General features: G+C 43.6%; 4 protein-coding genes across 8 annotated transcripts in view; 3 read left to right on the plus strand and 1 right to left on the minus strand.

Moving 5' to 3' along the window:
• Positions 1-25,601, plus strand: part of PITPNA (phosphatidylinositol transfer protein alpha) — a 25,686-nt gene extending 85 nt beyond the window's left edge. The window contains exons 1-12 of the mRNA XM_042830077.1: positions 1-15; positions 5,224-5,254; positions 11,238-11,383; positions 11,943-12,034; positions 15,891-15,898; positions 16,825-16,899; positions 17,234-17,317; positions 18,697-18,774; positions 19,744-19,854; positions 21,294-21,416; positions 22,127-22,196; positions 22,827-25,601. The exon at positions 1-15 is cut by the window's left edge and continues 85 nt beyond it. Of these exons, the coding sequence (XP_042686011.1) occupies positions 1-15; positions 5,224-5,254; positions 11,238-11,383; positions 11,943-12,034; positions 15,891-15,898; positions 16,825-16,899; positions 17,234-17,317; positions 18,697-18,774; positions 19,744-19,854; positions 21,294-21,416; positions 22,127-22,174 (811 nt within the window). The 3' untranslated portion in view covers positions 22,175-22,196; positions 22,827-25,601. The remainder of the gene's footprint in view (positions 16-5,223; positions 5,255-11,237; positions 11,384-11,942; positions 12,035-15,890; positions 15,899-16,824; positions 16,900-17,233; positions 17,318-18,696; positions 18,775-19,743; positions 19,855-21,293; positions 21,417-22,126; positions 22,197-22,826) is intronic.
• Positions 25,602-25,815: 214 nt separating this feature from the next.
• INPP5K (inositol polyphosphate-5-phosphatase K) lies at positions 25,816-42,438 on the plus strand. 2 transcript variants are annotated; one of them, XM_042830234.1, is made up of 13 exons: positions 25,816-25,960; positions 28,459-28,566; positions 28,762-28,870; positions 31,937-32,053; positions 32,318-32,490; positions 33,326-33,437; positions 33,958-34,067; positions 34,653-34,679; positions 36,303-36,495; positions 36,726-36,863; positions 37,375-37,458; positions 38,671-38,775; positions 39,791-42,438. In XM_042830234.1, exons 1-13 carry the CDS (start codon positions 25,908-25,910, stop codon positions 39,887-39,889), a joined length of 1,428 nt encoding a protein of 475 aa, XP_042686168.1. In that variant the 5' UTR covers positions 25,816-25,907; the 3' UTR covers positions 39,890-42,438. The 2 variants fall into 2 exon arrangements, with proteins under 2 accessions (XP_042686168.1, XP_042686169.1); XM_042830235.1 differs by lacking the exon at positions 34,653-34,679 and having other exon boundaries at positions 25,817-25,960.
• Positions 42,439-45,733: 3,295 nt separating this feature from the next.
• MYO1C (myosin IC) lies at positions 45,734-99,390 on the plus strand. Of its 3 annotated transcripts, none has more exons than XM_042830118.1 (32): positions 45,734-45,850; positions 78,908-79,063; positions 80,134-80,249; positions 83,481-83,679; positions 84,516-84,596; positions 85,334-85,513; positions 85,712-85,810; positions 86,048-86,161; positions 86,474-86,545; positions 86,715-86,834; positions 87,058-87,140; positions 87,809-87,914; positions 88,289-88,369; positions 88,745-88,836; positions 89,385-89,479; positions 89,703-89,749; positions 90,002-90,082; positions 90,258-90,363; positions 90,829-90,946; positions 91,170-91,283; positions 91,467-91,543; positions 91,643-91,711; positions 92,148-92,232; positions 92,549-92,708; positions 93,164-93,247; positions 94,218-94,311; positions 94,409-94,464; positions 94,833-94,968; positions 95,879-95,949; positions 96,351-96,448; positions 96,670-96,769; positions 97,769-99,390. In XM_042830118.1, exons 1-32 carry the CDS (start codon positions 45,776-45,778, stop codon positions 97,793-97,795), a joined length of 3,192 nt encoding a protein of 1,063 aa, XP_042686052.1. In that variant the 5' UTR covers positions 45,734-45,775; the 3' UTR covers positions 97,796-99,390. The 3 variants fall into 3 exon arrangements, with proteins under 3 accessions (XP_042686052.1, XP_042686054.1, XP_042686053.1); XM_042830120.1 differs by lacking the exon at positions 45,734-45,850 and adding an exon at positions 47,384-47,430; XM_042830119.1 differs by lacking the exon at positions 45,734-45,850 and adding an exon at positions 70,555-70,717.
• Positions 99,391-100,277: 887 nt separating this feature from the next.
• YWHAE (tyrosine 3-monooxygenase/tryptophan 5-monooxygenase activation protein epsilon) lies at positions 100,278-119,553 on the minus strand. Of its 2 annotated transcripts, none has more exons than XM_042830121.1 (6): positions 119,368-119,553; positions 110,459-110,658; positions 105,923-106,029; positions 105,042-105,248; positions 104,186-104,322; positions 100,278-100,859 (listed from the first exon to the last, which is right to left on the minus strand). In XM_042830121.1, exons 1-6 carry the CDS (start codon positions 119,429-119,431, stop codon positions 100,807-100,809), a joined length of 768 nt encoding a protein of 255 aa, XP_042686055.1. In that variant the 5' UTR covers positions 119,432-119,553; the 3' UTR covers positions 100,278-100,806. The 2 variants fall into 2 exon arrangements, with proteins under 2 accessions (XP_042686055.1, XP_042686056.1); XM_042830122.1 differs by lacking the exon at positions 119,368-119,553 and adding an exon at positions 116,104-116,217.
• Positions 119,554-121,896: the final 2,343 nt, after the last annotated feature.

Consider the following 121,896-nt stretch of genomic DNA (forward strand, 5'->3'; position numbering starts at 1 on the left):
GCTCATCAAGGAATAGTGAGTGTTGCGGGCGGCTCTTTTCCCCCGACTCTTTCTCTTTTCGCCCCCTCGCTTGTCCTCCCCTCACCCGCCCCCCCCCTTCCCCCGGGCCCGGCGCTGTGAGGAGGTGCGGGGGCGGCCCGGCCCCGCACTGCGGGTTGAGGTGTGGGTGGGGGGGGCGCCGTGTGAGGAGGGGGGAGCTGTGTGAGGGCCGCGGCGCCGCCGGGGGTGGCGGGAATGGAGGAAAGGAGGAATGAAGGAATGAAGGTCACGGCGGGCTGAGGGGTGCCCTCAGCTCGGGTGTCGCTGCGGCTTTGCCTTGAGGGGTGCGGTGACCCACTCCCCCTCCCGGGAGCACAACCGGCGGTGCGGGTGTCCCCGCGGCCTTTGGAGCCGTCTGTCACCGCTGGCTACAGCGTTTCGATGGGATGCTGCGATTCCTCTCCCCCCTTCCCCCCTCCCCGTTGTTTTTTATCCCATTCCTCTCCTTTAGCAGCTAGCTGGCAACTCCAGCTGAGACAACTCCAGCTGAGACCCAGCGTCTCATCGGGATATTTGGTGTGCAGCCCTCACCTTGCTGTTCCCCAAGGCTGCTGCAGTTTTCTGCCTGGCGGTGGAAAAAGGAGAGGTAGAAGACAGCTTGGTGGATCCCTCCCAGCGGTGTGTGGCAATTAGTCACACTGCTGCTTCCAAAGTCTTTTGTTCAGTGCCTTTATGCATGCCGACACGGTGCGCTCCTTTGGACCGACGCACTTTGGCTGGCTGTCTGCAGGCTGTGCCTGCTGCTGCACATCTTCCATCCCTCCCCCCCACAGAATCACAGAATGGCCAGGGTTGGAAGTGAACTCAAGGATCATGAATCTCCAACCCCCCCTGCCACAGGCAGGGCCACCAACCTCCACATTTAATACCAGACCGGGCTGCCCAGGGCCCCATCCAATCTGGCCTTGAACAATTCCGGGGACGGTTCATGCACAGCCTCTCTGGGCAGCTGTTCCAGCACCTCACCACTCTCTCTCTAAAGAACTTCCCCCTGACATCCAACCTAAATCTTTCCTTCCTCAGCTTAAAACCATTTCCCCTTGTCCTGCACTTATCTACCCTTCCCCCTCCACCCTTTTCCTTATGGAAGGTAGCTGTGACCCTAATGATAAAATGTGCTTTCAGTCCTCTTAGACATATTTACCTAGGCGATGGTGCCTTCCTTAGAGCAGCTTTGCCAGATCGTGGACCTGGTCTGGATCTAAATGTTGGAACTCTATTGAACGTTGTACTGATCCTTATAGTTGTCTTAAAGCTTGACTAACTTTTTTCTTTTTTCTTTTTTTTTTTTGCTAATGTTTAAACCCTTGCTATTTTTATCCAACAATGAGGGTGTAGAATTCAAGGACTGGTCTGTGTAACACTGAGGCAGTGTTACCTTCTGTAGTGCAAGCAGACAGAAGCACAGCTGAGCACTCAGTTTCAGATGCTTGAGAAGTAATATCTTTAACATCCTTTTTGCGAATGTTTTCCTATAAATTTAGTTGGTAAAGGCACTTCGCCTTTAAGAGTACCTGTCTGGTTTATTTCTGTTCAAGTCCATATATCTGTTTTCATGCTTCTGCTTAGAGTTTCAATTTCTTGTCCTGTACTGCGGTAAAGCTCACTTGCCAGTGAGCTGTGCTGCCTTCAGGGCATCTGGTAAAGATGGAACATATGTACTTAAAATGTTCAGACTTCTGAGTGTATGAGAAGTTAAATTTGGTGAGGATGACTTCCAAAAGTCATTTTACTTGGAATTATCATTTACACCACCAGATCAAAATACCTGCTGGTCTTTTATTCTGCTTCTTCCAGAGATCAAGCGTGGAGAGTAAACATTATGACTGAAGGTTAAAAGACAGGAATTACTAAATGTGTTCATTCTTACAGGCTTCCATTTCTTTTTTTTTTCTTTTTTTCTTTTTCAGTAGGGTCACCAAATCTTCTGAGCTGTATTGTCCTCTTCTTTTTCTCCCTTCCGTTCTTTGTGTCTCTAAGATGTACATGGCTCTAAGGACACTCAAGGTTGAACTGTGCTTAACCATACGTGCATGTATTCCTCACTGTTTGGGATGCCCAACTAGCTCCAACAGTTCTCTGTTCTGAGTTGTCACTGTTGGTGCTGGTATTTGTTAGTTTTCCTTGACGTTGCATGTAAAAAGTTGCCCATTTTGCATGCTGTCAGAGGTGGCTTTAGACTGTTATGTTCTGGGTGAGAGTTGCTCAAGACATATGGAAACTATTGTGTTGGCATGACCTGGATACTGAAAGCCATTCCCTATTGCTGGTACATACAGGTACCTCACGGCCTACCCAGCATAAGTCATAAAAATAAAAGTGAGCTGCAGCTGTGTGTCACCCGAGCCGATGGTTCCTCCAACTCTGTGACCCGTCCCTACTGAATCAAAAGGGTGTTACTGTGCGTTCCGGAGGTATTTGAGGAGACACTGTGGATGCAGAACAGTATGATAAAAAGCAGTGTCACATCTTTTATTGTCAGTCTGCATCATCCGTCTTTTCTGTGCAGCTTCTTTTACTGATGGTTGTGCAGTGGTAGCTCTGAAGTTTTCATTTGATGCCCTAATAGTCTTTTGGGCTTATCTTTTGTTCATACCTAGCCGTGTTCCAGATAAGCTTTATGGTTGTTTGTCTGCTTGCTTGCAAGGTTCATAAATGATGGCTGAGGTCCTGCCTGCTTGCATGCTCTCTCTGTTTGGATTTAAACTGCATCAAAGACCTTGAGGAGAATCTGAGCGTGGAGACTTGCTTCCCTTTCCTGCGAAGTGACGATAACAACACTGACCTTCTCTGCAGCAGAACTTCCCTTTGCTGTCAGTCGAGGCATATTTTAATTTAGGAGGCATGTTCAGTGTTCTTCATTTTCCTGCCCTTGGTGTGGCAGGCAACCGCGCCGTAATCATTTCTCATCATTTGATCCATCTCTGCCCCAAACTTAGGATTCTTTGTTCCTCCTGCTGCTCCTGGGAGGCTCTTTCTCTGGATCCTATGGAGTAGTTCTTCCTCCTCCTCCTTTATCACTTGATGACCTATAAATGTTGGTCATCCCTTGCATTCTTTGTTTGCTAGGCAAAACAAACTGCAAACGATTTAACTTCTTCGTGTTTCTGTTTCTCCATTGGTGAACATCAAACTGTAAGATAATATTCAGATCTGGTGCTTTTTGATTTCTTACGTAAAATTTCATTAGCTTACATCAATCTTTTTATGCCAGATCTTCAAAAGGCATTATTTGAAATCCATTCCAACATCACTTTTCCTTCCTCACTCCTTGCTTTTTCACCTTTGCTTATCCTATCCTTCCTCTTTCAATCCTCCAATTAACCAGTGCCACGTTTGGTGGCACATTCTACCTGTGGCAAGCCATTTTCCCATTTTAAACTTCTCCCCTATGTCAGGAACGTCGTACTGAATTGGACCAAAGGTCCTGTACCATCTTGCCTCCTAGCTGATATTTTTAGGAGACAACATATAAATACTGAGAGGAGCAATCATTCTTCAGTGGCACATGAACTTCCATGAACTGTTCAAATCCCGTTTTACAATTGCTTACACTTCTTGCGTTTGGCAGGGAATCGTATAGCTTAATATGCATGATATAACAAAGCACACTTGATTGGTTTAAAATCTGTTACCTAATGATTTTTGTTCTGACCTGCGTTCCTGCTGTAAGACGCAATCATTCCTTCCCCATTTTTTCCAGCACCATTCGTGGCTCTGTAACACAACCTTATCTTAACCCTCTGGCTGTCCTTTCTCCTAAGATGAAGGACCTCATACAACTGCTCTGTTGTCACACAGAAGCTTTTTCCCATCTCACATAATCTTTTTTTGTCCCCCTTCACTTGTTCTGTACCTTCTTTGAGGTGAGGTGAGCAGGACTGTATGCAGGATTCTGGTGCTGATGCATGAGAGATTACAGTGGCATAACTGTCATTTATCTTTGTGTACGTAGCGTGCTTCAGTTTCTGATGTTTCATCTATTTTTTGAGCACTACTGAACTGATAGTTTCAGATGCTTTCCCATAGCAGCACCAAGATAAATGTTGGTGATGGCTTATTTGGGGCTTGTTACCCCATGTGTTGGGGAAAATGAATGCCTGTAATGCATTATTCAGCTTCTGTTGATGCTGAACTTCATCTGCAATTCTCAGTAGCTCTTCCTACAGTAGTGCGCAGCCAGCGTAAAGAGTTGCTGTCATAAGAAATCTTATGACAAAATCTCTAAACTTTTACCCCTCTTTCAGTTTCTTTTGTGGTATCTTGCTGCTAACATTCCTTTAGTCTAGGAGAAATGTTCAATTTTCACCAGTCGTGCTTAAAAAAATAAAACGGTTATAATGGACTTTTATTCTAATCCCAATATATCCTAATACATCCTAATTCAGAAGGAAATGAGATTTCTTCTACCCGTGGTAACTGTGTCTATTTCATATCTGAGCCTTGTTCTGGTTCCCTGTTTCACCATCATCCTTACTGAAAGCAGAAGTTGAACTCAAATCTGATTTCAGAGGAAAAATAAGAACTCTTTAGAAAAATGCCTTGAAGTTCATGCATCTGTCAGCTTTGAGTTTGGATTTATTCTTGTATTTTCAAGAAATCACAGTGGTCTACAGAGCAAAACCAGCCAGAACCCAGTCAGTTGATTCAGAGAGGCGTTCAGGAAACCGCAGTGACTCACATGTAGAAGTGGCGGCGCCTTCCTTTGCGGTCAGCTCTGAGAAAGCCTCCCAGTACTTCTCTGTGTGGTGTTCCTTCCTATGGCACAGGACATATAAACAAATCCTCCACGACTTGTAACTAAGACAAATCTGTACAAAACTCTTGAAGCACTTAGCAGTGCTCTTCAGCAACTTGAAGGGAATTAAGACGTGACTACTGAAAGGATGTCATGAGAAGGAGCGTGCAACTGTTTTGATTGTGCGTGGACTTGCAGGGTGGTAGAATATTATTACTAGCTGTAGCATAGGATTGCAGTTATGCCAAATCATGTCAGTGATTTTCTCTGAGGTTGTTACATAAACAGTCTTGAAAGTAGGGGTTATGTGCTAGGGGTGCTGGTGCTAGGTGGACACTGGGGTTATGTGGGGAGATGAGAGCTGTGTGGTTGTTGCTGTGAGAAATGTGCCCTCTAAATGTTGTGGCTGTATTTGTTAACTTTCTTGTTTCTGTGCTCTCTTTCAGCCGTGTTATCCTGCCTGTGTCTGTGGAGGAGGTGAGTCCTTTTCTTGTTGCTTCCTTTCTCTAGGGCTGTAAATAAACTTGTGATCAAAGCAGTTTGCACAAAAGCTGGAAAATGCACGAAACAGATACACCAACTTCAGGACTTCTGTATGATTTTAACTCACTGTGTTTCGATCAAATAATTTCATTTCTTAAGACTGAGGTATGAAGTACCTCCAGATATGATGATAAATCTCAACTTGTCAGACTGTTCTGAAGTGGTTTCCTTTTAATTGATGCAATTGTTCTTTTTCTTTAACATGAAGAGAAAGCTTTAATACAAATTTAAATTACACTTTGGTCTGTGTTTTCCTAGAACTCTCTTGTTGCTCTTTGTGAATTGAAATCAATTCTTCTGTTCTGTGAGGGTGGTATAGCAAAAGAAAGATCGTATCTCTATGTCATAGCACTTTTAAAAACTCTTCTCTAGATCTTGCAGAAAGAAAGCTTTCTTGTTCTTTATGTAAAGTTCTAATTGAAAGGAGAAATGTCATTTATAATGCAGGCAGTGATTTTGATTGCCAAGCTAGCCAAGGAATAGCTGTGCAGAATCTGTAGCTGATTCTCTGCTCTTTTCTCTGGGAGTTGCAGCTTCCCTTTCCTCTTCTGTGTTGAACACTGCTCTTGCAGGATATCTGTCTGTAGAAAGGTTGTTGTTGTTTTGTTTTTTGCAAGTTCTGATGAAGGCCTTGCTCTAACTGTTAGGAGGAGCTGCAGTAACAGGACTCTTGTTTGTCTTTTCCCTGGATATGGTACAGAAGTGGTAAGCTGGATCATGGCAGCTCTGTTTTAAGCATACTCATTTGTCAGTTCCGTACTGTTTTGACAGAGCACACTTCAGATCTTGGTGCAGTTTCAGCAACCGTGAGACTGCTTGGTAAAAAGGAAACATCTAAGCTGAGTTTCATATTCCTGTGGCTCAGGAAGGCATCTCATGCTGATGGCAATCTAGGCCTGTCACCAAAATGATTTTAGGTCTGCATATTATCTTGATGCAGGACTGGGACATACTAAATTTCTGTCTGTTGTGTACTCCATACCTATAGCTTATATGTTTTCTGCATGGTTCTGTTTCAAACAATTCTAACAGAAGCTTTACTGAAGTATTAGGTATGTATATTTAGATCTTCTGCTGTGTCTGAATGCTGCTTGTGTGAGGAAGTCCTTGCCAAAAGATGGGCTAACACAAACATCAGCAGGTAAACAAGGAATGCAAACTTGCAAGAGGCAGAGGAAGCGTTTAAGAAAGCTGTGTCTAAATGGTGAGGTACTGCAGAGCTCGATAAATGGAAGTCCTTAGCAGGAGCTCTGCCTCAGTGATATGCCTCTAGGTATCAAGCTGTGCAATGAGCAAGTTATGGCATCAGTATACAGATTGTTTCTTTGAGGGGGTTAGATTGGATGGAACCCAGCACAGGATCTTTCTGAGTTCTCTGATACTGGGATTAAACTTCATCCAGTTAAAGCGAGTCCCTCGCTGTGCTCTTTTCCCTCCCTTGCTGGCTGTTCAGTGCCAGGCGTGTTTTCAGCCTTGTCTTCAGGCTGCTTCTGTGGAAACTGGGTTTACAGGCTGTATGTAACTGCGTTGCTCTCTTGCAGCCTCCTTCTCAGAGGATGCTCTGAGGTCATTCCTCTCCTCTGGATCCAAGGAGTTCCAGAGAGTTGAGCATGGTGAAAAGTCTGTAAAATGCAGTGCATATACTGTTAGAAGAGAAGAAATGAGAATTCTGGAGGGAACACCTCAGTATGGTGGGATGAGGACAGTCCACCAATTTACTAAATGCTGTTTTTCCCCAAGCTCATATATTGTTACTGTGTTCCCTTTCCAAGATCTGGTGGCTCTCATATGATCTGTAGGCTAGGTTTCAGGAAGCAGTTCCCTAAGCAGAAAGTTCTTACATTCACTAAGCTTTGCACATGCACTTGCATCATATGGTAGTTTTGAAGTTTAAATGCTTAAGAAGGTTTATTTCCATATTAACTGAAGGAATGACTACTGCTTTGGGTCTGTGTATCTTCATCCTCCTTCCTGTGCAGAGAGATGCTGATACATCTGTGCATCACTTGGTCACTACTCTGTTGTCTGTACTACAAAACACATGTTCCAACTTGATTGCTTTCAAGAATTTCCTTGCTTGCAGAACTCTGAGCAGGGCTCTGGAGACTTGCCGTGGCTCTTTGCTGTGCAGCTCCTCATGGAGCATTTCTGTCTCTAGGAGATGTAATAGAAGGAATTTTTACTTGAGGGACTGAGAAGTTCACTCCTTCAGCATGCAAAGTATGGTGCTCATACATAATGTAGAGGATGAGAACAGTTGTGTCTTTAAGGCATTGTAATAGGGCTGAGGCAGTCTTCTGTGTTGTTCCATAATATGCCAGGGATTTTCTGTTCAGTCCTTTCACCCCTAACAAATGGAGCTTAACTGATAGTAAGGAATTCAAGACAAAAACAGTGATCAGAAAGGTAGTGGAGAGGTGTTAATAGATTTAGAGTTCAGTGGAAAATAGCTAGCTGTGCAACTGCTACGATGGGGAATAAAACAGTGCAAGAGAGTCCCTGGTGATGACTAAAACTTGAAGGCTGGGTGTAGGAGTTAGACCATAGCAAACTGTCTTGCTAGGAAACTCTGCCAAAATTTGGTCCTGCATAAGTGCAGGCTGCAAGCTGCTCTCCTGTGTTATTTCAGACATTCTTGTACTACGAGGAACAAAAAAAGTTATATATCTTGTTGTATCTTAGGTCTTTACCTATACTCTTCTTTTCTCTGACCAGCATTGTGTTGCACAGTGCTGACTTTGAGAGCAAGATCTTGAGCTGCTGTGTGGGTGGCTCACCAGCTGCCACTTGGAAATGCTGGTATGGATTAGAGCTGTGTGTACACATTCTGTGCTGCCTCTCTGTTCCTCTCACGTGGGAAAGAGCTTGCCAAACACAAAAGACTCTTATTTATTAATTGTTTTCAAAGCTGCTTTCAGGAAAATAACTGTTCTTGAAGATGGCTACGTTGAGATCAAGCCTTCTGAATGAAATCTGGTGTGAAGAAGATATGCTGTCTGCTCTATAAGAGGTGTTGTGACACACGTTGAGGGAGGTGACTTCCTGCAGGAGAGATGTTTCAGGGCTGAAAGGATACGTCTGTCTGATGCTCCCTTCTTCATGGAGCCAGAATCCATTTTTCTGTTAATTTTCACAAGCAGATGTTCATTGGGACAGTTTTATCTGGGCCTTTTCCTCTTCTATCAATGCGATTAAAGGATCAGAAATAACAGTGAAGATTAAATGTTGAAGACGCCCAACCGAAGGGCTTATCCTCTTAGAGCCTGAACTTTGACCCAGGTATTTAAGAGGGAGAAGGAATGAATGAGAAACTGTTACTAAGAGGAATTAGTTTGTGCCTCAGGAGACCTGTCCTGAGACTTGCTGCAAAGCAGTCTGCCCCTCTAGTGCTGTAGTTGCCAAACTCATGTTCTCCTCTCCATGAGTGTACGTGTGGCTTTTACCCTACTAAGTCAGCTTACTTCTGAGATTTCACAACTCTCATGTTTTGCTCTTCTGGAGGAAGGTGGATGTTCTGTTCTCTGTGGGTCATCTGCAGGGAGTCATCAGTGTAGTGCATGAAATGTCAGAAGGCAGAGAGTTACACTGCAATCCAAAATCCAGACTGAAACCCAATCTGCTGGTGTCAGTGCAAGAACCACCCAGCCAAGTGAGGGGTGCTTGCACAGCTTGGCCTGCTCCTTCTGGAGAGATGCCGCTGTAGCTCTGAGCTAGGAGGAGGTGCTCTGTAGATTGCTTTTCCTATAGACTGCTTTTGTTGGATGAATGCTTTTTCCTTTTTTTCTTTCTCTTGATAGGCTGACTACCTGTTAAATTTCCTATCATGCTTCTGTGGTGAGTCTGAGTCTGCATAGAGCCCTTGTTTAAGTCCCTCTGATGTGATTTTTGCTCTGCTCCACATTAGCTGAGGCCAGGATATCTAACGTACCTTTGGCATATCTCTACTCTCCCAACATGAGTAAGCACTGTCTTGGAAATACAGCCTTTGTTAGCACTAGTTGGTACAAAAGCTGCAGAACTTGGCTTCTGTTTTTATTTGAGGTGCTCTGACAATGAAACGTAGCCACTGGAGGTGTCTTCCTTCTTCCTGAAGGTGTGTCAGCCTAGGGATGCATTTCTGGGTTGTCAGCTCTGAGTAGTACTCCACTTTTCCAGCTTGAGTTCCCTTGTGTAGTGTTAAGTGCCATTCCTGATCCTTTGTGCACAGCCTTGTTGTAGGGAGATGGGAGAAGGCCTAGGCAGCATTCCACTGCTTTGTGGTAAAGTTTTCAGACCATTTTTTTCTTTTTGTCCCTGCACTTCTGATGTCTGTCTCTGTGGTTTACCCTTTCACACAGCCTCCCTGTGCTGCCGTTGGCAACACTTGGTTTGATCGCTTTTGCGTTCTGAAAACTGCTTTTGTTTCAAGCACTTCCCTTTGACCTTTTGTTTTAACTTCATTCTCAGGCCTTGTCTGCTCACCTGACTTTTCTTCAAAAAGCTCTGCATGAATTTTCTTCTTTTCAGCACATTTTTTTGGGCTCCGCATCCTCTTTAGCTAGAGGCAAGAGCATATTGGTCTTCACGTCTTCTGCGGACGGGAGAATGTTCTCTCTTCTACACGTTCTTGATTTTCTTCTGCTCTTCCCTCTGAAACATGTGGATGCTTCTTCTGAAAGAGATTGTACAGCAGGAAGTAGTGTGAGTGATTTCTGAGAATTAATACAGCCAAAAGGGTGTCTGTAAGTGACTAAAAAATGATCTGAAAGGTAAGAATTTTACTGTGTGTTGAAATGGTGTTCTTTCCCTGTTAGTGGCTTAATGCTCCTGACTAATGGGAAGTGTGACATAGAAGGGAAACCAAACCAAACCCCCACGCTAAACAAAATTAGTAGGAAAAATAGGAGGGGTACAGTGAGAGCAGGGGTCACGTGGGTCACTACTTGATTCAGTTATTTCATTAAATGAAGTTTTCAGAATGAGTTTGCTAATTGATTTCTAATGGATTTGGATCAACACAACTGAGAGGAAAAAAGATGCATTATTATGGAAGCCCTGACAAAACTGAGTTTGAACTAGACTCAAAGAGAAACAGATATTCAGTGAAGACAAATGACCCGATGTGATTGGGGTCAATTTTGACAAGAGAGCTCTGAGTATATTAGTACATCATGAGGGCTAAGAAGAGTAATTTCACCATATTCAGCCTTAAAAAGTAGTAGCACGTTACTGGAAACCTTTCTGGTGCAGAGCACCTCTTGATTTCTTGCTGCTAACTTAGTTGTTCTGAATTGCACTTGCAGGATCCTCATCTTTAGCTCTTCTGGGCTCTGAAACTTTGCACATCTAACATTTGTATCTTAGAGGACATAAAGTAGATCCTACAAGATGCCTTTTGTGTCTTCTGTCTTCAGTTCTTTCCTACCTTCCCTCCTACACTCCATTTTGTGGGGAAAAAAAAAAAAGAAAAAAAAAAAAAGAAAAAAAATAAAAGGAATTCTTTGGGATAAATTAATGTGTTTATTAGTTTAGGACTGTTAGTGTATTATTCTCTTTTTGACTTGACTTGAACAATTGGGACACCTGTGTGCCAAAGCGTGAAGAAGAAAAATAAATGATACCTCCTCCATTTTCTTTCAGTGTTGTCCTGATGCTCCTTTCATCCATGTTACATTTTCCTAAATTTGTGTTGGTTCTGAGCTTGAGATTTAAGGGTTAAAGGTAGCTCTCTTATCTGCAGTGCTTTTCTCCTTACTACCACTCAGGTTTTTTATATCAACATGAAATGAAGTGAGATGCTTATGTGGACACACAGCTGGATGTCCTTTTCCCTGCCTTCTCCCAAGAAAATAAGTTAATCCGTGACTTCTTCTAGTAAGATTATTATAACTTCTGCTGTATTGTAGCCACCACAATAACGTGTCTTTAACTTCTTTAGTATCAAGTGGGACAGCTGTATTCTGTGGCAGAAGCCAGTAAAAATGAAACTGGTGGAGGTGAAGGAGTAGAGGTCCTGGTGAATGAACCCTACGAGAGAGATGGAGAGCGTGGGCAGTACACACACAAGATTTACCACTTACAGAGGTATGTGAAGCATTCCCAGAGGCAAGCAGGATTAAAAGGCAAAAGCAAGAGGAGGAAGATGGGATGGGATTGCAGCAACTGTATAAACTATAGATTTTATAAGGGCTGAAGGGCATGGAAGTAAAGCATAACAACAGCTGGCACACAGTACAGCTGGAAGAGAGCATTGCTGGAACACCCACCTGCTGCTGTAGGCAGTTGTGGCTGTTGTTCCCAAGAAAATCTGTCTGTTTTTTAAAGCAAATGGAATTCTGGTACCCAGTATTTTGATGCCAATTTAACAAAAGATCAAATGCCTCCTAGATATCAACCTGTGTTCAGCCTATATATTTTCTTTTTTGTTTCTTTATTATGTAAATAGGGTTTAAATTAACCTCGCCATCAGTCTCTGGAAATCCCAGCACTGGGGCTGAGGAGAACCCCACCAGTTCTAGCAGTGTGTGAGTCTCTAGGATCTGTATTTCTGGTGATGTTATGCACATCTTGCAGTGTCTGGGCCACAACTCTTGCTGCATGCAGTTCTCATCAAAGCTTTCCTTCCTGTTTCCAAATTTTGCAGCAAAGTGCCAACATTTGTGAGAATGCTGGCCCCTGAAGGAGCTCTGAATATACATGAAAAAGCTTGGAATGCCTATCCCTACTGCAGAACTGGTGAGTGTGTGGGGAAGGGCTGTGGATTACTGGCTTTTGGGTCTTTTTCTGGTTGCTTGGTTTTAGGTGGGTAGGAAGGAAGAGGGAAGGAGGCAGTCAGTAGGGGAAAGTGTGTCAGATTTTAGATTTCTATATTTTACATCCCTTCTGTGGTCAGGAAAAGCAAAATACAGGGCTGCAGAGTTGAAAGAAAGCTCCATGTCTGCTGTGCTGCTGCTGGATGACTGTGTATACATTCCAGTACTGGAAAAGAGCAGACCAAGAAAGGGGTGTTATTCCTACCAAAGAAACAACTGTGCTACACTACTGAAATGGGTGTGTGAGGAGCTCTTCTGTACTCAGACACAGCGTAGCCTGGTGGAAAATAAATGGAGAGGAAAAAAAAGAGGCGAGGGTGAAACAGGGAAGCATTTTGTCTTTTCAGTGCAGTTTGGTGTCACCTTGTTGATATTCTCTTAACTGTGGGATCTAAGATTAGTGAAGGATGAACAGATAATGCTACAGTTGTTTAAGGGTGGGACCTTGACACTTATCCAAAGATCATCCAGCAAGTGTACATTGTAACTCTGGGTTGAGGCTCCTGGGGCTGTGCAAAGTGCTGGGATGTTTTATTTACTCACTGAAGTTGTCAGCTGCAATCTTTGACCACTGATGTTTTTCAGGCTGTTGCTGCTGTGGGACTTGCAACTTTAACTTTGTCTCCAAACTTAGGATTGTATCTTTGAAGGATGCATTTCTGCTATTTGGCAGAGATGCGATTGCAATGGGAACTGTAAACTTAAAAATTCCAGCTGTTCTTGAAACTCGGGATAGAAACATACATTCTTTTTCAGCAACTTACTTAAAAGAATTTGAAATGAACTGTTTTAAAAGAGAGAAAAAGCTTTGTGGGGGGGGAAGGTTAGTATTACTTCAGTGCAGGAATTTACCTACAGCAGCGGTAGTGGAATGAATGTTTCAAATCAAGTTCAGTTACTGCCATCAACTGCAGAATGAGGTTTTAACGTGTCTCCTTGTTCATTATGCTGAAGCACATTTATTTGCAACCCAGCTTTCTCACTTTTATGGGGTTTCCTTTCTGCATATTACTTAAATTAGCTAGTAGGTCCCTACTTTATTTCCAAGCCAGCTACATTGAACTGCTTTAAACTTAAACAATTCTTTCAAATTCTTTAAACCATAAAAGTAGATAAGTTGACCTCAATAGACTTTTTGTTAGATGTAATAGCTATCTATACTCCCCTCCTCCTTTTCTTCTCCACCTGTTTCTGATACAAAGGTGTGGAGTTATCATGTGTTCTTACTCCTAGCTGCTTCTCCTGCAATTCCACACTGCTAAAATTCCACGTAAGTGGAAGAAATGCGATACCAAAGTCACATTCAAGACTTCCTATCAGTCAACAGGATTTTAGGTTTTGGTATGCTAGAAATAACAGTGTAACAAGTGAATAAATAAATAAGAAAACCTTAACTGTAATAAACACCCATAACTGTAATAAGCACCCATAACTGTAATAAACACCCATACAATATGAAATAGAAAGCGTATTGATGTGAGGGTTGGAGCAGAAGGCAGTTTTTTATGCGGAGGCTGAAAAATCTGTTTAGAGTATTTGCCAGCATGACATGAATCAAGAAAAGCTCAGAAATACTGCAGAAACCTTCACTTGCTAGCACTGGGCAGGAGGAAGAAACCATCGTGTGTGGTGTGGGCTGCCTTCAGCACTGTCATTGTACAGCCAGGTATTTGTGCTGTAGGCCAGTGGTGATGGCCTCTGAATCTTTGTGCACACAAAGCGCTGTGCTGGCTTCCAGCAACTAGTGTGGCTTTCAGTCCTCTCAGTGGAATTTGAAGCTTAAGAGCCAGGGCTGCATGAAGAGCTAAACCTGGTTTGACAGTGTAGGACTCAGTGGTACTTGTGCACGTGTCCTCCTGCACCAAGGTAATATCAGTGTGCTGTGCTCTGCTGGCTTGCGCACGAGCCATTGCATGCAGCCCTTTAAGTTTGAATAAAACAGCACTTTTTATTAACAGTGCATCACAGTGTTATTTTTTAGTCAAGTTGGTCATCCCTACATTTTGTGCTATATCCTCAGAAAAGCTGTTACTACTTTAATATACATATTATGTAATGTTATATATATATAAAATATAATGTCAAAGAAGGGCTGCAGATTGAGGAAACCGAAACACCTCTGTTGTGACTTTCTGCAGTTCTCCATGCTGTTTGCACTGTAGTGAGCTGTTTTCAAGTGCTCTGAATGGAGGCCTTGCTTTGGTCCTTTGAGCAAATGTAACATGAGATTTTGCTGTATACATTTACTAAGTAAAAATGAAGTGAGGAATGCCCGATAGTTATAACTGTGGGCTGCTGCCAAGGAGAATAGAGTTGTTTGGGGTTCTTTCCTGCAGTCTGACTTAGATACTGGTGTCATTTGAATAATACCTAATAAATAATTAATTATCACAAATATAAATAATAAATAATTTAAATAATACCTTAAATAAAAGCAATTTCTAAATTGCTTTTAGAAAAGCAATTTCTTGTGTTCCACTCTTTTGGGTGTCAGCATGAGTTTTCTATGGTCAAATGTCAAGAAACCCAACAGATACAAGTGAAGCTGGGATGTGTAGGCACTGTTGCTGTGACACCTCAGGCTCTAATTCGTAGCAATTCGAGCATCTAAGTTCTAATGGCTGTTTCTGAAGAGGTTCATTTGTTCACCATACAAATGAAAAATCTTCCCTGTAGAAGAGAAATTAGGAAGGCAAACAAATCTGTTCTGAAGCAGCTGCTAATTATGTTGTATAGCTGTGGAAGAGCAGGTTGTCATGGGAAGGTGGGAAGGCTCTGGCTTATTTTTGCTGGTTTATTCAGTGTTTCATGTGGACTAGCAGGAGAGAGTGAAGTGTTCTTTAAGATGAAATTCAGCCATTTAAAAGTTAGCCCCAGCTCTGCTTGCTTATCCTCTCTCACCACCCCAACACATCAACCCAATTAATCAGCCTTCTGTAAAAAAACAAAACAAAAAACAGCTTTGAAGGCCTGAGGTTTTAAAGCAGCCCAAGGCCCCAGCACAGGCAATGAGGAGAGTTGGATGTGTGCGATAGGTGATAAGATACTGTCTGCAGTATGTCAGGTTGGAAAGCCATGAATTCAAACAATGTATTTGCAACAAAATTACTCCTTAGTGAAGTCTTCATGTCAAACTTCAGAACAAACCACCAAAGTTCAGCGCCAGCTTCAAACGTTCTTAGAGTTGAGTTGTTAACGTACTCTGGTGGCTCAGGTAGGACAGGTGCTGACTGTCACAGGATCTTTAATTGCTATTCTGTGTTGAATAATTGAGCCTTACTATCCAGGGAGCTCAGTTACCACCAGCAGTAGAGATGCAGAGGGTCTGGTTACTGCATGCAGGAGTGATGAGGTCTGCACTGGCCTGAAATCCAGCGTGTGTTCGCTTCAGAACTGCAAGAGCTTTCTTATCTGCAAGCTGAGAAAGGATTGGTAAAATGCCGTCAGCTGAACAAACTTATTCCATCTTCTCATCCAGCTGGCTGTACTCCAGAGAGCAGAAGTGGCAGTACATAATTAATTGCTGCTCCTCTGGGTGTCTCCAAGTCTGAGAATTTCCAGAGGAGAAGGGGGTGAAGTTTACTATTTTGTTTATTTATTTATTTGTACTTCTAGGGTTGTTTTTTCACTTCCATAGTGTCTGCTGCTTAAGCTGAAGATGGGAAGCTGAAGTGTCCCTGTTTTGCTGATAGTGGGAGGAGGGTGTTGGTTGTTGCATGGTGTTTTTTTCACTAAAGTACTGTATCTCTTTCTTTTCATGTGTTGATTTCTTGGACCAGTTATTACAGTAAGTATTGTTTTTACTGATGATCTGTGGAAGCATGCGTAGTAGCATCTGAAATGAAGCATTCTGGGTAGAAGAAGCTCTTTAGCTTGAGCTAAAGGCATTTTAGCTTTTGTTATACAATCATGTAGGTTAGACCCTCCCTTCTCAACTGTGGCACATCCACAAATTCTTTGTAACAGTGGACAGAGATCCTTCTTTACTGCGACGAATCTTAACTTTACACATGGGAACTTAGCATTGCCCAAATGAACTGTTTAAAAAAGAAGAGCTAGCTCGTGCCATTATGTCCAAGTAATCTGTCTTCTGAATTTGATATTTCCTTTTTAAGTGCTGAGTGTTTCAGAGGCTTCTTTTTATTTCTATCCCTTGAGGGAGGATAGGGTTACTTTTGGAAGTCCTGTTCTGCTCACAGCAATAATGAGAAATGGAAAGTGTTTTTGCTTACTAGGGAAAACTGTGCTTCTTGTCCCTTCCTTTCACGGAGTGAAAAGCTCTCAACATATCAGTTTAATACTGAAGAATTGCATCCAAATATATACTCAATGCTAGAGCAGTACTGCATTTGAAAAGGCAGTTTCTGCCTGGTTCATGGTACCCCTTCTAAATTGTATTTAGAGTAGTAGAAATTCCCCTTTCAATAAAAGCTTTTAACAAATAGGGGGAAAACTCAAAATATTTCACTTAAACGATGGAAGTTCAGCTTTTTTTTTTGGTTGAACAACTTGAGGTTTATTTAATTTTATGTTATTTGTTGATCAAACAACTTTTCTAAAAACAAGATGCGTTTACAGCTAAAACCTGATGTTCCCTATGTCAAAATCCAGTCAAGTTTTAACATGTTGAGTTGACTTTCCTGCTGCTTACGTAGCTAATAAGAAGACCAGTTATATATGCAAAGATGATAAGAAGCTTTCTTTTGATGACAGAATGAATATATGAAGGATGACTTCCTGATCAAAATCGAAACCTGGCATAAATCAGATCTTGGAACGCAAGAAAATGTAAGTACTGGTGTCACGTCTTTTATTCATGTCTAATATCACAGTGCTGCTTTCCTTGGTAGGTTAGAGGCTTGCTGCATGGAACTATTAGCAGTGCTCCTGGGTTGGAAGTGCATGTAGCACTAGCAAAGCAGAGACTCCTGCTTATATGCTAAGTTGTCCCCAGACCCTTGTTCTGTGTGAACACCTTTGCTTGCTTACAAGATACTGAACGTTCACTGTGTGTACATGAAGGAGGAGCAGTCCATGTCTGCCTCTCCATATGGTTTTTATTGCCTCAGAATGGGAATGTTGTCACTGAATCAATGACATCACCCTCGTGCTTTTGCTGTAGGTTCATACACTGGAGCCAGATGTATGGAAGAATGTAGAAGCTATTTACATAGATATTGCTGATCGATCTCAAGTACTTCCCAAGGTATGGTAGGTGGGTAAGAGCTCCCTGGTGTGGGAGGCCTTGTGCTAAAAGAGGGATAATGTATGAACTGTGTTCCTGGGGGTGGTTGCAGGTTACAGAACAAATAAGGATAAAAGAAAGAGGAAGGCATTCCTTAAGCATGTTAAAGCAATCTAGAAGAGGAGTTGTTTTGAAAGCATTGTCCAGATTGTCTGTAAAATCTGTTGCTTGGCCTTGTAGTACATGTAACAGTGTATTATGTGTAGCTTTACAGCGCTGCAGCTGATTGCAGTGCTGAACAAGAAAAAACAGCACTGCCTTTTCTATGCAGCATCTTGTTTAAACCATCTCCTTTTTGAAACTGACCTATGGCTTCACACTGGTGTCTTGAAATTATATAGCTAATTCTTCATTCAAAGAATCACTATGGATACTATAATAAGCTAAGGGATGTTTCTGTATTCTACTGGAGGAAAACAGTCAAAAAAAAAACCAAACAACAACCATGTGTAAAGATGGAATGCTATTTGAGGTTTTCCTAATTAGTATTTCTGAATACAGTTCAAATGTGGCTAATTCACCTGCTCACAAAGTTGCCTCTGGGTGTTAAAGCAAATCCAGTATTTTTAGTTTTTCTTTCCAGTAGAAATGAATTGGTAGCACACAAGTAGCATCTGATTTCCAGTAGGTTAGGCTGTTATTAAGGTATATCTGCAAATACCAACTACTCTGAATTTAGTGCTGTGAGAGCAAATGAGTTTACATGAAGCTGAAGACTCTTGTAGAAGATGCTACTGGTTTGTCACTTCTCGCACTGAACAGATGAGGCTGTGAGTTTGTTTTCATTTCAGTTGAAATGGAGGTAGGAATCGGATAAATACCTCAGCCTTCATCCACTGTGGATGAAGGGAATGCTGCAAAACATTTGCTCAGCAATAGAAGGTGTAACTAATGCCCCTTCTTTTTGGTAGTGGTTGTGACATTAACTGTGCTTGTTACCTAGTGTGCAACACAGAGTCGTCAAACTCGTGGCGCTGTGAAAAATACTAGATACCACAGCTCTGGAGTGCATAGCTATATCTTGCAGCAGTTGTATTTAGCTTCCAAAGAAAAGCAATTACAGGAAACCTGTCCTGTGAGCTTGCTTATCTTCTGCTGGTGTTACTACGAAGGACGTCTTACAAAGGTCATTTTGGTTCAGTACCACTTCTTCACATACATCTAGGGCACTGCACAAAGGGAAGTGTTTTCTTGAAGAGTACCTGACCTGATGTTAAAGTCTGAAAACAGAAGCTTTTGAGAAAGCAGCTAGAAGTTAATCTTTGCCCATCTGAAAAATCCCACATCCTGTGGGACTGTGAGCAGGGTGATTTGTTTTATCTTGTGTGTCTGTCCAATAGGATTACAAGGCAGAGGAAGATCCAGCAAAATTTAAATCTGTCAAGACTGGACGTGGACCTCTGGGTCCCAACTGGAAGGTATGTTGTGCATGACTTCAGGAACCACAGCAGTTTGCTTGTACCTGTACTGGGGTTTAGGGCCACAGATATGTTTGTAGTGTGTTTGATTTCACTTGCACAGAGTGAAATGCTGACCTCAGCTGATAACCTGTTCTGAAGTTAAAGGAAATGGAAAAGTTTGGTACAAATAGAATAAATTCTAAGAAATTGCCAGAGCTGTCTGTTCTTCAGCACAAGAGTTCAGCCAGGAGAATTCAAGGATGAAGAAGCTGAGTTACAAGCAGCAATGTTCAACCTTTCTCTTCAATTCCTATAATCTGGAAACTCTATTTGGGCAAATATGGCACCAGTATTTAAAAGGGACTTTAGATGGAATCTGCGGAGCTGCAGGTGTGCAAGCCTAATCTCTAGTAATCTAGTAATCTAATCTCTAGTATGCATGCAGAACAGAAGTTGGGATTGATATGATCTGCTTGGGAAGAATGTATATAGCTTCTGTAACAGAAAGTAGGAAAGTCTGCCTTACCAACCTTGTGGAGTTGTTTTTTTTTATGTTTAAGGCTTCATGATTTTGTGGACAACCCAGCTGATGCAATCTGCACAGGTTCCCAAAAAGTTTTAGATAGGGACTTTGTCAGAAGACTTTTAAGGAAATGAAGTAGCCACATCATAATGGTGAAGATTTGTAGGTCACAAATTTAATAGAGAAAAAAAATAGTGGACAAAGGAGAGGAAGTAATGGTGTCTGTTCAAAATGGAGGGAAGAGAGGTAGAGGTACCTATAGAGGTAATAGGGTTTATTTTCATTGTGCTCCTGGGTACGCTGCCAAAAGGATGAGCAAAGATGTGACAAAACTCTTTGTGAGAAGACAGTCAAGGTGTAGGGCTGCAAGATGATCGTGAGGAATTGTAGGTTATGTCTGAAGGAGCTGCTTTCCTGGAAACATTTGACCTGAGTCCTGAATAACTGTCTTTGTATCTTTGCAGAAAGAGCTGGGGAAGCAGACAGACTGTCCATACATGTGTGCTTACAAATTGGTAACAGTCAAGTTCAAGTGGTGGGGTCTACAAAATAAGATTGAGAACTTTATTCAGAAGGTAAGTGAGCTTTGTGCTGAAGGGAGATGTGGAAATTAGGTGTTACATCTCCCATCTGCTTTAGCATCTCAGGTTGCTCTAATAGTGCAGTCTACCAGGAGATACTAGCTTGAAACCTGCATTCACCTCAGCGATACAGTCAAGGCTTTGCTTGATATGCTGCAATCAGTTGGATTAAATTTGTAGCTAATCTTCAGGTAAGGTTAGTTGATAATTATCTGAATTGTTCATTGAACTGTTTTGCTCACGGGCGAGACTTTGTTGTGAAATGGTTACAGCTTCGGTTATCTGACCTTAATCAGCTGAGGTTTTTTCTGGCAGGTTATAGAGCTCTCAACATCTTTTTCCGTTACCATTCTGCTGCTTGAAGAATCTGTATTTAAAAAATAAGCAGATGGTTGGAAGTTTCATTAACTTAAAATATGAATAATTAGTATCCTGAAAAGAGCTTTTTGTGTAGAAGAGTTCATAAGCCATGAACTGCAGCTGGAGTTCTAGACCTTGGAATTGGAGGGTGTGGTTATCCATGCTCATTAAATGCCTGTGACTTCAGATCCGAGCGACTCCGTGGTAATTAATGTGGATAAACTACAGTACGGCTTCTGCAAAGGCAGGACTCCATGCTCACTAAAGGGGAATGATCACACTGCTGCAGGATTTCAAGTATCAGTGACAAAAGCCCTGAACAAAGCGTTCTTCAATCCATTACGAAGTAGTCGAGTTGGTTTTGATCAGTTTATCAAATGTGAAACCACAATTGGTAAAGCTGAAGTGTCCTTCCCTAATGAGAGCTTTCCAGGAGCCATTATATGCCCTTGTCTAGCAGTGGTCCTGCCTAACATCTCCTGTAAAATGCCAGTCAATTGCTCCTAACTTGGAGCAGCTTGTACACATCAGTTACTTCTGCTGAAAGTGTTTCAGCTGTGGAAAACATTATTGTTTAGGAGGATCTGGGGGGGGGGGTCACTGCAAAACAGAAAAGCAAGGTAGGTGCATGCCTACTCTTTGTACTTGCTAACCTCTAGTTTTTAGCAAGTCAAGAATTACTTTTATTCTGTTTCCCTTTTTTATGCTCCTTCAGGCCAACTATCTTGTTATGAGTAAGCCAAGCCTAGAGTGCTTTATTCAGTCAAAACAATGCCATCAAATCAAAGGAAGCTAGTAAAGCGTTCACTGATTTTTTCAAGGCACTGTGTAGGCTGCTGCCTAGGCTTGAAAAAAAAAGTGCATTTCTATGAGGAATTCAAGGCTCTAAATATTCTGTTTAAAACGAATAAAACTGAGCTAGCACCAGTCTCCAGTTTTGGTGGCTATGTAGAAAGGTAGGTTAGGGAGCTGGTTCTTCAGTGAATGCATCTCTGAAAGTTGAGATCTGGGTAGATCCACGTTAATTGCCCTATGGATAAGTTTGCTTTGTTTCATTCCTCCTCCTCTTGCAGCAAGAAAAGCGTCTCTTCACAAACTTCCATCGGCAGCTCTTTTGCTGGCTTGATAAGTGGGTTGATCTGACTATGGAGGACATCCGTAGGATGGAGGACGAGACCAAGAGACAGCTGGATGAGGTCAGTGGAAAAGCAGGGCACGTGTGGGTTGTGTGAGGAACTGTTTCTATCCAGTATGGAGGAAAGACTGCGGCATTGTCATGGCACAGTGCGTATTGTCCTCCTGTTATTTAGGTCATGCTTCTTGTGGTTTGAATAATTGGCTATGACTCAGTTGTGCTGGCATCTCCTTCAAATCATTAGGGACTTCTCAGCTTGTTAAGCCAATAAACACAGTGACCCACAGGTAATGAGGGTATGAGTGTCAATGATTTATTTATCACGTTAATACTTTCTTTTAGCGCTTGCTTAAATCTGAGCAGACATGTTTGTCCTGGTTTCCAAAAAGAAGTTCACTAAAAGCATTTTTAGCTCTAAGTATTCTAAGCAGGTAGTGGGGTGTAGCACTGGTTCCTTACTATGAGAAACACAAATTTGATTTTAATGAGTCCGTTGGCCCCATGATTTGTGTCCCGTACTGCCCCATTGCCTTCCTTCACACACCACAGGGTAATTTCACATTCATTCTTCCCTTTAGATGGTGGTTCCAGATCCTAGCAGACCTGCAACTTAAATTGTTCCTGGATGTGCATAATCACAAAAACTGTTGTGTGATGTTGTGATATTAATAGTCTTATGTAAAGTAGGGACACTAAACCTTTTCAACACCAATAAATTTAGAGATCGCATCATGTGAGATTGAATACTTGAATATTTTTTTCCTCTTTCAGATGAGAGAAAAAGATCCAGTGAAAGGAATGACAGCTGCAGATGACTAACGTGACTTCTTCCTTGTGCACTGTAGGTATCAAGAGAGTTTGACAAAACTCTTGTTTTCTTTCAGAATTATTCTGAAGGAACGTTCTAAAGAAGTATTTGGGTGAAAAGTGTAAGAAAAATGTTCTGGAACATTCTGTAAATTCTACTGATGTACTTATTTCAGTAATACACGTGTTTCTATGACTTGAAGCAGAAGTTGTGCCTGCAAATACTTGGAATGCACTTAGGAACTGCAAATCCCTTGTAATTGCATTTAGAATGGATGTGTGTGGCATTGCATCTTAATGATGTTTAGGAATGGACCAAGGCTTAGAGCAACCACTTGCACATAGCAGGGAAAGAAGAAGCAATGATGGCTTAAATTTTTTTTTACTGGTTTTTCATATATTTCATTATGAGTATGCTAACCTGGGAGAGACAAGGCTGTTATACTGGAGAGCATACCTGAATTTGTATTTGCTGGCCAAATCACTAGTCAGTGTTGTAAGCATTGTGCTGGGTTATAACTCATAAGCAGTGCCTTACTATCTAGGGCACAGAGCTGGTGACAGTGTCTCACATTTGCTTTCTGAAGGTTCAGTCTCCCTCTACATGTGGAAAACCAGGCTTCCAAAGTAGCTCTAAAATGTTTTCCTGTTCTCTTTACTTCAGTTTGCAAGACAGTCATCAGGAAGGCCTGGGGAATCCACACTCTTTGGCTGACGGACCATCTCTGGATCAAGCCTTTCTATATCCAATCGGCAGGCGATTTTAAATCTCCCATAGCTAATTCTAGATGCCCTTTAATATTGTGAGCAAATAGACCGTCTGGTACCAAGCACTCCAATGTTAGCACGTATGTGAAGGAGGCAGCTCCTTGGAGACGTGTGACTTAGAGATCACTGTATTTACGACTCCTCCCTCCTTTTTTTCATTGTGTTCAGACCAATTTCCACGTGGCCCTGTTTGATTTCCAAGTGACATTTTTAGCTAAAATAGTCTTGTGATGTGGTGACTTAGATTTTTTTTTTTTTTTTTTTTTTTTTTTTTTTTCTTTTTCCAGTTATTATTTTTTCCAACTGGGATAAACTGCCACCTTTGTTCTGCCCAGCCCTTCACCATTCTTTGAATGTCTGTTCGGAGAGGGAAACTGTCAGCATTTTAGAGTGCAAAACTATTCCATAAAATGATAGACTCTAACCCTTGCTCCCAGGGTAGCAAATTTAACGGCATGTGATCTGAATACATAATCAGGAGTAGCCAGATATAGTTCTTGGTCTGCGATGAATATATCATGACATGTGGCTTCTGCACGGCATTACTTTGTTCTGTCTTAGCACACAAGAATTCAAGACTGATTAGAAACCTGTGCTCAGCATCTCCATGCTAGGGCCTTCAGCAGGTGACTGTTGAACTTCAGTGTAGTGGTACGTGGTCTCTCTGGCCCTGTAGCTACGTTGTCCTTCAGCTTGTGCGTCAGTCTTACGGAATAATTACAAGTTGCCTGACATGTGTTGCAACTTCCTGGTTTGTTCTTTACTCAAGACTTCTTGTAACTGAAAAAACTTTAATTATTTTGACTAATAATAGTGCGATTCTCCCTGGACAAATTGAAATGTAGCAAAAAGCTGATGTGCAAGAGAAGTTGCGGTATCTGAATGCGTTCAGGTGCCTGGGTCAGTGGTTCTGCTCAGCAATAATACTCTTCCCATTGCAAGACAGATTAAAACATCTCCCTTCATGCTGTAGAAAAGCAACTTAGGAGAGACCTGCAGTTGTTTTCCAAGTTATCTGTCAGTTGTTCTAAACTGCAAAGGATACTGCTAACTCATGTGAAGAGCTCTGGGTGTTCAGTGAACTCAAATACTTACTGTAACTAACTGTATGTTGATATCAGCTTTAGACAATCAAATAAGCAGAACAGAATCAAAGAAATGCTGCTTTGTTAAATACGTATGAGAGAACATGAATTTCCTTGCTTATGTGTAAGGCCCAATATTTGGTTTTATTTATTCCCAAGAGTAGCTTTATCTTCCACTTCTGTACTTGGCAGCACTGACAGGGAATACAGAATGCCAAACAGACACAGGTGTACTGCCTCTCTTGAGAAGACTGTTTGGCACTCTGCAGTACATCCAGCTCCTTCAGCCCTTCATGTCCCTGCAAGCAGGAGCTCCTGCAATAACCCAGGGCTGTGCTGAGCAGGGATGTGCCAGGATCTGGCCTGGTTTTGGTGCGAGGTAAGATGGTGCACGCTCTGGAGGGAGAGAATGGCTTCTGGTTTCTGGGGAGGGGGCAGTTTATCCCTTTATTTTTAGTTTGTTATTTTGCCTTACTCATGTCTAAGTGCAATAAGCTCTGAATTGTACCAGTAACTCTGGCAGGCTCTTCTCAGTGACCTCACATGGCTTTGCGGGGTGGGGAGGGGTGAGGGATTTTATCAATGTCACCAGGCAGAACTAAAATTTATTGTAAAATAGATGAAGATACTGAATTTTAATCTGTAAGGCTATTTGGGACCAGGATGTTTCATGACATCTCCTGTCGCTGTTCCAGAATTATTCCAGGACTGTAGGCCCCGCTTTAAAGTTTCTTCAGCTTAAAGTATTTTTAACTGAGAATTTCTGCACTGACTTTGTTGATGTTTGTCGCTTACATGCTGAGGGATTCTTGCACTTGCGGACAACCTGAGAATACACAGCACGCTTGTTCTTTAAATTTGTGTTACCCAAGAGGCTTTCCATCTGATGCCACTAATCGCCGTGGAAGCAGATTGTAACATTCCACCCTGCAATCCTTTTTTGATCCTCTGATTTTATCGTAAGAGCTTTTACACAAAGCTTTCCTGATTAGTGGCAAAACTGGGAAAAAATGCAGAAACTCCAACCTGCCTCTTCCTGTCACACTCCTCCTCTTTTGCTTTTTTTCCTTCCAATTTAATCCCAAGCGCAAGCATCCCTCAGCCTGAGGACGGACAAACCCTGCAAGGACCTTCCACTCTCAATGCTTGGATCCCACGGGCGAGCAGAGCGAAGGTGCCGCGGCACCGTGGTTGCTGCATCTGTGATGGATTTTGGACGGCCCCCCTAACCCGCCGTGCCCCCGAGGTGTTTCACTGGGCTGCTGCTCTGCTTTGGGGCCGTGGTTGTGCTGTGCCCCGATCCCTGCTGCGTGGGGTCGGGCTGGGGCAGGAACCTCGCTGCAGCCTGGGTCTGGTTGGTGCGCCAGCGGTGCCCGTCGCCCCCCACGCTGCACCCCTCTGGGTTCGTCTCCCCTGGGCCTCCCCCCGATCGGTTCATTGTGCTCTTTCCTTTGGCAACACACACTCCGTAGAAATGGGTTAGATGATCTCGTTGTTTCTTTCAATGTGAGTTTGTGCCTTTTTTGTCTCCTAATCTTCCAATACAGGCATATTGGAAACGAAATCTAATAAAAATACTAGACAGAGCTTTCCACCTCCGCACTCTTTCTTTTGGGGGCTGGCGGGCGGCTGTAGCGCTTACCCTCGTTGCAAAGCGTCCGCAAAGCGCCGTCAACGCGGCGGCGGTCCTCCCAGCCGCGTGGGGGCGCTCCCGCAAGCCGTGGCGCTGTCCCGGCCCCGCCCTTCCCCGTCACGCGGGCCAATAGGAGCCCAGAGGAGCGCTGAGGCAGCGGGGCGGCGGCTGAGGCCCCGCGCTGGGCCGGGGGAGGCCGGCAGCTTCCCAGTGCCCCTCGGAGTGCTTCCAGACCGGATCCCTGGCGGCGGCGACGGGCATGGAATCTGTGCAGCATTCTTCGACGCAGCGAGACGCTGTGAGAGAACTGAGGTGAGCGCTTTGGGTGGTGGGGAGGGGCGAGTATCCGAGTGCGGCTTTTCGGGAGAAAAGTAGTTAAGTCTTTACTTAATTACCTCAGAATTAGCGAATCGTGCTTCTTAACGGAGAGTTACAGGGCTTGGCGGGGGTATGCGGTCACATGAAATACAGCAGAAAAGCTGATTTGAAAAGGTTGGGAATGGAGAGGGCGGGGGGGGGGGTTGGGGGGTGGGGCGCGGTGAGCAGTGGGGGTCCGGGGCGGGAAGGCGGGAAAGCGGCGTGTGAGGGGCGCGGGGCTCGGCGCTGTGAGGACAGGGCGTGAGGAGAGCTCTGCCTTTCACTGCGTCTTGTTGGTGACTTGTGGCTAAAGAGAGCTTCTGCTGAAAGGGTATTTGAGTGGCTACCCGTGAGAGGAAAAATATTTCTAAAAACGGGGGAAAGAAACAACCCCGCAACCGTTTACTTGGAGGTGTTAAGACTCTCCCTAGCATAGCGTTTAGGCTAAAGAAAGCTGTGCTGTTGGATCGTTGCAGGAGTTGGGGACGATGCGTGCTGCCTTGGCTCCTTGCTCGTGCTCCAACAGCTCACGGGGCTTTGAGTGCTGCCTTCCCTGTGGGAAGGTCCGTGTGTGCTGTGTATGTGCTCACACAGCAGATACAGCCCTGGGGATGCTCACGGTTAATTGCCTCGCAGAGGTGCATGCAATCCTAACCGTACGTTTTTCCTGCGTGTGTAGTCCTGATCTACAACGAAAGTGAGTTTTCATATAAGGACGTACTTGAAACTTTTGCTATAGTCTTTCTCGTGTTCTTTAGTGGTTTCAAGCTCAAGGAGGGAATGTTTAGATTGGATGTCAGGGGAAGTTCTTCACAGAGAGAGAGTGGTGAGGTGCTGGAACAGAAGCCCAGAGAGGCTGTGGATGCCCCATCCCTGGAGGTGTTCAAGGCCAGATTGGATGGAGTCTTAGGCAGCCTCCACTGGTACCAGGTCTGGAGGATGGTGGCCCTGTGTGTGGCAGGGGGTTGGAACTTGATGATCCTTGGAGTCCCTTCCAACTGAAACCATTCTATGGTTCTGTGATTCTTATTCCTAGTGTGGATACTGGACGTTTTGAATTGAATTTCCACCTATAATGACTGGTGGCTGAAGCGTTAATTCAGCTTTGTTTCCTCAGATAATTATCTGAAGAAATTAATTGACAGAGTTCCCCAGAGGTACATCTCTTTGACAGCAGGATGAGGTCTGCAGCATTACTGACCTTTTTTTTTTTTTTTCCATGAGGAATTTGTTCTAGAATAGCTTTTGGCTGACTGCAGCATATAAAGAGAAACTGTTGTGGAGAGGAACTGTGGCTCATTGGCTCAGTGAGGGACGCGAGGTCTCTTCCACATATGCTGTGTGTCACCTCGAGTGGGAAGTCGAGCGGGACATAAAAATACTGCTCTAATAAGGGGTGTCATTTTGGGATTCATTATTTAACCTTCTAGCTGTGTTTGTAGGGTCCTTTAAGGCAGATGGTAAACGTCTTAGTGTGTGTGTATATATATATATATATATATGTATATATTTTTTTAAGGTTCATTTGTAGTGAAACTGATGGTAAAGTGAATTCCTTTTTAAAAGCTCTGATAATAAAAATTACCATCTTACTGAAAACAGAACCAGAATACGTGTGTTTTGGTGGTAGTTGAGAGGAGCAGCAAGTTTGCTTTTGGTTGGAAGTGTGTGCTTGATACTTGGAAGCTGGAGATTATGTTTGTACTAACCTGCTGGTGAAGGCACGTGATTGATTCAGAGCAACAATAAGTTCTTTTAAATCTTGAGCTTATAGAATTAACCACATTAAATCTACTAGGGGGAAACAATTCGGTGTGTGAGGTAGGATGTGGCTGCAGCTTTTGTAACAAGCCTTTGATTGTGGTGATAGTGCGACAGTGCCACATCTGCATTTCTCCTCCTGCACGAGAAGAATGCAGAATTTCACATGAGCGAAAGCTTGATCTGAAAGACCCTTAGCCTTCTGCCTCCTTTACAGCGAGGATCTGAATGGGCTGGAGCTTCAGAGCTTAATTACTTTCTCTTGAGCAAATGGCATCCTTTGGTAGCGAAGATGCATTTCAGGACTCAGCAGCCCTTTCCCTGCATGATTTAGAAAGCCTGCACCCCTTCCGCAGCCGTTCCGCGAGTGTCAGCAGCGCAGGGTCCAGCGGCCGCCTGCAGCTGCGGCAGCGTGTGGCCCAGCTGATGGCTTGTGTAGAGGACATCAGCTCCGATGACGAGGTGCACGAAGAAGTGTCTCGCACTCTAGATGAAGCTTTCCTTATCTGGGGGAAAAAAATGAAGGACAAGTGGCGAGAATTCAGGTTACGTTCCCTCCAGTTGGTTGTCTTGGCGTTTTTCAGCTTTGTGTCGGTTTGAATGCTGGTTAATAAATACAGTTCTCTATCAGTAGAAATTCTGTTTGCATTTCAGTTTTAGCACTGGTTTTCTGTGATGTTGTTTGTTTGTAGACTACATTTAGTGACCTGGAATGTGGGCACAGCTTCTCCACCTCCTGATGTCAGCAGTTTACTTCAGCTCGATTCCCTGAGCCCAGCTATGGATATGTATGTTATAGGGTAAGTAAATGTTAAAGTAATGTTAACTTACGTTGTGAGTTTACTGCAAAATTGACTTTCTGCAGTAGAGTCACTGACTTAGAAGAGAGATGCTTTGTTGGCACCAAGAGCATGTTCATTTTGATGTGTGTGTTAGCCAGAATTCAGCATGTTGTAAAGAAGTCAGTGCAGAAAAAGTAATCTTGATGTATTCAGCTTACAGGAAGTGAACTCGAAAATCACAAATTTTCTGTCTGACTTGGCATTTGATGATCCGTGGAGCATTTTCTTCATGTCTGTGCTGTCTCCACTGGGATATATCAAGGTAATTCTTTATGTCTCTTAACTGTTGCAGCAGTGAAAGAAAATGTTTTCCCTGGTTTCATTTACTCTATTTTTTTCCCCCTCAAATTCATTCTTATCCATAAAAGATAAGTTGATGGTGTCTTTTGCAGGTATCAGTCATATCTGTAGGTGAATGTTGGAAATGTTTCTCTGACAGACTCTCATGTTTTTCTGGTTTATTGATAAAGGCATTTAAAAAAGGTCTCTATTAGTAATAATCATGTCTCTAATTTTAGCAGCGAAAATTGGGCTTAGTTCTTCATTTCTCATTTGGAACAGTTGGGCAGCTTTGATGCTTTTGCAGGTCAGCTGTTCGAATACACTGGCAATGTCCAGTTTAATTGCTGTCGAAGCATGTGATGAGTAGAAAAACATCATAATCAGGGGGCTGGAGCAGCTCCCCTATGAGGACAGGCTGAGGGAGTTGGGCTTGTTCAGCCTGGAGAAGAGAAGGCTGCGGGGTGACCTCATTGCAGCCTATCAATACCTGAAGGGAACCTACAGCCAGGAGGGGAGTAAACTCTTCAAAAGGGCTGACAACAGCAGGACTAGGGGAAATGGATCCAAGTTGAGGGAGGGAAGATTGAGGTTGGATGTTAGGGGGAAGTTCTATACAATGAGAGTGGTTAGGCCCTGGAACGGGCTGCCCAGGGAGGTTGTGGATGCCCCGTCCTTGGATGTGTTTAAGGCCAGGTTGGACGGGGTCCTGGGCAACCTGATCTGAATGTGTGTGTTTGGTGGCCCTGCTAGGCAGGGGGGTTGGAACTACATGATCCTTGAGGTCCCTTCCAACCCGGGTGATTCTGTGATTCTGTGATAATATGTTCTCAAGGGGCAGAGAAGTGAAGATTGCTTACAATCACATGAATTGTAAGCATACAATCAACAGCATTTTTCTTGTGGCCACAACATCTCTCTCTCTCTTATTTGTAGTATTTTTGTTGATCTGTGCAATACTGGGGAAGTGTGTTGTGATGCTTCTGATGTATTCTGCTTAATACCTGCTTTCACTATAAGTATCCCAAGCAGTGGCAGTGATTTTCATTAAGATTGGTAAGGTTTCTTCTTTTTCTTTTTTCCCCCAACTTCTTTGCAGGTGAGAATTGATTGCAAATAAGTAGAAACAGGATTTTAACAAGAATATAGATTATTCTGAAGGCTTTACTTCAACTGATGATATCATGTGGTAGTTTAAATAGCAAGATTTTGTGATAGAACATGGGGCATAAGATCAGCTAAAATGCTGGTGTTTGAGCTATGTGAACAGTAAGTGTAGGAGGATATCCTGAATATCTCTAATAAATAGAGATCAAAACCCTTTGAATGGTTTACTGGTTTTCTAAATCAAGCATTATTTTAGAGTGATTTTGCTGAGATTATTATATTATCTGCACGCTAATCAGACTCAGTAGTTACTCAAATCTTTTAACTCTAATTAAACAAAACAAAGGACCCATTGGGAATTAGAAAAAGAAAAGAAAGCACAGTTCATTGCAGCATAAGTCACTGCTGATAACCTTTCAGAAGCTGGCTGCAGGCTGACGTTCAGGCCCTGTGTACAGTTGAATAGAATTCCCAGTGGCATGCGTGGTTGGTTTTGAATTTTAATTTGTGAATGCAGCACTCTGGACACACTAATGCTGCCACCTAATGGCTTTCAGCAGGACAGGATTAGCCCTAATAATGAGGTGAGCTAGGTCATGGACATGGCTCCCGTGTTACTGGCAGGCCAGTTGGAAACCAAACAGGGGGGTAGGAGAGCTTATGCAGGACTCATCTGGAAGTGGGCTGATTTAGAGGGGGGTGGTTACCTGTTCTGTGATGGTCTGTTGGTCCTGAGGAGTGTTTGGGGACAAATATAGCAAAGAAACACTGAGCTTTGGAAAACAGATGGAGCTGAGCTTGTGGACAAGACCTCTCCTTGAAAGGGGCTGAAAGATTTTGTGTCTCATGCATGTAATTATGTAAAGGCAAAGAGTGCTTATACCTTATGTCTGATATTTCTGCTACCTAGTAACTGTGATTCATCATTTCAGTATTTATGGTTAGTATTTCATTGGGTTCAAGGACAATGCAAATGGTAGCATGTGTTCAGAAGTCATTGAGCAGCATAGATGAGGAGGCACAGAATGAAGGGACTCTGTAGTAAATTTTAGATCCAGTTGGTGCACTTCTCCTGAAGTTCTGTCGTTGGTCTTAAGATCAGTTTGTAGGTAATGTAGTCTTTCCCTAAGTTCAGCCAATACAAAATTGAAGTGCAATTAATAAATTTCAGTGCCTTTTAGTTTCAATTGTATGGTTATCATTAAAGCAAATACTTAAACGGAGTTCTGTGTCTCCTGCCAGGAATATCATACAGCTCAAGTTTATAAATTTTTAATGGTCAGCTCCATTTGACTGCCTTCACCAAAAAAAACCCACAAAGCAAGCAAACAAAAAAGGCAACCATACCTCTAGTTTAAAGCTGAAATAACAGCTGCTAGTTGAGCATCTTTGCTTTGGAAGTGTTCAGTGAATTCTTTTCTTCAGGCCATTGCATGCAAGATTTAACACTCTGTACACTCAGAGTTTTTGTGGATGCCTAGAAGTTACTGCTGTGCCTTCTGGGTATTTCAATGGCATTTAACAACTTTCTTCTCCTGGAGGACTTGCAGGTGTGCACTGTTAAGATCACGGGTGAAAAGAGAAGGATTTGTTTGTGTTAATGAACGGGATGAGTAAAGAGGGAGAGAGGAGGTGGTGGGGCAGTCTTTAGAAATGTATGGGCAAATAGTGGTTGGAGTTCAACTTCAAATTTGCTGTATAACACACTAAGGCTAAGTGAGAGATTGATCAGAAGTTGTTTATGACAGTCTACCATAAGAATGTGTGCTTCACAGCAGTGAAATGCATCTCCCTGTACAGCATCACAGTGCCATGGCCAGGCTTGGTGCGAGGGCCGCACGACTTCTGCTCTGGTGTGCTTTGCCTAACAGCTCTAGGAAGTACATCCAAAGAGTTTCAAACACCTCTGGGAAATGAAATGACCATTTTGTATCTTCCACAGCTCTCCTCCGTCCGCATGCAGGGATTGCTGCTGCTGGTCTTTGTGAAGCATGCCCATCTTCCTTTCGTACGGGACGTTCACACCCACTACACGCGCACGGGCCTGTATGGATACTGGGTAAAGAAATACTCACTGTTTAATTTCACTGATTCCTTATGGTGCTTCGTACCTCTGAATGGCTTGGCGGTTCGAAGCTGGTGTTCAGCACAGACCATAATATTTCGCCAGTTTATTACTGACACACAACAACTTATGCAGAAAGAAATTGTATTCATTTAAATCGAAATAGCGGGATTTGAGATTTTACACGTGGAGTTAACAGTTGTGTTTGCAGGTGCTGACTGTAGATTTGGACAGCGTTGTTGATCTTCTGTGTTCCAGGGGAACAAAGGAGGAGTCACCATCCGGATGTCCCTCTATGGACGTACAGTTTGTTTCATAAACTGCCATCTGCCAGCACACATGGAGAACACAGAGCAGCGGCTGGATGACTTTGAAAAGATTCTGGAAATGCAGTTTGAAGAAGAGAATATTCCAAGTACATTGGATCACGAGTGAGTCGCTCTGACAGTATTCTGTCTGTGTTGTATTCATCTCTTAAAAGTGCCTTTGTAGGTTTAGCAATTTAATTATTAATGAGTTCACTAAAATCAGGTAAACATGCATGAAACAGGAGTTTAAAAATCATTAGTTCTCCTCTCCCAGTATGTTCTGCTTCATTCTCTTGATGGTGCCTGTGGGCAGGTTTCATAACACCTCGTTTCATCGTGTAAGAAAGTACAAATGTTAAATTGCAGTTTTGTTTCTGTGACATCGAATGTGGAATCCCAGCCCCTGGGTGAAACAATAGCAGTGGGGATTTCCTAAGAGGTCTTTGTTTATTTGAATTGACACCTTTCCTGTTGTCTGAAGCTTTGCTCTTGGTACGCTGCAGTGCTACATAGTAACTGCTTTCCTTCCTAATAGCTACAGAACACCTGCTTTGTACCCCTGCTTTCCCAAGGTGCTCCAGATTAACGTTGCCAAGCAGTAAACAGGTCACGAATTTTGTTACTTATTTTACTTACTGTGAAAATTGAATTCTAAATCTGTTTCTAATAGATACGTAAGTCATTAGGGTGCTTGGGATAAGGTAATACGTGGGCAGTATTGAGCAAGCAGCAGGAATGCAAAGAGCTTAATTGGCTGTTCCAGTTCCTTTGAATTTCTTGTTTAGCAGGCTGTACCTCTGGAAGCTTATCTATAACTTAATGTTTGTGTTTGTGCTGTTCAGGTTAAGTAATCTTAAGTGATTAGAGCACCTAATTAGCATTATGGTTTATGTCCTATTGAATTCTTCCCTTAGTTAATGAATTCCTACAGACCTGCTGTGGTTGTTTGCTTGTTTAGTGTTCTCTTCTGGTTTGGAGATCTCAACTTCCGAATAGCAGATTATGGCATTCATTTTGTGCGAGAATCGATAAACAGCAAGCGATACAATCTGCTGTGGGAGAAGGACCAGGTATGCTCCTTAATTGCTGTGTTCTTATTACTGTGGTTAAATGGATACAAATGCAATGCAGTCATTAACGTTAGCTCTCGAGTTTCTAATTTCTATTCAAAAAGACAAATTCTGAGTAGTCCTGAAGTGGAACAGCTGAACCACCGGTTCATTCTCAGTTGTAAGCCTCAATTAACTGCAAACTTTTTATGCTTCTAATTTCCTACTCCTAATTTCCTGTTTGGCTGAGGTTTTTTCCTTATCTTCACAGCCTGTAAATTGTTCTTCACATTAATTTCTCCTTTCTTCTGCTCCCAAGAGTTATCTTTAAAAGACTCTTATTCTGGAATGAATTAGAAACTTTTAAACAGATCGTGTCAAGACTTCTGGCAGTAACAAATGGACGCTTCTGAATTTACTTTTCCAAGTGTGATGTACTGACTGAGATGTTCAGTTCTTGGAAAATGCTTTCTCAGGACCTTTTCAAATAACCTTTTGGGCTCTGATTTTTAACCATAACTTTAAAATTTTATTTCTGCAGTTAAATATGGCAAAAAAGAAGGAAGCATTTCTTCAGGAATTCATAGAGGGTCCTCTGCAGTTTAAACCCACCTACAAGTTTGACCTTCATTCGGATGTGTACGATACAAGGTAAAGCACACAAAGATGTGTTCAGGCATGGAGTATTAGAATGAATAAAGAGCTTTGGTCACAACAACCATGCTAAGCAAGCCTGAATTTCCGGAGTTTGCTGATTATGTGAAGCTATGAGCTTCTGTTCTGTTTGGCTCAACATGTGGGCAAATGTGAAATGTTTCTGAAGAAGCCTAAATCTGCTGATCACATAAGGGAAGCAGGAGTGAATCCTTTTCAGAAAGACTAGATGAACAGGGCAAACTGCTACTCGGTTATGCAGTTTTTGTTTTCTTGAGTGTTAAAAGCACCCTTAGGTTATTAAAAAAAAAAAAAAAAAAAAAAAAGAAAAGCAAAAGGGGAAGAATAATAATCTGCAGGTTTTTTTTTCCTTCCCTGCTTAAGCATTTCACTCATTACTGCTGGCATTTGAAAATTAGTGTAAATGTGTCTTTACAAATAATTTTAAGGTGTGAAATGGATTATTTTAAGTTTCCATAGTACTAATATTTGTTGTGAGATATTAGTCTCGTGTTTCAACAGAAGGATAAGTTCCTGTCCAAACAGAGATTTTCTTGTACTGACGTATTTCTTTATTTCCAGAGAGCAGAAGTCCCTGTTTTGGTTTAAGTAAGAAGATAACCTTCTGGATTTCATAGATTTGTAAATATTTCAGAATCAAAACAACGCTCCTTCTGAGCTTTTGATTTGATTTTTATGAAATATTTGAAAATCAGATGACAGCTGATTTTCTGCAGGGATTTTCTGAGCCTGTCTGAAAGCCGTAGTGTTGTCTGCTCTGCTGCTGCCTGTAACCTTGGGAATTCACTCATTTGGACCCAAAGACATTTTGTGAAGAGATATAATGGAACCAGAAATAAATTCAGACAACAAAAAACACTCATAGAAATCCAAACCTGGAAATTCTAAGAGTGATTCACAGCCAGATCCCTGTGTTAGTTTATTTGAGGAAGAAGAAGAATGCTTATGCGTGCTGTGTGAGAGCTGGTCACTTGTCTCTTTTCAGCATCACTGAGAAATGTGCTCTATATGAAGCACACGATATTTTGTTATCTTCCATACTTTCTCAGTGTGGATGTTGAGTTTTTCTTTCCCTCCTAAAGTGCCATTTTTCTCTAACACAGTGTGTGTGTTAACTTGAGCTGTTCTTCTGGTATTTTCTTGCACAGCAGAGCAGACAAATGGCATCTCATAAAGATTTCTGTCGGTTTATTGAATTACTGACATGACTGGGTACAGCCCCTCACTTATTTAAGATCTTACCACCTTTTTAAAGGTGAATTTGACTTCTTATATGAGAAAGGCTTTAAAAATAAAAAAGTGTGTTGAATATTGAACCAGATGTTATTTTCACGTTATGATGATTCTGATATTTGAAGATATTAAACTGACAGTTGTCCTTACACATCCTGCTCATTAACTCTTACAATTCAATCCAGCCCATTCTAATTCCTCTTCCATAGGGTATGATCTTTTCTCCATTTCAATTTGAAGTGATACATCCATACAGAGAGGTGCTGTTAAGGCTTCCACTACAGAGAGAACCACGAAAGGCTCATGTCTTCTGTTGTTATTGATATGGTATAAAAGGAAACTCTGAATTATGATTGCAGTTTGATGTATATTGCAGTTACAGACACAGTTTTATTAGTTATGGGATCTTTCCAGCTTCTTGTAATGGGACAGCAGTAGCTTGGAGATCTGAAATACTGTCTGGTACAGGTGTACCATACTACAGTCACATATGATTAATGTCAGGTACCTAAAACTTGTCCAGTTCTAGTTTTCAGTTGTTCTCAACAATTCTGAATAATTTCAAATATAGTTCAGACCCTACATCTTTAAAGTTGTGTCCTTTTCTTCAGAATGGCTGCATAGCTGAACCTTATGGCAGTCATTGTATCATCTCAGTGTTCTTGCATGTTCTCAGGGAGTCTCTTAGGAGAAAGTATCATTTCCCATATGAAGCTGACTAACCCGTTGGAATGCACTTCTCCCCTTCATTTTACTCCTCTCGTAATCCTGTGAACCTTATCTCCTGTACGTGGAGTTGCATTCAAATTAAAGAATTGTTAGTTGTAAAGCATGTTGAACAGAGCTGTAAAATGAAGCCTGGACATGATTGCCTCCTTATATTAATACTCATCTGACAGCCTTTCCAGCTATGAGTAGATTTAGCTTTTGGCAGCTGCTTTTTCTTCTCATTTCACTTTTGTACTCTCATTTCTGCAGTGAGAAGAAAAGAAAGCCAGCGTGGACTGATAGAATTCTTTGGAGAGTGAAAAGTCTCTGCCAGCGTGCGTTGAAAGAAGATGATTTCTCTGAAGAAGAGCAGACCATTTCTGTTACATTGAATAACTATATCAGTCACATGAGCTATGGCATCAGCGATCACAAACCTGTTACAGGAACTTTTGGGCTGGAGGTGCTGTCTCTTTTGTTTGTTTTTTAAAGTTTAAATCTTACCTACAAAAGCTGTTTTCCTACACTTTGCAAGGCCTAGTCTCTGCAATTAAAGTGAAGGCAGCAAATTGCTATCAGGCTATTCCTGTTCAGTTAAGAGTATCACAGCAAATGTTACAGAGAATAACTTGAATGGAATGACTGAAAGGCAGACAGGACTTGGCTGACTGTAAATTTGGTTTTCTTGTCTAGTTGAAGCCTCTTCTATCAGATCCTTTGGTCACACTGAGTCCTGAGGGTGAGTGGAGTGCAGAACACGATGTTCTCATCAGCTATTCTGCAGTGCCTGGATTCCCAAGCAGTGCTTGGGACTGGATTGGACTCTTCAAGGTAATGTTACAGCAGCGTGACCCTCTAATGAAGATGGTGAATATGGAGGAAGAAGTTGATAATCTTTTGGCACAGGACACTGTGGAAAACTCTCAAAATAATAGTCATGTGTCCTTAATTGCTGATAGCTCTGTAAGCGAGCGTTTGGTTGCCTATCCAGATGAATGTGGACTTTTTCCCACTCTTTCAATTATCTACTAAGATAATGTGGGTTTTGATTAAGTAATGGTTGACAAAAACTGTAAGGAAGAATTGCTCTCTCCTGGTGCCTGAAGTTTAAAAGATTTCTACAGGAGAGAAGGAAGTGTCAGTGAAAGTGTGAGAACAGACAGTCCACATCTTTTCATAAACTAAAGACCTCTGCATACCCCAGAAATGTTTTGGTCTTAAAAGCAAAGTGTTCTAACTGCTCCAGTGAAGCAATAGATCTGTATCTTGCATCTTGGAGTTTCCCATGCAGTCTGTTTTGTGACTCCTTCAGAGGGCTGATGGTTTGTGTCTTCCTTCACAGGTGACTTTCAGGCATGCGAATGACTACGTTACTTATGCTTGGGTAGAAGATGATGAAATTTCTTCTAACGAAGACAGTAAACAAGTAATTACATCTCTTTCTAATGCAGTTCCTTTCAGAGGAGTGTTCAAGGCTCTTTTTGTTCCATATCCCCTTCATCAGCATTTTCTTCTCTTCCTTTCCAGTCAAACATACGAAGTTACTGTTTAAAATACCTCTTATTTCTTTGTAATAGTTAGGTAGTCCAGCATCTGTTCTCAGATCTGCTCTTAGTGTTTACAGTAACTGATGAAAATAATTATCTGCGGTAGCTTTTAATTATATTGCATCCTACTGTCATGCCATATTTTGATCTATTTCTCCCACTGAAACAAGTAACTGACCTTTTTTTCATGTGATTTTTCAAAGCTTCTTAAAGGTCTTAAATACTTACCATGTGATATTTTTTATTACCATGTTAAGTACCTAATTCAGCGGACACAAGTAGTTGCAGGTATCTAACAGAGCTACAGATCAGTGTCTCTTAGACTTCTCTTCATTTTGGCTTCTGAGTGCTTTGGCCCCTGTTAAGAACTTCTGTCTGTTATGTAGCTTTCTAGTTACGATTCCATTAAGTGATTTAAAAAGTGAGTAGTAAACAAGCACCCAAATGTATCTGGAGTACAAATGACCTGTTTCCACTGGTACTTTTCCACATAAACAGGAATTTAACTTTTGAGGCACAGTCAGCCTCCAATAACGGAAAGCAGTTATTTCTCACCAGAGGTTGCATAAGTTAACAATCAAGTTTTGAATAAGAACCCAAATTGAATTTGTATTTGAATCAGTGTTCTGACTCTCAAAATTTCTCTCATCTTGCTTTCACATTACTGAGCTTATAAATCTGAGCACTGTAAATGTTATGTTAGCAGAACACCGTGGGCTGCAGTTCAGGAACCACAAGTCTTTAGGGAACTACGAGCTGAGATGGTGCATTGCTCTTGTTCATGTAACCCTCATTGCCACAGGGAGGCAGGTCACCTCCTTCAGTGCTGCTTATATGGCTTTGCCCCTTCTCTTACAACAACTCTTGCCTTTCTCCTTTCTTGCAGAGCCAAGGCAGCTTGCTAACATGGTGAAGGATATTCCCTTCCTTTCAAATGGTTTCAGAGTTATTTGTCCTTTTTAGCTTATGTTTAAAAATTTGCTTATCAACACTAAAATTTTACTGTGTCCTGAAAAGCAGAGACTGCTTTTTTGAAAGTTGCTTTCTCTGTGGCAATTTCACGTTGCCTCTATTCTTATTCTTGTTGACAGGTTTACATGAGTGCTGCAGAAATACCTGATGTGGGAGGAGAATTTTTGCTTTGTTATTACAGCAATAATTTGCAGTCGATAGTTGGTATCAGCCAGCCTTTTCAGGTAATATATTGGGAAGCTTTGATTAACTGTGATTGGAATTCTTATTTCTTTTGCTTTCTGTACATCTGGACATAGATGTGTACAGCTGCTTAACATAGAGGAATGGCAGCAGCAGTAATTGCAAAAAGCTATAATGGAAATGTAATAAGACAGCTTTCTCAGCTTTCAGTTTTTGGAACTTGAGGCTCTGTCAGTTAAATGTAAAGATGAGAGCTCATCTCAGTGCTGCCGAGTTTCTGACAGACCACAAGTGAACTCCTTGTGCTGCTTTCTGTGGCAGACTTGTACAGATGTGCTTCCTGTGCCACTTAAAGCTGGGGAGGGCAGGACAGTTGGAAGTCAGGTTATTTATTAAACAGGACTTGTTTTATTTTTGAAAGGATGATTTGACCTTAATAGAATAAATGAAGTGGTCAATCATTGTTTCTTCTAAGCGAGCCAAAATTTTGCTTCTACTCTTTGCCAAAATTGTTTTGTGTGTGCACAATTTCCCATGCTGCTGGGGCTGTGCTGATGTGTCATACGATGGTTGAAATGGAAGTTGTGCATTGTTGCTGGATGAAGCAGATTGAGAAGGCTGTGACACTGTGCCCCAAAGGGATATACTAATGAAAGCTGCTGGGCTGGCTGGTAAATCTCAGGGTTGCTGTTCATGTTTTATTCTATATACTGGTAAAAAACTTTAGAGAGTCTGGTGTTTCAGCGTCTCTGAGCTGAAGAACTGCTGCAGACTATAGCATGGTTGTGGACATACGTGGACCATATTAGAAGCACACCATATTAGAAACTAAATCATTTAGGTTGCCTTTCCTTTTTCGTGATTCTTAATGTTTTTATATCTTAAATGAGTTTCTTCACTACCTTTTTTTAAGTTTTGTAATTTCTGCCTACGTGCATCACTTCTGGTTATCTTAGTTTCTAGCAGGTATGTAGGATGTGTTATGTGATAACATATTGATGTTCAGAAACACTGTGTTGTTCTGTGCTCTTGTTCTAACTGTTGTTTTTCTTCTAGATTCAGCCAAACAGAACATTAATAGGAAAGGATCCAGCCCAGGAAGAGAATGCTTGGATGCAAAAACCTGACAATCTAGAACCTCACAATGAGTTCTGAAGTCAGAAGGGACATTTAATAGTCCTGATTCAGGAGTCAGATGATTCTTAATGTCTTAATGATTATAAGCTTTTACTCTTAGAAGATGGAGTAATACAGTGCAAGTGAGACAGGTAGGGCTGTTTGGAAACTGAATAAGCTCATAGAAGAAAATTAATTGTGGATGCAGATATTTTTACTGTTACAGTGAAAGTAACTCTTGCAGTGAATAGGAATTGTACAAATAGCACCCAGTGAATGCTGTGTGATTTGAGATGTTTTTAATCCAATGCTTATCCTAAGCAGGCTGCATTCTGTTATAAGTTTTTAGGCCTATTTTTATTTTTGTAGAGGATATTTTATTTACAATATAATATATTCCCTAAGCTATAACTGCTTAATCACTGATTTCCAATTTTTAAGTTGAAAATGAAGTTATTTAAAAGTTATTTATTAGATATGGCTAGCTAGTTTATTTTAAATTTTTATTTGACTTTTAAATGTAAACTAATTACCTTTTGGGAAACACGTGGTAACAAGTCATGCAACTCAATATTTGGAGGATGTACGTTTTCCTTCTGTAGCAGATCCCTCTTCTTTATACCTTATTGATACCTTATCAATTTGATTTTTCCAGCTTGAGACCAATTTATCAAAACACACCTTTTGTGTGGGTTTGTGAGGGGGCAGTTCTTCTTTTACAAAATAATTCAACAATTTGCCTGTTCCTTTCCTCCCTCTGATTTAAGAAGGTCATGTAGAAGAACTTTTATAGTTGTCCCTGCCTCAGGGTTAGCAGGTTCCCAAAATTTCCGAAAGAAATTGCTTCAGTTGAGAAATGCTGTAGCAAAGGTGAGCAGATCACAGTTTGTGAAGCATTTGTTGGCAGAGCTGCTGAACATCACACTACCCTGACTCTTCTCTGCTGTCACAGTTAGAAAGCTGAAGTCGTATTTTGGTTCTGCCCTGCTAATACTGTGACACACTGCTGCTGCAACACTGCAGGGCTTACACAAAAGGCAAATTTCAGTGGAGTGAATTCTTCCTTATGGCATAATCTGTGCTGACAAAAAATTGTTAAACTCCAAATGGTAGCAGTCAGGCTGCAAAATTGGTTTTCTTATTGGTGCTTAGACGTGAATGTATCCTGTGCACTTAAGGGTGGAAACAGAATGAAAAAGACCGAGTGCTGTTAAGAACCTGAAAAGCAGTTTGTGTTTGTTGATGAGGAAATAGGGATCTTGGGGAAGGATAGAAGGCACACCAACATTCCTCAGAATCTCAGAGCACTTGTTAGTCTCACATTTTCTTGGTATGCAGCTTTCAGCTGCTGTGCATGGTAAGTACAGGTAGCTGCTAATCACTGTCTTGTTGGTTATGGGTGGAAAAGGAAATTCAGTTCAAATGGAACAGTGAAGCAAAGGATGCTGGTGTGTTTTGTGGAGTACTGCTTCAGAACTGAATGGATTCTATTTTATGCTCTTTCTTAAAAAGTCTTAGCTCTTTTTGTTAGGATTCTTTTTGAGAGAGAAAATGAATACCTTGATGTGAAAATGCTTTTGCAATTGCTTCTGTTATTCACTGTCTGAAATCTGCTGTCCCAGAGTCTGTGTGCTTTGGGAGCTGGAAGATGAGTAAACAAGTGAGATTGCTGTAGTTTGGGGATTAAGAGCACCTAGCCTCTGTAAATTTTAGTTGCACCTCTGTGTAATGCTTGGTATTGGGAACTATTTCCAGTTGTAATGAGCAGGGCAGGTTCAGAAGATACAGTGTTGATTGCATGGATTAAAACTGCCTTGAGGTTTACAGTTTGTACATTCCTGTTACACTTTGGAACAATGTTAGAAACCGTTTTCACGTTTGTAGCAGATCTAAAAGAATTTGTTTTGCACTAAATTCTGCAAATCCGTGACTTTTCATGGCAATTACAGCATCAGACAAATCCCTGCTGAAGTGCAATTGATGCAGGTTTGGGTTGATACTCTGCTTCTGATTTTTTTGCTTGCGTAACCATAATACTGAGATCTATGCAAGGAGAACCCCGTGGAGAGCTCAAAGAGCTGTGATCTTTGAATTCCAGACCACAGCTGGTGATTTATTGCGGACTAAGATCCACTTTCTTCTAATCAGGGTGCATCTGCCATTCACGAGCAGCGCGGAGGCGGAGCCGTGCAGCCGCTTTACACGGGCGAGAAACTCAAGCTCCTTAATGTTGTATGAGAGCTGGTAACTCTCAGTCACTGGAGAGAGAAGCTGCATTTTGTAAACTAATCCTTTGCACCACAGGACTTGACTGAAAATGCCCTCAGCTGCTGTGATTGAATCTTCTTGTGTGTCGTAGGATGCTGCACAGAGCGCTCACTTCTTTCTTAAGTGTTGTGCACACTTACTGCTGTTACCTATGGTAGCTTTTCTGATTATTCCATGACCTGTAATGATGCAATTTCTAGCAAAATTTACCTTTTTTTTTAAAAGCACCTTTGATTGGATGTTATGACCACTGGAAATGTTTTTATACTCGTGTTTTCTTTTCATGTACGACTAAAATAAATCCTGGCAGTGAAATGTTCTACGCGGCCTCAATTAATTTGAGAACAAGGTCATTGGTTTGGGTGGGGAGAATGAATTCTATGCGTGGTGGTCTTTCTCCAAGATATTTTGGTGATGTTTAATGTTCGTGCACAGTAGTACTTCAGTAATACATCCTGTAGGGCTTTGGACTGAAAAAGGCCAAAGACAAATACTGTCGTTGTTTGTGTGAGTGCAACTCGTGATTATAGCTATGGATTTATGCTTGCACATACAGATACTGGAAACAGTTTTGGTCTTCTAATGGGAGGCAGCGAAATATGGAGTTGTTGAAAGCAAGCTGCATGTTTGTTTCCACAGTTTCTCTTAGTGTATGGTCTCATGGAAGAGGCCAGTGGGGAGGAGTGGAATGAAAGATAGTTGAGAATGGCACAGTGAAAGACAGAAATTAAAGTGCGGTTTTGCTGGGGAGGAACAAAGAAAAGAAGGAATTGATTACAGTTGCTTCTCATGAAGCATTCTTAGATCTATTACAGCTCACTGCTTTGTTCCCTGAGGTTTTGATTGCTGAGGTTTTGATATTTTCCTTGTAAAAACTCTCAAACCACTTCAATTGCTGTTTTAACTCTTAGGAATGGATCCTTCTAAATTGACTTATTCACAGGTTGTGTAATTTCAGACTTTAGTCTCTGTAAGAGGTCTGGTATATTATTCTTCATATTTCAACATCGGTGTTTTTAACGTAAAATTACTATCAAATAATTTCCATCCAAGGATAACATTTCATAGCTCCTTGCTGGGAGAATTTATTTGAATTAAAATAGGAAATATGTCTAATGGGGGGATGTTGCTCAGTATAGCCTTATTTCACTTCAGTCTGTGATTTGTAGCTCCCCTCAGGATACGCAGTGTATCACTGCACACAGATAGTAGAACAGCTCAGGGTAAACAGGAAATATTTCGAAGATGTCTTGCGTGTTTGTTAGACCCTAAAAATACCCTTTGATAAAGACTATTGTTTCTCCTACCACGACTTCCTTCTCTGCTCTCGGACGCTGAGTGACACTGGGATGAACTTGTCTTAATGTACTGTGGTTGAAAGGCCAGCTGAACAAAGCTCAGATTCGACTTTCCTTGAGAGAGGAAATGATACCCTGCATTTCTAACGAGTATTTCCAGTGGGTTTTTTTTTTCTGTCCTCAGCTGGAGGGATCTGCTATTGGAAAGTGACTGAAGTTCTTTGGTAACAACATGATATTGAGACCATCGAAACTTGCTGGTTCCTGTCAAAGCAGGAGCACCAATGTTACTGAACTTTGTAACTCCTACATTAAGCTGATAATATCCGTGTTTCCTTATGCCTCTTTTTTTCTTCTTACTTATTTTGAAAGAGAATGGGTAAAAGGATTTTATATGAAGGTGGAAATGGTTGAGGCCAATTTTCTATTTGTACAGCTTTCTTTCATCTTATTCTTTCGCTCTTTTCTTCAGTGGCAAACTCAAACATTAGAGAGTTGTGTGTCATACAGCATGCAGAGTAAGCTATTCCTTGTGTGGCTGGTTTATTTAACCGAGGCAGTGACACTCAGCACCTAATTAATCTGTACCACATACATTGTGCTTAGTTACTCTGGAAACTGAGCTTTCAGGGGAACTATTCAGAGTTTGTTCAGTAATTTCAAGTTAAGAAAGACAACCTATGAGTGCACACCTCCCACCTTTCCTATTATAATGGAACTGTCTTCTTCCTCTCACAAGGTCACTGCAATTAAAAAAATGAGAACATCTCAGACGTGCAACGTAGAAAGTAGTGAGAGAACCCGTGTGGGAGCATTTGGAACACAGGTTGGAAGAATCGCTGGAGGAAAACAGTGAAGAGAGAGGAAGTATGAGATCTTGGAACACAAATTGGTGAGAGGAAATAAGGGGTGCAGGGACAGTTCAGAAAACAAGAACTTGCATCACGAAAACAAAAATATAGTAAATATTTTAGCATGTTAACCATAAATTGATCAAAACTGAAAGTTATCAGTTACAGACATTAAGCACGGTTTTCAAGTGCAGCTCTTGGCCTTGGCAGAAACCACTCTCTGCTCTTCTTTTCCCTTTTCTATGTATTTTTTCAGTCCCTTTCTGCTTCGTCTGCCCCTTTTTAGATCTTGTTCTCCCTTGTAGCCAACTCCTAGGTGTTTTTTGTTTGGTTTTATACAGAATTCTGGCATCTGTGTCTCAAATCATTCCAGTTAAATAACCTTCATGTCCTAGACCATTAATCTTTGTAATGTCCCCGTGCATGAAGGGTAGATAAGACAGACAAGGTATTGCTCCATGTTTCTGAGGCTGGACCAGTTTTGTTTGGGGAAGTATCAGAGATGCTTGCTTTCTTTTTTAATGTGATAAAATCACATTTTCAGTGAAACATTTTATTGGAAAGTAAGTGGTCCAGGAAATGATTTTCGGACTGGGCCAATCTTCTATATAACAGCAAAGGCCAGTGGAAGAACAATTCCAGATCTGAAAGACAGAACAGTGACAGGCCATTTCTTTTCAGTAAGTTCTTTGTTGTGTCTGTTCTTGAAGCAGCATCCTCTGGAATTCATCTGGAGAGTTGGAAAGTCAAGTTTGGCTCTCCAGAAAAGATAGAAGGAATTGTCCTGTAATAGCAAGACTGGAAATACCTGAGTTCAAACCGATGCTTTATTCTCTGTTGTCACTGTCAGGCTTTCTGCATCTGGGAGGAGATTGTGGGTGCATACGTCTAGATGCTACATTAATGAATGATACAGCTGTAGTAAAGAGCTGTAATTGTACTTAAAATAGTATTTACCAGCTTATTTTTGTCAAATTTGCTGTGGGATTTTTTCTTTAGTACCATGCAAGCTGGTTTCCTTTGTCCTGCTTACTGACTTGAGGATTCAGTTAATAATGATTTCATTCCAGAGTAATTTGAAGAACTTCCTGTAGTTACCATGGGAGCCATCAGTATTTTCTATCTACTAGAAACCAAACATTGTAGAGCTGAAGATGAAGACTCTTTTCTCTGTAAGATTTCTTGGTTCATTTATAAAGTTTACCATATTATTGTTTCATGCTAATGCCTATGAAATGGCATCCGCAGCAGCTTGGCTTCTCAAAGTCACTGGGACAGAACTGGAACATCAGCAAAGTTTAGAGCAATAAACACGAGCATAAATTTATGTTTCTTGGAACTGTCTCCACACATTGTAACTAGTGGAAACAAGTCTTGAACTTAATTGTTTCAGCTCACACCTACACATAGTATAAATACAGAGGTTCATCTCTTCCTCACAAAACAGGGCTCGGAAGCAAAGACTGCAGCTAGTTGAGGTTTTCTTCTTACTAACTTACCTTGGAAAGATGGAACTGCAGATTGAATGTATTCCTACAGGAGAAATCATCCGCGTGGTTAATCGCAACGGAGAACGCAAGACTGTAAGCCTGCTTTTTTATTCTCTGCTCTTCTCTTGCATGGTTAGCTGTGTGCTGAGCAATTTAGTAAGGCTGTCCTGAATTGAGAAATAATACTGGGGAAAGTATTTTTCACAAGTGTTAGTGTTCTTTAGCATTGGCTATCCATGCTGCTGGATTCCAGTTAAATGCAAGGCGGCATCTGGTTGTCAGAGTTTCATTTTCTGCACTCAGAAAGACAATTACTGATCGTGGTTAATAATGTCACTTATTATGCTTTCTTTGAGGTGAATAAGCAATCATTTATACTTAAATGCAACTGCATTTGTATCTCTTTGTCATGGGTACTTATAAAGTGCTTAATATGACTTCAGTTCTGGTAGCAGATTGCTCAGAGCAGAGCCAGCACGTACTGAAGTTCACATCTGTGCATACTGCTCCTGTTTCCGAGCATTGTCTTTCTAGCAAGTAATCTGAAACTCGATCTGAAAATTAGCTAAGACATTTACTGTGCAGATTACACAATTGTTAGGTAGTCATCTCACTCCAGAAAAACCTGAGAGCTCTGCCTTGTTGCAGGATGAGATGGCAGCAATTCTGCTGTTCTTTGGCTTCCAGTAAATGGTCCCGGAATGGCACTCACTGACATGCAGTGATGGTAGAGGACACTGGCTGGACTGACTTGTCATTCCCAGAGGGAGCTGTTTCTTTAAACCTCACTGAATAACAAGCACCAGAATCCTGGGGGAGACATCATAGAGAGAAAAGCTATTAGTTCAGCTTTCTAGAAAGCCTTCAATACTCATTAACAGTCCATAAAACTGTAATTTGCTACTTTGAGAATGGCGCTCAGTGTTTAAATACTGTTGGTGCTGCAGAGCAAAGTGGCTTCCGATGTACTGTGCTTTAGTACAAAGGGAAGCTTGTAGCTGGAGATGCTTTGAGCCGTTGCAGAATGGGACGTGCAGAGCTCTGGCGTTTGAGCTCAGGGTGCTTTGCCCTGTTAGGAAATACTGTGGATCCTGAGTACAGACCCTCCAAAAGGTAACGTGCCTGGGAGATGCACCGAGCTGCTCCTCGTCCAACCGAGCTGCCAGAGGGTCCTGCCTTCGCTCCAGAGCTGAGCTCGCCCTTTGGCCTCGTCGCAAAAGTGGTCTCTTGGTGCTTCCCCAGGCAGCCAGCGGTGAGGAGGGGACGGAACGATTAGCATCGGCGTCCGAGATTTGTATCTGCCGTGCGTCTGGATGAGACAGGTGCTCCCGTCGTTTTAAGAGACGGGAACGCGAGTCGATGCAGCAGCAAAGCTTAGCGGGGGGATGCCGTCGTCCCAAACGACGTCAGCGGCAGGAGCCGCTCCCGCCTCGGGCGGAGCCGCCGCGCCCGCGGGTCGGAGGAGGGCGGAGGTGTGGGGAGGGCCGCGGCTGACGGCAGGTGAGGGCGGGGGCAGGGCCGCAGCCACCCCGCCCGGCCCGCACTCCGCATGCCCGGCGCTCGGACATGCTCACTAGCGGCGCGGCGCGGGCTCCCGGGGGCAGTCGGTGCAGAAGCGCTGGCGGAGCCGCCGCAGGGCCCCGAGCGGAGCGGGCGGGGGGCGCGGAGAGCAGGTGAGCGCGGCGGGGGAGGGAGGGGCGGACGGCGGTGGCGGGGCCGGAGCCGGAGCTGAGGGACGAGGACCGGGGACCGCCGCCGCCGCCCCATGCCGGGCTCGGCCACATGGCCGCGGGAGCGCGGCGCTGCCTGCCGCCTGCGGGACGTGCGGGGGGGGGCCGGGGCGGCGGCGGTTCCGTCCTTCCCCCCGAACTCAGCGGCGTTCCCAGAAACTCATAACCTTTCCACGGTAGAAACAAACGATCCTTTCAGGGCAGCGGGCATCCTGGCGGCTGCGTGGCGCGTCTCCGGCAACCCGGAGCAACCCCCGCCCTCCCCTTCCGTAACGTTACTAAACGCGCCCCGGCGACGCTTGTCTGACTCCGTCCCGAAGCGGCGAGCCGCCCGCCGGGCTGCGGGGCCGCATGGAGCGGGCAGCCGGAACCGGGGGGTGCGGCCGTGTCACCGACAGCTGTCGCCGAGGTCCCGCCTCGTTCTAATCAGTGAGTTTTTGTCCGTAGCAAACTTATTTTCCGCGTTCTTGCGCTGTTGTGCGCTCGTTGGTGGTACGGTCCGCTGCGGATAGCGCTTGTGTTCGTGCAGGAATAATTCTTCCTTGTTTGCCAGAGGCGGTACAGGTGCCTAAAAGCACTTCCTTCTTGAAGCTCGGTATTTTTAGTTGTCTTTTATAGTTGGAGATGTTCTTAAGGACCAGAATTTCTCCAGTTTGCACTGCGTGTCTGTGATCCCCCTCAAACTGAAGGGTCCCCATCTGTTGTGTTACTTCGTGCCGTTTTCCCCCTTTTTTAATACACCTGGGTTTAATTGCAGCGAGAGATGGTGGGAACAGTTAGGGAAGGATTTGGACTCTTTGCTGAATTGATTTCTTATTCTGGTAATTTGAATTTTCCAAGTAACTCCATTTGATCTGCATTCTCACGTTTTGGGGGGGATTGTAGAAAGAAAAATGGCTCTGAGATACAAGACTTGATAAGATGAGAAGGAGCGGCCTCGTGTTGTGCCAGGGAAGATTCAGGTTGTGTATTAGGAAAAGCTTCTCCAAAAGAGCAGTGCTGCAGTGGCACAGCTGCCTGGGGAGGTGGGGGAGTCCGTATTGCTGGAGGTGTTCCAGAGCTGTGGAGATGTGCAGCGTGGTCACTAAGGGACGTGGTCAGCATTGGTGGTCAGTGGAAAGTTGGACTCGATGATCTTAGAAGCCTTTTCCAATCTGAACGATTCTGTGACAGAGACCATTCTGGTAATTATCCCTTCTTTGCTGCTGGAGGTGGAAGGCTTCTCCAGAACTTCTCGCAGATGACAGCTGCTTCATTCTAGCAAGTGACAAGTGAGAAAAATTTGCTTGGTTGGTGGGACAAACCCTGCCATGAAACAGAACCACATCTTAGAGCAAGCTGCAATAAAGGCGTTTTACTTTCATCTCATTTTGGAGCAATAGACAATTACCAGCTGTCAGCACTTTTTAAAGCTCTTTTAGAAACTGCCTAGGGCTTAGAGAACTGATGAGTTCTTAATTTTTACAATAGGCCCTGGGATGGCAACCGTTGTCACGACGCTTAGGGACGGATGTTCAGTTTTGACAGTGGATCCCATCTTTTAGGGAGGGCCTGTGTGAGTGTAAGTCTTGTCTTCTGTTCTGCCTGACAATGGCCAATGGAGTGCAAGGCTACATTCATGCTACCCTGATTTATCCTAGGATAAAGGACAGATCTTTCCTCAAAAAACAAACCAATAAAACCAAACACTATAACTGAGTCATAATGTACCAAGGGAGTGTGAGATCCCTTGTGACTCAGGAGTCGGTGTGCAGTTTCTATTCTTTGTTGACTTTGCACAACTGACAGTGGAGAAATTTATGTGGCTGAAGATTTCTATGATGTATCTTCAGATTTTACAGTGTGCTTAAGAGCGATGAGGTGAGTTCTGACCAGATCATTCAACTCACATAGAAGACTTTCTTAATGTTTGATCGAAGCCTACTGGAGGAAGGATGGTAAAAAGAAGTAGGGGCCAAGAAAGTTTAAAAACAGATCAAATATAGTGAGTTTTCTTTTTTTTTTTCCCCTAAAAAGAAAGAGCTAAAACTCCCTGGAGACCTTCATGTAAAGGTTAAATAGTCTTTTTCTAGCAGTAGGCAGGCATTAGGAGCTGTTGATTGTTTGCAGTGTCACTTTGCTTATGGGATGCAACCTTACTGTGGTGCAAACAGGGTGCTTTTTAGGAACTGTACAAATTCCTCTTCCACTGTTTAAAAAAAAAGGCAAAAGAAAAAAAAACAGCCTGCATCAAATGGATGAGAAATTATCTGCAGCAGCTGGCCATGGCCACAAAGCAATGCATAAAGCATCACTTTCCTGTGTTTTGCAGCCATGTGCTCTCAGCTGATGCTTTTGAACAATTCCAGCATGCAAAGGGTTGAGGGTCAGCAGGCTTAGAATGCTTGCTCTGCCTCACAGTTTGAAGGAGTGATGAGTGTGTGCTGCTCACTGGGTGCTTTCAGATGCCTGATGTCTTCTGTAGAATGAGTTTGTACCTGGAAAAAAAAATAGCGTGGTGTTGGTGCTGCAGAGAAGGAGATGAAGAAGAGCTAAAAGTACAGCACATCTCCCTGAGGTTGGTGTGTCCTGCTCCCCCTGTAAGTGACGCAGCTGAAACTGAGCCACTTCTCCTTTCCTACAGGCTGAACAGCCATATATAGATACATAAATATAAACGTGTAAGTGTATGTTGTTAAAATACTGCTGTGGGAAGAACCGCTGTGGAGGAGTTTCCTGGCTGAGCACATTGTGTGAGCACGTGGACGTGGTGACGCAGGAAGAAGTGGCTGGGACTGGGGGAGGCAGTGGTGCTTTGTGCTGGCACCCAGTGACTGCAGTCGTAGCATGGATTTGTCTTCTGTCAGGGGTTCTGCTGTGTTTGACTCTCATCCCATTATAAGCAACTCATGAGTGATGTGCTTGGTTTTGACTAGGATTGCTATCCCTGACTTTGATTAGGAACCACATATCTAACCTTCTATCGTTATTTCTAGTGGATGAGGCTTGCTTGGGTTGCCTTTCTGTGAGATTAAACACAGATACTTTCTCTGCCTGAGGGAGCCACATCTACTGTTCCTCTAGATTGTATGTTCTCTCTGGGAAATATCATATGTATTTTGTGCCCTTTGCATTCTTCATGCTTTGTTGATGCATTGGTGAGGTAGGTGGGCAGTTCTTCCCAGAAAGCATTAACAAAGCTGTAAGGAGCAGTAACTCCATGTGAAATATCTGAATGAAGTTTCAGATAGAGTGGACAAATCTTAAGTAATTTGTTGCAACTGAGCCCTGTTCTGTTGGGGTGCATAGTGGAGAGGAAAGCTGAAAGGATCCTTTAAAGCCTGCCCCTGCCTTGATTAAATACGCAATGCAGCAAGGAGCAGCAGGGCCAGTACCTTTTCTGTTTGATCTTCCATATAGTCTGTCTTATTTTAAATTCCTGTACAAGACAACAAAGGTTAGTATTTAGAATTGATGTGTTCATGCATGCATGCATGGATAGCTTTCCCTGGCAGCTTAAGGTAAGAGCTTGGTCACACCAACGAGCTGCTCCTCACTGTGACATTGCAGCCCTTTAACTGGCACGCTGACCTTGGGTCAGGTCAGACACCACCCTTCCTGTAATTGAGTACATGGACATAGATTTTTAGCATTTGGCAATGCCTTTGGGTGCTCTGCTGCTTGCCTTCTAGGCAATAAGGACACAATGCTGTGAGATGTTACAGCCTTCCGTCACTGCAAAGTTTTGTTACTGAATATGCAGGGTAATTGTTGGTGCCAAAAATAGAAAAGGATATTATGTCAGAGTGTGTTCTGACTTTTGCCAGGTACTGGGTCATCTTTGAATGACAAAAGAAAAACAGACATCCCCGATGCTTAATTCCTGCCACTCCAAACACGCTTTTCTCCATAAAGGAGCTTTCTAAAATCGCTGTTATGCAGGAAGATGTACGCAGACAAAACAGGTACAGTGACACTCAGCCTGCTGTCTGGATGCAGGATGAATTCTGCCCTTGCTTTAAGGGCTGTACCTTTACATTCTGATGTCACTGACTTATTTGAGACACTTTTCTGGTAACAGTTTACCGTGGATGTTTGACTCTTTCCTTGTAGCTTTCTGGTGTCTGACCAGAGATTTCACCTCTACAAAAGGTAACATAGGAATGTGTGGCCCCGGCCGTTGGGAGATGTTAAGACTTTGAGGGAAACCTTTGTGTCTTAGAGTCTAGGATTGCATTTCATTAGCTAGAGTGATCTGTGGTGCCTCGTGCCAGCTGACAATCATCAGATGTATTGGCCATTTTACTAATGAAGCAGAGGATTATTGAAGGAGCTATAATTCAACTGGAGACCTGTATTTGTCAGAGGGCTGAGGTGAGCTCACAACTGCATGCTTTTCTTCAGTGCCACATGCTCAGTATTTTATAGTCTTCTGCTTTCGTTTCGCCTGTACCTGGTCTGGGTGGGATATTCCTGTCCAACAAAGCATCACCTTTAGCCACAATGAAGAACTGAGAACAGAAAAGAGTAAATTCAGCTCTCACTGTGGTTATTGTTCGTGGCTGAAGTGTTGGGATAAGTCCATTTCCAGTTGTGTAATAAGGAGATAGTGATCTGTTTAGCTTTTTAGAAAATTAAATTCCACTGAAACAGTACAACTGGAAGCACAGAAGTAGGAGGAAAACAATTTTCCATTCTGAAATACGTCTTTGTATAATGCTGTGAGTTGAGTTGTTTTAAACTTGCTAACAGTAACTAATAACTTTTACATTATACAGTCCACACTGAGTCATTGTTTACTCACGGAACTGACTTTCAGCAGACAGACTTGCTTGCTAGCTTTAATAACTGAAATATGCAGTTCCACACGTTGCAGGGCAGCACACTATAATCAACATTTTTTAAAAACACAAACGTACGTATTTGCAGCACTGAGGTGTTGTGTTATAAGCAGTATTTCTGCAGTTCAGATTTTTGTCTGCAGCAAAGGCTCATGTATCCAATGGTGCAGCTCTAAGAAGAGAGAAAACTATTACACAGAAGTATTGTCATTTTATTATTGAACCTTGCAAAGTAGAGACCAGAAAGCCTTGTTCTCTGTCCACGTCTCATTGCTTTAAATAACAGGTTGTTCTCCACTCCTAGGCTTTTGGAGGCTGTTCAGAATTGCTCCTTCTGCATCCTGGGAGGGAAAGCCACACCTTTGTACCAGGAGTCCAGGAATTCTTTCTGACAGAATTGGAATGTAGTTAACAAAACAGATGGTTGGCATTTTTCTGCCTTAATTTAAGCAAGTGATGAATTTCAGTTGCGAATCATTCCCTTGCCTTTTTATGGCTGCTTACCTGCTATTTTCTGTTAGCACATCTATTTTCTCACAGATTTTACAGGTAGCTTTCTTACACTCCATTACATCTATTAATATTGAAATAACTGGGATTTGTTTACCTGGTTGTTTTTCAGTGCACTGAACCAGCAGTGCCTGGTGTGTGCAAGGCAGTAAACAGAGTTTGTCCACTGCTGTGTTCACGTGGGAATGAAGTGGGGGCAGCTCAGTGTGCCTGACTTGTGCTTGAAGGGACAGAGTGGGGAGAGTGTTCAGATGTTGCAACGCTGATGGATAACAGCTATGAGCAGCAGCTTTTGGAGTCATTAGCAAAACCAGAACGTATCTGTTTGTTTAAACAAGTCTGGTGGTGGTTTGCATCACCTCTGCACCTTACAAAAGCATCACTCTGATTTTATGTCGGAATTTCTCATTTTGCTTTTGTTCCCCCAGTATCACAATTAACTGCACAGTGCTATAGCGATAGTCCTGGCAGAATTCGGATTTACTGTCAAAGTTAGAATGTTTCCTTGGGCAAAAACTCGTGTTTTTGTGACTGTAGGATGTCAGGATGGCAGCAAGCACGTTTCTGATCAACTAGAGTATGTCTGCACGTACCCAGGAGGCAGTGCTCACTGCAGAGGGATCTTACATATATGTAAGCTTTGGAAGATTTGAATATTTTCTGCTGGTTGAAGCCTGCAATGTAGATCAGACCAATCTTACTCTGTTCTCCTGTCTGTCTTCTGAAGACATTCCCCACAGACTATTCAGTTTAGCTGAAGAAGATTAGTGCTCAGCTTTATGGAATAACCTAATGACAGATGCATGTGTTCCAGCTGTCTTGTTAGTACAGATAGTGCTTTGCTGCAGCACTTAGAATTTTTGTTTCTAGTAGGAAGTATTTCTTTGAATCATTTGCAATCTTAGTCATTACTGGAGTACAGCAGCTCTATCTGTTGGCTAGATGTTGGCTGTATTAAAGTATTATCCTTTAAGATCACCAAGAAGATGACTCCTCAATTTACAGAAGAAACAATGCTCTCAAGACTGCTTATGAAGAGAGTGGAGAAAGCTAGGAGTAATTTGGAATAATAGAAAGGTGATTTATGCACTTTTATGAGCTATTTCTAAAACAGGTGTGTTTGTCCTTAGAACATTTGAGAAAAACATGTGACTACATGATAATGCAGACACACTACGTTTTCTTTTTGCATGACAGCATTGAATGCATGGGTTGATAGCTGTAGGCCATTTATATACTTTGGTTAAAGCTTTCAGACATTGTTTGTCTCGAGTATAAACTAATCTGATTTGAGATAATTCTGTCCTGGTACAAGGAAGTACAAAGAGGAAAAAAATCTGAGATGAGTTGCTGTTCCCAGATGATGCTGTAGATGGTGACCACTATGAAACCTTTCTTGACAGAGCCAGAGCAAAGAGAGAGGTGCTGAGAGCCTGCAGGCAGGGAGTGTTGGGAGCAAGGGCTTCTGTGCTGCCCTGGCAGGTTGGTGATGGGGGCACCACGTGAAGAGGAAATGTTGCAAGAGAGGCAAAGCTCTGTATGTGGAAAAGAAAAACCAACAAAAAACGCTTAGAGAGAGGGAGGCAGTGCTTGATCTCTTTAAACTGAAACCTGATCAGCTGCCAAGTGTCTGTTCCTGCTCTGATGTTTCAGTGTCTGTGCAGGGACATAAGGGAGCTCCCTCCATCTTAAGCCTTGAGTCTATTTACCTGGCAACTGCTATTACCCAAGCCACTTTCTTTAGCTCAGCTTCCACTAAAAGGAAAATTCCTCATAGTAGCTCAGTGTAGGATGAGAATGTGAACTATGCCCAGGCTGAAGTCCATAGGACTCAGAAGCTGCACTCATGTAACTGTTTACTTTTTTCTAGAAGCTTCAGTTAAATTGTTTGTCATAGAATGCATTTTTGCCTGAAATACTGATTGTTTGCTATCAGAAATAAGTAGCTTCTGTAAGAGGGTCACGTTGCCACCTGTGTGGAAATGGGGAATGGAGGAAGATCAGTGTTGCTGTGGGTTGAATGCAGTGTCTGAAAAGAAGTCTTGGAACACTGCAAAAACAGGGCATTACTTTCAGAAGAAAAGTTTTGTGAAAAATCTTGCTTTTAATTTTGGGTAGTTGGGGAAGGAAAATTACGGTCTAATGGTCTAAAAGCAACTGTCAGCCTGGAACCTGGCCTTCAGTTTTGGACAGTGAATTTCTCTGATTCACCTCTAGCACTGCTGAACTCTTGGAAGTGCTCTTTAGGCTGTGCTTTCACTGACCCCAAACCAAATGATCTTAATTGCAAACCACTTATCTAAGCTGATGATTACACAACACAGATGTGACACTGAGCTTGCAGGAGTAAAAATTCAGTCAGTGTTTAGTGTGGGCTGATTGTCATTTGCAGTTTGATAGAGAATAGGAAGGTTCACTTGAGTCAGTAATGGCATTGATGGGGGTGTGAAGTGACCATCATCCCTCCCTTTTCAAGCACCTGCCAGAGAGCTTCATTGCTCCTGTTGAACAGCAGACCCACTTACTAGCAAGGCCTATTTCTGCTGGCAAATCTGGTGTGGCAAACATACTCACGTGTGTCAGGTTAGGTAATTTATGGTGTTGACTTCCTGATCATGGAACACTACAGCTGTCAGCCTTGTAGCCTCTCATGGGCTTGTGATGGTAATATGTGCATCACTTTGTAAGGTTTCAGACTTTAGGAGGCATGTACATATAGGGAACTAAGCAAGCATCCAAGGAGTCTTAGAGCTTCATCCACTTCACTTTCAGTGCAATGCCCTTTCTTTCCTTGTGTGTCAGGAGGATGTGTTCCTCTAGTATCTAAGGTAAGCTTGTATAAGCTCACATGAAGCTTTAATTAAACTGGTTTTGCCTGTAGTTCTGTACTCCCTGCCTTGACTTTAGTGAAACAAAGTTTGGAGAACAGCAGACATTTGAGTTCCCTGAACTCTCACTACAGAGCGGAACAGATGTCGGTCCCAGCACAGAGGCCTGAACAAACACTGCTTGGGGCAGCAGATGGGCTGCAGCAAAGCAATGTTGGCTGTGTATGTCAGCTCCCAGCAGCAACGTGGGACTGTGCTGTGGTACCTCAGAGGGTGCTTTTCGTGTACAATGAGTGCTTGTTGTATCCCTGTGGCTTGTTCAGCCATTCTCGTTTTACAGCACTGGTTTTGTATCCCTAAAGTCAGTGGTAGTGAGGAAAAGTCTGAATTTACTAGAAGCTTCTGCAGTCATATTCAGAAGCTTGTGTGGATTGATTGGCACTAAGACCTTCCATTTGTGAATATGGGGCTAGCTGTGTAGAACATAAATGGTAATTAGCTGTCTTTTAAACACTGGATTTATTAAGATTTACATGTAGAATGCACCATCTCTACTCCCATGTCCTGGGGATTCCCAAGCTATGAAACTTATTATAGCTCCTAAGTGGTACAGCAACCATCTGCCCAGGGAGTGCCCATCAACATGGGATCAGGTCAGGAAGAGAGGCATGCTGATAAGTCCTGGAGCAGGCTGCCAAGGTAATAGCACTGAGACACTGAGCCAAGAGAAGCTGGTGTCTGTTCTGCCCCTTGCCAGAGCACTGCATGCGCTGGCTGAGGTTCAGAGTGGGGGTCTGGCTGGGTGCTGGTATCAGATGTGTTTTGCCTTCTCTGGAGACAGAACGTCTTTGCTGCTTCTCAGAGCAGGGCAGTTTGTGGGGTCTTCGTGTGCAGGGACGTCCCCCTATTCAGCTGGGAATGTGGGGACACCCGCTTTTGCATTCCTCTGCAACAGGTCTAAATGTCCAGAAGTCATCTGGGCTCTGTTGGGACGCTTTGGCGAGGTAAACGTGGGATAGTAGCACAAGGTTACCCTGTTGTGCTATCTGAGGTGACGTTGTAATCAATGCAGGCAGAGAAGGGCACAGGAGAAGGAATGCATTTTGCTGCCAAAACCTTTCGTGCAAGAGGTTGGATCTGGACGTGTGCCCTTCCTGAGAGTACGTGCAGGTTCCTGAAATTTGTAGCTGCTGTTGCTGTCACCACCAGTAGTGGCACTCAAATAAATAAAATTTGGGAATGCCATCCCACGATAGAAACTTCAAGAGGCTATTTCTAGATGGAATTGAAGCTCCATGTGACTCAGTGGACTGGAGCCTTATTGTGAGAGTAGAAGTGGTTTTAAATGGAATTCTTTATATAGTATTGTTGCTAACGCATTAGTGGGCAGTTGGATTAAACTATTTTGGAACTGTATTCCTTTTTGATACTATACTAGCACTCTTGTTAAAGATGTTTCAAAACAAGCTGAAATGGCTTGGCAACTGCTGGTTGTGAGGCCATACTCCTTAGATGCTTCATTGTTTGTTTGTTTGTTTGTTTTCTTTATTTGTTTTTCTTCCAGAAGAGAGAGATTTTTGGCAAAAGGAAGTTAAAGATACAACTTTAAAATATGTGTATTAAATACAAAAGTTATTACCCAGCAAACAAGCAGAGGCAGTAGCGAGTTAGCACTTGGATCAGTGAATTTTGGTATAGTGGAGTTCAGCTTCACAGGAAAAGAGAGTACCTGCATGTGATTCCTCCTGAGACCCATCAGCTGTTCCGGTAATTCTCCAGAATGTGGAATTTGTAAAACGACCAGGCAAGTGTGTGCTGCCTATCACAGATACCAGGAATCCCAAGAACGTGCAGGATTTTCTCTCAAATTCCAGTTGCGTGTGCTTCCCTTTCCAGTTCCTTCTCTAGGGGCAGTGGGAGCAGGAAAAGAGGTCAGTCTTGAAATGCCAAGTCAAAGAGGAGGAATTTGTGACTGTGGAGCAGATAACGCCCATTGCTCGCTGTGCTTTGCCACTCCTCCACCCCCCCACACCACTGTGGAAAGTATGATTAAAGTCAGCCCCTCCGCCCTGACTGTCTGAACCATACATACATGCACAAATGCCAGATTCTCTTCATTCCAGGCTGCTGACTTCAAGAAGGACTTGCTCTGACATGCTGGAAATGAGGACTGGCAGCTTTGTCTGCAACTCAAAGGCTTTATCTCTCTTAGACACTCTTCCTAACGTTTCCCACAAATACTGTTCTGCTGGTAGGATCTGTCGTATACACAGGATGCCATCAGGTACTTAGGAATAAAGTCCTACATTGTGTAACTCTCATTAGAACAGGCAAAGAAAACTGAACAGAGCAATTGGCATCGGGCCGTAGGAGAGCTTGCTCTCCCTGTGCTTCAGCCTCATTAGCTGGGGAGCGGTAGGCAGAGTCAGCTCAGCTTTTTGATTCTCTGTCCACCTACCATAAGGTGCTGTTCTTTCCTCCACAAAACTTAAACAGACCTGCCTTTGTCTCTCTCTTTTAATATTTCCATCAACAGATCATATTCAGCTTCCATAGCGTAGCCCTGTGGTCTCTATAACCTGAGCTCCCACCTGGGTGTCCTTTCGCTTCTTCCCCATTTCATGTGGGCAGCACAGGCTTTGACTTCTAGGATCATCTTCCTCCATCAGCAACTTGTCTGTTCGTTCTTGCCTTCTAGCATTATTGCTTCACTGATGCTTCTGCTCAGCGAAGGATGCCAGCTGTGTCCACCTGTCAGGCTTTTTTTGCATGCACTTTTAAGCTGTCTTCTGCTGCACATGCAGGGCTGTTTTTTGCTTAGAATATTTATGTTCCCTGACCTGTCTCAATCAGTTGATAAACTTGGACTTCAGTAAATGCTTTCCTGGAGTGACACTGGTTTGAGATATGTTGTCATGGTTCTAGACAGGCTCTTTACCACTAAATACAAGAAGGCCCAGCTCTTCTTCAGATGATATTTTGGTTTCAAAATGAGCATTAGAGTAAGTATATTTTCACATGTATATAACATTAACACACAAAACTGAGATGGCTTTAGTCTTGATGCTGTAAAATGTGCACCCCGTGATAAAAATGTCTTAAATCAAATTGGAGTAGCTATGGTGGTTGTGATATGATTTCCGCTAGAAGGGGATCCCTGGTGCCATCATTGTGTTCTTTCAGAAGCATCTTGCCAGTGTTATTTTAGGTTGTGGAGGGTGTGTACACACATATGTCCTTCCTATGGTATTTAGAAAATATACCAGTATCAAATGTCTGCCTAGTACTTCACACACTGCATGTTTTGCTGCTGGTAGACAAAACTTGTGCCTGATTCTTGAAGGAGAGATGCTTTGTGCAGGGGCTGTAGCCTTGACTTTTGGCCATATAACTAAGTGCATTGAGCAGAAAAGGGATTTTTCCAGTTCCAAATCCTCCCTCTGACCATGGGACTTCACTTTCTGGACATTGTATGAAAAAGACTGGAGGAACAAACTCTTATTTTCTCCTTATCTGGCTCAATACTTGCAGAGAGCTCAGAAACAAAGACATAAGAGAATTAGAGTAAGTGCCATAATGAGGATTTCAAATGAGAAGCTGGCATGAAGAAGCACCTGCAGCATTTAACTGCTGTGTTTTATTCATCCTGAAGCAAGTGTAATTTAAAGGGACGCCTCTATAATTGATGAAGTATCTCTTTACTGTTTGTTTAATTACCAGTTTCAATGTCTAGAAAGCAGCGGATCAATAATTTACAGTGATGAACTTCCCTGTGTCCCTCCAGTTCAGTCACAAAACCAATAGCTCCGGAAACAAACACTGTTAAAGTTTTGATGCTTTTCTTTCTCTGTAGTTGATTTGAAAGAGCTTAACCCCTTTTTTTTTCCTATCACAGGCATATTCCAGTACTACTGAAGCTGATGGCAGAGCTCCCACCGACAGCAGGGAAGCAGGGCTAATCTAGGGCATGCCATGAGCACTGTATCAGCTCTCATCTTTTTTCAGTCTCCTTTCATTACTGTAGAATGGCTAAGCCTGGGCTCGTGCTGTTGCTCCAATAGCTGATGATGCTGCTCACCATCTGAGAGCTGCTAAAATGCAGAATTTAGATGAAGGAGCTGAAGCTGCTTGCCTGAATTGTGATGGTTTTCCTGCATTATATGCTCTGCTCTGTAACATGTATTGATTTTCTGTAGTAGATACCTTTTTTTTGTTTTTTGAGACTCTCAGACCATCCTTTCAGAGCTCAGAATCCTCATGACTCTGAATTTCTCGCTTTCTGCAGGGGAACCTCAGTAATCTATGCCTGCAGAATCAGAGGAACAAAATTGTTCTCTTCCCATTGGTATAAGATATCTGGTGGTTCCTATCAGTGTCTTGGCTGCCACGACCAGTGGAGTTTAATCACGAGTAGCAGAACAGAAGGTAACCAATTCTGTGAGATATCCAAACCTGTGCACTTCTAGCATGATGCAGTCTCACATCTACACACTGGTGGCCTCAAGGTAGAGGGATAACTTCACTTTTCTGCCTTCTTTAAGGATGTTGTCATTATCTCCATAGGCACAACTCTCTTCTTGCTTCTGATTCTTAGGGTGCTGATCCTCACCTTCTGACGGAGAGCAGAATGCTGTGGGGCGGTTTATATTGTTATAATGTCACATCTGTCACACTCAGCAGTTTATACCCATGTAACAGGAGCTGTGGAAATTCCCTCACGATCTCTCGTTTGAGTTGAAGGTCACAGCCTGAGTGTTTTCTTTGGTATGGTAGCTGTAAAGAGTAGAGAGCCCTGCCTGTTTTGTGTGTGTCAGCAGGGTTTCTGCTGTTTTTCAGCCACCGAATGTATGACTATAGGTAAATCAGAAAGAAAGAAGAGGGGAATGAATGTTTCCATTCACTGTATAGGCCTGTGTTTATCCAGATGTGGAACACGCATTCCCGAGGACCACAAAGGAACAGGCCCCCAGTTAGTCTTTGTATATTTTGTCTTTGGTTTTGATTAAATCTGTGTTGTTGATCAGGCAGAAAATCTCAAAAATGCTCTGAGCAGAATAGCGTGGCCTTCCTGAGTGGGCAGAGTTAAAACTGTGTCATACAGAGGGGATGTTCCTCATACTTCCCTGTACTTACTAAGCTGCACGCCAATGGTTCTTTTTCACCGTGGCTATTCTGAAAGTCTTGTCTCATCAGAGCTTTGACTCAGTAAGAGTGTACATTTTTAAAATGTGGGAAAACAATATTGTGGATCATTTGAGGAATACAAGCCAGTGTGGGATGCCCTTCTGAAATGATGTCTGTGTTTTTCAGGCATCCTGGTGTATCTTTGCCAAGAGGACTGTAACTCATGATTTGCTGATTACTGTTAACTGGAATAGATCTAGTTTAGAATCAAAGTGTGTACAGTCCATAAAAACCTGAAAGGCTTTAGTGGAAACGCCGTGGTCCTGTCAGCCTGCTCAGAAGATTACTTCAGACAATACCCTTCATCTGGTGGCTTTTACTCTCCTTTTCAGAAGCAGCAGAAGAGACAGGGTAAAGGGAAGCAGCTCAGACATAAGCCAGCTGTGAGCCCACGTGCTCCTGTTGGCTGCCAGGCCTCAAACCTGACACGTTGCCAGATAGCCAGTTTGCACTGTGTGTCTACTTTTCTTTCTGCTTTTGGAAACTGCTTAGGCCGCTTCTTTTAGGATAAACTAGAATCTCTACAAATCAATGGATGTGTTCCTGTTTTGGGTTTGTTAGCTGGTTTTATTCCAGACTTTTGAAGATTCTTTCCTTGAGTTTATCGTAGGGGCCTTTTGCTATCAAAGCAAATGCAAAATGCTTTTGGTTCCCTTGCACAGGAGGGTGTAAAGGAAGCTCTGTGCCATATGTGTTCCTAACAGTTTATTGGACCTTAAACTTTTCACTGTCCCAAAATAACTGCCAACGAAGTCAGTTTGGGACAGAGGGGAAAAAAAGAAAAAGTGGTGGAAGTACAAATTGTGCCTGTAAACTTGAGGCTTAAAAATCATCAAATGAAAGACTAGTCCAGTTGTTCAAATGTCTAAAGCATTGAATGTGTCCTTTTTCTGTGCTCATGGAACTTGGCTCCACTTGGTAGTTCGTAGTTTGCTTACAGGATTGCTATAGAGTCCCACCCAGAAGGAAAATAAGAACGTTGCTATGCTGTCTCTCCCAGGTGTCACTTGAACGTGGTGTCAGAACCAAGTGTCACAATACTTGCAAATTGGTATGTTGTGATTTTATTTCCCTCAGGGGAGCTGTAGACATTACATGACACGAACCTTTGATACTGCTGTACCAATATAAAGTGTTTACCTCGCCACTTCCCTTAACTTGATAACTTGAAGTACAAATTAGACTGACATAAATCTTAACATTGCTGTAAACTTCCTATATTGCACTTAGCAGGAGTGGGGAGTAGGATTAGCTGTTGAGACCTTCTTCATCTGCAAGCTATTTTATAAAAACAAACCATTTCAGGAAGTATATTCCATATGTTATCCCCTCTCCCATGCTTTTTGTAAAGTTTCAGCCTTTGAGCCTTTGTTTTTGTGACATTAGGAGCTTGAATTTATCTAATATAAGCTGGTTATCACTTGCATTCCAGTCTCCATATGGCAGAATCGTTTTGACACCTGACTAGGAACTCAACATTAGCTTTATTCAGACTTTACCAGAAAGAAAAGCTTCATGTCAACTAAAAGAAGTGGTTTCTTTTGGCTGTTTTGGAGGGAGGTGTTTCCTTCTTAAACCATTTTTCATAGCATCAGGTGGTCTGGTTTTGGGTGTGGTTTGTTTTGATGCAAAACTGCGTTGATTAAAACTGTCAATTAAAAAAGAAGATTGAGTACAGGACAGCTGAGTTGTTTCCTATAGAGCAGCTTGAAATAACAGGTCTGCTATTTGGTATTTCTCTAAATCAATACATGTTGGCACTCTGAAGAATAACATCATTCTTTAGATTTCAGAAAACAGGATAGCTTAAACTTACAGTTTTGGTGTCAGCATTTTTAAACAGGCAATCCTGTATTTGGAGAAGAACTTTACAAGTATTGGTGCCAAGTTCCCCTGTGAGGCAGGGGCTGTTGATCTCCACGTCGGAGTCCTGGTTTCGTACCTGTGCTCCTTCTAACTTCAAATACAAAATATCTCACTTATCCTGAAACAGACTTTATGAAACTGAACAAACAATTTACTGACTTTATCTTGCAACTTAGTACCAAAAACAAGGAGAGAAGACAGCAGTGTTAGGGTCAGCCTTAATGTTGAGATTTGTACAGACGTAGATGCGTCCTGTCATGCATGCAAGAACGTGAAGTACTTAATTGGACAAAAAAACAGAGGTCAACTTTAACATCTTCAGCAACTAAGATGTCCTTAAGTGTAAGTCAAATATGAAATGGCATCTTGGGACAGCACTGCTATATGCCCTGGAAAGCTTAGCACACCCTTGAGTGCATGCTCTTTTCTGGACTGGTGATGCAGGAACAAGGACAGGTTATGGGCAGCTCATGAAGAACGTAGCTGAGACCTGGTTATGCTGGAGCAATCCTCTGGAACAGCAAAGGGAACAGTAAATCTCGGCTCCTTCTCAACAGGGCTGTGAAGCTTCTGTTGCTGTGATGAAGAACAGGGCTCCTGCTGTCCAAATTTTCTCTCTTGGTGTCTCAGCAAGGAGTTCTCCATAAGGATAGCCTGCCCTTCTTATTTTAAGTCTCTCAGCTGCGCTTTGCTGATTTGACATCAGGTTCTCCTATAAGTTGTGTAATTCTGCAGGGTCTGTATTTGTAGACAGGAGAGAGGTAGGCAGGAGGTAGCAGGTCCACAGCCACAGGATTCTTTCTACGTTTTGTCACAAACATCTATTGCATTCAGACAAGAAGTCTAAGTGATGAACCTGCCTAGGAACTTACATTGTATTCATTTCCATGAACAGCTATGGGACTGTCAGACTGTTTGCTAAGCTTCTCTGCACTGGGAGCTGAGAAATTCTGCCTTTACCTGAGGACGGAGGAGATGGAGAGATACCACTCACTGCAGAGCACAGGGAAGCATTCCTGTTATGTCACTTCAGCCAACATTTGGCTAACGCTTTGTTGTAGGAACTCCCTTTCATTGGTATAGAAAGAAAGAAAATCTGTTTTTCAGCTGGATTTGCACGTTTGGCACCTGTTCAAGTGACAGTAAGAAGTGTGCATTGGGGCTGCAATTAAAGCTCTAGGCAGCAGGGAGTCTGCCAGTTTTGCTGAGACGTACGTGGCTTGTTGTAGTAGGTACAACTGCTTGCTGCTGGAACTGTTTTCTGCAAGATGTTATTGCATACAGTTATATAGGAATGTTTTGAAAATTAAATTACATGGCTCCTTCTACAGGTGCCCAACTTCCTTACAGTTTAAAATAAAATAAGAGCTGTCCCATTCACAAAATGAAGCAGCAAATTGTTGTGCTCCATGGGTTCAGGAGTGCTGTCATCTTCTCTTCTGCATTACTGCTGGCACATCATGTGTTAGGACAGGCTGTGTCTTTTTCTGCTCTTCGTGTATCATTGATGTGCTCAGCCCTGCTTTGCAGGTGCTGTAGGTCTCTTCTGTCCATCCTTTTGCTTCCAGGAAGAAAAAGAGCTAGCAGCAGCAGTTTATGCATTTTGTTTTCTTTTTCAGGCTATGGGAGAGGCCCCTTTCTGCTCAGGAGAGAAGTGTCACAGGTTAAATATTGTCCATCTCCTTGGCAAGCAACCTGAGGTTACTGCACACTGCTGGTGTGAGAAGAGCCCTGCTCTGCCCATTGTGTCCCTCCTCAGTGTGCTCGTATGTTCTTCTTTTCCAGACTGAAAGCAGTTTAGTGCTGATCTGGCCTTATATAGTAATTTCCTATTATTAGAAACATTTCCTTGGGACCTTGTTCAGGGAGTAGCAGAGGGAAATCCTGTTTCCTTCATCTAACATGCAGGCAAAGCACCGCTGTTCACTCTTTCCTTATCTAGTGTCAGTAGAACAAGCAGCTTTTATTATAACATGCTTTTCAGTTCGAATCCCTTTCTAACACTAAGCCTCTTTCCAGAAATGCAGAAAAAGAAATGTTGAAGGAATAGGAACTGTCAGTCACCAATGTGAGCTGTAGAACTTTGCCTGCAGCCTGTAAGTTTTGCTTGCTCTTTCTCAGCTGCGTTTCTGTCTCTCAGAATGAGTCTTCCTGACACTTTGGAAAATTGTTTTGTTTTTCCATGCTGACTTATGTGGAAAAATAGTAGGATAGGATGCTTCACCTGGGTCTGCCAGGGTGTAGAACCTTTCTACCTGTAGAAAGCTAATGGCTGTGGTTCAAGAGAGGAACAATTTTATATTAAAGAGGGAGATGTTTTTGTTTTGTGCGCAACGTGAATAGATTTTTAAAGGAGAGATTGGTTACTGAAGCACAGGGATATTCAAAGGCTTTGAACGCTTAATTTTTCCTATGAAAACATTTTTTCCCCTTAAAAGGAAGATGTAGGTCCTGCCACTGGGAGTGACTGTTTAGAAAGTCAGTTGAGAGGAATGCACATCAGCTGAACTGAGTCAGGCTGTTTGCATTAGCAGCCCTGTCAGAATGGCTCTTCTTGTTCTTGCCACGGGCTCTGCAGGGGAGCTGCTTAAAATGATCGTATCAAAGTGAGGGCAAAGCAATCAAACTGCATTAGCTGTTGTTTTTAAACTCTTTGCCGTTGAAGTTAGCACAACAATTACTGCTGGATTCAGGGTGGGTAGGCTGTGTTTGTAAAGGCAGTGGAAGAGACCAGTGCCCTGCGATTGTGTAAAGCAACCAGCAGAGCCACACGCAGGGCAGTGTGCAAGTGGGACTAAGTGAGAGTGGCCACATGCATGAGACAACTGGCATCATGGTAAGGGCGTCTGGTATTTATAAAGCAGGGCTTTGTTCTGATGGTGGCTGTCAAAGCCAGTCATCCATTTCTGTTTCTTTGGTTCAGCAGAGAGCAACAACAAGGAGAAATGATCTTCATTTGTTACATTAACCCAGTTTCTGTTTTCGCTCACGTCGTAGAGCCAGGATTATTGTGTGTGTGCAGGAGCCATAACTAAATGTGAGGGCTGTGTAGGTGCTTTTAAGCTGCTGTTTTTCAAGCACATCTGTCGTCAGACTTGTCAAAGTAGTGAGCAGCACTTACAGAGAAAGCACAGGAGTCCAAGGAGACAATCTTCACTTTCTGTGTCGTTCCAGCTTTTGGTATTATTCTTGTTTATTTGTGAAAGACTGAGCTTGGGAAGAAGAGGAGTTTAGTGTTCTCACTGTTGAAGCTTCCTTGGAACAAACAAAACCAGTATTGACAGTTTTAGGCATTACAAAGCATACATTAGAATCCAAAATAATAATTTAAATATTCTTTGTCGTTTGGGTTTTGAACCCTTTTGGCCACACCTATCATACTTTTAAGCTTTTGTCTGTTACTGTGCTAACACATTCACACAGAATCCGAGGACTCGGAGAAGGTGATGTCATGAAGTTCTCAATAAGGTGAAGGAATTCTGCAGTCTTGAGACATCTTTGTAGTGAGTACAAGGGGCTTTTTATTAAACCTTCAGAGGTCTGCATTCTCATATCTGACCAGGAATGCTGCATCTCCTGGGTCCAATATCCTGTGTCCATGTTTCTGTTGCACACTTCTTGTCTGGGGGGACATCTCACTGCTCCCTGCACGCTGGAGGGTGAATTGCATCAATGTAAGCAAAAAGGGGGTAGAAAGCAGGTGATTGTTAGCAGAGCTGGTGGTGCAGGGGAGAGGTTCTGCCTTGTTATCAAGCCTGTTAGGACAGCTAACACTGCATCTTTGGCAGGGCATTGAGTTATTCAGTTGTGTGGTCAGATGATTGTCCTTTGCTGGCTTTTTTCCTTAGCAGTGGGCCAGATGTCTTTCAGAACCCCCAGGTCCTGTCATAGGGCATCTTGGAGATGCAAGGCATTACGGTCAGGTTTCAGTCAGTGCAGTGCAGACAGCAGGACTCATGTGGGGCTGAAGAAATGTCTGCTCTTTGCGAAAGACTTTCCTCTGACCTGCAAGAAGGAGACTCGAATTCCTGGCCTGTTTAGGGCGGTTTGTTTCCCATGGTGTCTTTGCCAAGTACTTTCTAATTATGGAATGTGTGTTATTCTGCAATTCTTCTGCGAGGCAGAAATAATGACTATTATAAAATACATATATATAAGCATTTATAAAGGAGCTCGACATCTTTTGGTTTCGGAGTAACGTAAATACGACCTACATTCCTTTTTGGATAACAAAGACCAAAGCCAGAATCTCTTACCTCCAGATTTATATTGTGTGGTGGAATCTGCACAGCACAGGAAAGGACTGTGGTTTGCTTGATGCCAGCTCTGTGGGGCCAGGCTTTTTCTCAGGAGAGCCACTGCTTGTGGGCAGCGCAGCGAGTCACGCACTGCTCCGTGAGCCTGCTGGAGCAGGGCTGGCAGGAAAGGTTTCCAGTCCCCTTGCTTTGAATGTGAAATTGTATGCAGGGAATCAGCTGCTTATCAGCAAGGAGCAGAGCAATCCCAGCGCTCTGATGCAGGGTTTGTATGACTCATTTCTAACTGGTGGGGCCTGGAAAACTTGATTCATACCTCTCTGCCTGTAGTTGCCTGTATTAGAGATACAGAGCTAGCTAGCCATCCTCAGCAGAATGTGCAGACGAGGGCAGGGCTCTCTGTTGCTGGAAAGGAAGAGCCTGAGCTTTTCACTTCAAAAGTCTGGGATCAGAATCTTACAAATAAAAATTATGTTGGTTATCTCTGCTTTCCAAATATGTATTTTTTCCTCCTAATTTAGTCTAACCCACGAGCAGGAGTGTTTTCCTTGCCCACAAGAGTTGGGCAGTAGTTTGGCTAGAGAAAAAGGCTGTTTTGAGTAAAGGTCTTCCCTATACACAAATATATAAACAAAAGGTTCTGCATTTTAAAAAAAAAAGTGTAAAAATGTCCTTCTGAACGCAACTGTATGTTCTCCTTCCTGTGACATTTCCAGCTGTAAGACACCTTCTGAGAAGGATTGTTAGAAAGTAGTAGAGACAATGGGAAAGGTGAGGTTGCAGATGTGAAAATAACTCCATGCTAACACCTAAAATGGTAACACGAATGTTACAGACCTCTGTGTAGTTTGCCTATAACCAGACTGATCCGAGGTATGATAATGGAGGGTTGCCATTACCCTCCTGAAGAATTAGAGCTGCTAGGCAACGTTTCTAATTAGACGTGGAAAACTCCATGCTCAAGGCTTGCTGTCGTGCTTTGGTGATGGCTGACGTGGCTCCGTTTGGGAAACGTAGCTTAGATTACCTTTGATCTTACCTGTGCTCCTGCACTGAGCAGGGCGTTGGAATACTGCTTATTTCTTTCAGTGCTCTAAAGCTGACCAATGCTAAACCTGCCTTTGAAATGTGTCCTCAGGCTCTCAGAAGGTGTTCCACGAGCTTCACAGCAAGTCCTTGGAAGCGTTGGCTCCTTCTTCCCCTGATGAATGCCAGCACAGGATCAATGCTGGGCCTTGGGTCAGAGCTAATTAGAGAGCAGCGCTGAGCACTGAACTGCTGACAACATCTGCTACATTTCTTGGGTTTTAAATAGCTTCCTACCGAGTAGTGGCCATGCATGGCCTTGAGTTACTTTACTTGCTTTACTTCAAAGCTTTTTAGCTTTTTGCTTTAGTTTAATCAAAGAATGACATCAAGCAGAGCTGGCTCCAAACAGTGCCAGCCACGAATTATCAGCCGTCAGACTTGGGGGTGATTTTGCAGCTCTGTTTGTTCAATGGTTGGAGAACCTGCCATTTGGTGCTGCAGAATTTGGCTGATTTGGCCACATGGGACCACTTTAAATGGATTCCCACAGCTGAGCTGCTTGTAATGTTGGTTCTGGGCAGACAAGCAGAGCAGGGTTCATTCCGCACTGCTGGTGCTGCCTGGGGTCCTGCGCTCTGATCTCAGATTAGAGCACCTAAGGGCCAAGGAACCTTTTTAGAAAGAGGAAATCTGATTTATTCCTGATTTCTCCTTTTATCCTATGATCAATATAGAAGCCTTTCTCACTTAAAGAAGACAAAAGTGCCATCTCTGTGTTGAGGGAAGCATGTCATTGTCTGCCACCTCTGTTCACCTCTACATGGTAACAAACTGGTGATGCCAGCTGCCATTCAGTGGGATGGTGGCTTCAGTGACACCTGGATTTCAGAAGTATTTGAGCTGTTGCTGCAGTCTCCTCTTTTCAGAAGATGATGCAAGAAAGATTCTATTCCCCTTGATCACATTCCTTTGAGAACTAGGGCTTGAGTTTGGATTAGGCTCGGTGTAGATGTGTGCATTTAGAGTCAGCGTCATCTGAATGCTCAGCTGGTGGGTTCGTAATGTCACACCAAGTTTGAGACCTCCAAACTGCACGCGCAACTTACGTGTTTTGTGTGTGGGCAGTGCTTTGTACACTGGATAAACCTGCATTGAATTTGCAGCCATCTGTCAAGCTCCCTGTTAACTGTAGAGTCACATACTATGGAACATTTGATGAGAGGGGCCTGTTAAGAGTGTGGTATAAAGGAGAGATGGGTGATAAAATGCTTTGTGCAGATTGTGACTGTCTGTGTTGTGAGACTTGCAGACAGAAACCCATCTTTTCCATTAGTCACTAAGAGTCAGATCGAATGGATGACCCATTTTTTTGTTGCTGATGCTTGGAAATGGCAGAGCATGGGACAGAAGTTTGTGCACAGGAGTCTGTCTGCCCTCTAGGCAGCTGGATAGCTGAGACCACTGAGCAAAATAACAGAATTGCTGAGTAGTTTGGGTTGGGAAGGACCTGTGGGAATCCCTGGTGCAACCCTGCTTCAAAGCAGGGCTGATTTAGATCAGATTGCTCAGCCCTTGTCTGATTGAATCTTGGGTATTTCCAAGGATGGGGTTTCACAACTTTTGGGGGCCTCTATTCCAGTATTTGATGGCTCTTATAGTGGGGGGAAAAAAAAAGAAGTCGTAATGTCTCCTTGGAATTTCCCTGCCCTCGGCTCGCGTCTGTTGCCTCTTGTCCTTTCACTTCCACCTAATGCATATGCAAAGGCAAATATACATTTTGATTACTGTCAGAATGCCCTCATCTCAGGGCACTGTTGGTTTTCACAGCCTCTCTGTAGCAATGGCCAGTAATTTTTTATGTGAGACCAAACCCTGATGACCTGCAGGGCAGGGAAATGTGCCACTTGTGATTGCAGTGCAGGGTGCCTAAGGGCAACAGGGGCTGCACTGTGCTCTGCAAGGAAGGATTCTACGTGGCAGTGCTGGTTATTTGGCAATGAGAGCTTCCATAGAAAGTGGGTGTTCTGAGAGTGGGTGTCTGCAAATGCTTGGGAATAAATATTGCTGAGCAAATATACTGAGTCCTTGCAAGGACAGACAAGGCAAACTGTGTTACCCATGGACTCTTTGTGGTCCTGTGATTTGGTGAGAGAATGATGACAAGCGGAATGATAATTGCACTATAATTGCCCACGAGGTTCTGCTGTGGTTGGGGTGAGTCTGGAGTGGATATGGGGAGCCCTCTTGGTACAGCTGCTGCTGTTTCAGTGCAGAAAGGAATTGCCGCAGTGGAGCAAATGGCTTCCTGTCCTGTTTGCTGTGGTTTGGCTCGTTGGGCTGCACACCAGTTTTTCCATCGCCTGTGATTACTTTTCTTTCCGTTTTTCCCCCATTGGGCTGCAGGGACCCAGGTGCAGGCTGAAGGCAGAGGACAGCTGACTTCTTTTCCCTCCGACTGCCTCTCCCCGTGTGTGCTGTGTGTCCCCTCCTAGCGAGGGGAGGAGAATTCCCCTCCCCTCCCTTGTAAAACGCCCTCTCTGGGATGCTCCAGTAGGAGCTGGTGGGAGGGAAGGAGTTCTGACTGCACCGAAAATGTCATTAAAAAAAAAAAAAAAAAAAGGCAACTGACAGAAGAGAGAACTTGTCCTCAGATTCCTGCTTTATGCAGCGGTGTAAACCAAGGCTCTGAAAGCACTGTGAGAGCTGGAAGGAGTCAGAAATGAAGTACAGAGGCGCGGTAAGGTTTATTTTACTGCTTTGATATTTGTGCAGTTTTGAGATGTGTGCTTCTCTTTCTTGTCTAGCCTGAGAAGAAGGGAAATAAGTTTAGAAGGTTTAGAAGGTTTCAGCAGGAAAGTGAAATGTTTGAGCCTGCTTTGTGAAATGCACAGTAGTGGGAAAGTTACTTGAAAGTGGTCGGAATGGAACAGAAGAGAAACGTTTCGAGGCAGCAGTGAAGGTGGGAGTTCGAAAAGTGGGAAGTGAGGGCTTAGCAGCATGCTGTGTTAGGGGAGAAGAAAGGGTGGAGCTTTTGCTTGGGTGGTGGGCACAGATTGTGTCCCATCCAGGGACTGTGCCCTTGACTGCTGCCACAGGGAATGGCAGGAAATACCTGCTGAAGGACTCACTGTCCCTCTGGGATGTATTTACTTTAGCAAAACTTTGTGTTTTAGTAGCAGCCAGGAAGCCTGAGTTTGTGTGCAGCACAGCAGAGCTACCCAGAGCTTTGAAAAGTGTGGCAGAAGTTGGAGGAAATTAGGACTGTTACATGGAAAAGATGAATAAGAGAGGAGAGAAAAAGTAACACGCAGTAGTGTGACAGTGAGGGCAGACTGCAAGCTCCTGTTCTCTGTGCAGTAACATTGGAACAGGGGCTTTCCATGTGGTTAAAAGCTGTCAAATAGCTGCAAAGATTACTTTCATGCAGTGCGTAGTTGTGCCACAAAATTCACTGACCCTGGAAGATGCTGAGGTCAAGAATGTAACATTATTAAAAAGCACGAAAAAGTAGTTGTGGGGTTCTGTCTGGATAAGAATGCCCAAAGCTTTAATTGGTAAAGCTTGCAAATTTCAGAGGAGAAGGACTGAAAACAAAATGTCTCTAGGTTTAAACAATTCTCCAACTGTTGAACTGGGGCCAGAGTGTCCCATAATTGCTCAACCTGCAGATCCTTGCATCTTTTCCCAAAAAGTCCATCTGGTGCTGAGCGCTGCCTGAGGAACTCTCTCAGTGCTGAAGGGAAGCACAGAGCTTCTGGAGGACCTGCCTGCCTCTCCCAGCAGCACGGTGCATTTGTAGGTGGAGGATGTTGTGCTTTGGGATTGTGGTTATCTTTCACAGGGGACTGTAGGAAGCAGCCAACCTGTGTCCAGCAACAGACCCAGAAAAAGGGTGATTTTTTAAGGTGATAGCAGTGATGTTGTCTAGGGTGGTGGCTTGATATTCTCCGAGAGAACGTGTGGGTGTGGAAGTGCCCTTCACGTGCACTGGGAATGCACTGCAGTGCTTGCCCTGTTTGGAAAGTTTTACTGTCTTTGAAAGACATAATGGTCTGAAATGGTTGTGTGGGGCGTGTGGAATCCAGAGCAGAAGGTGGGAATCTCTAGTGTGGGGAAAGGCAGAGTGCACCAAGAATAACAGTGAGTCACGCCGTGTACAAATATGCAAGAGAGAAGAAAGAATGTGTGCATTTAGAGAGGACTACAGCACAGTTACCAAAGAGCAGGGAATGGGGCCACGAGGTCAGCACCCCATTGCTGCAGGCTGGGAAGAAGTCCAAGCCATGATGCTTATCTGTGGGCCAGTGTTTGAGTTTCTGTTGCCTTCTCACCTGCTCTGTCTGATGTAGAAGTGGTGGCAGAACTTCTCTGGAAGTGTCGGAAGGGCAGGGATTCCAGTGTTTGCTCTTTATGCCATCTGTTTGCCTTCTGAAGCTTCTGCAGGACCTGAGCTCACGGGTAGCACTGCTATGTATACTGAAATCAGCAGTGTACCAACTAGCAACAGCTTATGTCACCCATTCAGGAGCAAAAATGTCAATTCACATTTCCAGCCTTGGTCGTGTTTCTGGTTTGCCTCATTCATTTTTCTTACCACTATTTTGTATTGAGCTTGTTGATGGAAATACAAGCTTCCCTTCTTAGGGTAAGCATTTTTTCTTTCCTTCAAATTAGTTCTTCAAACGTTTTCTTTTCAATAATAATTGCTTCTCTATTTCCAGTCTTTCTTCCGCCATCCCAAAAGTGTATCATCTGGAAAATATGTTTAAATATTGAACAAACAACATTTCCTGCTTCTCGTGCAAATCTCCGTGGCTCCCTTTGGTCTACAGTTAATTGTTATTTGCATTTCTGATTTACATTTGTGCTCCTTAGATAGATTTCTACTATTCTAAATATTGCAAGTGTCAAATACCATTGATTGATACATTAGGAGTGGTAATTAACTGCAGCAACTTCCACACCCTGCATTATTGTTTTTCAGTGGAATGAATTTTACTTTCACAGCTCTATCTCCCTGTGACCTACATGCATTTAATAGATACTTCAAATATGCACACAGTACGATTACACTGCTCACATTTCCCATTCTGCTTTGCATTTTAGGGTGGGAGATTACGTGTAGCTTAGGGAAGGGAGGCAGGACTTGTAGCTTCTAGGCAGCTTTCTGCTAGAGGTGGAATAAATCTTGGTGAGAGCAAAACAAGCTTACTTCCCCTATATTTCTGATTATGTCAAGTTTTAATGTACTCCAGCTTGTGTCTACTTAAAACGTGGAAGACTTCAAAATAAATACTTTATAGGAATTAGGCAAGGAAGTGGCATTTGTCTCTCCTTAATACAGTTTCTTGCATAGTGGATGTCATCGTTAAATCCATTCAATATGTGTCTTAGGATCAGGAGGGAAGTATCACAGAGGGAGAGCCGAGTTCTTGCATGGGCAAAGTGCACCCGACTGCAGACATTCCTTTGTTGGAGATGTATTGCTCTAAAAGAAGCAAGAATTAAAAAAAAAAAAAAAAAAAAAAAAAGGAAAAAAAGATTCTGCTATAAATGGTCCTTGAGTGGCAGCTGCTGACACAGTCATTTTTTTGCAAGTAGAAGTTGTTCCCTTTATATCTGCTATCCCATGTTCTCAGTGTTTTTATCTGGTTTTGATCTCGTTCAGTCTGACCATCCAAAGTGTTTGACTAAGATCCCTTGACTCAGATCCACTTGTTGTTTTCATAGTTGCTTTCTCAGTATGACAGGGAAGAAGAGCTTTCCCATTCTGCACCTCCGGAATTGAAGCCCTGGATAAAGTAGCTGATTTTATCCTGCTTTGCTGTTTAGCTCATGCCCTGTCCGAACCAGGCTGTACAGTACACCAGAAATCAGAGATTTTTATTTTCCTTCCTGCAGCTCTGGAACGACACTGAAGAGCGTTATGCTATCCAGGAGACAAATGCGTTCAAACGGCCACCTCCCCACAAGAAGTTCATTATTGGTTTGGACTTCTTATTGTCTTCCAGAATCTAATCTGTGTCTTCCTTCCCACTTAAATTTGGTTCTTGCCTGTACTTCCGTTCCCGGCTTTGGAACTATTTCTGGAACCCACAGATCAATCATCTTTCACTTGATACTGAGATAAAGATGCCTCTTTCCATATGCACCAGCTTCCTGCAGCTCAGTGCAAGTCTTCCAGTCTGCTGAGTGGTTTCTAGCTAATCTGTAATAATGCGTTGTCAGAGGAAAATACTGAAACACACATTTTAGATTTAAAGGAGAAATCCGATTTATGTTGTGTGATACTTCGTTCTAAATCAGATGATTACAAAGCTCTGTGTAGGGCTGTTCACATGAGAGCTGCAGGTGTTCTCTCACCAATCACTCAGGGATGCTCCAGAGGAGGGAGAGCTGCCTGAGCCACTGACAGCAGTTCTGAGTCTGGAATTGCTGTGTCGGTGCTGATCACTCAGATACACCTCTGGGAAAATGCAGGTAGGAAATTGTGCTATTAAAGACTCCTTCCAACACGTTGGGATACTGCACATACAGCTCACGGACAAAGCTGTGATGTGAGATACTTGCTCAGTTCATGTCAGCCCTGATCTCCTGTGCTGGTGGCAAAAAGTTGCCCTCCGTCTTCTTCCTTCCCAAAAGGAAATTTCCCAGATGTCACTCTGCGCACTCTAGTGCTTTGGAACTTGTGCTGAGATCAGAAAGCCTTGGGTTTTGTTTTCAAGGTGTATTGGATCTCCAAATGCTAAGCAGAGGAAATCCTTTACCACACTTTGGCAGGTAATGTAGTTTAAAAGTAAAATATTTGTTTACATCTTCACAATACCAAGTCAGAGGTGTACTAACTGAGTTTAGGAAACTCGGTGGTATAATCTCAAGTGCTTTTGTACTCCGAGGAGCTGCTTGTAAGGGTATTTTCTGGTCTTGTTGACTCTTGTATGAACACAAAGGAAGGCTGGAACCTCAGCCAACATAAACCTGGCTCTGCAGGCTGCATTGAGCAGCACCAATTTACATCGGCTGAAAGCGGCTCCCAAAATGTAATCGCACGGAAGAAAAAGGCATGTGGAAGTTGCACCGCTTTGGTAATTGCACTGGCTTGGTCCCACCATTCAGGAGTGACAGCTTTTCCTTTCCTGGCAGAGAGCCACTGTTGTGCTGATGGCTCTGGATAAGAGATTAAAAGCAAAAAGTAGGTTAGAATAGTGTGGGAATGAGTCCCTTGGAGCCGTACCTCAGGGTGGGTTCAAGAAATGCAGTGACTGCCATCGTACTCCTTGGAGCAGGAATGGCCATTAGGAGCTGATTTTAGTAAAGGGTGAGTTTCAGACAGAAGACACGGGCACTCCTGAGCCCACAGGCACTGAGATCAGGTGGAGATGGTTCAGATTTTTGCAGTTCCCTGCTTGCAGCCTGTGCTGGGTGTGAGAGGCCAAGTAAGGCATTGCTATGGGATGTCCTACAAAGGTAGGGATCCTTAGCCTGATCCTTTTGATTCCTGTAGGCAGGTTAAAGGTGCCCATGGTTGAGGTGACCTAATGATACGTTGCTGTTAAAAGGGACACCTGTGCCCATGTCCTTCCAGCCCTCAGTCTGACACTCACCTGATCCCATGGCAGAGTGATTCAGCTCACTAAGCTGATAGAAAACTACCTGATCATCTGCTTATCGTTTTGCAGGGTAAGTTGCATTGCTTCAAGCTAAAGCAGACAGTTGCACAGAGGGCAGGTGGGACAGCCCCTTTTGTTTGCATTGGCACTGTGAGAACAGCTCATCCACCGCTGTGCTCTGGTAGCAGCTTCAAGCAGTGGTGATTTGCAGAAGAAAGGATCTTATCAGACCCTCACACTCCATGTTCTCCTAATTATCAGAAATAATTTACTCCCTGCCACGGGGCTTTCAGAACTGTCCAAGCTGATCATAGGCCAGAGGATGTTTTAAATGAACAGAATGTCAGCTGGAGGTGTTTTGGCAGAGATAAATCTATATGTTAAAAACAGGTCTTGCTGCAGAGATGCTGAAGGAGCCAGTCCTGTTGCTGCTCTAATAGTCAATTAGCTTCACTGTAATATTCTTTTAACCCCTCGACAGGGTTTTCTAGCATTAATTTACAGCCACCAGATTTGATGTCTGCCTACTCATATGAAATAACTAACATGTTAGCTATTTAATGTATCCACTGCCCTACTGTCACATTCATCGTTCAGTAGGAACATATGGTCATCTTTGTGACTATTTTTTTCCCTGGATAGTATCATCTTTGCCCACTTTCTTCCTTCAGCATGACTGTTCTGTTTCCATTTTTAGAAATGATTTATTTTCCCCTCCTTCAACATTGCATCTGTTGAAGTTATTGGTAGTGAAATAGCTGGTGTGGACATTTCAGGTTGGTGGTAGATGTGGATGTAAGCAATAAAATGCTGAAATGGTGGCACAGCATGTGTTGTTTAGCAGTGGTTTATGACTGGTATATTGCATTTGCATTGAAGTTAGGCTTGGGAAAATGCAGTGCTATCTGAAGTTTACCCTCTTTCCATGATCCCGACTTTAAACTGTTCACATTTAAATACAGCTGAAAAGTTGCATTTTCTTGTGGTTTTGTTTTTTTTTCCTATAATGGACTGAAAAATGTGGGTATTTATTTTGTTCACACCGATGGAGATTGGACTTCAATGAGAGGAAAAAAGCATGGAGCAAACTGGAAGCTGCTTAGGCTTAAATGTCCCAAAGGAGGCGGCTGTGTGTTGTAAGTGGGATAGATTGCTTCTTCCTTAGGCTGCGTGCAGCTGGGATCAGTTTGTCCTGAGCTCAGGGGAGTGGCTGATGAAAGAGCTGCTGAAACTGCTAAGTGATGTTTTCTGTGAAAGTCTTCAGGATTATATAAACTTGGATTAACTGTGCGAGGGTGGAAGTTTCTCCTCAGTCATTTTTTTGAGGCAGCTGTTTTAAAACTGCACTCATAAGCTCAGCCACTTGGAAACTACTGATTTTTCTTTTGTTGCCACCTTTGTTCCCATCACCTTTTCCAAAAGCTGTTCCAGAATTGCATGGCTATGATATAAGCCTTCTAATTTCTAGGCAGAGTTTGTTTGTATGTAGTTTATCCCTATTTTGCTTTGGGTTTGTTGTTTTTTGTTGTTTTTTTGTTACCAACATTGGCCTCTATCTCACCACCTCTCCTCTTTACCTTGGCAAAAAGGATAGAACAAGTCAGCAAAGCACTTTGCTGAAGGCACAGAGGAATTGGCTTGGAAAGCCTGGACCTTTAAGGAGAGTTGCTATGCCAGTACCTGCAGAATTCTCCTAAGCTTGATCTTTGAGAGCTTATAAATCAGACCTTAAGACCAAATAAAAACAAAATAAAAAGGAAAATTGAAATTATGTTTCTCTGTTATGTTTGTCCCATTCGAGTGGATCTGGATTTGAGTTTTCCTAGTGGTAATTTGTAGGAGCTTGTTTTTCTCTTCAAAAGCTGCTGGTTTCATGCAGTGACTTATGCCCGGGCACTGAGCTTTCAGGAAGGGAGCCAGTTAGAACTTGCAGAAGTTGGGAAAACTTCTTTTGTCAGTGCTAGGTGAGCCTAAGCAAATCCAAGCTGAGGGGGTTTGCACTCCTTTGGGCCCAAATTTATGCTTCAGTGGGTCTTTCCTTTATTACTACTTAACAAATCTTAAGCTCAACTTTCTGCTGACCAAAGTTGCTTTTATTTTATTTCCCTGCAAGCCATCAGTCCCTGTGCTCTGACCACTGTTACATCTTGAGAAAGAGCAGAGAGGAAATACCTGGCAGTGTGAATCAGCAAAAATCACACACATCATTGTGCAGGAGGAGGGCTGTGTTTTAGCAGCAGTCCAGCATTCCTGGGGTGTAAAACTGCTTTGGGAAAAGGTGACTGGACATTGCTGTTAGTGCATGAGCCTGTGTAGGAACAACTCTGGTGGCATTTCTGCCAGTGATGGGAATACCCCAAATATAACAGGTACTCTGCAGTGCTCCAGTGCTGTAGGGAAATGGTTGAAGAGAAGGATGCCTGCTGTGGGAAGTTTGCAAAGTAAGAAGGATTTAAGATGATGATAGCAAATGCAGACAGATGCGAGGCAGATTGTTTAATACCTTGTATCTTGTCTCTGATTTGTGTTGTTTCTTGTCTTTGCCTTGTACCCTGCAATTGTATTGTATCTAATTGCCTGTAGTAGAAATTTTCCCTGCGAGTAATGACTGAGTCACCTGGTGCACATTTCCTCCCTTGTTTTAATATGTGAGGTCGAATGAAGTAAGAGGCCAGCAGACCCATGTTTCCCAAAGATGGCTGTGTCTGAACCACGTTAGACTGAAAATGTAACCTGTAAAAGAGTGTCAGGGAATAGAAGTTCCCTGATGTATGGGATGGATGTTAGTGTCACAGTCTCAATTCCTAACAGTGGGATGGGATGCAGAAGTGCCCTTTATTCTTAGTTCTGTATTTTCCCAGAATTTCCCATTGGGGATCTCACTCGGCTGCTCAGCTGATCAGCAGTGTGAAGCTGTTTGCTCATGAGATGAATCATTGTTAGTCATAAAAGATTCCTTACCTCAAAATGACTTCCTGTTAAGAAACGAGAGAGAAAAAGAAGAGGGAGCACAATTCAGTCTCCTAGTTTTATTCTCTCTATGAAATGCTTGTTTGATTTATTCATTTATTTAAAGTGATTGGAAATTTGGCAATAACCTCTCCCCAGTGTTGGCTTCTCCCATCAAAACAATGACTGCAAACTAACTGATAAAGCCTTACTATACATGAACTAACACTTTTCAACAGCGCTGGGGTTATTCTGAGCTCCTGTTTATAGATTGTCTGTGAGCAATTGTGTTTAATCATTCTTACAGATTCAGCGAGCTGCAGGACAAAACCACAGCTCTCCTAACCTGGCTCTGCTTTTGTCTGCAGGGAGCAGGGACTAACGGCGTTCGACTGACCATGGAGAGTGCCCTGACAGCCCGCGACCGCGTCGGGGTGCAGGATTTTGTCCTGCTTGAGAACTTCACCAGCGAAGCAGCATTCATTGAAAATCTCCGCAAGCGCTTCAAGGAGAATCTGATCTATGTGAGTAGCAGAGGAGCAGAAGCCCAGAGTGTCCATATGTGACCTGGGTTTGGGTTAATCAAGCACAAAAGGCGTAGAGTAGCTTTGTTCAGTAATTGGAGGAATTTGGAGATGATGGTATTGGCTTTAATAGATCATGGTTGCTTGTGTCAGAAATCTTGAAGAGTGTCATGTTAATGCATGCAAGGGACTCATTTGCAGTGCTCCACTTGAGGCCTGCGGGTGTTTACAGGTCGTGCCAGCACTCAAAACCCAATGCACGCCACATTTCGTGAGTTCACTCCATAGTGGGTTGTCATTAACCCCAGGCTTGAACCCAATCCCAAGCAGTATATGAAAAATAACCCAGTATTCTCACTTGTTAGAAGATCTAAAACCACTCGTAGGTGCTGTTTGTCTGGCAAGGATGATGTGTCTAGCATAATCACAGAATCACAGAATGGCCATGGTTGGAAGGGACCTCAAGGATCATGAATCTCCAACCCCCCCACCACATGCAGGGCCACCAACCTCCACGTTTAATGCTTCACCAGGCTGCCCAGGGCCCCATCCAACCTGGCCTTGAATATCTCCAAGGACAGGGCATCCACAACCTCTGGGCAGCCTGTTCCAGTACCTCACCACTCTCTGGGTGAAGAATTTCCCCCTGATGTCAGACTTAAATCTCTCCTCCCTCAACTTTAAAACCATTTCCTCTCGTCCTACACATATCAACCCTTTCAAAGAGTTGATTCCCCTCCCATCTGTAGGCTCCCTTCAGGTATTGAAAGGCTGCAATGAGGTCACCCTGCAGCCTTCTTTTCTCCAGGCTGAACAAGCCCAGCTCCCTCAGCCTGTCCTCATAGGGGAGGTGCTGCAGTCCCCTGACCATCCTAGTGGCCCTCCTCTGGACCCTCTCCAATGCTTCTTCAGCACCCTCGGTCTCTTTGGAAGCCTTTAGCGGCATCCCCAGAGCTCTGCTGCAGGCAGCCCTTGTTAACCATGTGAGCCTTCAGAGCCTCTCTGTGGGTTCCCTAAGAACCCACTACTGCTCCTTATGTAACCTCTTTATTTTGTGTTCTCTTTTCCAGACATACATTGGCTCAGTTCTGGTGTCAGTTAACCCATACAAGGAACTGGAAATCTACAGCAAACAGAACATGGAGCGATACCGCGGGGTCAGCTTCTACGAAGTTTCTCCCCACCTGTGAGTGGCCTGTGGGTAAACAGTGCAGCTTGTGTAATTCCCACGCAGGCATGTGCAATAGTGACATGTGAAAGCAAGCAAATAGGACTTCTTGTCCCAGATACAGCCCTAAAATCATAGGGATATGAAGGATCCTTTAAAGGGTGTGGCGTATGGCTCTTTCTATTCCTGTTTCCCTCTCCAAAGAGGATGAGTTGCCTTTGCAAGAGCAGTATTTGGAAAGGGAGGTGGTTCCTTCCTGGCTGGAGGAACAGAGCTGCTTACCCAGCCCTGGCAGGACAGGAGTTCATTGTTCCAGGGTTACTTGGGGTCTGCATGTCCGGGTTGTGAGTTTCCCCTGCTGCTATATCACTCATTTAGCATGAGGCTAATTAGGGGAAACAGTATGTATATGTATGTGGTGGTTTCTTTCCTACCTCTGATGTTACAGCCTGACCAATATTTATCTGGTATTTCCCCTGTTGCTAAGATACCATGTGCCTGTTGGAACAAGGAATGTATTTATTTACATGGTCTGGCCTGGTGAGCATTCCCAATTTCCCATATTTAAAAAAAAAAAAAAAAATGAGGACTGAAAGTTATTTTTGAAAGCATTTGGATTTTTTTGTCAGACTGAAAGAGAAAGATGACTGTGAGTGGAGGACATTTGGCTCCAAAATGCTTTCTTTCAGTGCCAAGGGCCAAACCCTGAGCACTTTTTGGAGAGAGTTTTTTTTTGTTTTTTTTTGTTTTTTTGAGATCTTGGAAGAGTAAATGATATTATTTTTGAGCAAACTATTTGGATTGTTTCTTATTATTGGCACATCATCCAGAAGAGTAAGCAAACCAGAATGCGCTACAGGCGTGGAGAGGGAGAGACACATCGTTTCTTGGGAAAGTCTGAGCAGTTGAAGCTGTGTTTGCTACAATAAAACTGTGATTTTTATAGTGCTTCAGACTTCTTTTGTGGATCTACATGGAAGGCAGTTAAATCTGAATAGCCAAGTTCTCCCCTTGAACTGGGTGTTAAGTGGTGTATGTTGTTTCTGTGCCCTGAGCCTTAACTCTGCCCTGAGCTCTTGCAAATTGCTGTTGCCATGTGGGCTTCCTTCCATCTTGCCTTGCAGGCAGAGGCCTGGCCTAGACACAGCTCTTTGGCCTGTGATCTGGGCACTCTTCAGGGCTTTGTTGTCGTTGGATGATAATATTTTGGATAATTGTTAAGTCTGTAGCTATATTTTTGTCTGCAGTAAGCAGAGGGCTGAGCGTGATGGCAATGGGAGTGTGTGACATGGAGGGCCAGGCAGCTCTGCGTTACACACAGTGGTGTAAATCACAGAGCACTGACAATTTCTGATGCTGTCTTCTTCCTTGATGTAGCCTAGTGAGAAACTGTAAAATCTGCAGCTTGCAAGTAACAGCCCTTGAGAGCTGTGATACCAAATAGCAGCGCTGCTCCAACTGGAAAAAGCAGTAATCATCCTCAGCTGTTGCTGTCATCCCATTAGAAGTCATTTCATCAATGGGTTATTAAGTCCCTTTTAAGTGTTCTGTGTAGAACTCTGAGCATCTCCTTTTGCACTACTGCAGGTGTCTTTTTCTTCTCTATCTTGTTCTAAACCAATTATAGAAAGCTGAAATACTACACTGTTTATATTAAATACTCTGCTGCCCTGGTGTCAAAATAGTTTGGCCTGAGCAGTGGGTTTTCTGGGAAGTGTGTTGCATGCAGTCGTTCAAAGGGGAAGATGCATCCCTATGGTCTTGGAGCACAGCAAACTTCCCAGAGTGCTGTGTCACATCCTGCCCTATTTATAGCCTGCTGTGGGGTTTGGAGATGGCAGCTACAAGTGGGACAGCAAGCATCTCAAAGTGAAAGGGATTCTGTAGGAGGTACGCATGGCTGTGAGCAGAAGACATGCAGTGAAGATAAGCAGCCTAGAGACAGTTCTTACAAACTAAATGAGATTTATATTTATTCAACTGACTGACTTTTAAAATAGTTCAGGGACAGAACTTGAATGGGAAGACAAGGAGTTGATGGGTTTAATAGGGGTAAGCGTGCAGTTGTGTTGCTAGGTAGCTCAGTGGTGTTGCCTTAGCACCAAGTATTAATAGACTTGAGAAGGCCACGGATGTTATTTTGATGTGATCATTTTTAATTAATTTCACAGCATGAGAGTTTAAAAAAAATAAGGCAGAACCCAATGATTGGTAAATATATGAAGGCAGGGTATGTGCTTGATACTGCATGTAAGACAACTGAGAATGTTATCATTGAGCAGTTCTTATATGTGTGCATTTTCAAGGGCCAATGCTCCCGTCCTCTCTCACCTTCTCTTCTTCCATCTGGTCCTTCTTTTCCTCTCTCCTTCCATCTTGCCACCACTGTTGGTCAAACCTTCTTTCTGCTCTCTGGTGTTGAGAAAGTATGAGTGATTCTTGGTAGAAGAACATGTCAGATCTACTCCAGGAGAGTAAGAGAGAGAAAGGAACAGGAAGAAGCAAGCATCCAGGGACAGCAGCAATAAACTGTGGTTGCGTGCAGGCAGGAGGAAGCGTTGGGTATTTTGGTTAGTGTTTGGCCCTCGCTGAGTTCTTGTTGGTCTGTCCTGGCTTAATCCAACTGCTCCTACAATCCAAGAAGAGCTGTTGGAAGCTGAGTTGTGTGTGGGGTTTGGTGTGTGGGGGCTGGGTTGTCCGGATGGCAAAGTGCAGTTGTGGGCTTCTAGTTTGTCATCGCTTAAAAGATAAGCTAGAATAAATATCCATAGAAAACAAGAGTTATAGTGAATGTAAATCTTGTTTGTTCTGTGGGACAGATTTATGTTTATCTGCATCACTTAGTCTTCTTTTATGGAAACTTTTCTCACGTCAGTAAGTGTAATGGGCAGGGAGAGCAAATAGTTCAACTCTTTCCTCTTTTACAGCCTTCCATATTCACTGTCAAATGATTTTAACAGCGTGAAGACCTTTAGCAAAAGAAGTGTTTTTAAGGGAATTAATTTTGATAGGTTTATGTTATGACCCTGCAAAAGGTAGGCCCAGGGATTGAGATGTGTATAGAGGTGTCTGAAAGCATTCCCAGCAACCTCCTGTGCCATCAGCAGTGTGTAGAAGCAATATGCTCTTACTCAACCCATGGACACCTGTTTCTTTTTGAAGTATCTCTGCTAGGGGCTCACGATGTGGGATGGTCTCTGCCCTTCCCTTGTAGAAGCAAACTCACACCTGCTTCTCATTGTTCCCTAGCTATGCTATTGCTGACAATTCCTATCGCGCTCTGCGCACGGAGAGGAAGGATCAGTGTATTCTGATATCTGGAGAGAGTGGGGCTGGCAAAACAGAGGCCACCAAGAAGATCCTGCAGTACTACGCCGTGACCTGTCCAGCCAGTCAGCAGGTTGAAACAGTGAAGGACCGTCTGCTGCAATCCAACCCTGTCCTGGAGGTATCTCTAGAGTCTGCAGCACTGGAACTTGACATTGAGTCAGGCCAGCAGGACTCACATTTTCCAGCTGAGGGGGTGGAGGCAGCTGCACCCTGCTTGGTGTGATTAAGCTGTCTCTGTGCAGTAGATAGCATATCCTGGGAACGCAGGTGGGCAGATCATCAGTACTGCACACAGGGGAATCCCAGCCTGCTTCCAGGCCAAAGAAATGGTCATCTGCTGCCAAGCTCTCTCGGCCCTTTCATGTCCACCAAGAACAGCTCAGGCGTGGCCAGGCTGCAGGAGAAAAGCATTCAAAGCAGGCAGAGTCCTGGTGTGCTGCCTAAGCTTGCAAAGCCAGAGATTGACACATCTCTTACGGGCAGCATTGCCCGCTTATAAAAGCATTTGTGGGAGCATTTTCTAGTGCTGTGGTGTCCTCTAGTGTCCAGCCCTGCTCTGTCCTTGTAGTTCCCTTCAGTATTTCCATTCTATTCCAATCCATGCTGTGAGCAGCACTATGAGATACTGGACGCAAGTAGCTGAGATGAGCAAGAAAGCTTTGAGAAGACTGTCAGACTTGATGTGTGTGGTCAGCAGTGAACTGGCCTTAAAACAAATTTGCTGGGGGGATGGAATTGTTTTCAGAGGTGTGCTCCATCTGCAATAATTGCAGAGGGTGTAATAATCAGCATTAGTATTTTGGACTGTAATCTGTTTTCATGTTGCTTTTGCTTTCAAGAAGGACAAACCTAAGCCTTAATGGCTGTAAATTACAGTTGACAATTTCATGGAAGTATTTATACTTTATGTTATTTGATACTGATTTCTTTGTCTCTAATCATTTCTCATTTCAGGCCTTTGGAAATGCGAAAACCCTCCGCAATGATAACTCCAGCCGATTTGGGAAATACATGGACGTGCAGTTTGATTACAGAGTAACTTAAAATCTGTTTTATACTTCAGAACTGGTTCCAGTCGCAGCAGGTCTCTGTTGCCTGTGCTTTATTGCACTGATGTGTGCATGGAGTGCACGTTTCCTTGCTGGCCACATGAGCTGTGTCTCTAGTAGCAAAGTTTGGTTCTGGAGAGTTACGGAATGCACTTTGCTTTCTTTCCCTCCTCTGTATAGAATGAGAGGGTGAGATTGAATCCTCTTCTTTCTAGGGGATATATAAGCACTGTGCAAGTACTGGATACTCCCAAACTAAATCCACTGTGAGCCTTCCTGTGTAACTCTGCATAATGTTTGCTTTAACCCTGACCCAAATTGCCCCACATGGGGAAGATGAACATGGTGCAAGAACTGAGTAGCTAGGTGTATGTTTTATTAAACTTGTCAATGTGTAATCCCTCCACACTCACAGTTTTACTGGTTTTTGTGTGTGTGTGTTGAGTGCATTCCAAGAGAGAAGAATATACAGGTTAGGATATTGTTCAGTATGTACTGTAGCCATGATCTATGTGATTTTATATTATTTTCACTTGATAGCTGTTTTTACATACACCTGAAAACTCAAATCGATGTGTATTTGCCAAGGTAGAGATTGTGATGTCAAGTTACAAATAATGTTCTGCCTTTTTGTATCAACTGTTTTATATTCTGTTCTGCCAAAGAAGCAGAATATTCTCCTTTAGGTTAATAAAATATTTCAATGTGTCTGGTTTGATTTAGGGGGCTCCTGTTGGGGGCCACATCTTGAACTACCTCCTGGAAAAGTCTCGAGTTGTGCACCAAAATCACGGGGAGAGGAACTTCCACATTTTCTACCAGCTGCTAGAAGGAGGGGAAGAGGACTTGTTGCGAAGGCTGGGCCTTGAGAAGAGCCCACAGCAGTATCACTATTTAGTGAAAGTGCGTGTTCATTAATCGTCCTTATAATATTGTTACACTGTAGGACAAATGTATTCACAGTTGACTTTCTGTCTTCCTTGGGTCACTTCAGAAATAACACTGAAATAGCTGCTATGGAAAGAAAGACGTGGCAGAAGTACACTTAGCATGAGTCATGTATCCGTGATGTACTTATCATGTCAAACTGTACGTTTTTAGGGTCACTGTGCAAGAGTCAGTTCCATAAATGATAAAAACGATTGGAAGATCGTGCGAAGAGCCTTGTCCATCATAAGCTTCAATGACAGCGAGGTGGAGGTAGGACCCATTTATTAGCTCAGCTAATATCCCCTCTCCTGAGACTTTTTCTGCTCAATTCCTGACCAGAGGCGGCCTTTGGAGTGAATGTATTTCCTGCAAAAACCCTGAAGCAAAACACAGAATGTGTTTGTGCAGTGTGGGAGCTCCTGCAAACATCTCACTGCCTTTTCTGGCATCATTCTGTGTTTGCTTATAAGCCATCATCCTGATGTCTGCCTGTTGCTTCTGTCCTAGGATTTGCTGAGCATTGTAGCTAGTGTTCTGCATCTGGGCAACGTGCAGTTTGCTGCTGATGAGCAAGGAAATGCTCAGGTCACTACAGAGAACCAGATTAAATACCTGGCACGGGTGAGCATCATCAGTAAGACGTATATTACATGAAAGGTGTTTGAGATTTCCTTGCTTAGAACTTGGTTCCATTGTATCATTTAATAATATATGGAAGTTGTCAAAAATGCACTTTCTTTTGGCCTAAGTACAATGCAGATGTTAACATCCACTCATTTTTTAACTGACAATTGTAAAAAGTCTGGCAGTGTGAATAAGGAATTTAGAGTTGCTTCTCTGTATTGTGGTTTTGGGGTCTAACCTTTCTGATCTCTTAAAACTAGCACTGATGAACTGCTTCCTAAATGCATTTAACATTCTGCTGCTTTGCAGCTTCTGGCAGTTGAGGGCTCTGTTCTGCGAGATGCATTGATCCACAAGAAGATCATAGCAAAAGGGGAAGAGGTAAGAACACAAACGGGGGTCTGGGTTGCACGTGGAGTTAAATCAAGCCGATGCAATTTGGGATGCACATACAGTTTCATCAAGCCAATGCAATACCAGCTCTTTATTAACCCTGAGACAGGGAAGCTTCATTTCTCAGTGTTGGATGACTTCTTTCTCCTGTGTGCAGTTAATCAGCCCTCTGAACCTGGAGCAGGCAGCCTATGCAAGGGACGCGCTGGCGAAAGCAATCTATGGACGCACTTTCTCCTGGCTGGTGAACAAAGTTAACAAATCTCTTGCTTACAAGGTAAATAAATCTTTGGTTTGTTGATGAACAATCCTGCCTGGAAGGCAGTTCCAAATCTTTAAGCTTCAGCAAGTTGTTCTGTGCTGTACAGTGATTTCCAAATTAATTTGTTTCCCACAAAGAAGGGGGTAAGGAGCAAATGCTACAACTAAATGGGGGAGATGTGGTGGTGGATTGTAGCCATGACTGTGACCACACACAAACACTTTGTGCCCTATTGCAGGAAGGAGAGTTTCCAGGCTGGAGAAGCACGACAGTTCTAGGATTGCTTGACATTTACGGGTTTGAGGTTTTCCAACACAACAGGTTTGTTTCCTTTGGTGTCTTTGAATTCTGAGTAAGCTCTGCATGACTTCCATAGTGTTTTCTCTCCATTGTGTAACCAGACATCATTCTGTCTCTGGCTTTTTTACTAAGTGAGAAAGAGATAACATCTCAGCTTTAGGAAATCAAGTGAATGGCAGGCTTGTAACACAACATCCAGATTGTACTGAGCACTCCCAGCAGTGCTCCTGGTGTTTCAGAGACGTGTCCCTTTTTGGGGCAGTGTCCCTTTTTGGGGCATGTTCCTGTGGTCGTTTGCACCATGCCTTTGTCCAGCTCTGTGGTGCAGCTGTGGCTGTTCTGGTATCTTTCTGTGGTGGTTGAATGGGAAAGCAGCTGTAGAACAGTATACAGAATTATACCGGAGTCTGGAAACTAAGTGGCAGGTAGCAATGAACTGAGACTGAATTTGTAGTTTCTGTGTTCCTTAGTGTTCCACTGCTTATGTCAGTTTTTCTCTCCTTCTTGGAACCCATCCATGACTCACTAGGTAATAAATCCAACACATGTATAGACTCACTGAATAATTCCCTAAATCTCTTGTATTTTTCTTGATCACACATAGATGCATTAATTCTACTGTGCTCAAATTAAAGCTTTTGTTGTTGTGACACAGTATTAATGAATATTTTTCTGATTTTTCTTTGCAGCTTTGAGCAGTTTTGTATTAATTATTGTAATGAAAAATTGCAGCAACTCTTCATAGAGCTTACATTAAAGTCAGAACAAGAGGAATATGAGTCAGAAGGCATCGCGGTAAGAGCCGGATCACCACTTCCACTGCCTTCTCTGCAGCGCCTCCTGCAGGCCAGAGGACAGATAATTAGAGCAGGAGCTGTTATTAATGGTCTGCAAAGTAAAATGTTTAAAAACCTTTCTCTTGCTTTCTTTTGGAAGTGCCTTGGGGACGGTGTGCCGTGCAGCCGGGGCGAGTCATGCCGTCCCAGTCTTTTGTATCTTAAAAGATGTGTTTCAAAGGGAATGTTAAGAAAATACATGTGATGAGTGAAAAAGCTTTAGTTTTCAAATGACAGAAACTTAATTTGAATAAGGTGCTGTCTAACATGTTCTGAAACTTTCTTTCCCGTCAAGAGTTTTTGTCACCAAAGTGTGATTTCTTGTCTTTGCAGTGGGAACCGGTTCAGTATTTCAATAACAAAATCATTTGTGATTTGGTGGAAGAGAAATTCAAAGGCATCATTTCTATTTTGGTGAGTTGACACGACCTTTTAAGGGGAAGAACGTAGGAAAAAAAGGCCTAAAATTAGATGAGGATTGTTTGGGCAGGTGGGGAGAGCAGCGATGCACCCAACAGTGACGCCATTGAAAGTCACGTTGCATCACCTCCATCTGCTCTCAGGAAAGAAGCCTCCAATCCAGGCAGTCTGGAGGGAGGAACTTGTTCTCCTTCTCAACTCAGCAACTCTTCATTCGTTTTACTAAGTGAAATGGAGGCATGAGGTGCCTATTAAAAGGCCAAGGTTCGAGCTGGGAATGTGTTCTGGTGTGGCAGAAGTAGAGCTGGGCCGCATGCTTACAACCCCAGAGAAAAATCAAGAGCAGAATGCGTTTGTGTTTGTTTTCAGGATGAAGAATGTCTGAGACCTGGAGATGCCACAGATATGACATTCTTGGAGAAACTGGAGGAAACTGTGAAGAACCACCCTCATTTTCTCACGTGAGTCCATAGCTGAGGCAGCTTTATTGGTGGGTTCCACAGGTGTGACAGAGCAGATCTAAAATGATTCCCCAGTAACTTTATACCTCATTGTGCCTATGGCATCCCCAATAGACTGGATCCCATGTAAAATGAGAATGTCTTCATTTGCAAAGAGGTTAGACTGTGAGTTATGGTAATACAAGATAAGCAGATGTAACAGAGCTGGAAAAGACGTGTCAGACTGGCAGGAAAGAGCACGTCCAATTTATGCACTGAATCTTATTTCTTCTGTATTCGCGTGTTGCCGAAGCCTGAAGGAGGTGTGTAAAGGTCCTCCCTGAGTAGATTTTTATGACATTTGTATGACTTGCTGGTTGGTAATTCACCTTTTTAACTTTTGGTCTTGAAGAACAGGAAGTGTGATTCCCTCTCCCCCCCGTGTTCATTTTGTCCCGCTCCAGGATCATTTTGTCCCGCTCCAGGATCACATGCCATGGTGGTTCTTGAGGTGAATCCCCACAATCACTGCTCTTTGTCCCTCATGAAGCTGTTTTTTTCCTCACCAGGCACAAGCTTGCTGACCAGAAAACTCGCAAGTCGCTGGGGAGGGAGGAGTTCCGGCTTTTGCACTATGCTGGAGAGGTCACCTACAGTGTTGCAGGTCTGTGCCGCATCTCAGCTCTCTCTCAATCTTTTTCCCTCCTCCATTCCCTTCTCTTTGAATTAAAACAGCTTCACTACATAGCAAAGACAATCTGGGTGTAGAGTACTCCCATATACCATTCAATTAACCAGATTAATTTCCCATCTCAAATTCCTGCATTGTTGTTATGAAATTCCTGTGGAACAGCAGTGGCAGCCTGAGCCGTTTCTTTTTCTTCCAGGTTTTCTAGATAAAAACAATGACCTTCTCTTTCGGAACCTGAAGGAGGTGAGTATGGAAAAGGGCTGCTTCCAATACTCAGCAGAACAAGGAGTCTGCTTCAAAATGGGATGGAATCTGAGGGAAAAGGTTTTTTTAATCCCTATCTGGAGAACTGCATTAAGAAAAGATAGATTAAGGTTGCCGAAGTTTGCTTTGTTAAAAACAACAACCCAAATCCCTTTTATCACACATTTCTGTAATAGCAGTCTGAAGTTTATTCTCTGAAAATTAGTCTCTGAATGCTGTATCTCTCTGCAGACCATGTGCAACTCTGAGAATCCTATCATAAATCAGTGTTTTGACAGGACAGAGCTGACAGACAAGAAGAGACCCGAAACGGTAAGAACACAAGAGCTGCTGGAGATGTGGCTGCTTCCACTTCTTTAAAGACATGTCCTGTCTAACGTGATACCTCTTACCTTTAGAGCTGGAAGCTGTCACATCTGTTCTGCTAAGTCACAGGTACAAACTGTACATCATTGCTTCATACCTGGTGTTCTTTCTTTTCTCTTAGGCAGCAACTCAGTTTAAAAACAGCCTCTCTAAACTCATGGAAATCCTGATGTCCAAAGAACCTTCCTACATCCGTTGCATTAAACCTAACGATGCTAAGCAGGCTGGTATGTCCCTGGCTAGCTCCTCCTCTGTGTGCTTCTCTTCAACAGCTGCATGGGGCACAGAAAAAAGTCCAACTGAATAAGTCTTGTGAGATTCCTCATTTTGGGCCTGTGGTAGGAAGGTGGTGGTAGTGCCAGTCAGGAGTCAGAAGAGAGGCACTGGGATTGGGCAAAGCGGTGGAGTAGGGTTAAAACCAAGCATTATAAACCTACATTATTTCCTTCTAATGATCCTTATCCTCTCGTTTCCTTCTCCTGTCTGCATACAGTATCCTAAAGGACAACTTATGTTTGGAACTAGACATAAATGTATACTAAGAGAAGGACAAGAATCACAAAATAACTTCTGTTAGAGCGGGGTAGAGGTTAAAGATGAGGGTCTAAGAGAGAACTGTTCTGAACATTCCCTTCTTCACACGAAGGGACAGACGTGCATTAATGCAGCTTCTCCATTTTCATGCTCTGCAGATCGATTTGATGAGGTTCTAATCCGACACCAAGTGAAATACCTGGGGCTGATGGAGAACCTCAGAGTGCGCAGAGCTGGCTTTGCGTATCGAAGGAAATACGAAGTTTTCCTGCAGAGGTAGGATTACCTTGCACTTACCTCTCCTTCTTCCTCCCTCTCCCCGATGTTGGCCCCACAGGTATGGAAAGGGGAAAGTGTTCTGAGCAGCAAAGAGCAGCCCTTATGCCTGAGTTGTTTCCTTGAGGTAGCCAAGTGGAAATGAACTGAAGGAAGCCCCTGTTTGTTCCTCTGGCTGAGCTGAACATCTCGCCCTAAGATTTCTTCTGCTGTCAATTTGCAGATATAAATCACTTTGTCCAGAAACGTGGCCTACGTGGGATGGACGGCCCCACGACGGGGTGGCTGTGCTGGTGAAACATCTCGGCTACAAACAGGAAGAATACAAAATGGGACGGTCAGTTCTCAGTATTATTTTTTTAAAATGTGAGGTTATGAATCATTGGCCATCGATGTCACTGCTCTTAAATAAGGCACTTCTGTTAATGGGTGGGGAAAAGATTAGAGATCCCAAAGGGGATGCTAAGGGCAGGAAGCAAACTTCTCTGGCTTGTTAAACATGCTGCATTTCTATTTCTAGAACAAAGATTTTTATCCGCTTTCCCAAGACTTTGTTTGCAACGGAAGATGCTCTGGAAGTGAGGAAGCAGAGCCTGGGTGAGTCACACACGGCAGCAGCTTCGTGGGTTGTTTGTTTTGTGATTTAAAAAAGAAAAAAAAAAAGTTTTCAAATTGCTGTTTCTCTTGCAATTTCAGCAACAAAAATGCAGGCCACGTGGAGAGGTTTCTACCATCGGAAGAAATTCCTGCACATGAAACACTCAGGTATGAGGGAGAAAGGAAACTGCAGTGCTGTGTCACTGCGTGGTTTGAAGTGGCCGTTGTTGTGAGTGAGAAGTCAGAGGTGAGCTGGTTTGGATGAACCAGAAGGAAGATCCCCAAAGCCTTGCTGGAAGCAGAATGTGCAGTGTGTGCAGTTCTGGGTCCTTCCACATTATTCCTTGAGACTCTGAGTAAGAGAACATAACTTGCTCACACAACAGCCTCTGTGCAGCAGTTCCTATCTACCAGTGCTTGTTATTGCCATTTATCCACCTTATTGTACTGTTTAAAATTTGAATTGTATTCTTTCCCACGTGCCACTGCAAAGTCTGGTGGCGTTTTGCTTTGAGAGTGCATTCTTGAGCACTCTGTTGATAGTTCTGTGTCAATGTTGCAGTGAAGCAGCTCACTTAGTGCCATGTTTCTTGTCTTACTGTAGCAATAGCCATCCAGTCCTGGTGGCGGGGAACCCTGGGCCGCCGAAAAGCTGCCAAGAGGAGGTGGGCAGTGCAGACTATCAGAAGGTAAAGAGAAACCTAAGGCCCTTAGGGTGCTTATTTCCTAATGAGAGGGTGGTAAGAATGAAGTTTCTGGTCACTGCGGTGTCAGGGCTGTTTGTTAGTGAGTTGCAGCTACTCCATAAAGCTCAGAAGTATGGAATTAGGGGCCCCCACAGGAGGTTCTTTTGTGACAGGTATTTTGGGTATTTGATTTGTTGTAAACTCTGTGCACCCTGGCTGTAGCTGAGAGCTCACGGGGCCCCGGAGATGGTCGGATTGGAAGAGACCTCCAAGTACCTCTCATACCAACTCCTCCTGTTTCCATCTTTCCCTTCCTCAGGTTCATTAAGGGCTTTATTTACCGGAACCACCCTCGCTGCCCAGAGAATGAGTATTTCCTTGATTACATCCGCTTCTCCTTCCTGATGAACCTCAAACGTAACCTGCCAAAGAACGTCCTGGACAAATCGTGGCCAACCCCTCCTCCATCGCTCTGTGAGGTAAGTCCAGCTGCACAACGTGCACAACAACTGGCATAATGAAGGCCTAAGGGAGACCTCGCTCAGGTTTCACATTAGATCAGCATCTCTGCTAGTAGAACTCAAACACCATCACGTATGTGTCACTAGCATACCTACAGGTATTGCAGATGCAGTACTGAACTGCATGTGGCAGAGAAACAGAATGCTGCAGAAAGTCCCAGTTCGCTTGTCCAAGGGCCCCTGTTTGGACTGAATGGAGAGTGGGAAGCAAGGAAGGACATAACCGTGTAAAGTATGCGTGTTAGCTGGAGAATGGTGCACAACAACCTGTCTCAGAGGGAAAACAGACTTCCTGTTACTTAATTCTAAAAGTATATTTATTCAGCCATAGATTTTCTGCAGTTGTTTCCCTTGTCTTCACTGTTTGAATTGGTTTGTCAGCATTCTGGTGTATTTTGTGAAATCTCCTTCAGGCATCCCAGCTCCTGCGCCAGTTATGCATGCAGAACATGGTCTGGACTTACTGCAAGAGAATCAGCCCAGAGTGGAAGCAACAGGTATGTGACAGTTTGCATTCCTTCCCAGAATAAGTCGATGCTATGGAGGTATAATTTCTATTTCCAAATGCTCTGTGATGTACAGTGCAGAACCAGGGTCTTTCTGCTGGCACCTCTGAAAGTAGGATGAGAATTTTGCAGACTCAAAATGAGTCACTGGCCAAACAGAAGTTATGGGAAGAGTTTTCTGTACCATTGTGTTTCAGCCTTGGTCTAGATTTAAAAATAAAAATAATACTGAAATGTATTCGTCTTGGTGGAACAATCATTTTTCATACTGAAAAAGCTCAGTGAAAGGTGATAATAGGGACTGTTCACATTAAGCAGCATAGATGTTACTGTTCTGAAATGGCAGTAATTAGTCCCATAAGGCTTTTTTTTAATTGGATAGCATATCATACAGCTTGTGGAGGCCTGTGAAGTATTAGAAGTGTGTAACAAAACACTGAGTCAGGGGCTGAGCCTGTGATTAAGGACACAGGATTAATAAAAGCCTTTACACAGGTGGAAATGCAGCAGAATTTACTCTTTCCCAAGCAACCAAGACTTAGAGACATTCCTTATCCACATTTTTACCTGTAAATGAGCTCCTGTACTTCATACCCTGTAACTGCATCCATGATGTTAAATTTACCCTATATAAAGCCAAGGCATTTCCTGTTTCCTCGTTCCCTGGTTTTGTTCTTATTCTGAATGGGCAGAAGTCAGACCTCACGGTGCTGGTCATGCTGACATCCTGGCACTCCAAAGGACCAAAGGTTTGTGATGAATCACCTTCTAAACAGGAACTCCCAGGGCAATACAGCAGCTCACAATTTCACTATTTGTTAAAGGATAAGGAAGACAAGGGAGTAGGAACAGACGTTTTACACTGCGCTAATAAGGACGTAACTTCTGTCTCTTTGAAGACAAACATTTTATTTGAACAGAGATTTTATATTAAACAAGAATCCATCTTTTGTCCTTGCAGTTGGAACAAAAAGTAATTGCCAGTGAGATTTTTAAGGGTAAGAAGGACAATTACCCTCAGAGCGTCCCGAGGCTCTTCATCAACACACGACTTGGTGAGTAGGGGGTGCAAAGCTGGGAAGAAGGGGGGAGGCTTTTTACTCTTCTCTTGCTATAAACTTCTTTCTGATCCCCTTTTTTTTTTCATTTTAGGCAATGAAGAAATAAATGCTAAAGTCCTTCAGGCTTTAGAAAATGAAGCCATTAAGGTGAGATACATGTCCTAATAGTTTATAAAGTTTAGGATTATTGAGCAGAATTAAGGTCTTTGTCAGAAGGTTAGATTTCTGAATATAGCAGGAAGTACACAGTAAGCTTTGGTGATTGTCTGTGTGAAGAACTGATGGATCAGAAACACAACAGAAGGTTTTGCCAAGTTATGTCAGATAGAACTGGAAGGGCTGCAGCCAGCACTGCTCTTCGTGATGCTTTGAGATGCTTAAGGGGGAGAGGAAGAGAATAATGCAGAGAATTACACAAAGTGGAGCAAAATCTGGACTTGAAGCTCTCCAGGCTAGATGGGAGGCAGCTGCCAATTCGACAGAATGCATCTTAGCACTGATAACACTTATTTCAGTATGCAGTTCCTGTGATCAAGTACGACCGCAAAGGATACAAAGCAAGATCACGGCAGCTGCTCCTCACCCAGAATGCAGTCATCATTGTTGAAGACTCCAAAATCAAACAGCGGATTGACTATGCCAACCTGACAGGCGAGTGGTAACATACATGGGGCTCAGCTCACTTCATTTTAACCAATGTGATTAAAAAAAATAACAAGCAGTTGGTCTTTGTGCTGGCAAGAATGAAATTATTACAGCAAGTATTTGTCAGTTTAAGATATCTTGAACTTGGGTATTTCTAAAATTAAATTCCATGAAATGTCACTGAAGTTACTCAATTCATCTCTCCAGAAACCTCTCCAAAGCCATTTCCCAACTGCAGGAAGTTGCACCATTATTGCACAGCAGCTGCAGGGATGCTGGCTGTCAGCCTCTCACTATCTGACATGGATTTGATCCTTTTAGAGCGTGAACTTTGTCAAAGAAAGCTGCTCTGTGTGTCTGGCACACAGCAGCCATTTCTCATCTGTCCTGTCTGAAACCTCTCAGCTCCAGCTGCCAGCATTGCCAGCACTCCTCCTTGCAGCCAATTCCTGACCATCATTCCAGTGTTACTCTAACACGTAACTGTCACATTTTAAATGGTTTCTACAGCCACCACTAACGTGGGGTTCCAGGACTCCCTTAGGACAGTAGTACTGCGTGTGTTCATTTCTGCTAGGTTACCTCAACTTGCACAGCTCATCCAGCCATCTCTACTGTCAAGGTTTTAAACCAAATCCACTGAGAACACACCTTCTTCCTACTTCTAAGAGGCAGAGGCGCATGAAAGTTTCTTTTTCACATGAAAGAACACAGCTATAAGCTGATTCTGTCACCTTGCAGCCTCTTCAGCCTCTCTGCTGCCATGTGAGCACAGTGCTTCCATGGAGCTTCTCAGCTGCTGGGCTTCTCAGTGTGGGAACAGCAGTTGCTGCCCTGCTGGGAGAGGTTTTGCAGTGCACACCAGGTGCACACAGCGTCAGGTCAGTGTCAGATGTTGCTCTGCTCTCTGTTGCAGGCATCTCCGTCAGCAGCCTGAGCGATAACTTGTTTGTGCTGCACGTGCACTGTGAGGACAACAAACAGAAGGTAGTTGGACTCATCCAGCATTTCTCCAACCATCTCTAGGAACTGTTTTAGAGGCACAAAGAGCAGAAGATCCAGGGTGGAGGTGGGTGGGGGAGAAGCACACGTGGGGGTGTGTGCAGGTGAACGGCCCCACTGTGAACTCACTTTGTGCCATCTTTAAGTAGAATTTCACTTCTTGTGCTCGCAAATGGGATTCACCAGTAACTGACAGGAGTGGTCCTGGCTCCCTCTCCCCATTACTGTTACCTTGTAATGGAAGTAACTGCTGTCCGTGCAATGTGACCTGAGAGATGCTTTCCTTGCTAAGCAGTTGGGAGATAGCTCTGTGAACTTCAAAACAATTATCTTGGTGCAGTCACTGAGAAGCCACAATCACAGGTCATCACTGATTTCCATCCTAGGGAGATGTTGTACTTCAAAGTGACCACGTGATAGAGACGCTCACAAAGACAGCCATGCGGGCAGACAAAGTCAATAACATCAACATCAACCAGGGCAGGTGAGTGAAGCCATGCAGGCCCAGCCCTGGGAGCTGCTTCATTGTTGTGTTGGTTCTGCTTCAGCATTGCAGGGCTACAGGTATACGTGTGTTATCAGAACATAATTACGATTAACTTAGCCTCCATTTCCTTGAGCAAGTACACCTATTGCAATTAAGCACCAATACAGTGAAGCCGCTTGCACTTTCTAATTATGTTTCTTACCTGTTTGTCTCTGTAGCATAAAATTTACAGTTGGTCAAGGCAAAGAAGGCGTCATCGATTTTATATCAGGATCAGAACTGCTTATAGCCAAAGCCAAGAACGGCCATCTAACCGTGGTGAGTGCAGGATGGGATTGGGAAGAAATGTTACTCAGTGCATCAGAACCCAGACCTTGTCACTAAGCCACATTCACTGCACACAGACACGTGCCACAGCTTCACACAGCTGAACACACTGCTCTGGTCCAGGAACCTCTTCCCAGTTGGATTTCTGCACTGGGCTTCTCCTGCAGTCCCAGGAGGCTGCCAGGCTTGCTCCAACTCATCAAGTAATTGTCCGATCAATCACTTGGGTTCTTTCACATGATTCTGTCTTTAGTGCAGGACAAGTTTTAGGGGTCTTAAAAACACGAGAACAATTCCTCTTCCCTTTTGGAATTGTTTGTAGTCTTCCTGCTAATCTGATACATGCAGCTGATTTATGCTTGGTCAGATTGAGGCTTGCTCAGGAATGAATCCAGAGCCTCTTACTGCAGCACCAGTGCTGAAAGATCAACTCCCCTGCCCTCCTGCAGGATGACTGCTATCAGAAATGGGTTCAGCATTTCCACCTTGCTCAAACAAATCTGCCCTGTAAAACCCACAAACGCAGTCCTGGCAGAGGCTGTCCCTGCTCCATGAACATCCACCAGCTCTACACAGGAAGATTAAGTTTGCTTAAGCACTGAAGCGAGGACCACGCCTCTCTCTCCATTTGCTATCTGTATCAGCAACCCAAACAACTTCCTATACCAAGAAAAAATGCATCATTTCTCCACCAGCCCTTTCAAACCAACCCTAACAACATTCTGCCAGTTCTGCCCTCCCTCCCACCTCCCACAGCTCAGTCCTGCAGTGCTGAGCCTAGGGCGGTTTCCAGGATAACCACAGGATCACTTCTCTCACTTGTTTCCTGCTGAGAGCAGCCAGCTTCATAATTCCCACAGGAGGAGCTTTACGTACCCTTAACATCACCCGTGGCTCATTCTACAGGCCGGTCTTTGGTGAGCTTTAAGGATATTCAGGAGCTAAAGCTGTTGCAGGATCTGTTTCTAGCTTGTCTGTCTTCTCCTGCAGGTTGCTCCTCGTTTGAACTCTCGATGATAGATGTGCCACCATCACAGAACCCCTTCTTCCATCTGACTCCACCCCATCCATGGGCTGGACATTGTTCCCAGCAAACCCCCGCCGCCTCCCTTGCTTTGCTCATTTTGTTTATTGTTACCAAAGACCTGCACTTTCAGAAAACCCACAAAACGCATCTTGCTTTCTTGTCTTAATACAAAAGTTCCAAAAGAAAGGCCTTCTCTTCCTTACCTTAGTGGCAAACAACACGGGTCCAACATGATGTCCGTGAAACCACGGTTCACAAAACCTGCTTGGCTGGGCTTTGAGAGGTGATTCTGACTCTATTCGAGTTTAAGCCTTGATGGAAACGACCAAAATTTGTGCTTGAAATCATCGAAAAGCGCAATCAGAAGAAATGCTGCTCCATCAGCAGTCAACGAAATGCCAAACTTTATATTCAGAGTGTTCTATGAACGATTTTGAGATGTTTTGATGCTTTACGTTACGATATTAAAGCCATATTGTGTAAATGAGTAAAACCCTGTAAATACTTTATAGCTGAATATGAGAGATGTACTACAAGAAATGGCACTGATGTGGAAACTTACGTTTGAGATTTGGAATTTTTGTTGTTTTTAAGTTTACGAACAGACTGTATTAACCTGAGAAACCCATCATGTAACTTCACTCATCTGGATACAGCAGCTTTTTCTTTCTCCTTTTTGCAGTCACCTCTCCCATTTCTTGCTGTACAATGATATTTTTATACTGTAGTACCATAACCACAGCGTGCATCCAAACAAAATCCAAGCACCACAAACTGCAGAGGTCATCACTTCTTGCAGCTCGAGGCTGTAAATGCAACCTGCATCTCAGCCGCAGGCTGTGCACGTGAGCTGTGCTCCTGCCCTTCCCTCACAGCCCATCAAGCTCCGAGCAGCACAAAAACTACTTTTCCCCATCTAAACTTTTCAGGGATAACTGGAAGTTTGAGTTCTCACAGCAGAGCTGCAGTGTCTACCAACACCTCACAGCTGCCTTAATGGGGAAGAGATGGCTCCTTCAGTGCACAGCCTCGCCGAGCAGCCGGCCATCTTCCCACAAGAGCTGCCAGCACCATTCTGACCCAGAGCCTCCAGGGCCACAAAAACGCCCTCGGGTCTCAACCTGCATCACAGAAGTGAACACCCAGCACCTTCATTTAACAACGAACCCCAACAGCCCCACGGTGGGCAGCTGTGTGTCAAAGTCCCAGCTGACAGCACATCACAGCTCCAGCTTCCCTTCCCAGATGTCCAGCAGTGCATTTTGCACACAACCTGCCTTACAGATCTTTCACGTGCCACCCCACAACCTGCTGCTGTAGCTCCAGCAGTCAAAAAGCCCTGAATAACACGTAACCAAAGGCTGCTGCTGACAGCACCATCAGCTCCATCTCATCCTGTGTTTCTGACATTACAGTTACTGAACACTGCCCAGGCCTGGAATGCTGTATACACTGTACTACATATACACCACATTACTGTATATGCCTATAGTGTATATACTATACAATGCTGTATACGCTACTATATAATCTCCTCAAGATTACACTAAATAAATTTTTATGAAGGAAACTTGTCTTTACCATAGAAGCTGTTTCAGCATGTTTAATTTCGGGAGGGAGAGGGGGGCGATTTCCCTCTGTTCCACACACAACCCTTGGACATCACAGGCCACTGAACTCCAAGTTCCTGGGTCCAAACCACCTCACGGGCAGCATTCCTGCTGCCTTCTGCCACACCGAGCCAAGCACCCCTACAAAGATTCCCAGGGCTTCAGCTTCTTAGGCTCTACACTGACGTGTTTCCCTTCTCCCACTCAACTGCACTGGAACAGTCGTCCTCTAGAGGCAAGCAAAAGAAACATGAGCAGTGCTTTGTGCACTGAGTTCAAAGGAAACCTGACTAAGTGCTGTGGAGCAGCTCCGACTCCTCCTGATGCAATGCAGGCTGTCGAGGAAGCTGGGCTCAACTGTAAACTTATCTCACAGAAGGAAAGCAGTGCTGTTATTCCTCTCTCCTTCTCTCTTCCCCCCTCTCCAAACGTTCCTATTCAAAGCAACAGAGGAAAATTATTCTTGCTGAAGTAATATAAAGGAAAGTCATAGTAGTATTTGGCATTTTTAATTTAGGTTTGTTTTATTTAAGTTTAATGTTAATTCCATGCTGTGTTTCAGTAAGAACAATACAGATTCTGTATCTGTGGCTCCAGTCAGATATCCAGTAGTACAAATTAGCTTCAAGTTACACATACTGAACAAAAGAGGTTGAGCGAGCGAAGGGAGATGGGGAGGGGGGAGGGAGAAAAGAAAAAATATTGAACACGCATGCAGGCTTATCAATGCCACCTTCAATGCTAACCTGCTTTGAGGAAAAGTAAAGAGTAGGCAAGAATGAGCAGCCACGGATTGTTGAACTGTTACCAGCACCATGTTTTTCAGCAACATTTCAGCAGTTTGGAAGGATTTTTTTTTTCCTTTTTTTTTTTTTTTTTTTTTTATTACAGTAACCCCACTACAATATACATCCCAATGCAACCTGTAACTTCAAGCTAAACATCCAATTAAGTTTAAACATCGGTATAAAATTCAGTTTAAACAATTATAAAAAAAGAAAAATGCCACCACATGCATGCTACCTCGTGATAAGGAATCTCTCCCCTACAAGTCTAACAGCCTCCAGGTGTCACATCCACTTCTAATGGCCATCACCACAGCTGGCAGGAGACAACACAGTAATGCTGAAAAGCCTTTATGCAGTCCTGTTAGTGTCTTAAAGAACCTAAAAGCTGGCACCAGTAAAATCCACAGAAATTCACTCTTGCCTTTAAGAACTTTTAAACTGTGTAAAAAAAAAATAAAAATAAAGAAACCCAACAGGGCAGGAACCTAAATTCTGAGACCCAATGTAAAAGTCAGATTTGGTGGTTCTCAGAGTGACACTGAGGGTTTTTGTGGGGAGGGGGAAGGGTGGTCAGAGATGGGTTCTCTTGTTGGCCTTTGTGTCTCACTGGTTTTCATCTTCCACATCCTGCAGCGCTTCTTTATTCTGTTCTTCACCTATGGAAGCATTTAGAAGTAAGGAAGAAGTTAGCTCCTAAAAATGAGTCCTGAAGAAAGCCTTAACAAGCGCCTAAGATTAATACTTCCATGCAATTCCACACTCACTCACACTTGCACAAACGACACGCGCTCATAACAGCCAGTTCTGGAGCGAAGCTTCCATGGGCGTTAAGCCTTGGAACCAACTGGTCACCCTTCATCCCATAACTGCAGCGCCATGAGAACACGCTGTTGTAAGGACAGACAAGGAACCAGCACCCTGAAAGCTGTGTGCCATCAGCCTGTTGGTGCCATCAGCCCTGTTGCTGAGCAGGAGATAAACAGCAGGATGGAAACCATCAGAGCAGCTGCAGGTCCTTTAATCACAGAACGCCTTCCTATGGAACCCCATTTCTACTCTGGGGATCCCTAAGGACATCTCACCAACCAGCTACCACAAACTGTGCACCAAAAACACCAAAGAACGCCAGTATTTTTTCCTAAGCCCACTCAGCCTCAGCAACTGCAACTGACTGCAGTCCAGTTTACAGAATGGCACCAGTGACAGGTGAACGCCTTCCCTGCTGTAAAATCCAACATGACAAGAAATCCTGGGCTTGAGGTGATTAAGAATGCTTTGTGGAAATTCGTGTCCTATGGAAAAGCAGCCGGTTTGGACCCGTCCAACCAGGCTGCAACATGCAGTGCAATGGAAGCCCACCCTAAGGGCTCAGGCAGGAGGTGCATGCAATGCTCACAGCCCTGCCACAGCAGGGAGAGGTTACCATACTGCAGCTGTGGCCACAGTGCATGCAACATTAGGCTAACTGACTGCAAACTGAACAAATGCTTTCTTCACAATGATCCTCAGCCAGGTGACGCGGCACTCTCTTAAAGGCACACAAACAAGAACTGTCCAAAACATGATTTGCAATGAAACCCACTCAGATGAGACCAATGACTTTTAGTACATCATCGGAATGCCTGCTCAGAGCATATCCAGATCCACAGTTACCACCAGGCACAACGCAAGGCACACTTTGGGAGAGTGGCCTCCTGCTCTGGCAGAGGGGCTGGACTAAGATGATCTTTCGAGGTCCCTTCCAATCCCTGACACTCTCTCAACACAGGCTACGTGGCGTTCAACAACAAAATTTACATTTAGAACTACAAAAACAGGTTGTTCAAATGAAGAATGCCAAGGCCCTAAGCAAAGATGACGATTAGAAGATCTGAGCATGCTCTAGCCAATGCACTTAAGCAAATAGTCCTGTAACAGGCAATAGTGGAAGTACTTTTCATGCCTAAATATTCTTAATATTCCATCCAGGTACGCAGCTCAATTCCCAAACACTGGGGTTACGCTGGAACTTAGTTACATGTATCAGACCTGAGCTACAGGTCAGAGATCAGAACATCGCTCAGCCCTGCGATGGAGCCCAAGATACAAGCAGTTGTCAGCAGCAAAACAGTGACAGAGGCAAGCATGATTAGTGATCAGAGGAAAACTGAGGCTGCAAAGCTCATTGAGCCATGACAAGGACTTACAAAGTAGACTTTTTAGGAAAAGAACAGTTGGACTTTCCTTTAGGAATCTATACAGCAGGAAAGAAGGGGAGAATAGGAATCATATGAAGACGACATCAGAAGCGTGGAAGTAAACTGAACAGCTTGTCTATGGCACAGGTAAACATGGTGCATGAGATGAAGAGGTGCAGCAGCTGAGCAATGCTCCACTGCAGGATGTCACTGCAGCCTACACCACTGAACCCAAGGTGGGCAAAATGATCAAAAGGCTTTTTGGAAGTCACCACCACCCCTCAGGAAAGCAGTAGCAGCGAGCACCTTTCTGAATGCCACCATTAACGTCTGCCTGTACTTAAAGGCTCCAGGCCATTCTGGGACACTGAGTTCTGGAAGTAACTGCTTCAAATGCACTCCGTGCATCCACTGCATGCTGTAAGAAAACACAGCTTGGCACCTCCATGTGTGCACATCACTCAAACACTGCATTCTTTGGGAACTTGAGCTGCAGAAGAGTTTTAAGCAGTTCTGCAGTATTTGCAGTTTTGTAATCAGTCCTTCTGGAATGCACCATGAACAGTAACAACATGATTCTGAACTGCTTCAGAACAACAGAAACACTGGTTTTCTGTGCTACAGAGCTAATGATGACATGAGAAATCTGAACGTGGATTATGCAAAAGAGGTATGTAAAGAGCCTCTGCAAACAGTTACATTTTTGTGGTATGAAATGAAATGTCACACAGCTCACAAGCAGTTACTTCTGGAAGATGTTTCAAAGCTATTACCTCACATCAGCCATCCAGCCTTGTGAGCTGTGCTGAAATTTCTTTCCCAGTGCCTCAGCACAGCAAGGAAGGCACTTAACAGCACTGCAGTGTTACAGCAGTGTCTCTGCTGATCCACCTACAGTAGGTGGAAGCCCAAAGAAAAGGGGTAACATTTTAACTGCAGCATGCACGTGGTAACATGCAGGAAGTCTGCAATGCTACAGCTGCTTTCAGAGGGATACAGCACTGGACAGAGAAGCCCTGTGACTACCACCATGGTACAAGTAATGTCTTAAATAAGCATCCTACAGTTTTATTTAGGATCTGAAGTCAAGCTGCAATGTTGTTTCAGACCTCTGAGTATGTAAGTGTGCAATATGCTTCCAACAGGACTCACATTCTTCTCTTAAGGTAAAAGAAAAAACAGCTTTTTTGAAAACTTCTTCCCAGAACTTTTTTTTTTAAACAAACAAACAAAAAGCACAAGGTCTCTCTCTTGATAAAGTTATGTTTAAACTGCCAGAAGTGGGACAAGGCAAACGATGCAATTTACACCTGGCACTGTATGCCAGAGTCTAAGAGAAAAAAGCCTCCTTAGGACCAACTAACTGCCAGCTGTCAGTCAGCAGCGCTCCCTGCCCCATGCTGGGGACACTCAGTCTCTGCTCTGGCAATGCCCTCTGTGGAGGCACAAGCCTAACATCTGCTGGCAGTACTTCAAGAAGGAAAAGCTTTTCAAACATCCAAATATCAGAAGTGACCTGAGAAGGAACCAGACCACTCACAATACTTCCTCCTGCACTGGAAATTCATATCTGGTTGAAAGGGGAACTGGAAGATGAATGTGACAAGCGACTAACGAAACAGACTAATTAAGCCACTGCTTTTAAAATAACCACTGATGTTTACAACGTTACTTATCTCACACCTTTAGCGGACAGAGTTTCCTTGTCAGTGTTTTTACTGCTGCCATTCATGATGTAAATATTTTCTAAATGTTTTCTGGGCAGGAATGAGGAGAGGCAGGAGTTCAGAGCTGAGCTCACTTACCATCACCCTGCATGTCTGAAGTCCATAGTGTCAGGTTATCACGTAACAACTGCATGATAAGTGTAGAGTCCTTATAGCTTTCTTCACTCAGCGTATCCAGTTCTGCAATAGCATCATCAAAAGCTGCTTTCGCCAACCTGTAAGCACAGAATAAATCCAGTTTAACATCAACTAAGAAAGGGAATTCAGAAGCCTACACACCGAGCCCATTACTCAGAGCACCCATCTTCTAGTTGGCTGTATGACAACCACAGCCTCTATGACTTTTTTCTTCTTCAAAACTGACTACTTTGTGTGCCTAAGAACAGTTCTGACTCAATCTATGTTTCCTTAAGCATTACTACACCCTGCAGCGCTGCTGTTCGCTAAAAGCTTTAAGAAAGTATTTACCTAACCTGCAATGACAGGTCTGAAATACTCCATTTGCTTTGTTCCTCATTTTCATGCCCATGCAAACTAAATCCCTAAAGACAGATGAGATCATAATTCTGTAGATGTCACTCATTTCCGTGACCACGACCTCTCCTACGTTGTGTAAGACTTGTTGAGGAGCCAGCAGCAAGAGCCAAGTTCAGTTACACTTCTTGAGGATAAGGACGTGCACAGTTAACGTGCAAGCTGTCAAGCTGCCGCTGGTTCACTGATCCAAAGTTAATGCTGTTCTGCTTCCCCAATAATCTACTCTCAGATAAACAAATGCAAATGGGCTGAAAAGGAAAAGCTGAAAGCCTTAACCTCAAACAAAGCAAGAAAAAAGCCAGCCCAGTGTTTGAGTTAAAAGACATTACACCCAACTGGGAATCACATTCAGCTTGTTGAGCATTCACAGAAAATCCCCCCCCATCTTCTCAGTCACCTGCAGGCACGATCAGGAGAATTAAGAATTTCATAGTAGAATACAGAGAAGTTGAGGGCAAGTCCTAGGCGGATAGGATGTGTTGGTGGGAGTTCTGTCATTGCAATATCACTAGCAGCCTTGTAAGCCACCAAGCTGTTCTCTGCAGCCTCCTTCCTGTCATTTCCTGTGGCAAACTCAGCCAGATACCTATGGTAGTCCCCCTTCCTGAAAGCAAGAACAGAACAAACGAGAACTCGTTAGTCTTTACTTCCACACCAGCCACAAAAACTGCTTAGTTCCAAAATCTATGTTATACATTTACACAGTAAGGGATGTTACTGCTGAATTACTGTCCAGACCTCAGGGCCTCGGTGAGTTTCAAGCCGAGGTTTGAGCAGGAAAAAAATATCTGCATTTCTGTTGCACTGGCACAGAAGTCACAGTACTGTTCTCCCCATGACCCCCCTGTGCAGCTGTACAACTGCACCTCAACTAATAGCGAGGTTTTGTTAAACCTGCAGCAATAGGGATACCTCAAATAGAGGGGATCATTTAAAGACACTTCAAGATTGGACGATCACAGCTCATACAAGGAAGCACTACAGCAGAGATGAGACCCTGTATTACCTCAGAGAAAATGGTTAGTACACTTCAAATCTGCACAACAGCTCCTGAGAAGCTCTGAGCATCTTGTTCTGAACTGGCCTAAAGCTCTGTCTGCCACCAACACCCCAAAAGCAGACAAAAAGGGATATTCATTACACACAACTGAACTGCCCTCTTCCAGGAAGAAATTACCATCCTCAACTGTGCAGAAAAACAACCATTTGTAGCCACTGTACTCTTGTTATCTATTCCAGCTCCAACATGCAGCCCTCGCCTCGCATGGCAACACTTACATTTTGTAATAGAAAACCTTGGACTCGCCAGTGTTAGCTGCTGGAATGAGGTGTTTGTCCAGTACATCCAGAATGTCACAACAGATTAACTTCAGTTCAGTCTCAACCTAAAAAGAAAAATAACCACAACGAGGCAAGGTCAGCACTGAGACTGAAAGGCTGTTGCAAAAACAATATCAAACAGGTGACAGAAATCCAAGGAGGGGGAAAACAAAAACCAGAATAACAATTCAGCTGTCCACAGGTACATTAAACAAAAACAGCACGGGGCAATCAGCTGGGACACAGAGGCAAGGACTGATGGATGATGAAATGCATAACTGAGTAACAGAATAACACATTCCCTGGAAAACATCTTGCTGGACAGTTGCATTACGTCTGTCTCAGCATATCGTTCCTCACTGCAAGACTTGCACAACCAATGCCTCACAGTTTTGAGCTGGAAGGCTGCCCTGAGGTGGTAATGGTGAAGGGGAACAATCTGAATGCTCAACTCCATCTCATCCCTGGGGTTAAGCTACACATTCACAACAGGTTGTCACTGCCCACCTGGGACACACAGTCTAACAGAGAGCCCTACAACAAAAACCTGTAATAACAGATCAAAAGTGTCAGACAGAAGAAACAAGTCCAGAAAAAATACAAACTTCAGGAGCAGGTGATAAAACAAGCAAAGCACAGCAAAAACCATAAGCACTAACAGCAAGGTCAGCAACAAAGGAAAACCAATAAAGTCTTATATGAGGACTTTAACAGCCACGGATGGAAACGGCCACATCACTTCTTCTTCCTGATTTAGAATATAAAGCAAGGGTTACAAGGCTGGTTTCTACCATAGGAAGTGTCACACCTGAAAGCAAAGAAATGAAGCACCTTCAAGAAAAACAACCTAAAAACTGTCTTGGCACATCAGCATTGCCCACAACAGATTTGTTCCAAGCATTCCTTGTTACTCGCAGTAGGAGGGGTTGGCAAAGTGCACAGCAACCCACCACTGCTCTCTCACAATTCAGCACTAACTTGCACAGTAACAGCTAGAGACAACTTTGGCTCAAGCCACTGTTAGGTTCCGTAAAGCAGAGGTTTTCAAGGGAAGGCATCAACATCAGCTTCAATGAGCTGCCCATCTCACACCACAGGCAGCCACTGCCCTTCTCAGCCCTCCACCATGCAGCTTTCTCTCACACAGCGATGCTCTCACCATGCAGCATCACTGCAGAGCTCCCAAACCATCACGGTCTGTACCCACATCTACCCTCAAGAGCTCTTGAGGGTGCAGATCTAAAAGCAGTTAAACTGGCACATTCCAAGTTGTACCAAGTTACAGACATGGAAAAGCTCCTTTAGGTAAATTCATCTGCAGCAGATGTCTGTGTAAACAATGTCGGGATGCCCCAACACTCAAGGGGAGAGTTAACTGCTATACTTAGTTACGTGACAAATGCTTAAGGAAGTTGCTGAAATATGGTCACTTGAAGTATCTACTTCATATATTCTTGTGCTACAAAAGCTATAAAACCTTTGCCAGCAGTCAGTTCCTGCAAACTTCTTTCCTCTTGATCCTCTTTCTCAATGACTTCTTTTGCAGAGATCTTCAGCAAAACTGCAAAGAATAAATCAGTTTCTGATCTTCTTTTGTTAAACCACACATATACAAAGTTCCATTTCATCTCAGACCTTTTTCAGCTGTGTTTCAAGGATCACTCACATGAGTTACCAGAGATCAGCTGCTGACCAGCACACTGAGTTAAGAACAAAAAATAAACCTCCCACCCCACCCCACAGCCCACTCCCCTCTCCCCAAATCCTAAGAGATCTTTTATAAAAAGGATCTTCACTCAGACTGGATCACTGAGCTTTGCAAAGCCAGCACGGGAGCCCACACTACGCCTGTTCAGAGCACTCGGAACAGGCAGTTTTACAGCTCAAAACACAACACACAGAACTACAGGCTCTGACTGGCAAGGAGAGATGGCTCATCCCAGTAGGTGTGCAGTGGTCACTACTGTGCCTCCCTTTAATAGCAGTGCTAGTTTAAGCAGATTTCAGACTGTGTTCTCAGCTCTGCAGGTACAGAGCCCTGTAAACCACCTGGCGACTGCAACAAAGAAACTTACTGGAAACCACCAGGAGGTCGGGGCCTGCTCTAATTCCTTGCCCTAGTTCAGTATTTAGCCCACAGAAGAGCTGTGCCTCATAACTGGGATGCACCATGAAACCAGTGCAGTAGGCAGCAGCTGCTGAAACCTGTGAGCTGCCTTCCTCCTTGTGCCCCTGAAAAACAAAGAGCACATCAACACACAGCCTAACATGCAGGCTATGTACGAAGAGGCGAAGGCAGCCCTGCAGCTTCCCCAAAACACAGCCCAGCTTGCTAAACACAAGCACTAAAACACACGTAAATACAGACCTTAAGGGGGAGGGGAACACTTGGCCTATGCTATTAGTGAAGGGATTTGGTCTTAGAGCGAGGATGTGAGCTGCACCGTCTGCAAACACACGCTGCTTCATCCGCTCAAGGACAAGCTAAGAAAGCCTGTGTTCTCATCCACAGAGATGCAATGGAGCCAGGAGCTCCACTTCTGCACATCCACGTGGCCACACGCCCAAAATAAAGCAGGAATCACATAGGCAGCATTTTTTCCACATGGCTACAATGCATTCTGCTACATCTGTCTTAACATCTCACACCATCACCCCTTGAGATGCTTCCCAAGTCATACTGGCTCGTAACTTAACGTCTATGGAGTCTGAACACAACCAAGAACTGTTAAATTATAACAAACACCAACACAGACAAGAAACGTCCATTACTTGCACACAAACTACATCTTTTATTTCAACTCAAGCAGCAATTTCTGGCTGTGCCAGCCCACCTCTGGGTCTGGTCACAGGGGAGGATTTCTCCACCAGTGCTCCTGTCCACTCCTCAGTACTTTAAGCTTGGCCTGCTGGTCCCCCAAAAAAGCACTTTTTTCCCCCTTCTTCTTCCTCGAAGTCTTGCAAGCACAGGAAGGATCTCTTAACAACATTCAATTGAAAATGAGAAATGAAGTAGCAGTATGTATTTGTTGACATGACAGGTAGTAAGCAAGATAACCCCAACTCTCCAGACCTCACCTGCTCCCCCAAGCACTGAGTATGACAGCAGGGCAGTTCTGCAGCTCTCATGCTCTCAGCAGCGAAAGAGAAGCTGCACCCAAAACTTTGCATATATTCTTTAGGCCCTTATTGCTCAAATTCTGTCTTAACCAACCCATTAATGCTCTCCATGTACCAGGTAAGTCTTCCAGTAACTACAAACAGGACTTCGGCTACAGCCAACAGCACGAGCCTCCGGGGCACCCAGGCCAGGCAGGCAGACACATCTGCTCTTTCTTCAGCATGGAAATGCACTCCTGTGCTCCCCACTGCATTCTTCCACCTAAAGCCTACAGCACCCAGAAGGACCTGTGATGGCTCTTCCTTGAAGAATTTAACAGATGGAAGTACTGTTGCACAGCAGTGCACTCTGTGTGGCCCGTACATTTATCTCAATGCACTACTTCAAGGACTGCATGCATTTCTTGCTCGTCAGTCTGCTCTGCACAGCACTTGCTTGCTTTAAATAGAAATGCAGAACAATGTATTCTACAGACATCCAGAGACAATGAAAAGTCTTCTCACTATTAAAGGATCTCTGAAAAGATAATAAACTGCCCACAAAATGTCAAGCAAAGGAAAAAAAAAAAACACCAAAACACCACAACTTGAAAGCATGAAGTTTAAAACAAATGATACTGCCTTAATTTTTATGCTCTGCTAGGAAGACTTCAGATACCCATCAAAAAATGGTATTTGGGACTGTATGTAACTGGCAGAGCTTCACCCCATCAGCACGCCAGTATAAAATTAGAAACTCCGAACTTGAACAATTCCATGGAGCAAACAAATGCTATGAGTCAAAAGAAAGCAGTCCAGAGCCATTCTTCAGAAGAGAGTTCCAAGCCAACATCGTTTCCACTGACAGTGTACGAATCAGTGCCAGGTGGTTAAAAGAGACACTCCACTGTTTCTCTGCAAGTGAAGATGGGAGCCGTGGAGGCACTGATCCTGCAGGGATGGATCTGAAGGCTCTGCAGAAACACGTCGGATTTCATTTCTACAGGAGAACGTCTGCTCCACATTAAAGCATCACTTAAGGAGGCCAGGGTGGGGGCAGGAACAGCTCCCTGTTCTAACAGCCGAGCGTTTCATTAGCCCTCACTGATGAAAGGCTAAGCTCGCTCCAAGTTCTCCATTTTAGGTAAAGCTGCACAGGCTGACTAGACTCACCAGTCAGTTATTTCCATCTATTCTTCCCCCCTTTCTGAAGGAAGAAAATAGCAAGGCCCTACAGCTCACTACACATCCAAGTTTCACAGTTGAGATGACCACAATATCTTAATACTCCCTGTTCCTACAAACATGGGAGTGCTTAAACTTCAGGGTAACAAACCCAGAGTCCAGGTTTTGTTTAGCCAAACGGCGCTGTGCTCCAGCACCAACAAATCTTACCATTTGCCGATATTCCCGAATCATTTTTAATTTATCTTCTCCTCCTTTGTTTTCTTCTTTCTGTTCAATGCTGCTGATTATTCTCCAGGAAGCTCTTCTGGCTCCAATCACGTTTTTATACGCAACAGAAAGCAGGTTTCTTTCTTCCACTGTCAACTCCACATCCATTCCAGCCACTTTCTTCATTGATTCAACCATTTCTAGGATGAAAAGGTCACGCAGTTATTCTCATCATTAAAACATCTTTCAAACCATTCAAGAGAAGCTGTGCATTAATGATAACTTGTCAAAATAGGCTCCCTCCTCCTTTCCTACAGTTACACCTTGCTTTTACAGAGGAATGCTCCAAACAAGGCAGTGAGCACCTACACAAAGGAACTGCCTGACACTCTTTGAAGTGCATTTGACAGGGGCACCCAAAACATTCCTTAAAGACAGTTTGAGACACAAACAAAACCAGCTTAGCAGAAGGACCCCATGGAAGCAAAGCAGCAAGAATGCTGCCATTAGGGAAGCAAGTCAAAGTTGCAAGTGGAAACCACCAGAAGAAAAATTGACTGCTTGGAGAAGTGACAAAAGAGCCCTCCTGAGGATAAGCAGAGCAGCACCACCTAGCCATGCCACACAACTGTTTGCATTGGAAAAATAACACGCTGAATGTAACTTGTATTTATAGCTTAAACCATTTAGAAAAGACTTCCAAACCTCAGGCGAAAAAAATGATTCCTAAATACAGCTTTTCTATATCCAAATGAAAGTAAAAGCCTGAACTACTTAAGGAAGGCTTTAATCCTTTCATTACCTCATCACATTATGATTTCCTATGACACAACAGAAAAATAAAGGCTGAAATTATTACCTATGAGCTGAGAGCTTGGTCTGAGCGCCCAGAAGCCCTACGTTATCTCCTGCCAAAGAGTGCTTCAGCTCATTCAACCTTTACCTTTCAGCTTCTAGAGCAGATGAGAATCCCACAGACAGGAAAGCCATTCATGAGAGACCGAGCCCCCAGCAGCACCCTAACCCTACCTACATCACATCCTCATCCTCCTGCACCCCCAAACATCCACGTGTTCTGCAGTAAGTAAGAAGCAGCAAGTGAATCCGAACTGTCATTCCCTCTTCCATCAGGTGCCAAAACTCATCACCTTTGCAGGCAGAAGCCATTTCAGTAATAGAACTCTAGCCTCAATTTTCTCCCTTGCAGGAATGCTGTTATCAGTCTCCAGCAGGTTGCCATATATGCAGGACAATTTACTAGCAGCTCTGTTCTCATCAGGAGAAAAAACAGCCCTACCTCTAGCAGTACATTCTGCTGCTCCAGCTCCTGAAGTGACAAAAAGTGATGCTTTCAAAAAGTCATCCTAAACCACTCTTTAAATCCAGTTAACATAAGCACAGTCTTGTAATTTAAACTAGCCACGTTCAAAGCAGTACTACACAGTTACAGCAAGCAACTTAAACAGTGGATGCTCTAGGATTTATTTCCTAAAGGATGACCCTGCCATCTACTCAAATCACTTGAAAACTTTGATTTTTTTCCTTAAACTATGAGTTCTGTGCTCAGATTTTGATGCTCCTTATGCAGCACATATACATTCAAGGCAGTCTGCCTGCCTCAGCGTTTGCTCTTGTGAAGGACGACGAACACAAATGAAGACTTGCAGTCCCTGCTAGTTGGTACCTCTGCCAAGCTCCAGCAAGAATCATACGGCTCGTAGTTTAGCTTAATGGTTAACTGCCCTCAGATAAGAAAAGTAATTGAAATAGTACTGCAGCTTCAGCTTGAGAGATTAACCTGTGAATGTAGCTGCCACTGCAGCCATGAATGCACAGCCCTCCTTTCACTCGTTAGTCACAGAAGTTCATGAGCTGAAGAAATATCCTCTAGAAAGTGAAGACCACAGAGGAGGTGGAGATGCTGGGCTCTTCATCTTCCATGCTCACTTCCAGGCACCCACCACCAGTGTGAAGATCTTTGTTCTGATGGAAATGATCACTTTAGCCAAACACGCAGTGTCCAAAGCTCTGCATCTCTTTACACGTTAGTGTGATGTATGTAGGTAATTAACTGCTCCAGAAACATGGAGGTGAGAAACACGTACAGCAAGTTTCTGGGCTCCTACATCCTTGAAAAATGAAGGAGCACACCTGTACATTCACCAATTGGGAAAAAAAAGCAGCCTTATTCTAGACCAAGAAATATTCTATACAAAGACATGGCCACAAGCAGAACAAGTATTTTGTATTCTAGGTGCAGCTTCAGCTGTCTGGAAGATCCTACGCAGAGATGAAAAGCTTGGAGACGGTTCATGACAAAGAACAAGTCTCAGATTACATCTCAATAAGAAGGATTATGGCAGCAATAACAACTCACTGCACATCCCATCTGAAGATGTTAATGCTGCATTAGAGAAGTAGCAGCGTTACATGGATTCCAAAAGAGCTTGTAATTAAGCCTCGTGGCTGTCACCATATTATACCATCACATCGTGCCACAATCAGAGCAGGAAACCCCCAAAGTACAAATTGAGAGGGCAGGAGAATATTCTGGAGATCTACAGACTTCTGTCCTTCCTCAGGCCTCTGCCATGGGCTGTTTTTGAAAAGTATTACAAGAAACGAACATTTCTGACTAAGCAGGTAATTCCATTTACATATTTTATGGGGGAAAAAAAAGCATTTCAGAGAGACACAACACTGCCTGTGCCTCCACAGCACAGCACACCAAACCAATGTGGGCACTGTTAGTCATCTGTCCCTCACACTGCCAGGACCACGGCTGGCTCTGGCAGCACCGAGGTGCTGACTGACCTGCAGCCACATGGAGGACACACAGGGACACAGCCACAGCCTGAGCAGCACCAAGAAATAGGGCAGAGGCTGCCACACTGAGGGCTACTACCTACAGGAGGGTGCGTGCCGTGGGGCTGGGCCTTCTGTTTTAGAGAGGAGGAAGATTACAGCTTTAAGTCCCAAAATACAGAGTTTGGCGTGCCTGTAAATCACAATGAAGCTTTCTAAATCCCTTAAGCAGAACTACGGTTTTTCTACCTTTTCCAATAGGTAGAGGAACAGCCAAAACTGAAGTTTTAAATGCTGAAGGTGTATCCATTTCTTTAAAAATAAGTATGTATATATATATATATATATATATATATATATATAGATAGATAGATATAAATATATATAGTCAAATGAACTGATCTACAACACAGTGCCTTGAAAGCACAACCATGGAACAAGAACAATACAATGCAGTAGTGTACTTCTATGGGAGGACTGCAATCCATCACAAAGCAGAGAAGCCTCCAGAACAGACAACCCTTGTGCAAGAAATAAAGCCATTTGCTTTAAATGCTAATGGACCCACACAAAGCCACAAAGTTAATTGAGTGTGCACTAAAAAGTAATGGGGGAAGTTTAGAAGAGTTAAGAAGCACAGCACTGATAGCCATCTATTAGGGCAGAAGTGATGAGGAAACATACAGAACAAAAGAGCGAACATCTCTTTATCGGGGGAAAAATAAAGAGACACTCCAAGTATTTTCTGTTCCTCAAACTCCAGAAGTCCCAACAATTCAGGAACTGGAGCATCCTTATGTAAAGCATAGAAGAAGGCAACACGCTGCACATTTTCTGGAAGAATTACAAGCTTTTCCAAGCAGAATCCAACATTTAACAGCAGACCTTAGGAAGGAGCAGCACTGTGCATCAAACAACACCAGAACAAACCTGACAGCATTATCATCTATGCTACTCAGACTGAAAATGCAAGTCTAGGTCAGTAATTAACACAAGTGGCAACAGAAACCACTTGGCCTGAGCTATGGCTGATGGGGGAAGACAATGCCTCTTAGCTCACCTGTGTTCACCACAACCAGTATTTGCACTACTGGTAAAGGCACAACCCAAACACAGCCACCAACACACCAGAAGGACCCAGAATGGAGTACCTGATCCCCAACTCATGCATGTTCTCTAAGATTTCAGCAGCAGAAGGAAGAAGGCTTTTAAGAAACGTGCCAGCAGATATTAAAGGAGAACTGCTATTAACATAACACTTCCAAGTGCTCAAGAGCAATTATTTCATTAAAAAAAAATAATGAGTGGATCATAAATGCTATATTGAAGAGCATGGCTTTCTGTAAGCGCACACAATGCCCCACAGATCTACTCTGCTGCTCTGAGCAAGTCACACCCATGGACAAGGAGGACACGAGGGATTCAATCTACCCAGATTTCCTCGAGGCATTTGCCAGGGCCCCTCACCGAGGTTCTTTAACGAACTCTACTGCTATCAGATACAGATCAGATCCTCCCATGGACGGACACTTGGCTGAAAGAGAGCAAATGGCATGAATACAGGCTCAGTGCTCAGAGCAGAGTAAGATCACCAGTGGAACCACACAGTGATCACTGCTAGGAAGTATGCTAGCTTTTGTAAGTGGATCCAGAAAAAAAAGAATGTTCAGTACTAATTTAATAGTCACAGCAAATTGCTAAGAGCAATAAAGACCAGAGAGCAGCAGAAATAATGGCACATGTTTTCCCTGTTAAGTGATGTGTAACCATGAGAACTACAGCCTATAGATTCCATTCTCTCCAGACGTGCAGCCCTCTGATCCATTCGATATCAGCAGGCACCATCCTCCTCACTGCAGTGATCAGCTCCAAATCCAAGGCAAGAGAAACTAAGATTTTAACTGCCTGTGCATCCCAGACAACTCCAACATTTGACTGTACGACTCTGCACCACACAGTTCTACAAACCACTTGTAACTACTTCAATGCTCTTGAAGATATACATGATCTAGGCCAAATAATCCAAGTAACAGTGGCATTTTCTGCACAATCAATCCCATAGACTACCAACACAATTTCTAAGTCATTTCTACATCTTCAAGTTGGGAAGATGTGTTTTCCTAGAACAAAGAGGACTACTGACAAGAGTCAGTTTGAAAGCAGACACAGGCAAACACAAGGGCTGAGTCTCATCACACATTGCAGTTTGACTGAGATCTGCTACTACAGTCTTCTTACACAAGGACTTGAGCAAGTTAGTGGGCACTACCCAGTATGTGGCCTCCCTGCAGAGCACCAAGCCGTCTAAGTTTGGATGCTCAACACTTCTGGTATCTCAGAAGCTTCAGGAAGGAAATTATGGAAGGTCCTCTCACAGAACTCTGCTGGGAGAGGCGAATTACACCCCTTAGATACACGTACATTATTTACCTGAAAGAGGACCACTGCAGACTGAAAATAATGAACAACTTAATCATTAATCTGTGTCAGAAATGAGAACTTGATTCTTCATCAAGCTGTAACTGCAAGTCCTGCTACCATGAGCCAACTCATTCTACAGCATGTTCAGATCTTGGATTCAGTGTACTGCAGCACACCTTACTGCCTTCAGAGTGAAGGCTTGCTTTTCCGGCAGTGAGTTAATAGCAACATGGGAGTTACGTGTTGACTTGCTGTGCTGGGAATCAGTAGAGCTGCCAATTATCTTCTTCCCAGCTGTAAACTGACCTATTATCCTCACCTACTTCACCCTGGGTAAATTTCAAATCATGTATTTCAAGATCTGTGGCACAAAACTGCTAGCAGGACTGAAGCACCCGCAGTGTTCACCCAGAGCTTACCTTCTATCCTAGCATGCTTCTCAACTGATGAGAAGAAAGGTGCTACCTAGCTTCTGCAACGGAGAGTTAGTTTTGACATTCAGCAGTCCGTGAGAAGGCAGATACATACAATCTCTTGATGTAAGAAAGTAAAACGTTAGTAAGGTGATTTCATAAACCAACGCAGTTTTATCTACTCCAGTTGTTCCCCAGAAAAGACATTTCATACATATATTATACTATTGATAACAGTCTTTGAAGGAACTCAGAGGGTTTTCACACAGAGTGCTGACACACTGGAACAGGTTGCCCAAGGAGGTGGTGGATGCCCCATCCTTGGAGGCACTCAAGGCAACGTGGCTCTGGGAGCCGGGTCTGCTAGTTGGCAATGCTGCACATAGCAGGGGGTGAAACCAGATGATCACTGTGGTCCTTTTCAACCCAGCCCATTTTATGATACTGTGAACTGCAGGTAAGTGTGATTTTTTTTTCTGAAGTATGATTTGTCACAAAGCTTACTCTAACACAAGTAAGCTTCCTGGCATTTTGTGGTCTGTCATGACATGCCTAAGCAGATCTGTAAAGATAGTCAGACACCCAGATCTCTCACTATCTCTAGAGATCACAGCTTAAGCGTTATTTACACTGCAAAAGCACCCAAGAAAGATGTCCTCTTAATCTGGGCCAATGTACCCAAGGGCTGTGCAGGCACAGGACTAGATTCCCAACAACTCGCAGGCACAGCTTGCAAGCTTCTGAACTTAAGTGGGTCATGTAACTAAAAAAAAAACCAAAAAACTTGTTAGATGCCTACCTTAGGAGCTGCCTTAAATGCCATGGATCATGGCTGTTCTAAGCACACAGCATGCTGAGTCTCAGTGAGAAAGATGGGGCAGAACGTAATGCTATCCTAACATTAAACATTAAAAATTGACATTTTACATTCATATTCAAGTCGCAGAACAGGTTTCTATTCCAGCATATTTGTAGCCAGTACTTACCATCAGTAGCATCTGAAAGTTATTAACTGTTACCTCACCATCACGTATCTCAAAGACAAAGCTAAAGAACAAAACTAAGCATCACTTCACTTCCCCACACCGTTTCATTCACAGTGAGCAGCCTCAGCAGGAACGCAGTATTTCATATAAATGAGAACAAAATATACTTTTCATTTTTTAATTGGTTCCAACTGAACAAGAACACGGAATTAGATGCTAAACCTGCACCTACAGTACATATTTTTCAAGGCCAGGGACATGAGAAAGGAGGACACCTTTAAGAGAATTAAGGGATGCACCTTAAATCTGTTGACTCAACTCGATGCCAACAAATTCTGCAAGTCTAAAACCCACAATATTGCTTTAAAGATAAGAACACTAAACTTATCATCACCTCCTTGGTGATCATGTTCTCGTTGCCATTCAGAAGCCACAAGCCTCTGAATTCTGATCTAGCCAATTCATTCTGCAAACATCCATGGGAGCATTGGGATGGAAAGCCCACTGACAGAAATGCCACACAAAGGCAATCTCTATCAACCCTTTCTTTTTCGTCAGGAAATCAGGCTGTGTTGTAGATTGCTATGATGGGGTGGGATCTGATTACTTTCCAAAGAAGTGATTTACCATTTATCTAGGAAAGCATCAGACAGTTACACCTCAAAAGCTCCCAAAGATAATTAACCCCCCAGACAGCTGGTTTGGGGTTCCAATCAAACCACAGCCAGTGCTCAGTGCTGCACTGACACTCACCTGTACCAGGTGGACAAACCTTCCCCCACCCCACACACAAACACTCAACTCCAGCAATACTGCTTTGTGGTCTTTGTGGAAGATGGCAGCAGGGAGAACAATGCACCTTCCCATCCCACACTGCTAAGGAGACAAAAAAAACAAACACACCCCAAATCTACAACCCCCTCCTCAACCACTTGTACCCACAGATGTTGCTCTCCTATTATGAGCTGCATCTTACTTGGAGAGGTGGACCTCAGTCACCCCACAATACCAGGTTTGGGGGGGCATTTTTTCCCTTTAAGCCCCTACATTAACAGTGAGGAGCCTATTTGGCTGCTGTCACCCAGTGGGATTCTTATCCCTACCCTACTTCCTACCAGAACATTCACTGCAGATGGTCTTAATTACTCCTTCCTTCATTTGAGGTTCTGTTTTCCTCCCCAAAATGCGTATTTCTCAGATGTTTTGGAATCACATTATCAGAAGGTTTCTAAGCAATAACTCGGAGAACAATGCCTAATTCTCACCAGCTGACTCCTCTGCTCTGTGAAAACTGTGACCAACTCAAGGATCCACAGCATCTCCCTACTTCTAAATGAAACCTAACTGTACTCACACCCTATTCACACACTTGTGTTTCTTCCACTTGAAATGCATAAACACGGGTCTGAGGGCAGAAGGAACAATCCCAGATGATTAACACCACCGAGAAAATTAAAGGCCCTTTCTGCTATAGGCAAGAAAAGCACCTTGAAGGCAACACTCACACGGCAGACATTTTGGGGGCAAGAAACACCATCCGGGGCTGCCAGCTCCTTCCCACCGCCCCTTTTTTCCCCTGCTATGAAGGGATCGGGCACGGAGCTCATGAAGTTGTTCATAAGGTGAACAGGGGGGGAAAAAAAGAAAAAAAAAAAAAGACAAAGCGGCAATGTAAAACGGTCTGTAATGATTTCCAGCACGTAACGCGAGCATGTGCTCTTCCTTTAGGTAATGCCGGGCAGCGCTGCAGGGTGAGAGCTGTCCCTCTACGGGCTCCAACGGAAAGCGAAGGGAGAGAAAGAGAAGCGCCATCCCGCTCCCTCGGGCCCCTCCGGCATCGCCTCCCGAGGGCCGGCGCGGGGCGTTGTCTGCGGCGAACCAACCTCGGCCCCACAGCGCCGAGCTCCGCGGGGCCGGAGGGCGGCACGGCCCCGCACCACAGGTGAGCCGCCCGCCGCCACCCGCAGGATGCGGGGTCTCTTTGTCGGACCCCCGAGGCGGGGGCGGCTCCCCTTCCCCCCCGGGACTCGCCCTTCGCGGCCGCCATTTTATTCCCGGCTTCTGCCGCCACCGCCCCCCGAAGCGGGCCACGCCCAGGCCGCAGCCGCCCGCTCGTTCGGGGCCCCCCATCCCCGGCTCCGCGGCCCTCGGGGCGCTCCCCGTCGCCATTTTGTCGGCGCCCCCCTCCTCCGCCCCTGCCCCCCCGCCCCCGCCCAGCCGCCATTTTGTGGCCGCTCCCTCCCTCTCCCCTTGGCCTTGCACGGCCTTCCCAGCCGGCGCTCACCATCGTAGCGCTCGGCCTGCTCGGCCAACTTAGCCTGATAGACGAGGTCCTCCCGATCGTCCATGTCCTGCAGGCGGAGCGGCGTCGGGGAGCGTACGGGGCGGATGGAAGCCGATGGGGTCTGGGGGGCTCAGCGGCTACCAGCTCGCTGCTCTCCGGGCAAATATGGCGGCAGCACCGCCTCCCGCTGCATCCGGGCACTTCCACAACCGCGCGCATGCGCCCTCCGGCTTCCCATGGCAACGGCGGCTCCTTAGCAACGGGCGGGAGGCGGCGGGGCCGGGGTTGGGAGCGCGGCCATTTGCTCCTGAGCGGCGGCCGTGGGACGGCAGCCGAGAGGTGCGGAGCAGCTGGGGCTGAGGGGCTGGCAGGGAGCCCTGCTCGCGTGAGGGAGAGCGGGGAGCAACGGCCGGGTGTGTGTGTGTGTGTGTGTGTGTTCTGATGTGTTCTGGGTATAAGAATGCCCAGAAACGGTCTGTTCCCACCTTTTGGAGCCCAACTATTGTTCAGTTCTAAGAATTATTTGATCAGAATTCCATACAGGAAAGCACAAAGATATTAACGTCTCTGGACTGAGGTGAAAATTAGGCATCAAGTCCAGGAAGACAAAAAAAAAAAAAAAAAAAAAACACAAAAAAAAAAAAAAAAAAAAAAACAAACACAAAAACTATTTCCAATCTGAAGGAAATATGACCAGAAAATGCAGATTTTGTTGAAACTGGGAATCATGGTAGAGCTTTACCTCTTAATTGTCCGTAAGGACACAGCAGTTACCAAGGATTCTGGTAGGCATCCGAAAAATCCCAGCAGTATTCAGACACCGTGCATTGGTGTAACATTGTACAACTTCAAATCACCTCTGCACTTCATAAATCTTAACCTAAAAAGCCTATTTTCTCAGCAGCTAAGGCTTAGTTCTGTGTGGGACTGCGCACAATAAATTAGATTTGCCTCAACGTCAGGACTTTACGTGATCCTCGATTTCCTGATGCAATCCTCACCTCGTCCTTTGCACCCACCACGCTTACACCAATCGATTGGACTGCGACAGAAAATCACCACTGCAAGGAGCAGCAACAGTTCTCTGCATAAATCCTGCACGACAAAGCCACAGATTTGCAAATACCAATACTGAGGTAGGTGAGCAAGGAGTAAAGCTGAGGGCAATGCTTCTTCTGCCTGTGGAAACTTATTATATGAGGCTCATGGGGTTGTTGTGCAGAGGCACGACAGGAAAACTGGCATCTCGGTATAGTTAAATGTAAAGTCCCACGTGGGGACTCCACCAAAGTACTGATGAAGAAAGTTATGTGTAGTAACTTGCCAACTGAATACCAGTGAACTAAAATGCGGAGTGCTTTGTGATGTAGTGAAAGAAAACAAATGCCATTGTTGAACTTACCAGCAAGAAAGAGGATTGCTGACTATCAAGACTCCTCCCTGCATATTCCCAGAACCAACACACAGTATAGTAAACAGTGTTTTAATTGGGTGTATAAAATATGGCCTATTCTATGCAGCAAGGGCCTTGTGAGCTAAAGAGCACCTCCAGAAGGCCAAATGTTTGGGGGAATTTTGATTTAAGTCATCTAAAGAATCCCCAAACTATTTTCCAATGCATCCCTCTAGTCAGAAGTGAGACTAATAACTGACAAATCTCATTTTTACTTTCTTCATGAGTCCTTCTGCAGTGAGAATACTTTTCACCCTCCCCCCGGACTTAAGGAACTCAGATAGTCACAGACATTCACCTTGCTTGAAAAAGGCTGTGATATTTTCTGGTTGATAACTTATTTTAGTCATCTTGTCTTTCTTCTCCAGGTGATAGGTTTAATTGTTTTAATATAAGCGTGGTTAATTAAAAGCAGACTTAACAGCACTTCTGTTTCTATACTCTTCAACACAGGTATTACAATGACAGCTGATTGAGAAGGACACCAAGCCAAAGTTTTGGCTATACTTTTATTTACTTCACATACTATGAACATATACATTACATGCTACAAAAAATAATTAAAAAAAAGACTTTTAACTGTCAAGAAAGTGGATAGTGTTATAATACAATGGCACATGTTCATATTTCTCTTCAAACTGGTTTGGTTAGAATCCTTCCCCAAAACCATTAACAAAAATGAAGTGTTTTATTCCTAAGATGATTAGAAATATTTGCATTATTAACAAATACAATTCAAACAGATTAACAAGATTTAACCAGGTCAAATATTAGTAAAAAGGCTGGGGTTTACCAAAATGAAATCTATATTAAAAAAACATAGCAGCCAGTTGTACTTTTAGTGTGATAGAATGTGTAAATGCACCAGAAGAACACAGTGTAATTGAGCATTCTGCTTTCACGGTGTATTCTAGAAGTTATTATTCTAGTTCTAACACCTGCCTATGCACAACAGAGCAAAACCACAGCCAGACAGAGACAAAAGATTGTGACCAATGTCTTCGCAATGATTCTTTGCACGCACTGGGAAGAGGGAGAGAACAAACAGAAGAGGATAAACAAAGGCCACAGAGGAT

The sequence above is a fragment of the Centrocercus urophasianus genome, unplaced genomic scaffold (assembly GCF_019232065.1).
Source record: "Centrocercus urophasianus isolate 14NV4802_14NV808 unplaced genomic scaffold, USGS_Curo_1.0 seq_33, whole genome shotgun sequence".
Classification (NCBI taxonomy): Eukaryota; Metazoa; Chordata; class Aves; order Galliformes; family Phasianidae; genus Centrocercus; species Centrocercus urophasianus.

What these genes read in the sequence shown, in the direction of transcription:
- INPP5K (XM_042830234.1), top strand. Translation starts at nt 25,908, where the DNA reads ATGGAATCTGTGCAGCATTCTTCGACGCAGCGAGACGCTGTGAGAGAA. An exon ending in CAGGAACTTTTGGGCTGGAG is followed by an intron (nt 36,496 to 36,725) that starts GTGCTGTCTCTT and finishes TTTCTTGTCTAG; the next exon opens with TTGAAGCCTCTTCTATCAGA. An exon ending in CTAACGAAGACAGTAAACAA is followed by an intron (nt 37,459 to 38,670) that starts GTAATTACATCT and finishes TCTTGTTGACAG; the next exon opens with GTTTACATGAGTGCTGCAGA.
- MYO1C (XM_042830118.1), top strand. Translation starts at nt 45,776, where the DNA reads ATGGAACTGCAGATTGAATGTATTCCTACAGGAGAAATCATCCGCGTG. An exon ending in GCAGTGCAGACTATCAGAAG is followed by an intron (nt 92,233 to 92,548) that starts GTAAAGAGAAAC and finishes TCCCTTCCTCAG; the next exon opens with GTTCATTAAGGGCTTTATTT. An exon ending in TGACTATGCCAACCTGACAG is followed by an intron (nt 94,969 to 95,878) that starts GCGAGTGGTAAC and finishes TCTCTGTTGCAG; the next exon opens with GCATCTCCGTCAGCAGCCTG.
- YWHAE (XM_042830121.1), bottom strand. Translation starts at nt 119,431, where the DNA reads ATGGACGATCGGGAGGACCTCGTCTATCAGGCTAAGTTGGCCGAGCAG. An exon ending in TTCGGGAATATCGGCAAATG is followed by an intron (nt 106,030 to 110,458) that starts GTAAGATTTGTT and finishes TTTTCTTTTTAG; the next exon opens with GTTGAGACTGAACTGAAGTT. An exon ending in AAGGTTTTCTATTACAAAAT is followed by an intron (nt 105,249 to 105,922) that starts GTAAGTGTTGCC and finishes TCTTGCTTTCAG; the next exon opens with GAAGGGGGACTACCATAGGT.